Raw genomic sequence first — 120,525 nt, forward strand, 5'->3', positions numbered from 1 at the left:
TTCTAAGCTTTTAGCCCTGTAAATTTAATGCAAGGCCCTGTTTGTGCACTAAGCAGTGTGCTGCTTTTATTGTGTTCTCATAATACCAGACAACTCACTATGTCCAAAGCCCCAGCTGTAGTGTCACTGGAGTGATATGGGCATAGATTTGGACATACAAGAGTAGAGAGATTAATAATTCTGTCGGTGCTGTGTGGAAGATAATTACAATCTGGTTCAGTTTCCCATATCTAAAAGCTAGGCAAGTATTTTAACACATCTCATAATAATAATAATACCTGCTCATAAGATTACCTAAATGTTTCCCCCTATAAATCCAGACTCCCCACCACTCATCACTGTCAAACCGCAGGCTGAAGGAAACTGGTAATATTTGTTCTTTACTTGAAATGGATTTTTGGTTTATCTTAGTATAATAAAAGTAGATTGATTTGGATGTTGAGCAGGTGGCTGGACCAGATGATGTCCTGATGTCCCTTTCAACCTAAAGTATTTTGATTCTGTGAAAATGAGGTCAATTATTAAAAGCTGCCTTAGGCTATTACAGAAATTAAGTGGACTGTGGCCAGCTTCAGTGTTTTGAAGCCATAATTTGGATTCAACTGTCAACTGCAGTTTCAGAGTCACAGATCTCCACTCTGTCATTCTGGGAGAAGCTACCAGATCTGTTAAAAATAAAACATAAGCATAAAAATAAACATAAAAATAAAACATAATATCATTGTAATGATATTGCCATCTATGAGGTCATTAATGAATATCACCTTATGGAGAGGGTTGTATTGGTTCCCACACATGCCTTGCTGTTCGACTCTTGGGTTCCCAATCTCCTTTTGTTTTTCCCTTCTTATCTATCCAATAAGTCATCCAATCTCAATTTAGTGTCTTTCAGCTGCAAGGGACAAAGAAGACACTGAGAATTCTGACTGACTGAAAGCCCAGACAACTAATGTCAGCTGTAGAAATTTTCTCTGCACAAAGCAAAGGACACAGAACTGACTAAAAAAATTCCACAAAATAACAAAACCTTTTGCATGATCCCTAATTTTTGTGTAAACTCCACCACACTGCTAGCTCAACACAGATTGTCTTCTCCAAGGCCTCACTCAGAAGATGTTAAGAAGATGACACTTTTCAAACCTTTTCAGTATCCTGCAAGGCTTTAGCTTCCTTGTTACCCATGCCAGACATCATTCCCAGGCTTAAGGAATGGGTATCAATTCAAGCCCACATCATTTAGCACAGCAGTTATCTCAACCTTTGCACTACCACATCATAGACCAATTTATCCCATAAAACCTATGCACCCTTAGGGCTTATTGTTAATACACCAGTCCTGTGTAAGTGACAGCAGCCTATGGCACCAAGGCAGGAAATCCAGAACGGATGCTATCTGCTGGGATTATACTGATCCAGAAATGTAGAAGGTGGAGAATGACATTCAAAGCCCTTTGCTGCAGCCAAGTGCCAACCTAACACCTTCCAAACACCCTCCTGGCTCATGGAGACTCGCTTTTGTGGTGCAGAAGGAATTTGAAGTGCTACCACCAAGGTCTACAATTATGGCCTTTGCACACACCATGTATCTGCCCCTGTTCTGTATCAGATACACTGCCTGAATCCACGGCAAGCATTATCTCTGTTACTCATAGGCCTTCCTCAAGAAATAGGACAATCTTCCCAGGGAAAGCCCTGCCTTCGCCACTGCCTTGAGGTCAGTGCTGCCTCTTTCCTGCTATAGAAGGTCACAAAGCCTCTTCCTGAAAAACAAGGCTCATGTAGGCATTTCAGCTGAGTCCTGTATTCCTGCAGGAAGGAGGCTGTGCGCACTTCCAATTGTCTGGCTAAAACGTTGAGATTCAGCATGTCCTGCACTGTGTAAATCAAAACAGCACAATCTGTGCAAGAACTCAGGAATGCCACTTGAAGTGGAGAGGAAGCTTCAGACCCTGAGAGGCATAGCTCACCACCACCCACATGCTTGGCTCCTGGAATGGGAGATGAGCATGCAGTGCCATAGGCACGTCAGTAGTTCAAGTTTAGTACAGAAGTGGCTCTAAAACTGTCAGCCTGGCTAAAACCTGTAGTTTATGTTCCAAGTACCTTCAAATACTAGTCCTATGTTACCTGTTGCAAACACAGTGCCCATATTCTGAGCAACCACACTGCTCCTCTTCCTCCCACCTATAAATGGAAACATTGGTGGTATTTCCTGCTTGCTTAGTGGAATCACTTGCCCCAATCCCCTGCAAGTCTGATCCTGCTGCCTGCCTTGTATCTATATGAGGATCACAGAGCAAACAGTTTTATCTCCTAAGTCCAGGGGTTGGGCAGCCTTAATGTAAGTCCTTTCTTAGGTTTAAACTCTTCCAAGCCTCAACCACCTTCGTCTATGTCCCCTTCATATTTCTTCTCTTCAGTCAAGGTTCGCTGTTTGTACCATACAAAAGTGGACTCTCAACTTCTCCTTGCCTGGAAGGGCTGAGTGGACTGGCAAACACATGGAGCATCAGGAATGCAGAGGCAAGGATTCAACAAATCTCGACAAGAGGCAACGATACTTCATTAAAAAAAAAAAAAACAACAAACAAACAAACAAAAACCCCCCAAAACCCCAAAACAACCAAATCCATATTATTTACAGCTTTAAAAGAAATTAAAAAAAAAAAAAAAAAAAAAAAAAAAAAAAAAAAAAAAATCCAGTGTCCAGAGGACACACTGGCACACACACAAGGGAAAAGAAAAAAAAAAAGAAAAGGGTGTTTCTTATTTGTTGGAAGTATTCCCTCTTGCCTAGTGGATTAAATACAGCAAGGTATTTTGCTTGCTTTCAGGACACCTATTGATACTGGTTCAAAAACTGCCATCTCCCTGCCTAGCTGATGTCTTAGGGGTGATTCTGCACCAGCAATTTTTCAGGGCACTCCTCACACATTCATTCATTTTCAGAACTTTCGGTAATCCCCTGCCATCCATTTCATTTCTGCAGAATTCTGATTCTGGACTCACAAGCAGCATATGGTGAACACTGACCAGCCCATCAGCTTTTGCTAGGCAGTTTCCAAAGAGACAAAATACACAACTGAATATTACCATATTCAGTTGGTATTCAGCATGAATATTACCATATTCAGTCCCACAATGCAAAATTATTAAATTATTATTATTATTATTCAAATTTGGCTGTATACATCTGCACAGGCACACGGGGAAGAGCTCTGGGTAGACCTGTGCACTGGCCAGTGATTAACATAGCTGCACTTGTAGGGGATTGCAGGGCTGTGCCATCCTACAGCAGTTTGTAGTTTGATAGCAAGAGCAGGAGAAGAGGAGGAATCTGTTTTATGAGGGACTGACTTTCTGCTGTGCCTTTGTCACCTCTCTGAATGGCCACAGTCACCTGAGCAGAAGAGCAAGGACCTTGCCTTTTACCTGTTGATAAGAGAGGTTACAAGTCTGTTAAAATTGTTTGGTGAAGGGATTATTGCACTAACTCTTAGATGTGTAGATTTATGGATTGGTACAGTGGAAAGTGCAAAGTGTATAAGGTCTGTTGCTACATCAGAAAGAGCGAGCCTACTTGAAAGGAGAACAAGAAAGTGAGAAGGAAATAAACAGAGAATTTCGACTAAGTAACATAAAGGCTGATGTTTGTAATCAAGCATCCTAACACCAAAACCTAATGATAAAAAGCAAGACTCAGTTCCAAGCTGCTGAAAGATGGATGCACATCTGTCATGAAAAGTCCTGCTCTTCCTTCGTATTTCCCTGTGGTGACTTTAGTAGTGGACTATAAGAACTTTAGAGAAGCACTAGGCCACGCAGCACAGCTCTGGACTTTCAGAGTGGGCTTTGACTTGCAACAACACAAACTTTAGGAAGGCAGGGCCGCTCACATCAGTGCTGTAACTCGGCCCGGCCCGGCCCGGCCCGGCCCAGCAGTCGGGCAATCCCTCCCCGCCTCCCAGACGTGAGGCTGGGCGGAAGTGCGGCCGAGCCCGGCTCGGGCAGCGCCGTGGCGCATGCGCGCCGCCCGCCGGCCGGGGCGGGGCCAGGCTGCACCGGGTGCAAGATGTCGGCGCAGGGGGACTGCGAGTTCCTGGTGAAGCGGGCCCGGGAGCTGGTGCCGGGCGACCTGTGGGCGGCCAAGGCCTGGCTCATCACGGCGCGGAGCCTCTACCCCGCCGACTTCAACATACAGGTGAGCGCCGCCGCTGTCCCACACGCCGGGTACCGCCCCTCCCCCGCGCGGCCTGGCTGCGGCCGTGCCTGATTGACAGGCGGCTCGACCAATGGGAGTGGGGAGGGGCGGGGCCACTGGGGCCTGCGCGGAATTCGCGATTAAAAAACAAAAGAAAACTCTTTACTACTACTACTGTTAGTTAAAGTTCCTCTCCTGATTACGGCTTGTGTGGCAGCTTAGGTTCTTGCATTGCATTGGACTGGGTGCTAACCCTGGTCAGAGAACTCTTTGAATTCCAAGTTTTCAGTTTGTGTTAAAGTTAAACCAGCATGTTCACAGACCCATGGAATGTTAAGGCTTGGAAGGGACTTTAAAGATCATCTAGTCCAACTCCACTTCCGTGGGCAGGGCCACCTCCTACTAGAGTAGGTTGCTCCAAGCTCTGTCCAACCTGGGCTTGAGCACTTCAGAGCTGTTCCTGTGTCACTGCTCTCACACCAGAGAATTTCTTTGTGATATGTAAACTTAAGTTCTTCTCTTCAGTTTGTACTCATTAGTAGTTGCCCTAGCACTTCCTGATGAAGAGTCCTTCTCTGACTCCTCTGTTGGCCTCCTTTAGATACTAGAAGGTTGTTAGTGTTAATAATATTAAATGTATTGTCATGTAGAATTCTATGCATAAATTAATGTGTGATTAAGTGGTAAAAATGCACCTTCTAATTTCTCCAGCAAATATTGCAGTCCTTTAATTTTCTGTTATGCAGACTGCTGTGGCAAATCGAGGGCAGTTTTTTAGAGTGGAAGGACTAATGTGATTAGTAAGTGTATTTGAGAAAGGTGATGTTCTGTTCTTGCATCCTGCAGTATGAGATGTACACTATTGAGAGAAATGCTGAAAGGACAGCGTCTGCAGGCAGGCTGCTCTATGACATGTAAGTAAACAGAGCTGGAACTCTACCTTTATCCCAGGTGCTCCATGCATGGAATTAGCTTGGTAAAGACCTCTGAGATGATTGAGCCCAGACTACGACTAAACACCACCTTGTCAACCAGACTGTGGCACCATGGATGGTGCTACATCCAGTCTTTCTTTAAACACCTCAGGGAGGGTAACTCCACCTCCTCTCTGGGCAGCCCACTCCAATTCTTATTACCCCTTCTGTAAAGAAATTCCTCCTAATGTCCAACCTAAACCTCCCTCAGTGCATCTTAAGACCGTGTCCTCTTGTCCTGTCACTGGTTACCTGGGAGAGGAGACTGACCCTCTCACTGGGCTACACTCTCCTTTCAGGGACTTGTAGAGAGTGGTAAGGTTTTGAGTGGTAAGGTCTTGAGACTCTTTTTCTCCAGGCTAAACAATCCCAGCTCCCTCAGCCACTCCTCATAGGACTTGTGCTCCAGACCCTTCACCAGCTGCATTGCCCTTCTCTGGACAAATAAATGTAGGGATTTCCAAAAATATAAACTTAGTGTTTTTGAAAATCCATGTGTATAAAATAACCACAAAAGGTCTAATTAATTAGGAATAAACTGTGAAAAGGAAGGTTTTATTTTCTATGTTGACCAAACACATATTTTTATGGCAAGGTTCTGTCTTTGAGACAGATTTTGACATCACTGTCCATTCCTTGCCCTTTATTACAGGTTTGTGAGTTTTCCAGACCAGCCTGCTGTGTGGAGGGAGATCAGCGTTATAACGTCAGCATTAAGGAATGACTCCCAGGACAAGCAGACACAGTTTTTAAGAGGTAAGAATTCTATCCTGGAGTAATCTAAAATAGGCCCTCTGATTTATCTAGTTTGGAAAGTAAATTGTCAGTTTTTCCAACTTTGCCTGTAGACTGCAGGATTTATTTTTTTTTTTCTTCAATTCAGCCTTAGAGACTTCATTTGGTGTTAGGCTTAGGAAAACAAGGGGACATGACAAGCTGATTCCCATTGCTTTGTCTCTGATATGGGTAGGCTTACTCTGCCAGAAGAAGAAGTGCATAGAAAAGCAATTGAATAGGAAATAAGTGGAATGGGACTTAACAATCATTGTCCTACAGATTGCAGAGAACAGTATATGATTGTAAAAATGAGGTGAATTCTTATTTATGTAGTGAGTGAATGGTATCCAGAAGGGCTTGGCATTCACTGCTGGCAACCACAGGCAGTTTTGAAAGCAGGATTTACACCTGACAAACTATAATGTGCTGTTTGAATACCTGCTTCAGAAGCTCTAAGAATACTCCAGTTAAGAAAACATTAGATTTTTCATGGTCTGTGTTTATTTTTCAGAGTGAGTACATAAAACATACAGGGAAAACATGTGAGTTTCTTCTTAGTATCTCACTAGATGTTTAAATTGAAAAAACCCTACATTTTAGTAATGAAAGTATTAATCGTAGAAGTAGAATGTAAGTAAAAAAATAAATGAACAGTTTATGAAAGCATCTTGAAATGTCAAATACTGAAGTATTTTGATTTTAAGTACTCCACTTACTAGCAGTCTTACTTATCAATTCAAGTTCCTTGCACTCAAATAAACACTATTACAGATAAATATTTATTTGGTCTTCTCTGAAAGAAACAGACTTTTTTTCAGGTATGTGTATTAAAAGCAGAAAAAGCATACGGAAGTCCCTTTTTGTTCAGCACAGCAAGGTGGTCTTGATGGTCTTTTATGTTTTGTCAGTCATCTTCACAATTCAGACACGACAAGTTAAATGCTTTCTTTTTTTTAAGGATTATTTGAGACCCTTCCTGGTCGGGTCCAGTGTGAAATGCTCCTGAAGGCAACAGAGCAGTGTTTTAACACATTAGAAAGGGCAGAAATGCTCCTTCTACTTCTGCGGCGTTTCCCAGAGACTGTGGTGCAACATGGGGTAAGAGAAGAGAAACTAATAGTAATTATTCAGGATATTGGCACTCAGTTCTTTGAGATTTTCCTGAAATGTGTTTTCTTTTGCCTTAATGAGTGGGTGGGTCTTGTTATTCATGTTTAATTGTGGATAATAGTTCAGACTGCTGCATCTTGAGCATACCACCAGGAAGGGATTGGGCAGAATACAAATGGAAGCAAGTAAAACAATCCTTTGTTTAGTGAATGAAAGAATTTCAGTCATATATCACTTTCACCTGTCTGTGCTTGTCTTTACTGACAAAGTTTAATGCACAGTTTTTTCTCTTGGTCCTGTTTTGCTATCTTCTGACATTGCTTTCCACCTGCTATGAACTGTGGATAGTGTAACTATATATTTGGAGACTTGCACATGCTGTTGCTGTAGAATTGTTACTGAATTATTCAACCCCACTGACTTGCAGTTCAAAAAGTTTCTAAAACCACTGGTCTAGTGTTTGATTTTCACCTCTGCTCACACAGGTAGGCCTTGGAGAAACATTATTAGATGCTGAAAGTATCGAAGATCAAGAATCTCCAGTGAATTGTTTTAGAAAATTATTTGGTAAGAAAATAGTTATGTTTTTGTTTTACTCTGGAACTTTTTAGTATGGCAATGTTCTAAGGTCAGTAAACTTCTTTCATGATACTATGATTAGAAAACTGCTTTAGTCAGAAGAGGCTCAGGCCACGTTAATCCAGGCTGACCATATGGTACAAATTGGTCTTAGAGCCATTCATGTGAGTTTCTTTCTGGTGTATGGTCAGCCAGAGATGAAGGCTCCCATTGCTGATTGAGAAGCCCTACCTAGGAGAAAAAAACCCCACAAACCTAAAGGATTTTTAAATTTCTTTTCTATTTTAGTTTGTGATGTCCTTCCTCTGATAATTAACAACCCTGATGTACGACTTCCTGCCAGCTTGTTATATAAATATCTGAATAAAGCAGCAGAATTTTATATTAATTATGTAACTAGATCTACACAGACAGAAAGTCAATATCAAGGTAAGAATACTTTTACAAAATCAAGCTTTCTTAGAGTGTGTCTTAGTATCACTGATGTCCATAAATAAAAAATGTGTTGTTTTTATGTCATGTATCCCACACAAGGATTAATAGTAGTATTTAGTGTTTCTTTGATTCCAAAATACCAAAATGGTGCTTCAGCTACTTAGTCATGATACTCATGATGCTTCAGCACATGAGAGGTAGGACAAAATGTCCAAGATGTCCTTATCCAGCCTATCAGCTCTCTTGAAAAAAGAGGCAGAAATGGCCTGCTGCTCCCTGTTGGCCTCCTGTGTAAAGAATGGTTACCCTGAAAGCTCCGACATAATTTTTATGTGTCTTCTTGAAAGTGAATCAGTTGTTTTGTTATGAAGAGAAAAATGTGCTGGTTTTCCTAGGTTCACAAGATTCCTCTGATATTATGTCTCCAAGCAAGCGCAGCTCTCAGAAATATGTAATAGATGGTCTCACAGAGAAATCATCCCAGATTACAGATCCTTGGGAGAGGCTGTTTAAAATATTGTCTGTGGTGGGAATGAGGTGTGAGTGGCAAATGGATAAGGGAAGAAGGTAAGAAAGCTCTGCTTTGCTGGGTATTCCCCTCATGGAGAATTTGGCTTTTTAATTCTTAATAAGAACAATTCTCATTGAAGAACAATTTTAACACAAGAACATTTTGTGTGAGTTCACAGCAGCTTTTCTGTCAAGACTGTACAATGTAAAGAAAAAATGTGACTCTGGAGAGCACTTTCAAATTAGTCTGTAAAATCAACTTTTGATGATGAAATTCCTGCATAAGCACTGTAGTGCTGTGGGGTTACCTTCCCTATGTGCCTCAGTAAAGAGAAACATGGTAAATGTTTTGTAAAATTTCACTAGCATGTATTCTCAGCCTCCACTGACTTGATCCTTGGGTATATCCTCAGCAGAAACACTGATTTCTTTTCATATTCACTGTGCATTCTTTTCTTGAGTTGCAGAGTCTGTGTAGCATCCTGAACTCTTGTTATCTCTCTTCCCCTCAGAAGTTACGGTGACATTTTGCATCGAATGAAAGATCTCTGCAGATACATCAGTAACTTTGATAGTGAAGCCCACATTAAATATAAGAATCAAGTAGTGTATTCCACAATGCTGGTCTTCTTTAAAAATGCTTTTCAGTATGTCAGCAACATCCAGCCATCACTCTTTCAAGGTTAGTTTCTAATGTTTCAACTTCTGTAATGAGCCTTTTGTGATTTCATTGCTAATATCTTAAAGATCTTTGCTCATTAGTCTGTTGAAACTGTCATCTCACAAAGCATCATTTACGTGGTGTTATAATTCTCTCAAGCCATTAATCTTACCAACATTAGTTCATAACAAATGTATAGTAGATCAGACCAAAGATTAATCTGTCTTAGGATTGTGGTTTCTGCCTTGGCCAGCAGCAGTTGATTATCTAGCAAGGAGAAAAGTAACAGAGCAGACATTATGGGAAACATCCCTAGGGTTGATTCCTACTTTTCTATAAGCATCATGTTTGTTTCATTTTCTCCTCCAATTTTGTTTCTTTGAAGCTGACATTTTCCTGCTCTCCTTCAGTCAAAATAAGTGAAGATATTTTTGCACTGGGAACACACAACAAATTTGTAATTAAGCAAATAAAAGCTGAATAGGAAAAGATTTCCTGACATTCACAAGCTTCCAGCTTGTCTTTCTTTATATAGTTTAAGCATAATCTTTGAGGTGTGTTTTGCACATTACTCCTAATTTGTAATTAATTTGTAATTAATGTTTAACATATGTGTGTTACCTGTGCATTTTCCTACCCAGTCACATCTGCATTTGGGACATACCAGATACTTCGAACTCCTTGGATTGCTTCTTTTGGGATTGATTGGACTTTTCAGGGGTGACCCAGAATCTGAGGAAAGTTTTTTTTTAAGCTCCATTAGTAGAGAGCTAGTGAAAATATTCCTTTCTAAGTTGCACAAGTCAGTATTTCAAAGCTCACATTTTCTGACTAAACCATGTATACTGAGGTCACAGAGCGCGGTTCCTTTGGTGTAACTTTTCTGGTAGCCTCTGTCATTTTCTGACCTCAGGAAAGTATTTCTGAGACATCTTTTACTCATTTCTGCTTTAGCATTGAAGTGCAGTGGTATTCAATGCCTTTCATATAATTTCTATCGTTAGAATTTTTCCTCCTTCTCTCTGGAGGGCTTACTGTAGAAATGTAGAATCCTATGTATTTTGGAAGCATGATCATAGAGAAAAAAGCTGTCTCCTCATTGTGAGGATTAGATCTGTGACTCTCTTGTCATGTACGTGGATTTGCAAAAAGCCTCTCCAGGGAAAACTTTTCAATGCATTTCTCTTAAATAATTTGTATCTGCTTTGCTGGAGACTTGAGAAATGAATGAGGCAATTCACACCTCTCATAACTTTGAGGCTGCCTTCAGGCTTGGCAGGAGTTGTTATTTGGGCTGATGCTTTTGGGGGCTTATTTATAACACTCTCTGCTAGAAAACAATTAAAAACTCTGTAAGCTTCAATTCTAGACCTCAGACAGAAAAACACAACGCTGCTCTTTGTATGCTTGTGTAACTCCCAGTAGTGTAAGAGAAGGTCTGCATTCCCAGTCAAGGGTGACAATGGATTTTCTTTTGTTTCAGGACTGGAGGCTTTGGGATAAAGACTACAGTGCACTTCTGGTGCTGGGAAGAGAACACTTGTTTGGAAAGCAAAGCATTTAGCTGGCATTATTTTAAGTCAATATGAGTAAAAGAAAACCCCTTTTTTTTTTTTCAGGTGTTAGAATTAGGCAGCTCTTGAGGTTCTAGTAGTGAAACTCTTCCAGCATCCCATCTGTGGTTCTTTGCATCCATGAGAAACAGATATGAATCTGTTATGTCTTGGCTCTATTTTCAGTTCACACAGGTTAGATTCTGACACAGTGGAATACATGGTGGTACAGGAGAGGTGATTGCAATGTGCTGTAGGAGCAATTTCAGTGGTGGTATTTACTGACCTGGTTATTGTGGTTGTATTTATTGACCTGTATTTGTTAGTTAGAGCAGGTTGGCTATTTCTTCTAACAGGAGCTTCTATTAGTAGTGAAGTAGTAAGTAGTGAACTCCTTACACACATCACTTTTGAGTAGATGGGAAAAGCTTAATACAAGGGGCTTTTATGTCAAGAGATGGAATAAATTGTTCTGTTAAACTCTCAAATTAGTTCTTTGCAGTTATGAATGAGGCCTTAGTCTCATATCTTTCTGCAAATAAAAAAAATTGCACAAACTGAAAATAGTTGGTTGCACTACTGTCTTACCTGGCAGAGGTTTCAGAAAGAGAAAAGAGAGTAAAGGATTCCTCTTTCCTTCGTATTTCTCTTTGACTGAATTCTGCACATCTATATGCAGCTTGATTGTGCAGAAGGAGAAAATGTTTTTGGAAGGAAAGCTGTCTCGGTAGTGATCACATATCAGTGTTGTTTGAGATTAAGAAGTATTGTCCCTATTTTGTGTCAAATGAAACTTAAACACTGTGGTGTGAAATAAAAAGTACCAGATCCCACTGGATGTTCTGTGACACCAGTGAAAATAGAAATTGTTTTCTGTGTTTCAGAATGAGACTTTTCTATCTTTTGGGAATGAAGATGAGCTCTGGCAGTCAGCTAAAGGTTTCATGCTGTTTACTAAAATCAGTGGGGCCAAAGCAGACACTGAGTGATCCTACTAGGGAAATCTTGTCATAAAATACACAGACTTCTGTGTGGTGTCAGTGCCTGTTAGCATATTGCTTTGGTTTCTCATGAGAAATGTTTTGAGAATATTGTTATGCTTTTTGCCATGTTTGTGGCTGTTAACTTCAGAGCCATTTGTGCCGTTCATCTGTTGAATGAATAATTGTACTTCCATAAAAGCAAATACTGCTTGATCAGAGATCACCTGCTGTCTGCGTTTATCTTGTGACTTCTCCAGAAGAAAGGGATTCAAAAATATTCTGAAGCTCTCAATCAGACTCTGGTGATGTCTGGTAAATGCACTCTGACCTTCACTGTATGGCTGCATTGAGGAAACCATAGCTTTACCAGCATGGTTTAAGCAATTTAGATGACTTAATTTAAGATTGTTTTCTGTAGCATTATATTCATTACTTGTGAAGGAAAAAAAGCCCAGCTTGCTGTAGGCATAAGACCTTTCAGATCAATTTAGGGCAATTGTGAATTAATTTATCTTTAAATCCAGGTCCAAATGCTCCAAACCAAACTCCACTGGTTCTTCTTGAGGATGTACCCAACATCTATGGTGATGCAGATATTGATCGTAACAAACACATACACAAAAAAAGAAAACTTGCTGAAGGAAGAGAAAAAACAATGGTAACTTTTGGCATTGCTACTGGAATTTAGACAACAGTGGTTTTGACATAGATGTAAAAGACCTATTTTTTAGAGCTACTCTGAATTAGCTATTTATGACCATTATTTTCAAACTTATTTTTTTCTAAAGCCAGCAAGAATAAAACCATTTTTGCAGCAATTGCTGTAGACACATGTACCACTGTGAGTGCTTTAATTTGAAGGAGTTCAGCAGAGGTACTTAAAAAGGTAGCTTTAGCAGTCAAATGTTCTGCTGGTAAACTTCCAAAGTAATTGACTTTTCATGATTGGAATTATCAATATATCTATTGCTTTAATGGCAGAAATTCACTATTTTATAGAATATCTCTGCTATAGAGGGAATACAAGGACTTCCTTTTCATTGTGCCACTGTTGGCTTACACTGAGTCATAAAGCATAAAGTGTGTATGTACTGCAACCGATAATCTGGCTGAAGCTCAGTGGTGGGATACCTTGTTTAACAGAATAAATTTGTTTGGGATACTGCTCATCACACTGTGCCACTGAGTTCTTGGTAGCAAACCAGATTGGTCTAACCTTAAAGCAAGCTAAGTGAAAAATCACTTAAAGCCACTTAAACTAGTACCATGGCACCTCTATACGTAATTGTTTTCTTGTGTTAAGTGGAACTTCTGTGACTTTAGAGTCCTCTGAAGTAAGTATAGATTAAGAAGTTAATCTTTGTGTTTTATACTGACTTCCAAGCAGAGCTCAGATGATGAGGATCCTTCTGGGAAGGCAAGAAGTCGCCATATTACAGTAAACAAGGCTGATCTTGCAAACTCCATTGAAGTATTAGAGAGTTTCAAACTGGCAAGAGAAAGCTGGGAGCTGCTTTATTCTCTAGAATCACTTGACAAAGGTAACTGCATTTAGAATTGCATTTAGACTTCATTGCTCTGTGTAGAAATCCCTTTTTTATTGTTAAAATGGAATTCCTGCCATTATGAATCCTTACAATTGAAATTGCTTTGGGTTCTGAGTACTTCCAATAGAAGTTCCAGTAAGAAGCTTTATCAGTTGTTGCGTTTCTGAATATTTCGTTCCTTTATCGTATTTCATTCTTGATGCATCTTTGCTTATTCACCCCCACTTCTCTTGGAGCAGTTGGTCAGTAGGAGGGCTGATAGTGCTCAGTGAGGGTGTGCTGCTAATGGCTGCTTTAGTTCCTGATTAGCAGCATGTGTTTTTACTGTGTCTCCCTTTCTGATAATAACTGGTGTGATAATCTTGAAAAAAAATTCTCTTCTAAAAAGTAGGCGAACACTACCACCTAGCTGCTTTTAGGTTTGTTGGACACTGTGAAGAGAAATGAAATCAAAAAATGAGTGTGTAGGAAGAGAGTATCCTATATGTGAAGGATTTCATCCTCTTACTGTTTTGGTGCCATTTTTTCCCATTTTTAAATCCAACTCTTCATATATATTACTTATGTTTAACTCAAAGCTGTGAAATGTTTCATATTCTCTTTTACTTTTTCTTCTCTAACCACTTAACACAGAGTTCACCAGAATTTGTTTGTCATGGAAGACAGAAACCTGGCTTTGGTTAAGAATCTTTCTTACAGACATGATCATCTACCAGGTAAAAAAAATACAGAATAAACTAGGAAAAACACCACCTTTGTGTTGCTCTTCCTTTTATAGTAAATAGCAATTTACCGCCTTCTTGTAAATAGCAATTCTTATTAGCCCGTTTGACTGCTTATAGTGTCTACTGATTTATGCCTTAAAGTATGACTGCTGGGGATAGAGCTACACTGTTTGCACCACAAGCTTGGTATCCTGCTTTGGATATTCCTGTCCCTATAGCTGTTGTTTGAGTCCAGCTAATTTTGGCATGCGAAAAAGAAATCTATGTTGGCATTTTGACCAGTGGATACATACACGGTGTTGTGGAAGATAAGTGCATTTATTAGTCTGTCTGTGCACTATATTGGAACACAATCAGAGAGAAGAATTTTCAAGCAGTAAAAGGTTTTAACATATCTCAGTTAACATGTATACTTCTCCACAAAAATTACGCTGGCTGTGCTCATTCCAATACTACCTACAGAAGAAAATTTGTTCTTTATTTTTCCCTTGGGAGTCTTTTATTTCTGCCTCTACTTGTGCCTAAGCAAGAGCTATTTCAAACTTTATTAGTTTGAAATAAAGTTAAAGTTAAATAAAGTAACAATTAACTCAAGAAAATAATTACTTGATTCAGTTACAAATACAATTTTGTAAACTGGCTTTTTAAAGCAGAATTTTGTTCGTCTTCTGACTGCCTTGTAAATGATTGACCCACAGACTTGTACACAACTCATCACTGGAGATTATTAGTTTAGGTTAAAATTTTGAAGACTTCTTACTTGGACACACTCCATTTTGAAAGCTTTCTGTAAGAGAATTTTTTCTCTATCTCTCTACCTGTTGTATAGAAAAGACCTTAACAGTTTTTTTTTTAATACTCTTTTTCAAAGGGGCAGTACAAAAAAGCAATTAGCAGCCTACATCACTTGGCAGCTCTTCAGGGCTCTCATTCTTCCCAGCAAATTACAGGACAAGGATCTTTAGAAAATCAGAGAGCACTAATCCAGTTAGCATCGTGCCACTTTGCCCTTGGAGAATACCGGGTATGTACAGCATTCCACACACTGGGCCTTCATAAGCTGGCCCTGTGGTTCCTATTTCTCTTCTTCCTTAGAATTTTCATGTTACCTGCTTTCAGCAGGGTATTGAACATCAGACAGGGTCTACTGAAAAATCCGTGTTTTACTGGGAGAATTATGCTTCCTGCCACATTAACTGACTGTCCATTAGCAACTCTTTATATATATATATATATATATGTATAGTCTGTTTGATACTGAAGATTTGAGAGGTTAGTTATGATTTTTCATGGCTACATGTGTTTGAGTTGTCTGTAAGTGTAACCTTAATTTGAATTCCTTAACTTTACTGAATTAATTCCTTAAATTGAGGGAGAATTCTTTTAGGTACACGCTTATTGTGCAGGGGAAAGAAAAAGTAAAGGAACTTCTGTGATCATATTAAAAGAGAGTTAGTTATTAACTGACGTTACAAGAGACACCAGAACAATATTGTCTGGCCTGACCTCTGAACTTGCTCTACTTTTGCAATACTTTTGCAGTTTTGTGGTTTTAATATTGCGGGAATAGATGGTGGTCTGAGGTCAGTCAGTGTCAGCACTGACAATAAAGGCTCTGTCTCTTAGGATCTAACGTCATCTGAGTTCTGCTGGACAAGTGCTTTTGTCCCTTCCCCTTTAATACTTTTTCACTGGAAATGTGATCATGTATTCCCACAGACCTCTTGCTAGGAAGGAGCATTAAAAATTCATTAAATTTCCATCATGCTGTCAGATTGCCATTTTCTTTTCTATTTTTACCATGAACAGAATAAATTTTACTAAAATAGTCTAAGAATTCATTTGAAAACTTAATCCTTCAAAACAAAATTTTTGATTGCAGCTATATTGATCTTACCCTCTTGAAATGAAGAATGCCAATACCATTTTTTCACAATTAAAATTATGTATGTAGGCTCTCCAGGGTTGTTTAGTGGCAGCTAAGTCTTTTTGCTTAGCCAGACTGTACTAAGTCAACTCAAGTTCTAGCAAAGAATTTTGTGATTTTTTTTTCCTTTTGTGCTGTCTGAAATTTTTAATCGCTATTAACATATCTGAATTTTTAAGAACTTTAATTTAAATTTAGCATTATCATGTCTCATCTTTTACAGCAAACATGTGAAAAAGTGCTTGACCTCATGTGCTGTATTTTACTTCCAATACAAGAAGGAGGTAAAGTACAAGAGGAGCAACCTAAAGTCAAGTCAAAATTCAGGAAAGGTATGGAGTTACTATTACCCTAAATTCAGTGTCAGCTGAATTTTAGTTCATGTGTTCTGGTTGGGTATATAATTATTCTCATTTTGTATTATGAAAAGGGAGGAAGTTTTTTAAGTCTTGGTTTTGTATTGAGGTTTTCTTGCTTGTACCTTTTAAAGTATATTGGTGGCAAAGTCTTACCACAGGAAAAGAGAAGTGAAGAAGAAAAATTTAAATGTTTAACTTCACATTTTGAAGCAGTTATAATTTACATTCAAAGCTTTCTTCCCTACCTGAGATACGGTAATTTTGGATTTAATTTAATTTGCTTTGCTCCAGTTCAATTTATTTTAACCTATCTGTTGTGAACCCCCTAAAGAACTGTTCTGTTGCAGGGTCTGATTTGAAGCTTTGGCCATGTACCAGTAGAGCTATCATGCCTTACTGCCTTCATCTGTTGTTAGCTTGTTTCAAGGTAAGATGGGGTCAATTACAGCTTTCTTGTCCTTAAGACCTAGATTACATATCCTGAAACTGCATGGCCGTGTCCCAGTCTTGTGACTGAAAGGCTGTGCCTCAGTCCTTTTAACCTAAAATGGATTGGGGGAGGGTCTTCTTTCAGAGAGGGGAGTGGAGTGTTGATGGAGGAGGGTTTGTTTTCTCTTTTTTTCTGTATTTGTTTTAGTTTTGAGCAGAGAAAATAGAACAGATCTCAAAATTTTTGTTTCTGTTCAGGCTTCCCTTGTAGATCAGTTGAGAGGATTTGGTATTTTAGCTGGAAATTTCCAACCTACTTTAGAAGTGTATTCCATTCTGCCTTAATATATACTTTCAAAGAATTTTTGTATTTGCACAGATCTAGGTGAGATAAATGCTAGATGTTTTAGAAAGCAACATGTATTTCCTGATTGTCTAAATGTAACTTTTCTCCCTGAAGCTCAGAGCTTTCACAGACAGCAGAGATGATATGGCACTGGGCCACGTAGTTGTTCTGCTTCAGCATGAATGGCCGAGGGGTGAGAACTTGTTCCTGAAAGCCATCAACAAAATCTGCCAGCAAGGAAACTTCCAGTATGAGAATTTTTTCAACTATGTCACAAGTATCCTTTCTCTAACAAAGAATGTCTTCCACATCCTGTGCTGTAGTGTTGAAAAAGCTGTTAGTTTCAACAGCAGCTCTTTCCCTGAATCATATTTATTTCTATTTTCATACCATGAAAACCTCTTGTGTTGGGCTCAGTACATAATGGACTGTAAATATGCCTCTTGTCACCTGCCCTGGCTCTTGAGAGTAGCCCTAAGTACACTGCCATTAGAATTTCCATTCAGAAAAACAGCAGCAGCTCAGGCTGCTCATGCAAGTGACAGCAGTCTCTTCTTTACGAAATACAGGGCGTTATGTACAAGGCTGTTAATGCAAAAGACAAAGCAGTATCTGTGCTGCAGAACTGAATGGTTTGGGCTCTTGTTTGTGAGATGTGTTCTGTGGGTAACATGTTTGGGTTGAGTAAGATAACGAGCTATGTCAAAGTTTATGCTGAGCACATCTGATTTATCTGTTCAGACATAAATTTTGATCATCATATGCACAAATGAACAGTTTAATGTTTAACCTAAGTAGACATCCAGCTATGGGCCTCAGGAAGCAGGGAGTTCTAACTCCTATCTGAGACAACTAAATAAGCTGTGGTAGACAACTAAATAAGCTTTCCTTTAAAGGAAAGAAAACAAACAAACAAACAAAAAAAAAAAACCCAAACCAACAAACAAACCCAACAAAAAAACCCACCAAAGAAAACCCCACAAAACAAGCAGCTAAATAAAGGATCAAAATAGGAAGCTAAAAAGGGTGATAGTGTGGCACCGTGGTGGCATTGCTTCAGGTGCAGCCTCAGTCTGCACTAATCTCCTTACCTCCAGTGCAGAAAAAGGAAGTGAAACCCAGGGAATTTTGAGGTTAGTCTTCTTTACCTCTGTCTACCTATGAAGAAACAAAGAAAGAAAAAAAACTTAACGGATGTGTGCTTCACTTTGAAAAGCCATTTCTCATCAGTTTGTGGAGGATTAGGAATACGTGCTGTGATCGTCACTTGTAATAATGAGGTACTTCAATAGCTTTACAGTTTGACTCTCCTTTCAGCAGTGTGGCTTCAGATGTGAGGCATAAGAAAGAATGTTCTCAATCATTGTTTCCCTACTCAAATCTTTAACGTTTTCCTCAGATATTGATATGTTGGAGGAATTTGCTTATTTAAGAACACAGGAAGGAGGGAAAATTCATCTGGAACTGTTGCCAAATCAAGCAATGTTGATCAAGTAAGGATAAAAAAGCATTTACTGTTTTCTTTGGCAAAAAAAAAAGGGAGTATGTTCTGGTTGTCTTTGCTTTCATGTTATCTTCTGGATAGTTTGTCATGTCTTTGAGGTTAAATTTAAGGAGTTCAAACAAGGCCATGAGTTTCTTTTTCTGACTCTCCTGCCATATTCTGTTGGGGGGTTCTTCAGCTTTAATTCCTGCTTTTACAGGACTTAATTTCTGAGTGTAGCATTTGCTTTAGAGTGATTGATATTGAAGTGATTACAGTTATGCTCTTTCAAGTAGACACTTGCACTTTGCAGGAATTCTTCAAATAATTAGGCACGAGTGCAAGATGTTCTTCCTAATTTTGCTGAAGAGTAATGCTGAGCAGAAAGCACTATTCTGCTTATTTTTGTGAACAAAATTTATGAAAGACCACTGAATGATGAAAAACTTTGGTGCAAAATATAAATTAAATTACATGCCAGCTACACTCCAGTGACCCTTCTGTTAGAATTAGCAGGTCATCGTATTCTGCTCAGTATATTACAAGATGCTGAAGTGAATTATAATTTGGATTTACTTTCTAGGTGTTCTTACTTGTTCAGTCTTGACTCAAAACTATCTGCTGCAGGGTTTTAGTGGCAGAATGTTTTGGAATATCCTGGTTGTTTATGAGAATTTGTAGTATTGTGCTTCCTAAAAGGGGAACTGCTTAAAGTTGGTTGAAATTCCACTTAGGGTCAGTGTATTTTCACTGCTATTCACTAACCAGAAATGGGCTGAAGTTTTCAAAATGGGAGCCTAACATCAGAAAACAGGATCCAAATTTTAACTAGTAAATAGATTTTCCAGAGATCTAACCAACAGAAAGATGAGATACTAGGTGTAGTTAAAGGAAAAGTAGAAATTCAAATGCTTAATTACGTGATGGAGAATTTTCTCTTTTAAGCTCTAGATTTTCAAACTCTTACTCTTGCCATATCTCACTGCTTGTAACCAGCTGTATGAAAACAAGCTTCAGGGCATGCTGTGCCACATATGGTGTTAAGTAATAAGCTTTACCAGCAAGAGGGCTTAGCACTGAAGACTCCATCTGGTAACTTCTTACCTGCTGTCTCCATTTCATTGCAGTAGTTCAGCGCTGTTTCTCTTGGCTCCGTTTGATTGGCGTGGACGCAGTTACTTTCTGTTCTCCTCTCCCAGTCAGGAAGGAGGTAGCAAGAAGTGTTTCTAGCAGGACAGAATGTCTCTTTGACCTCCTTTTGATCAGTGATGTTTCCTCAATGACGGAAAGGCTTGTAGAAGAGAAGTCTGTTTCTTTGTGCTTACTGAGCCAAAACAGTCAGATATCCTGTCCAGCTGGAAAAGCTGTGTACAGCGTCTTTTATGTGGCTGTGTAGGGCTGGAAGCACTTCATCAGAGAGCCGATGGAAGGGATGGTTCAGGGCTTAGGCCACTGGTCAGAGATGATGTCTACTCCCCTGGTACCAGAGATATTTTTTTAGCTGGACTGGCTGTGAGGCCCAGGGATGGTGTCAGCCACCAGTGTTGACCTGATTAGCTCACAGCCTCCCCCAGCTGGGGTTTTTGATAAAGTGTGCCAATGTAGCCCTGTTTCCTGGCATGATGGTTGGTAGGCTCAGTACCTGTAGACTGCTTACGTCTTTCAAAACTATCACCAGTTCCGGCTGGATGAGCTGCTGCAGTATCCTCCCATGAATTAGCAGACAGCTCAGATGCTGTTCATTCATGCTCAGAAAGACTCTGAGTTTGACACAACAGGGCAAAGATAAAGCAGTTGCTCCTTTGTCTTATCTTTTCTCAGCATAAATGTAGCAATCCTGCATCTTATGGATGGGAAATGTATTGCAGATATATGTCTTTTATAAGGACTGCTTTTTGTTCAATGACTTACAGGGCATTTTCTCCTCCGGTGAATTCCTCGTTCTTCTTCCAGTACTTTTTTCTAAGTACTTTATACTTCATAAGAAATGATACTCATTTTTCTGAACTCAGTAAAGCAAACTGCAGTGTGCTTTTACAAAAGATGAAGTAAGATCTGCAGACTTAAAATTGGGTCCTGCAAAATACATACATTTACAGTTTGTAACATTTTTCTTTGCTTGCATCCACTGTAGGAATGAGGAGGTCCATGGTTTTGGTTTTAACTGGTGATAAAGCAAACTCATTCTGTTTGTGGTGTTAATAAGATTTGTTCTATGAGCTTTGAATCCAGCACCATTAAATGCTTTTAAACTCCCTTCTAGAAAAGCCAAGTTTCACAGTTTATCTGATATTCATGTCAGTGTGGGCAGTGTTAGCTGCTGAGGCTACAGAGGAAAAGAGCAACATACAGAACATTGATGCTTAATATATTGCTCCTCTTTTTGATAAATCTTACTCTAATTAATCTAATCGTAGCCTACCTCATTGCATAAACTTGATCTGAAAGCCATGTCCTCCCCTTTACTCATTCCCATCATATCTCTCCTTGGGGACATCAGAGGTTGCTTTGAAGTGAAACAAAGTATCTTGAAAGTGTAATTTTTACTCTGTGCACATGGGTATGCTTAGTTCTGACTGCAGATCTTGCAAACAGTAGTGAAGACAAAATTGCACAGAATCCCTTTTGCAAACATCTGCCACTCTGGGACCAATAACATCTTGCTGGTCCTTTGCATTTTCTGTTTCCCTTGTCCGCTTTTGCAAGTACTGGATTTACTCATGCCAAGAACTCTTGAAAAATTATCTCGTTTGATTGAATAATGTTTGTGGCTATTTTATATCAGATTATTGTAGTTGCATTAGAGTGTTAAATGTCCCATCTTTATTTGGCATTTATAAGCTCCATATCTATTAATAAACTGTAGATGCTAACCCAAATGCCCACCTGTGAGATCTGAAGGTAGGCACCTAACTGAGAATTACAGGAATCTAAGTGCAAGTTTTGCTTCTCTGCTCCCTTTGTAGCATCTCTGGGCATGAATGGTGCACTCAATACTTGGGTAGTAAGATTTAGGTGACATTATAAGAGACTTAGATTAAGAAGCTAAACCTCTCTCCTATATGCCAAATTTCTCCTTTCTCTTCTCCTTAAGTAGTGGAGTATTGCTCTAGGCTGAACTTGCTAGGTTATCTTGTTCTAGATAGCACAAAGAGATAAAATTTAACTTCCTGGAAAAGACAAACTGTCTTTCAGCTGAGACAGCTTTTGGTGGTTAGTTCCTGTGGCCCTGGTCATAAATAGGAGGTTGTTCTGAGCGGGCTTTTGTGCTCTGGCATTGTGCCATGCTCTAACAGCTGTTTTTATATGCAGTTAGAATTTGTAAAGGTGGAAAAGTCCATCTGTGGGCTAATGAAAAGATACTTGGGCAACCTTTAACAAATGCTGCCATGTACTCAAGCTGGCCGATACCCGCTGTGCATGCACTCGGCTTGGGCTCAGCAGCCAACCCCTTAACTCCAAGCTATGGGCTCTCCCAGTTTGCTGACATGCTCTTGCCAGTACTGGAGGGAAGCTGTGGTATCTGCAATGCTCCTCTGATTAAGTCTTTTCTGACTGACATGCTTCCCTGGAAGAGCTGTGACAGTTCATCGTAGTACAACTGTGTAATGGTTTTGCATCTGCTGCTGTCTTTTCTCCTGGTGTAACTGTCAGAAAAAAAAGTGTATATATTTAGATGACAACTGTAGAACAGCCTTGCACTGAAATCTGGGGATATTTGCATGTTTGATGCTGTTAGAGTCCTGCACCCCTTTGGCTGCTCAGTGGTCATACTGCTGTGTGAGCTCACCCTGGTTTTCTGTTACTCCTTTTTTCGAGAGTTGTTTTGCACCAGAGGGGGAGTTGGTGTGTGGGTGTTTGAATGCTGCTATTTGCTGTTTTTTAAAGGACCTCTAGCCCTCCCATGGGGTTACTGCAGCAGGAATTCATACCTGTGCTACAGCCCAGCATACAGACTGCTGACAGGTACCAAGTGGAAAAACCCTGCTCATAGTGTGCTGTGTTTTGTCAACATGTTTTACTGCCCATGGTTTTCAGCAATTTGTTACTCAATATTTATCTTTTTTTTTATTATTTCTTCATTTGTGCCTACATTGCCTGGCAAACCATGTTGTTCTATTATAACATTTATTTTTCTTTTTCCCATAAGTTGCCAGTATCCGTGTCCTTTCAATTTATAATCATTATTGAGTTTAAACAATAATGTAGAAATCCTCAAAAGTTCTACTGATGTTCAGTCATATATTTGCAAGAGCATAACCCTTTATTTTCAAGATACTGGTTCCTGGATCCATTTGTAGCAATTTTTCTTCATTTAGGTTGTTCTGAATTCTGTTTTATGTTTTACAGCTGTAATATAAAACACATCTTCCAAAGTGCTGCTGGCTTGCTCAGTAGCTGTAGATTACATATTCTCCTTTAGGCTGTAAGTGACCATAGCACTCAGCTGTCAGCAATGTTTAAGACAAGACTGAAAACAGGACTTATCCCATGGCCTCTGAATATACTGGAGTGTTTTCAGTGCAGGTTTGCTTCACTTAGCATAGCTCACCAAAGAATTGCCCAGTAGGCTTTGTCTTTTCCATGTGTTGCAAAGATCGCTATTATTTTGGCAGAGAAGTCTCTTCTCAAATGCCAGACTTCTTTATTTACATGAAAGTTGGGTGGTATTGTTGGTGAGGGTAATTCTGAGATGTTTCCCTTCCTTGTTCCCAGCATCTCTGGATGGGCACAGATGCCCTCACCCTTTATTTTTTATTTTCTTTCTGTCTTTCAATGGGCTTGCTGGGTTTGGATCAGCTCTTCCCCTTCTTACCCATGACTCAGGACTCATCTCAGCATTAGCATTATGCTTTTCTCTCTAAATTATTTTATGCTGGTTCCTTCAGTATTGTTAAGGTTGTCATTTCAGGGCATGCCTTTTTTCTCACCTTCCCCAGTAGGGCTTGCAGGTAGATGTTACAAAGTCTTCATCTAACTTACCCAGTTCTGGGGCAGTGCAAGTAAAGTGCTTTGGGGCTGCAGAATATTGTTTTAAGGACAAGATTTAGGTGTTGAGGCCAGCATGAGGACAAAGAACTGTTCAGAAAAATGGTCTTTAACAGGGCAATATCCCATGAGTGTCCCCAGCCAGCACTGCTTTAGCTTGCTCAGTAGGTGGACCTTTGTTCTGTTTGAAAATAAGTCCTGAACTTTTGCTCAGAATAAATGTACCCCATTGCTAGTATCTTCATAAGAGCTGGCTTGATGACTTATAGCCTGGCTTGATTTGGGTTTTGTGAAGTACTCACTGTGCCTTTCACTAGTCACAGCATTATTAGTGCCCACAGGATTATAAAGCTCCTTCCTGCACTTTGATACTGGTAGAAGATGCCCTCTGCTCTTTATGGTAGCACCTGTGCTCCAGAGAAAGCAAGTTCATCCTTTCAGTCTTCTTTCAACCCCAGCCATTTATAGATGTGATTCCAGGGAAGAAGTGGCCTGAGCAGCAGAGGTAGAGAGGGAAAAAAGATTCCTTTCCTCAAGCAAAGAGAACTTCCTACTTGCTGGGTTAAGAGAATAGATTTTCCTGTTATCCAGAAGAATGACATTATTTCCCCCTTCAGCAGTCATAGTCAAAGCAGTGAGAACATAGACCTTTTTATAGCTTGTAACTGTTGAAAGATTTGTAAGCTACTAAACACGATTTTTAAAAAACAGCATAGCACAGGCTCTTTGATTCTCATTAAATAAACTCAGATATGGACCATAAATACATAGCAAGTGACATGCAGTACCTTTGAAATGACTGTAGTTCACCAGATAACCATGATTTGATTTTGTCTGTCTCTCTTTCCTTCATGGCTTAAGGCACCACACAGTTACCCGGGGTATAACGAAAGGAGTGAAGGAAGATTTCCGCCTGGCCATGGAGCGCCAGGTCTCGCGCTGTGGGGAAAATCTCATGGTGGTCTTGCATAGGTTCTGCATCAATGAGAAAATACTGCTGCTGCAGACTCTTGCTTGAATGGACTGGATCCTGATGCAGTGTCTTTTATGGAGAGAGGGGAAGGCTCTTCTTTGTATGAACAAGCAGCATAGCAGTGGAAAATCTCTTGTTCAGAGGGTCAAGAAGTTCCCTGTAAGTTACAGGTTCTGCAATACACAAACACTACTCAGTGTTTGCTCACTGCTTGGTTTTCTTATGTGAGTAGATCAAACTTTATAAATAAAACTTTGTTTAAGAAGTCTTTGTAATATCCTATTTGTTTTGGGTTTTTTTTTTTTTTCCATAGCATTATACTAAGGTGGGTGTCATAGTTCTTTCCATCTTTACACATACACAGAGAACATAGCAAGGTATTTCAGGTTTTTTATTAGCACTAGTTTGGAAATCACAGCATGAGTGAATTTCCTGAATTTCTAAAAACTGCTATCTTACATTGAATTGGTCTGTTAGGTCTTCCTTCTCAGCAGAATTCTACCTGTATTGCTGGTTTTCAGATTCAGGGTCCTTAAGTAAATTCATGTAGAAAGAGGATTGTTTTGCTTAAAATTTGGTAATAGCCAAGTGATTATACAAAGTCAGTAGGAAATGGCCTTCCTGCACTCCTGGAGTGTAGCACATGATACTCAGACCTTGTCCATGCAAGAGGTGTGTTACACAAAGGCCCAGGACATGCACAGATGGGCTGTTAGACCTGTAGGAGCAGCCTGCTGATCAGTAAGCCAACAGGAGAAATTTCAGGCTTCAGCAGGATTCTAAACCTAAGGGTTTGGTCAAAGAGATGAGAATTCAGTGAAGCATGATCAGCTGAGAGGAGCACCAGGCTGTGACACAGAGATGCCCCAGAGCTTTCTCAGATAGTCACTGGCCAAGTTACATGTGTGCCAGTAGCCAGAGGGGACAGGCATGCAAGAGGTGCCAAGGATATATACAAACCCCAGAGCACCTGAGTTAGGGGGTTCTGTGTTACAGGCAGGGACTGTTAGCACAGGCCCTTTCTCATAACCCCTTGCAGTCACCACCCCTATCCCTTGCAGTTCCCTTCATGAACAGCATCAGGGTGTCTTAGACTGCCCAACTGTTAGGCTGTGTTCAGCTTCTCCCTATGAAGGAGGGAAATCAGTAAAATATTTACAAAAGACAGAAAACAGAGCAACTGTGATAGACCAGTAAGTTTTTGTTAAATAGGAAAATACTGTCCCTTAAGTCACATAAAAGTCTTGATGATGACTTCATGGCACTGTAAACTTGAACTAGTATCCCTTTTTAGTAAAACAGCCTGAGTGGCAAAATTTCAGGCTAATCCACTTGCCTCAACAGAATCTAGGCCTGCTAGACATCGACCACCTCTATCAGATTTTCCAGAATATCCTTCTCCTGTAAAGTATATATGATATTATGACCCAAAGGGTTGTTGCAGTGAGGTTTTGAGTCAGATGCTCTGCATGGGATTGACTGTCTTGCATCTTCCACTTAAACGGGAAGTAGTTTGCAAACACTTGGTGTCCAATGTAGACCAGGATTGAGTTCATTCCTGAAAGGAAGCACAGGTTATGCCATCTGAATGAGCAGGTATGGGCTTGTTTCAGAGCAAGCAGGCAGAGGTGTGCCAGGCTTATAAAAGAGACTGGCACCAAGACAACAACAGCTACTTTAATTTACCCCAAAGATGTTACACACCATTTTCAAATACTGAGGGGTATTGAAGTCTTGAGGGGTTCTCTCCCCCAAAACATTTATTAAAAGAAATACAAATAACCTCTGTGCTAAATTGAAAACACAACCAAATCAGTATGCTGCAATTATATTAATAAAGAGAATAATAACAGTTACTGTTTTCAGGGTGGATGAGTGCCAACCAATCTGGTCAGATCTGCTGCCTTTATAAACAAATGCAATGACTGCCCTTCCAAGCTGTGAGGTTTCTGGTAGGAGGTATGATACTCTGCTGTCACCCTGCCTATTTTCCTATCCAGACACCAGGGACCAAAGCTGCTGAAAGGTCCCCTCTGCTGTGGCTTTACATTCTCTACTCATGTTCGTTGTGTGCTCACTGTGGTTAAAACCGCAGTGGGATACTTTGCGAAACATGCTTATCTAAAATCACAGAGACACAACCTACACAGCTGCCCAGGGGATTTTGTCTTCCACATCTTCAGAAGTGGTCTTACTCTGTTGACAGGCCTTTGAGTTTCCCATTAGGTTACACAAGTCTCAGCAGTCCCTTCCAAAACCAACTTTGAACAGCTGTGGTATTTTGCTTGGTACTAGGCAGCTGTTCACTGGGACCTTGACTTGATACCAAACTAAGAAGAGTCATTAGGCAATAGCAGCTTTCAGCTCTCATTTAAAGATTTGATTGTCCCTCCCTCCTAAATATCTGGTCTCAAGTGTCCCAGTTCTAGGCAAAGGTTCTACTCAATTTATTAATTCTGGAATCCTTCAGGTTACCTCATTCTAAATTGCTATTCTCTTACAGACCAGAGAAGCACAGAAAACAAAAGGATAGTATCAGTGCAGAAAGAATAATAAGGAATATGTCTCTTGATGTGGTTTTACTGACCTGGGTATAAAAATGGAGCACCTGACCACCATTTCTTGACATCCACAAGGTAATATATCAGCAATAAGAGGATGAAGGCAAAGCAGCTCATGGTTGTCACATATGATATTGACCTACAAACATTTTCAGTAGAAAGAGTAATATTTAGGGAACTATGTGATACAGATATCAGTGTACAAAAGGTAAAATATTCTCTGAGCTAAAACAGTACTTCAACAAAATCATATGAAATGTTCTTTACTTACCATAAGTTCTTGTTTATGGGAATAAACCCTTCTTCTTTAGAACATTTTGTCAAGATAGCAGAAATAATTCCCTGAAATAGAAAGCCGGTAAAGTTTATATAACCCCTGCAACATGTTTCAGAAATGTTTGCATTGCATTAAAATACATGTCTTCTAAAGAGCTACATAACTATCAGACTTACCATTACTGTGCCCCATATGATGAACCGACTCATAATTTGTTTGGGCTGGTCTTTGTAGAACAAAGTAATTTTTCCTGCCTTATAAAAAATATAAAAAAAAATATGAATGCCCATTAATGTAACTACATTTCAAGAGCCAGATGTATTTTCCACCAGCTACCTGTGCTAAGACACAAGACCACAAATGGGATTTCCAAGTGGCTGAAAGGCTCAAAATGAGGACTCTTTGTAAAGAATGGACACACAAGGGCAAAATATGTAAATGCAACCAAATCAGCAGTAGAGGTGCACATTTTCTCCCTTTCTCACTGTGTTAACTGAGGAAGGGGACAAGCATCTTTACTGGGTATTTACATTTACACAATGTAAGTTGAGCTCCCTCTCCCTCAGTAAGGATTGCATGAAGGAAACAACACCAGAGCCAGCCCCAAGAGCTCCACAGCATCCCTGACCTGCCCAGAGCATGTGGTTCTTTTCATACAGCACTAAGCAATGTGTCCTGATAATTCACTCCTCAGGTCACACTTCTGTTCCAAGCTCTGCCTCACAGATATTCCAAATCAATTTTCGCCCAGTGCTATGTGTGGTAACATTCCTTTCCCAGCACAAGAGTTCCAGTTTGGTTCACAGCTGCTGCACCATCAGAAAAGCCAGCAGTACATCAAAACTGCATCAAAAAGTGCCATATTTTAAACAGTTGTGAGCTGTGAGCTTTTGGTGTTGGTAACAGCAGTGTGAACCCCTGCATCTCTCCTGTCAGGGAAGGTGAGCACACAGCACCTGTGCAGGATGGCTATCACTGCATGACAAGCAGAAAATCAGCAAGGGGGAACAAGTACACCTGCAACTTTTGAAACCCTTACAATGAAGCTGTGAAGTTTGTGTCTCAGCCTTATGTTCCAATATACAGAGCCAGCCTACTCCCAGCATAAGCCCAACCTTAAAATATCAGGTGGCTATTTTGCAAGGTTCTTGTGTCCATCCCTTACAAAAACTGAGAAGTCTTAGTGTATCTAATGCAAGCCACTGCCAAGTTAGCTTCCACTTCTCTGGCACTCACTTCAACCTAAGTCATCATGAAAGCATTGCTCTGAAAAAGATTTTGTTAGAAACCAGTCTCAGCCTTAAGTAAAGAAACCCAGTTGCCTCCCTACTTCCAAGTTTCCTTCAAATCTTCCCATTATAGCATGCAGCCAGAAAGAAAAAGAGGTACCTGCAGTCCCAAAAACGCCATAACAATGCTATTTATGGTCCCCAGGATCCCTTCAGGATCATATGGCATCGTTGATTGGTAAATCACCTTAGAGAGAAAACAGCTGTTATGGGGCACCCCAGCAACTGAACTCCTTTCTTTTAAATCCCCCTGCACGTATCATTCCCAAGTCACTCCTGACATAGTGCAAACCAAAAACTACTTACACCTGAAGAGGGATGCTGATACATATGCTTTTCTCCAAGAAGCAAACGGTCAATGTAACCTGCTGCTCCTCCAGTGCAGTTGGGATACTTTCCGAAGTCCCCAATGCCCCCAGGACCAAGATAGCCCCTAGGATGGAGGCAGAGAGGTTGTAGCACTAAGTGTTGTTACAGTCCAGCTGCAGAGCAGCTGGCCCACTGACCCAGCACACTAAATGCTCCATGTTTTCCCAGGCTAGAGGCACATATTGATGGCATTGCAGTGATCATATATTGCTGTACACAGACCTCAGGGAGATCTTAATCCTCTTATTTAAATAGAAAGGAAGAAGTGACATAGAAGTGACATCACTTGTATAACAGCTGGTACTTTAGTACCAAAGTAAAGAAAGTTTTTTCACATGATGGATGCTTCTTTTAACCCTGCTGGCCTGAAAACTCTTCCCTTCATTCTTTCCCTATGGCTAATAAAAAGTACCTTCTACTCAGTAGAAGAGAACCAACATGATACCCCACATTAAGTTGTCCAAGTGCACCGTCTTACCTAGGACAGTCTGGCACAGGTAACAAGAAGGTCAGGCAGAGCCAAATTGTTTCTAACACCAGAATAAAAATCCACTGTGGCCAGTAGGGGAGAATATCCTGCAGAGCAGGGAATCGTCCTTCCTGCATGCGATGGAGGAAGCGGGTGTTAGCTGGCAAATAAAAACCCCTGCCCTTTGGGACAACCTGTACTTCCTGGCAGGCAGTCTTGTACCCCAGATACAAGAGGGAGATGTCATTACAAAACTGGGTTCTACCAATAGACCTTTCATTTTCACAAGCAATTTCCAGACACTTAGTAACATGGGGCAGGAGGGAGAAAGAAAGCAAAACAAAAGCCCTTACTATTTTTTAACTTGGAAAATGTCAAAAGAAACTTTGATTCATGACTAGAACAAAAAGCCTTTTGGGAATGCAGACTCTAGAGAGGCCAAAACCCAGTATTACTTTCCCCTGCTGTGAAAAAACCTTGCCAAAATTAACTGGACAAAATGCAGACTACAGGATTCAGCATAGAGATGCCTGTCCCTGGGCTTCCTTGGCAGTGGAAAAGTCATCAGAAGTGTCTTGGAATGCCTGTTTTAAAGCACCATCTGAATGGATTGGTGAAATCCTCAAATACAGTAAAGCTAGATGTGACAAAATGCAGACTGGGACACTGAAGGGTGCACATACCCAACTGACCCCTGCCAGGTCACACTGCACTGCACATCAAGGAAGGTCTCACATGTTTTCTTATCATTTCTCATGTGTTCTTTTTGCCCAAATAAGAGCAAAGGCTTCCAAACCCTGCTCCAGTATCACTTTAGTTGTCATTTCCCCACAACTCACCCAAGTCCCACCATCAGCTCTTGTAAACACGAGTTCAAGAGTAGCAACCACTAGGTATGTGAATCCCAGCCTCTGGAGCACTCCTGGAATACGCAGATTATCCCAGGACACTGGAAGACATGCGAGCAATGTGAAAGAGGAACAGACACAGGCTCTTTTGTAAATACAAAAGTGACCCTTCTTCAGGGACAGCTGAGATCCATTGCACCTGCAGGTATGAGGGACACCTTCACATGCCATTCCTATTTTCTGTATATCATAATCCTGGGAAAGTCACTAAGACAATCAACAGTGGCTGGCACAAGAATCCAACAGAGAGAATTGCATCAGTGCAGAACTGAACAGCACTCCACAAAATACCATCAAACTGTTGGAAGTTTTTGCAACAGCTCAGCCAAGGAGGCAGGAACAAGTTACAGAAATGCAAGGAAAGAGAGCAAGTTCCACTCACAAGGTCCAAGGCAGTAATTGGGGTTCACAACTATGATTCCCAGCAGGATTAGCACGAAACTCCTCCAGAGGATTTTTCTAAGCACTTTCCACTTGGAACTTCCCCACCTCAGCATGGATCCTAGTGCCAGTGCTATTGATGTCCCCATGATGAACACAAACCTGGAGAACAAAGCAGATGGGAAATGGAGCTGACAGATGTCTTGTAACATGTATGAGTAACAGCAAACACTGAAGCTGACAGAGCAGCCTGCATTGGCTCAACAGAGATGCATGCACTGAGTGAAACTGGGCGATTTTATTTCCTCTGATTGCTAGGAATTTCCAGGCTACTAAGCTTGTACCATGGGACACTTCTACCTTTCTCCATGGTCAGTTGAGGTAGGGTTGTAATGGCAGTCTGTTCTTTTTCCAGCAATTCATATACTACCAAAAAATTCTGTTACCCAAAATTAAATTAGCAACTTCAGAGCAGTCAAATACCAGCTTCAGATCTATGATTCAAATTCAGAACTGACCCACCCTGCCCCTCTAGATTAGGTTCACAGTCCAAGTCTAGCTCCCTACTCCAACAGAAACCACAGCTGGTGTAGAGAAGCATGTTAGGGGCAGATGGGATAATTGCTTCCCATAAGACCATTCTCTGGTTATAAAAATATTAGCTTTATACAAAATTTACTTGGCTCTTTTATCTATAGATACACACCAGTCCAGCTTTGAATTTTGCCAGACTGGCAGCTTTTAACACAGGGCATGGTATTGAGCTTCTCAGGGATACTGCACTTCCTCTGGCAGGGTAGCCCTGGGCCTTGTGTGTGGGAAGAAGGAGGATGTGGGGCACCAAAACCACTTAACTCTTCTACTGATTCATAAGGGTTATGTTATTTGTAGGAGTAGATTCTTATGAACTGTTTAACACAAATTCATCCTCCAAATACATTTCCACATGGAGGCAAGGTGGACACAAAGTTCTACCTGCAATGTTTAATATAAACAATTACTTGATACAAAAACAATTCTTCAGGAAAACTTACCATGGAAACACCAGATCTGCTACTGTTAATCCTACAGAGAAATACAAAGGAGCATGTTATTTACCTTGAACCCTCCTCAAATTTAACAATACTACTGTTGATTTTCTAGAGGAATTGCAGGCTGCTAGCAATTATTCACGTCCCAAAATCTAAAACAGGCAATAAACAAAACCTACAAAGAGCTAATCATATTGCTTCACTGCATTTTCCACTCTTCAAGAATAGAGTTAGAACTGATTGCTGTGCCTTGGGATTTCAGGGATGAGATCCTTGCTATTCTCCACTAGGGTGTTACAATGCTTGACTTCATCACCATCAGCTTACCAATCAAGGCATTATGTTTTTACAGCACTGAGCGACATAAGCTTGACTGTGGTCATTCAGCAACACAGGAAAGTTAAAAGATATGACCCTGTGTCACAAATGAAAAGGTTACACACAGACTGATGTGAAACCATCCTGTCACTGCATGACAAGGAGGACCATACCTACGCTGCTTTGCCCATTAACCAACAGGCAGATTCTCTGCTGAGGCAAACCAGCACAGCATCCCAGCCTTTGGTAAGCAACACCAAAATTTCTAGACACTGCTGCAGTTAAATCCCAGAGTAACTGTCTCAAGTGTACTTTACCATTCCAACTCTCATGTTTGAAGAACCAGTATTTTCCTCCTCCATAGTTAACAAATACCATAATTACAAGAGAGAGCCTAAAAAGACAACAAAACCACAAAGTATCACATGTGGATGAAATGCATATTTGTGAACACAAAGTTAATGATTACTACTCCCACTAATGCATTTCTAACTCTGAGATTTGATTTATTTTATTTTTAAAGCAAGATTTCCAAGGTTTCCAGCTTTACCAACCAGTAAACTGTGTTGCAAAAATCATGGGTGATGGTGAACCAAAGCAAGCATTTTCACACTGTTCTTTTGCACCGTCTGCCACAACTTTAACGTTTCCTCAAATTAGATCAATTACATTTGGAAAATCTGAAAATTAAAATCTTTATTAACTTCCAAGTGAAGCAGACCGCCTTGAACTGTCCATTTGCTATATATTGCCATGCATTGTCAAACTGCCACTGGAAAAATCTCATTCTCCTTGGAAGAGCTGCTTTTGAGCAAGCTCTTACACTCACCCTCGGAAGGTGTCGAGGGAACGCAGGCGCTGCCGAGAGCCCGTGCTCCATGACTGGGGGACAGGATCACAGTTAATGGAGTCTGCTGTGTTTGGGGATCCCAGCTCCTTCGGGAACAAGCCAGACACACCAAGAGCAAGTCAGGAGCTGCACCAGCTGACCAGGGAACAAAGGATAGTTTCTGCAAACTTTCACACACACTCTGTCTTTATTCATTCTCCCAGTCTTCCTTTTGTCTACTTCTAACCTCTTCCTGGCTTCATGAATTGCAATAATGTCTGCTGATGCTCCAGACTCTACCTTTGACCAGGTAGAAACAACAATGCAGTGAAATGAGCCTGTGCTTGAGATTCATCAGGAATGAGTCCCCTCCAGATCAGCCAGAGACTTGCCAACACTACAGGTACTGCTTTACAACAGAGCTGAGCAGATCCAACTATCAACTCTCAAACAGGACCCACCCCAACCCATCAGCACTTGTCTGACACCACATAGAGACTGTTTCAAGAGCAAACCAGTGGAAAATTAATCCTTTTAAACACAGGAGTGGCTTCTTTGCAGCAGAGTTCCCTAAACTGCTCTGATCAGACCCAGTGACAGCATAAAGAAGGAGACATCTATATCCCAGTGACAGAGATGAACTACAGGAATTGCTGTAGAGCTCTGCTTCCAAGTCTTTTGCTTCTAGACATGTTTGGACCTTTTGGATATGAAGCCCAGACTGTGATGAACCATACACATTCTGGTACAAAATGAAGATCACACAGAAATGCCAGTTCTAAGGGTGCCAGAGAAATTCTAAGTTCATTTTTTTGCTAAAATTCCCGCTGTGCTGGAAGCAGTCGTGAAGGCTGTGATTTCTCTTACACTGACTATATCAGAAGAGGACAGTATTTTCACCAATACATTTGTTTCAAGGGAACTAAAGAGGGCACAAAACTGTATGTTTAAAATTTGCAAGAGCTTTACAGCGAATCCACTACACTTGTATGGAAACCCAGTCTAGCACTCTCCATTGACATAAAACTGCCTGACATCAATACAAGATTTGCTAAGGGGAACACAGAAAAGGGGAAGATGATTAGTAATAAACAAGTCCCCAGATGTCCAGACAGTGTGTGTTTCTCAGAGATTAAAACACTATAGAATGCAAACTAAAGATACTGTGGACACTCACAGAGTTAATCATACGATCAGTTGCTCTGGGATTCAGTTTCTTGTAAACCCAGTTTCTGACTGGATCAATTCTGAAAATGAGTAACAGTTTAAAACACAAAGCAAAGCCAAAATACTTTATAGTTTCACCTTGATAGAAGCTATTTAGCAGCATAAAACAGAAGTCTGAACAGTTCTTATTTCTTTTTTTTACAGCTCACATAGGTAATACTGAGATTCACCCAGCACCTAGGATCTCAGTTAAGTCCAGCTGTGGATAAGCACTGACACAAACTCATGTTTTGGGGTTTTATCCTCGGGTTGCTTACAGGCAAGGATGACTTACACCATTCAGTAAAGGGTAGAAGGTTGCATTCATTACACGCACTTTGGTCCCACTGCCTTGGATTACTGATCCAGAGCTGGACAAGGAGCAAGGGACACGAGGGTGCAGCAGGGCGTGTGTGAGCTTACAGTGAACATCAGCTGTTCTGCGCACAAACTACCAAGGCTGCAAGATATCCCTCGAGTGAAATCGCATCACTCTGCATTTTTTGCCACATGTGCCACAACATGCACATGGATCTGATCTGCAAGCAAGGCTACAAGTGGGACTCAAAGCATTATCACACTGAGATGTGTGGTCTTAAACTGGCATGTGTAAAAAGGAAGTTCACTTACTTCATTAGAAGGCGCCCAGCAATCAGGATAGCAAGGATCCCCATGTAAACCAGGAAAGCAAAGAGAATAGCTACATGAAAAGAGGAGAACACAACTCTATAAATGATCTAACAAAACCATTCAGCGACCTGGGCTTGGCCAAGCAAGACACAAACATGAGACAAAGCCCAGCTCACCGATCATCATACCACCTTCTCCATGCAATACACATCTCAGAAGAAAATAAAAACCCACAGCAAAACCCCCAAACTACCCAGCACAAAAGCAGGCAGTGACTGCAGCTCAAAGTGCAGCTCAGTGACTCCACATCTTGGCATAAAAAGAGCAAAATAAAACCGCATTGCATCACAAGACATTAGTGAGAGAAGAGTTGATGTGCAGCAATATGTTCTGAAGTAGAGATTTAAAAACAGCCTCAAAATGAAGAACATAGGGGAAAGGGCAATACACCTAGTTAGCAAGCATGGACAATTTTTCTTTACAGTTAGGAAAATGGAAGAACTAAAGAATAATGTAAAGGAAAAAAATGGAACAGACATAGACAATTGTTTGAAACAGTCCTGGATAAGAGATGAACAAAAAAGAAAAAGGTCAGGTTTTAAATTATAAGTGCAACAACAAACAAAAATCCAAACACTGTGTGAATCGTTTCCCATTTTGTGAGAGAAGATAGAGGGAAGAAGAAGAAGGATTCTGTGTATATATATAAACATGCAGGGAAACAGGAACTAATATCTTCCTCCAGACACACACCCAGTGATTTTTCTGTACTAATGCCTGCTGCAAAAATGTTGTGGGCAGACAGTATATCACGTGAAGAGGCCTGATCCTGGTCAGGGCCTCAAGATGGGTGTATAAAACATAAGGAGGCAAGGATGCTGAAGAGGAGCAAGCCCATGACAACTCTTCAGCACAGCATGACTGGCTGCACAGGCTTCTTAGGAAGCTGGTTCTGCTTGGAGACATGCAAGTTGTAGATAAAGGGAAAAACAGAGCTCTACATACGGAGGTAGCTGTTGATAGGGCCTTCATTGATGATTAGGTCACAAGAAACAGTTTGGGTGCTTGTACTTAGGGTCTTTACCACAAGGGAATAATTGCCAAACTCTCCAAAATGATACTGAATCCTGCAAATGATAAAGGAAACAAAACTTGGTGAGCTGCCCCCAGTACATGCAGGTACCACTGCAGCACCTAGAGGGGCTATAAGCCTGAATGCTTTAGGAAAGACAAGCCAAAAACTTGGACCAACTCTGTGATCTAGCGCCAAACTTGCCTCTTCCAAGCATTACCCTCCCCTAGCCCAACACCAGCTCTTTACCACACATGCATTGCCATCATTTGTCTTCTTGAACTAGAGACTCCCTGCAAGAGAAACCAGGTGCTTGCCCAGGCTGCCTCAGTGAACACCGTTTTGGCTCCTGCTTGAACCTAGATCCGTTCAGCACAATTCCAAAGTTACAGCACTGGGGTGAAGACTAATCTCTAGGTCTAAACAGCTGGGAAAAAGGAGGTGATGAGCAGACAATGAAAAGGCACATGGCTCCAAGATGAAGAAAAAAACCAAACAACAACAAACCAAACCAACACAAATACAAGATAGAGCTATCCATGTATTCCCTGGGGCTGGGCCACCTACTTGCAGAGATCTCTGTCACCCACAGAGCTGTTGAGCAGCAGCGTGAGTGGATGCTGGGTATCAACCATTACCGACGCCGTGCCTGGCTTTCTCAGGCTCTCGTTGCTTGGTGGGACAAACGCCAGGAACTGATACAAGCACTGTGGAAGAAGAGGGTGAAGGGAGCTCATTAGTGCCAAAGGAGAGTGAAAGGGAGCTCTGCCTCGCACGGTGGCAAAGACAAGGAAAGATGCCACGGGGCTGGAGCATCTCCTGCGGCGGGAATTCCCTGCGTGCTGCCTAAAGGTAAAACGCGAGCGAAGCGACCTGACCAAGGCACGGGGAGAGGCCGGAGGAGCCGAGCGGCCCCGGGCGGGCCGAGCTGTCAGCAGCGGAGGCCGGGGAGTGACCCCCGCCCGGCACAGCCCCTCACCTGGTGACAGGAGCCGGAGCGGGCGGCCAGGTTCAGGCCCGGGGCGGGCAGCTCGTTGCTGACGAGCAGCAGCGCCTGGTCCATCCGCCCCGAGCGCCGCCGCTCCGCCGCCCCGCCGCGGGCCCCGGGCGCGCCCCGCCCGTCGGGCTGCGAGAGGCCGGGCGCCATCAGCAGCGCTCCCAGCGCCGCCGCCACCGCGGCCGCCAGCGCCACCGCGGCCGCCAGCCCCGCCGCCATCGCGCCGCGCTCCGCTCCGCTCCGCCCCGGGGAGGGGCCGCCTCCGCCCGGCGCCGCCGCGCTGCCCGGGGCTTTCCGGGGCCGCCCGTCCCCGCAGCCCGGGCCCGCCCGCGCCGAAACACCGGAGGATGCGCCCGAGTGTCGAGCGTCGAGCGGGCAGCCGCCTCTAACACGGCTCGCCGCCACGCCGGGCCTCGCCTCCTGGGCTGCGGGCTCCCGACCGCCGTGCCCGCGGGACGGCTGAAAATATCGTACAGGCGCTCGTCCCCGGGCTGGGGAGACGGTCCTGCTCAGCCTCCGTCCTTCACGGAGGATGCGGAAGGCACGGCCATGGAAAAGAAACCGCATTTCGTTAGGAGGGAGTTTCTTCCCAGAGATGTGCCATCCATCTCGCTGGCGTTACTGCTTGCGGCCGTCCTGCTCCTTAATGCCCTTCTCTACCTGTACCTCAACAAGTTTTACACTTCTCTGGGACGTGTCGAAACGGAGCGTGGCCTCTGCCCTTTTGGGCATTTCAGATTCGGAGCGGTGAAGAATTGTTCCCCGTGGCTTTCTTGCGAGGCCATAAATAGGGAAGTCAGGAAGCTCAAGTGTGTTGGTGAAGGTGCTGTGAAAAAGGTGAGTTTGGTTTTCCTTTCTTCTCTCCCCTGGATAAAGAGCTGTCACAGTTTGCTGGCTAATTAGTGCCAGCATAATCATAACTGCTTATGATTATGGTTATCCTCTCAGCAACTAATTACTGTAGGCATCCGGGACCAAATGGCAGCTGATAAGGGGAACACAACAGGTGCGAGAGCGTGACCTGGGCCACCTCTCTGACACCAAATGACATCCAGCTACACAAGCAAAATCACTGGTTGGTACAATCATGGCAGAGCAAGACTGGCTATTTGGATGATTAAAAAAACCTTAATTCATATGCATTGTCCCTTCCAAAAAAACCTTATGAAATAGTGATGTAGCTGTGGCATCAGAAGGGGCTTGCTGTGACAGGTACATGGCTCTACCTAAAGCTGACTGTGCCTGGTGACTGTAATTTGCAGTTGTGACTAACCAGTCACAGGAAGAGGTCAACTGCAGCTGGTAGCAGTTCACAGAAGAAGGCTCTCTACATGTCTTATGTGTTTCTTGTGTGTTCTCAGGTCTTCCTTTCTGAGTGGAAGGAAAAGAAAGTGGTCCTTTCACAGCTCACCAACTCAGAGCTGAAGGAGGACTTTCTCCATGGACTGAAGATGCTGAAGGCCCTTCAGAGCAAGCATGTTGTCCGGCTCCTTGGCTACTGTGAACAGCAGTTCACAATCCTCACCGAGTACCATCCTCTTGGTTCACTGAGAGGCCTGAATGAAACTCTCCACATTCCCAAATACAAGGGCATGAACACCTGGCATCGCAGGCTGATGCTCGCTATAGACTACGTGAGCGTTATTCGGTACCTGCACAGCAGCCCCCTGGGCACCTTGGTGATGTGTGACTCTAATGACCTAGACAAGGTTCTCTCCCAGTATCTCCTAACAAGCGACTTTCACGTTCTGGTGAATGATTTGGACGCTTTGCCTCTTGTGAACAGGAGTGCTGGCAGGCTGGTGAAGTGTGGTCACAGGGAGCTCCGGGGTGAGTTTGTAGCTCCTGAGCAGCGTTGGCCCTATGGAGAAGATGTGCCATTCCAAGATGACCTCATGCCTCCCTATGATGAGAAAACAGACATCTGGAAAATCCCAGATGTCTCCAATTTTTTCTTGGGCCATGTTGAAGGAAGTGACATTGTACGACTGCATCTGTTTGACATTCATGCAGCGTGTAAGAAGAAGGACCCGGCAGAACGGCCCTCTGCCCAAGAGGTCTTAGACACCTACAGGAAAGTTTTAACTCTGCTCATTCGGGAGGCAGCCATGCCTGGTACTAGAGAAATGTTATAGTGAATCACTATAGGAAAACAACATACTGATGTTTTAAGTTGATGCCCTTCCTATTTATGTAGCTTGCCTTGTGGGCAAAATCTCTGTCCCCAAAACTGAGAAGAACTGAACTTGTACCTCTTGATTTAAAAAAAATAAAATAAAAAATCCCCCCTAATCCAAAAGCTGTGCAATCTTTCCATTGGCATGTTTATTCTACCATTGGAAGAGGAGGAGGGAGAGAAATGAAGTTGTGTGGCTGCAGGGGAAATTTGTTCCTTAAGAAATTATGAATTTTCTTTTGCAACATTTACACAAAAAATATCTTTAAAATTACAGAAAAACAGCCAAAAATTACTGGTCTGCCTTAACTTGTAGGCAGAGGACTGGAGAGCAGGGACCATGGCATGCCCTCCACAAGCTTTGTGCTGATTGCTGTGGCTTTGGCCTATATTGTATCCACAAAGCCCTCATCTACTTTCCCATGTCGTAAAAGCAGTGGTCACTCAGAAGGGAGTACCCCATTTCACTTCAGGTATTGGTGAGCCCCTGTGCCAGGGCTGCAGTGGCAGTCTCTCCCTGCTGGTTGGGGCATAGGTTGCTTTTGGAGCCATATGAAAGAGAATGTGACTTCCACAGCAATGAGCATTAAACACAAGCTTTGGAAAAGAAAATTCCTGTATTCTGAGCATACAACTTCATTGAGAGTGAATTCAAAGTCCACTAAGCATAAAGGAAAGTTGCTAAAAGGTAGCCTTGTTGGGTGTGTTAGCAAAAAGCTTGAGGTAACCTACATGGATGTAACAGCCTGGTACCAACAGCTGGAGAGGAAGAACAATGATGCCTTAATCCAGCAGTAGGCTCTGTTTGGTGGAACTGGGATCTGGGATGTAGTTCTCTTGGTGAAAAAACAGGAGTAATATGAAAGAAACATGGACTCCACCATTGTCCACCTGAGGACCTTCTGTGCTGTGGACTAAATCTTTCAAAGGCCTAAGAGACAACTTCCATGTTTTCACCTGAGAGATGATTTGTAAGCAGAGAAGTACACTGTCCTTTTTGCTCTTTTTGAAGAGTTTGGTTCTGTTCTTTTCTTTGCTGATATTCATCTTCACATAAATCAGCCATGTTCTGACTGCACTGAGATCATGCAGTCATTTCATATGTATAATGTTCAAATCCTGATATCAGAACTTTATTATAAATGGGAAAAATTGCCTGCAAATTAGTAAATTAATTTCTGATATCATACAATGCACCAGGAGCCCTTTAAAAGCTGCTTATTATGCCTTTCCTTTCCCTCTGGGCATTCTGTTTTCTTAAATTAGACTTTTGCCATTTTTCACTTATCCATTCCTTCCCTGCAGCTTTCCTGCTCAGGCTGTCAGGAGACAAAGCTCAGAAATCAAGGTCTCCAAAAGAGAGCAATGATTGTGGATGCTTTGGGTTTGTTTTGGAATTTGACTCAAAATGCCTAAAAGAAGCATGGGGAAATGAAATTCTCTGTTGTAAATGCATCAGCCACCCCATGAACTCTTGACTTATTATTAGGGTTAGAGTTGTACAATTCCAGCATGAATACCCGATGTGTGAGAGTTGGAGAAGTCTCCTGTTACAGCTCCTTGAAGCCAGGGATAAGGGTTTAAAGGGCCAAGAGTCAAATCTTTTGCATGTTTCCCTTACAATAACTTGTTACCTTTTGTTAGCCATCATGTATACACTTGAACGGGAAGTCATCATCTGAGAGCTGTAAATAACCACCCCATGAGGGGATTTTATGAATGTAGCAAGGACAGATAAGAACCTGACAAACATCTTGTGCTGGTCTCTCTTGGTTAAGACAAGTTTCTGCTGGGATTCTTGCCCTCTTGCGTACTGTTGCACCTTGCAAACAGCCATTTTAATTTCACAGAAGGAAAAAAGTGAGAAAAAATTCTGGTTCAGAATAATTATCTTGCCATGGAGATGATTCTCTCTTCCTGGATGAAATAGTTACAAATTTTTTAAGAAAAGGTGTCTCCCTAAACATTCACCCTGAGCAGTGGCTTATCCATGTCTCTTTCCTATTCTCTCTCCTTCAGTTTTTGTGTTGTCCAGCGTTGTATCTCAGCAGGAATAAATCAGGTTTGTTCTCAATACAGCATTATGGAGCTGCAGTTTCTTTTTTGATGCTGTTTCTGTCTTTGAGGAAACACTAGATGGCAGCATGAAGGTCAGTTTAGCGTTAGTTACTAGCCCAGGCACAGCCAGAATCTGACCTTGCAGCCAGTATATTCCGAGCAAACTTCCATAAACCCCTTAAAGATCTCATTGTGTTTGCTTTAGTGAGTCTGAAGGAACAAGACAGACAGATATTGAGACTGACCTATTAACCACAAATGCCACACATGCCACTTCCCCTTTAACTTGCTCATGGTCTTTATGTATTTTACTGTCCGTTTCTGTGTCAACCTGGTGAGGCCAAAACCAAGTTTGCATGTCACCTTCTTCCAGCCTTTCAGTAAGATCAGTACCTTATGCATGTTCCTGTTCTTCCCTGTTAGCTCCTTCTGCAATCTCAAGATTGCGTGAATCCAGTCCTTCCCATATTTCTAGCTTTTTTTCCCTTAAAGGGAAGAGGCAAGACACTACAGAGAGGGAGAAAAAAAAGGCAGGACAGTCCTACATGCAGTAGTCTTCCCTCTTTCCAGTTCTCTTTTCTGGGCATTTCAATCTTTACCACCAATCACAGCCTTTGATAAACATTCAGAAACTTTGCTGCCTCCATAGAAGCAGCTCTTGTCTGTCTAGTGGAAAACATCAAAAGATGAAGGGCAGGATGTTCAGAGCTGAGAGCCTGCAAGTCCCTCTCTGCTCACCCACTCCCCAGCCAGCTCTAGACTAGTGGACATGATCTCCCCTGCTAAGACCACTGCCACAGTTCTGCCTAACCTCAGTAGCAGCTGCTGGTTCTTATCTCAAGCTCAGATCAAATGTCCCACATTCCCTGTCCCTTCCCTCAAAAGATGCTTCTCTGGGGATGGTCGTTTCCATGTTTCTCATTGTATTACTCTTCTTCCATCCCAAAAGTCCAGTCCAAAAAACTGCACAAAGATACAGGTCACACAAGGAGAAGGACAACTACTGATGCTTATCTCCTTCAGATAGCTTCAGAGGCGGTTCCCCAAACCACCCTAGGTAGTCAGTGCCAAGGCAGATATGATCCCAGTCATTCCAGGGCTTTTGTTTGCTGTCATCATCAAGATCAAGGCCTTGGATCTGGCCCTTTTCCAAAGGACAGGGCAACCCTTTTGCTGAGGTTAGTGTAACCACCTTACCCTTCCCTTTTGGGCAATGCCTCCTCTGCCATCCCTGCAGCAGTCCCACAGCATATTTCACCCACCCCACTAGACAAAGAATCAAGGCAGAAGCTGTCTCCCAGACTCAAGAAATAGCACCTAGTTCCTAGACTGAACTCTGCTGGGACACAGCTGAGCGAGCAGTGCAGGAGACCAGGACACTTAGGGCATGAGCCTGCTGACTGTCTGGCTGTGGGTGTCAGCTGTGTCAGGGCCCACTGCTGGTATGGTGCATCTACCCTTGGCCCAATGCTGTTGCCAGAACAAATTCCCAGTGGATTTCCCACTAAAGTTTAGCCCTTACCAGGTAGGCTTGCACCAGAGGTTACAGGATGGAAACTGCCTATCTCAGAGCAGAGTCCCAGATTCAGTTTAAATGCACTGCTCCTTTCATTTTCTCCTCGGAGCCATCCAAAGAATAGCACTCAAGGTTATGCTGTTTTCCTTTCCAAACCTGCACCAGCTGTTGTGTAGGTTTGGGTCAATGTTAAATAAAATGGACACAATGTATTTAATTGAACATTTGTTTGAATTTTTTTTTTTTTTTTCTTTTTGAAGGCTCCCTTGAAAATCTGTGTTACCCTGTATTTAATGGAGTGGTAACTTTTAAATGTATCAGAAGTTTAGCATACCACACAAAGTTTTTGAAATTCTGTCACAAGCTCTAAAATAATATTTTCCTTGCTGCCACATAAACAAAACATCAGATCATTATCTTTGTGAAACAGAGGCAGTGTTGTTCGCCAAATATAATTTGTGAGCTATTTGGCAGAATATGCAACTGTAAACCAATTCTATCATTATGACTGTAACGTCTTACCAACAATCAAGAGACCCTGGGAACAAGAAAAAAGTGGTTCTCAAGTTCTTCTAGCGTGATATAATGTGTATATTTGTAGAGTCCAACAAAATAAATTATATGCTAGATGGTACTTTTAAAAAAGGAAAAGGATTTTGCGGTTTTATTTTAATTGAGGCACTGTATACTTGAGATGACCACATGATTTCAAATAATTGCCAGTCTCTGTTCAGAAATCTACAATCCAGTATTTATCAGGATTAAATGGCAAATATATTTACATTACAGAGATATTTATGTCTCAGCAATTTTTGATTCTGTTTAGCTCTGAGTAACTAAAAATGCATTAAAAATTATATATTTATATATAGACACACACACACAGAGATCCTTTGGCCATAATTTTTAAAAGACCAAGCTTATTGTTCCAATTTTGGATATGCACTAACTGATAACATTCAGTAGCTCTCAGTCAAATTTCTAGTAGGTGCTGGATGCTAAGGACTTATGGAAAGTGAATTCTTTCCCTTTTGAGCTGGAAGACCCTTTTCAGCAATTCTCTTGTTAAACTGTGAGACTGAAGTGAGTACTTTTATCAAGTACACTCTGGATTTCTTTGTGAAATGAACGAAGTCTCTGTAAAAGTTGGGATTTTTGAGTGATTTTCTCCCTAAGAGCTTGTTCCTGGGATGGAGAGAGAGTGAGGTGTTGTGTCTCACTGAACCCCCCCAGGCTTATTGCCTGTAATGTTGAAATTGGGTCATGTTGTCTTAGGTCTCCATTAACCATTTAGCTTATGCCAGTGCCATGAATTATTATTACATATAATTAATTTGATGCCTACAGGCTTTGGTCATAGGCCAGGATCCTGTAGATCACATGTTATAAAGGCACAGCACAAAATGACAGTCCTTTCCCTACATGCAGCTTTTATATAAGAAAATATAAAACAACTTCTGTCTTCATGCATGAACAGCATACACAAGTATTGGTTATCCCATCCCACCTCATCCAAGCCACAGATAAATATGCTACATAACCTACATGGACAGGTAACACAATTTCTGACACGAAATTGCAACTGCAAGGCCTGACTAAGCTCTGACCAAATTCAAGAGCAGCTTGCATTCCCAATAATGAATGCGCTCTAGGAGCCTAAGACTGAAACAAAAGCCCAAGTTCTAAAAGGAAATAACAGTGTACCAGACAAGCTAACCTGTAGGTCTAAGAGTTAATCAACTTTGTTGTTTGAACCAGATTCCTCAGGGAAGTCATGCAGAAGGCCTGCATCCCCAGAATTTCTATTTCTACAGTCAAGTAAGGGGAAGATCACCCCTTTTACTCAGGTTTGCAAGGCTGTCACACTCAGGGCAGCACCAGCTGTTGTGTTCCTCAATCTAACCCCATCTTATCCACTGATTCACATTTACTGAATTCAGAGGGGTATCTGGAAGAGAAAATCTGTCTTTGCCTGTCTTGTAGGTCGAGGGCAGGTGGAGAATCAAAGTCTTAAATTAAGCACTTCATTAAATCAAATGATATGGGCAATGCTATTTAGGCAGTCTGTTTCTGTGTGCTGGAGGCTGCAGAGAAGATCCCAGGACCTGAGGTCATGCTTTGGGGATGCAGACCTTGGTTTCCTCTGCATGGGAGGCTGTGTGCAGAATCCCTCCCCAGCTTGTCCAGTGCAAGCTGCGGGGTTAATACAAAAATGCCTTTAGTTACAGCTGAAATACAGCTTCTCTCCTCCTCATACAAGGGAGCCTGATCTCAGCTGAGGTCTAGAGACAGTAATGCGATATAAAGAGCACTGAAGTTACTTACATCTGTTCTTCCCACTTTTCTTCAAAGATATGTAATGCTCTCTTGTCAGGCTTGTTAACAGAAAAGATCAACATACTAAAAAAGCAAACAAAAAGCCTCAACTTCACAAGAAACTGCTTAAAATCCCTCTGAAACCATGCTTAATTAACTGTCTTTTGTCGTGTTGCATAAGTGACTTTTTTTTTTTAAATCTCTCTTAGTGGTTTCCACAGTTCTGTGCATGGCTGCCATCCCAATTTAATGACCTAGAATTATGTCTAATTGCTGTTCTATCCTCCTTTCCCACACCATGTGGGGCAAGGAACTTTTCTCATGACACCAGTGCCTTAAGTTTTTATGTTTTATATTGTCATTTTCACTCATATTCTTTTATGTCCTGATCTAAGGCCTCTTAAAATGAATCCGTTCCATACCATGGAAAGAGAAAGACTTGGAACATCTTGCAGTGAGAATACAGCTCCCCAAAGGACAGAGTTTCCCCAGGCTGTTAAGACATCTGCAAAGCAAGTGCCATCCAAATGAGGTGTCTAGACTCCTTGCACTCAGCAAGGGATAAGAGCATTTCCCAAGCATAGGGGGTGTGATTCTGAATGTTTGACATATGTTAGATAAATCATGCCCCCAAAATATTTTGGTTTTTTTTTCCTTTGATTGTCTTATAAAGGGTGAAGATGGATAACCATAACAGATGGATAACCATAACACAAGCACATACCCCAAATACAGGCTAAGCAGAGGGACATGGACCATATAGCAGATGTCTAAATTGTAACAGTTCTAGGATCTGAAGGAAGCTATGGTAAAAGGAAGCATCAGGGACAGAGATGGATAGAAAGAAGCAGAAGACCCTAGTGAAAAACACACCTAACCTCTCAAGTAGCTCAAACACTCCACATTAGGCATTAGGGAAAAAGTTTGTGTGTATGTGAGTGTTAGAGCAGCCTGGTTTACCTGCCTCTCATTAAGCAGTTTAGAAAACTTTTCAGGGTTCTGAGCTGAAACACTTGCTCTGCCAAAGCATAACCCTAGAATTGTGTCTTTTGGCATCAGAAGCATATGGACCATCAATTAAGCTACATTATTCCAGCACCTGAATATCCAGCAACTCCCAATTTTGTGCGTGTGCACATGCACACACACACACACACAGAGAAAAGCGCTAATTTTTCAGAAAGTGCTCTTTTTATTTTGACAAATTTAAACTGTCACATTTAGTTCCTATCTGAAAAGCAAGAGCTCGTGACAACCTGAACCTCTCTTTTTTTGACACCTCACACAGTAGAACTATATTCCACATATTTCCACTGCCGATGCAAAAGCACCAGCCCAGCCAGATGATTCCACGCCTGCCAGGCTCCAGAGCTGCTGAATTCACACTTCTCCTGGCCCCACATCATCAGTGCCTTTCCCTTGGACGCTGGCACTGCAAACCCAAAAGCCTTGGGAGAGAAGTGGTCCCCTCTGCAAATCCTCTCCTCCAGGGTCTGGTAGCTGGAGGGGAAATTAAAGTGTGGGAAGGCACCCCAGGGCCTCGCGGACAGTCCAGAAAAAATTGGATTTGTTACCCAGCGTGCAACAAGCCAGTAACTATTACACACCTGAAAGAGATGCTGGTTATTCTCTCCACAGCTCCGAAGAGGCTTGGCCTCCTCCCCACGGTAACAAGTGACAGGACAAAAGGACTGGCCTTAGGTTGCGCCAGCACAGGTTTAGGTTGGACATGAGGAGGAATTTCTCCACAGGAAGGATGATGTGACACTGGAATGGGCTGCTCAGGGAGGCAGTGGAGTCACCCGCCCCGAGGTGTGTAAGGAAAGGCTGGATGTGGGATTTGCTGCCACGGTTTGGTTTGACAAGGCCGTGTTCGCTCATCGATTGGTCTCGGAGCTCCTTTCCAACCCCACTGGCTCTTTGATTCTATGGTTTATTTCAGCGTTGCGCAAGCTCAGGTGCCGCCGGGTGGTGTAGCACAAATCCGGCGCGCCGACTATCACAGTTTTTACTGTCTATACAATTTACTGCGCACACAGTTTATCCCCAGCAGCGATCAGAACTCCCGGCTCCCCCAGGCCCCCCCCCGCCATGGCGCCCGGCCGACGTCACTTCCGGGGCGGCCCTGCCGGCCGCGCTCCCCATGGCGGCGGCGGGGGCTGCCGGGGCGGGCGGCGGCGCCTCGGCCGCGCTGGGCGACGGCGGCGCCATCGACTACTCGGTGCACGAGGCGTGGAACGAGGCCACCAACGTGTACCTGCTGGTGGTGCTGGCCAGCCTCGCCCTCCTCGTCTACGCGCGGCGGTGAGAGGAGGCCCGGGCGGGGCGGGGCGGGGCCCTCCCGTGAGGGGACACCTCTCACCGCCGCGCCCGCTCCTCCCGGCAGGAACAAGAGGAGGATCATGCGCATCTTCACCCTGCCCCCGGCCGCAGAGACGCCGCCCGAGCCCAACTTCTACGACAGCATGAAGAAGATCCGCCTGCGGCAGCAGCTGGAGATGTACTCCATCGGTAAGTCAGGGGGAAGAGGGGACTCCTGATGCCCGGCCCTGGGCACCGTGAGCCGGGGCTCTGCAGCAGCCAGGCCCCCGGGACAGCTGCCTGAGGAGCGAGGGAGCGGCTGTGCCATTATCCTAAAACAAATGTCAAAAGGAATCTCAGTCCCATGTTACACTTTGAAAGAGCTAGGAAGTTCCTGGATGTTTTCGAAACGTGGAGGGATTTGTAAAAGTTAAGAGGAAACATGAGTAAGACAACCACATCAACTGAAAATAAATGAAAGTTTTATTGCACCAACAAGTGTTGCTGCTCCCGTCTTACTGCTGAGGGTCAGGATGGAGGCAGGAAAGAGCCTCTGATATTCCAGTGGTCCAATTCAGAAAAACACATGACCTTGCTTCACATCTGCCCTACATGCATGCCTAGAGAAAATACGGCAAAACCCCCTTGGTGATCTGAAACTACCTTTTAAACGCAAAGACTTGACATAAAGATTCTTACACCAGGCCATTGCATTCTCTAGGAGCAAAATTGGATGTTCTTCCTATGGTGGAATGCCTGCTGGCATTCACTGATGGTGTTTGTAGCACTGCACACAACTCTTTGATCTCCCCTTGCCTTGCTAACCAGATTAATTTTGAAGTCAATGTAATTGTTGGCTTGTGGCTTGTGTATTGTGGAGGAGATGAGAGATGTGGACGTCAGCTTTGTGACTATTGAGTTGTTCAGGTCATCTGTAATAGAACATCTGAAGCCATAGCCTTTAATTTTATTTTTATTTTAATCAAAGGACCTGAATGGCATCATAGTTCTCTGCCATTGATTTGCTGACATTTGGCTGTGACTCTTGTCCAGCGTTTACAAGGCCACACTCCAAAGGTGAAGTTCCACATGATGACTGAAACTTCCCGCTTGTGTGGCTGAAATGACATTCTCTGACATGACATCTGTTTCTTAATTGCTGTCATAGTTATACAAACACATATATAAACATATATGTATACATATACACACATGTATGTATACATATATATACATGTATGCAATAATATAATAATAATAATAGTAATAATAATATAGAATAAATTGTATAATCAGTGTTGATTGGTGTTTCTTTTTTTCAGCAAGGAAGTATGAACAGCAGCAGCAGCAGCCACCAAAACAGACTGAAAGCGTACAGCTCTCAGTGGAATGAAGCCCACAGTTCTGTAGGAACTCAGGACATTATATCCAGTGCTGATTTTAAGAGTCAATGTGGAGCTATTTTCAATGCTTTTTAATTGACACATAGCTGAAGGCAAGGGGGAAAGGAAGGGGACTGTCCCTAAAACTTTGTCCTTAGCAGCTTTTCTCTGAGCCCTCGTGTGGTAAAGCGAGTGCCCACTGGAACACTGAGCATGAAAGTACCCAGCTTTCACAGGGCAGAGCTGCTCAGAGGAACCTGAGGGTACAGAAGTGCAGTCTTAGCAGGGTCTGAAATTATTTCTCTCTCTGCTGGCACCTTGGAAATCAGCTCCTGCGTTCTCATGCAACAGCACCCCAGAGAAAGCAAGGCAGTACCTATTTCTGCCTGGAAACCCTTGTGTTCCTTGATCATGAATTGTTGAATTTGCTGAATAGTCAGTGAGTGTGAATGAAGGCACTGTGGCTGTACTGCCAGGTGAAGGTGAACTGCTTTGAGAGCCCAGAGTGTCACTGGTGGTAGTGCAGAAACGTTCTGCTCTCTGTTTATTTGGGAGTTGTGTATGCAATACTGTGAACCTTTTCCAGAGAAAAGGACACACTTTGAGAAGGACACAGTGAACTACACGTCTGGAAGACACTTAAAGTCACTACTCTGATGTTAATAGTAAAGGTGGTTAGCTTAATTTAGTCAAATTGCTGTAAAGAATGGGTCTGTCTGTAAAAATCTGTATAAGCAGGTCACGGCTTATCCAGAAGAGACTCCACACTGCAGTTACTTTTTCTTTCTAGGTAAATCTCAAAATCAGTTAATTGAAAGGATTCTGCAGAAATTATTTTTTAATAAAAGCATCTAATAATGAAAACTACTTGAAGACATATCATGCTGTAATTCCTAAGGTTACACAACTTCAGTTGGCCAAGTGATGAATAAAAGCACAGGGCTGGGAGTTTATGTCCAGAGGTTTTCACCTGTTCTGTGCTGAAATAGATTAAGTCCGGAGCAGCGGGGAACACTACTGCTGTTAGATTTGGTTATTAAGAAACTTGGCTTTTAGCACCAAATTTTACTCTATTGACATGATCTGTACTTCAGCGTCTGTAGGAACTGTTAAAACGTGACCTGGGCCGAACTGAGGGCGGCAGAAGGCTTGGTGGGTTTGCCCCCATGAAAGGGCTCCTTTGGGTGAAGAGTGGCCCCCTGTGACAGCTTCCTCGCGTGTCACCGCGGGAAACAGCGGGGTCCCGAGGGCTGGCGGCCACGGGGAGCGGGGAGGGCTCACCGGGGGCTGCCGGTGCCTTCCCATGTTACTGTGCCCGTGTGCTGACCCCGCTCTGCAGCGCGTCCGCATCGCTCCGCGCGGTTTACAGAGATCCACGCCCGGCAGAGCTTCCCGGGCACGGGAAAAAACCTCTGGGTGGCATCCCCCTCCACCCCCCGGAAACGGCGCTGTTTCCCTGTGGAGCGACCTCACTTCCTCCCGCGCTTCCGTCTCCGGGACGCGCCGGCTCCCGCTGCTCCTGCTGCCGCCGCTGCCGCTGCCGCTGCTCGGAGGCCGGAGGCGCCCGCCGGGCGGTGAGTGGGGCCGAGCCCCGCCGCCCCGTCCGCGCCGAGGGCAGGGGAGGGGACGCCTCGCCAGGAGGGGGGCCGTGGCCAGGCGGGAAGGGGCCGCCCGAGGAGAAAGCACGCTCGGGGGCGGGGAAGGGGTGCTGGGGTCCGGCTGCATTCCCGGGGGAGGGCTGCGTCCCGCCGCGGGGCCGGGTGGGCTCTCCGTTCCGCCCTCCGTGGGAGCGCTCCCCGCGTGTGCCGTGCCCGGGCTCGCCGCAGCCATGTCCCGGCGCGGGGGCTGGTGGCTGTCCGGACAGCTGAGCCCACCCGCCTTCCTTCCCCCCGGCCCTGCCCACCCGGGCGGGGGATGGAGCCTTTCCAATGGCGCGTCTCCGGCGGCGCCGCCGCGCCCGGTGCGGCTCCGCTCGCTTCAGTGGAGCAGCGCGGCAGGGTGACCCCGCGCCTCGCCGCCTGCCCTGCACAGCCCTGTTTCGGGCCGCAGATTGTCATTTTCGGTTTGCCTCTCAGCTCAGCTGAAACTACCTTGGAAAGCTTAGAAATCTGGAGCAGCGTGCGGCTTCGTTTGTATTCACGGACATGGGGCAGTAGCACGAGCATCTCAGACTTACTTATCCAGAACAAAAAACTTGTAAGGAGAAGTACCAAAAGCAAAAAGTTTTCCAGGTTTTCCGTGCCTTTTGCATGTGTAAGGGTGTTCGAAGTATGCTGTTTGAGCCGTGAGAGAAAGGCAGGTCCCGGTTTGTTTTCCTGGCAAGTGCAGCCAGGGAAGTTCTGTCCCAGGGAAACTATACCCTGTTCTGCAGGAGGGTTTATCTTTTCAGCCCTACAGCACAAGAATGTGCTGGACAGAAGGTGTAGTCAGCGTTTGAAATTTTACCTCAAATGTCTGCACTGATTTTTACCCGTTAATTAGTGATTCTAAAAGCAAAGGCAGAGAGGGTAAAGAGACAATAGATTTTTTTTTTTTTTTTGGCATCCATTTTTAGTAGTCAAGCTTATAGGCATGCATGGGAGCAGATTCTCTGTTCATGCAGAATTTTGGATGTCTCAGATGGGGAAAGTTTATGACCTAACAAAAATTGGGCCAAAGTTATCTTCAGTTACATTTATTTTTGAGAATGCTGTACAGGGGGAACTGTTTCTAGCTTACCCAATACTGTTTGAAAAGCTATTATGATGTGTAGATTTAGTGGTGTCTGATCACATGAAGCATGTGAGGGAAGGCTTTCTAAGGAGTTAAAACTTTACATCTGTAGGGTACTGGAGAAAATCATTGACAAGTTGCTCTCAATTGTAACTCCAAAGTTTTTGAGACACTGAGCACTCTGTTTTCTCCATGTGAGCTGCTGAATGTCCGATCTTAGTAAATGCAGTCTTTGGATGGCATTACAACCATGACTCTATAATCTTATGTGAAAACTATAATCTTCTGCTAAGTGATGGAAAAGTCATCTCTCTCCTCGTAACCCCAAATGTGGCTGGCCAGGTTTTTTACGCAGTGCTGCGCAGAAGATCAAAGGCTTTTGGATAGAGCTGTATAAATTCTGTGACAAGGCTCAAGAGGGTCTTAAATATTTAAGCCATGAATATGTCTGTGTTTAAAGAAGACATTGTAAACTCTGAGGGCCTTGTAGTGAAAGTATCCTCCCGTGTGCCACGAGCATTTTGAGTTTCAGTCTGGTGTTACATGCCTGGATAGTATGAACTGGTATGTGCAGCCCAAGCCCAGATGAGAACGTGTCCTGCAGCAGCTGCCATGGTGCCTTATAGCCAGCCACAGGATTTAGGAATTTCATCAGAGTGATGCTCGAGTGGTCCTAAACTAGTTTTCAAACTTCCCTTCCAAAGTTGCCTGATGCATTGAGAAGACCAGCAGAGGAAGCCTTTGCTCTACCACTAGGTACTGCTGATGGCAGTAGAAGCTCTGAAAATTGGGGGAACATCCCAGTGCTTTTGTCTGAGGACTGTTTGCAGGGAATTGCTTCTTCAGTGCAAGGCAAAACTATTAATTGAGAATATTCTAACCAGTGATGAATCTTTCTGTAATTTATGTTTTGCACATATGATTAAGCAGCTTTGGCCAAAAGCCTGGTGACAGCACAGGGCTCTGGAATGTTTCCCTGTTGCCTGGGCAGTTTATTCATGTTAACTTACTTCCGTGAGCTTAATCGCTCCTTTTAAAGTCCTCCTGAACTCAGGAGTGCCTCTGCTATTGAGCAAGCTGAAATTATACACGCTGCAGAGAGAAAGGTGGGGATGTTGCAACTTGACATCTCTTTCGGAGGAATTGAGAAGATTTTGCCCCAGCCCTAATTTCTGCATTAAAGAGATTGAAAATTGTCACTGCGTGCCTTCTGTTGAACACGGAAGCAGCACATAGTTTGAAAACGTGTCATTAAATCCATGATGTCTTTGGCCTGTTATGCCTAAAGAGCAGCAGCAGTTGGAGGAGGCTTGCTGACAAAGTGGAGTCTTGGGTCATGGTTGCTTATGCTCCAGATCAGAACTAGTGATCAAAAGCCATTCCCTTTCCCCTCCAAGCACTTAAACTGTGTTTTAGTCATGGTGAGGAACCTGGCGTAGTCAGGTTTATTAGCGTAGTCACTCGAACAAAAGGCAGCCCTCGATCTTGTCCTTGAGACAGAGCTGCCTCTGAAGAGCAGAAGGTTTCAGTGCCTCAGGCCCTCGAGAATGGAGGTAAGCTCCTTCACTTTGCAGCCCCATATCTGCTGTGGCATAAGAGTTAAGGGCTGTGATCCAGTTATTTGTAGTCTAACAAGCTCCACCAGAAATTGGCATTGCCTGGGTCGAGGGGACTCCCTGCTGGCTGAGGGAGAGATATGAAGATGAGCAGAGGTACTGACTGCTGGCAGAACAGCCCAGAGCCAGCACAAATGTCTCATGAGAAATCTGACATCAGGGAGTGGAAATTGATGCTACTTCTTCTGTAACAGAGGGCAAGAAGACAGGAAAACAAAGTCATATGTACTGTTAGAAGCAAAAGCCTCATGATTTTTTTAGGCAGAAAAATCTTGCCTTAGTTACTTTCCCCCCAAGTCTCTGATAAAAAATGGCTGATAAAACTTTGCAGTGTTGAGCTGTCTCTGTGAAATCTGTGTTTGCATTGAAAAGACTAAGAACCTTTTTAAGAATGAAGGTGCTTTGCCTTATTTTTGCAAGGAATGTCTAAGCTTTGGGTGTTACTTTAATAAAAATAATTCCTGATCTTTTTATGGAATATCTAAACTCTGGGCGTTACTTTAATAAAAATAACTTCAAACTCCAAGATTAACAGAATTGCTAAAAGGAATTAGTTCTTAATATGAAAAACAATAAACTAACTTTGAAATTTCTGAACCAAGCCCTCAAAGGCAATTTGTGGCAAAACTCCAGGAAAAAAATCCCATTTTTATAAAATAGCTGTATATCTTCTTTCTCAATTATATCTAGGCAGTGCTTTGAAAAGTGATTCTCTCCTTGCAGATGCCTAGGAATGAGGTGTTTTAAGATAATTTGGTTTAATTTTAATCTAGCAGTAAAATGAATTAATCTTGAAAAAGGGATGTTCAAATTTGGGATTTACTGAAACTGTAGTCTGAGAAAATACTTTACATTTGCATATCTGAAGAAGAACCTAGATCCTGAGTCTGCAAAGGAGTAGTCCCCTTCAGTTTCTGCTAGGCTGTCAAACTTGCTGGAGCTGGTTTTGGACATCCATGATGTATAAAATGCACACATGGATCCACAGGTTGCTCCTGAGAAAGACCATGGTTTTGATAAGATAATAGCAACATTTGTCATTTTCGTAATGGAGTAGAGCAGGTATTTTGAAAAGACCCAGCCAACAGGAGGGCGGTATTACTTTCCAAAATATCCTTTGGATCATCTTGGAAACATGGTTTGTAATATGCTCTTGACTGACAACATGGGGTGCGAGGCGTAAATTCCTGAGCAGGAAAGATGTATGTGGGTTGTGCAATGGGAGACTCCATGTGATGTCGTTATTTATGGTGCTTCTCTCAGATGTCTTTCTGGGACTCAGACAGCTGCTGTGAACTTTACCCAGCACTGAGCACTAAGTATGTTTGAATGACTATTTTGCTGTTGCTTGGATCATGGTGATAAGCAGTACAGAGCCAGGTTCTGTGACACTGGTTGAAAGAGCAGAACTTTTACTGGTTGATGAAAACCTTGCAGGGGGAAAATAGTAAGATTATCATCTTCCATAGCTTTGGTTGGTGGACATGAGGGAGTGATAGTTGAAAGCAACCCATTTCCTTCTGCTGTAATATGGAAGGAAGGGTGGACTGACATAAGAGGAAGAGTTGCTTTTCCTTTTCAGGGAATGGTCGGAAGGATAGAGGCAGAGGTGCAGGTTTTTCATTCTTACCTCTTTTCTTCGTGACTGTGTTGTTAAACGGTGGCAACCATTGTTTGCAGGAACTTTTCCATGCTTTAGTAAAGAGCTGTGAGTTGTCATGCCTTTTGATATGTGGCAGTGCTGTTGTTAAACAGATCCAAATCTACAGTCAGATAAGGCTTGGAATAATTGATGTTTTTAGCTCAGCTAAATAACTGAGTTCACATGATCTGTTAGTGGCCAGCGGGTTTTTTCTTAGGCAAAGTATGTACTGCTTGTATTGTACATTTATTTAAAGCTAATTTTATCACAACAGATTAAGAATTCTAGCAACCAAAAATACCTTAGTTGAGTCTGTTATAGAAGTCTCCTTACCCAAAGTCTATTTCTGTGTGTGACAAACAGAAAATATCACTTTTTGAGTTCTTAGTCAGTAATGACCCCAAAATGGTGAAAGCATTGCACTCTGTGCCTCTGAGATTACTTTTGCCACTGCTGATGGGAGAATTGTTCTGTATCATTATTGTCTTCCCTTTCAACCTCAGCAGATTCTGGAATGCCAAATGCAAACCACTTGCTGGCTGATCAGAGGTCCTGGCGGTGCTGGTATGGCAGTGCTCTGAACCTTGTGGCTTGGACCACTCTTTGAGTATTGCCTAAGAGCACTGTACAAGTACCCAGCTCAGTATATTGTCTTTACACACGTGAGGCAGAAGAAAATGTTTATGGCCTCTTGGAAAGAAAGTGTCAAGATCCATGCTCTGAAACAGAGTTTCTAAGATCACTATTAGTAATTAAACATCATGGAGAGGTCCTTGAGAAATATGTGAAAGGATAATTTTACTGCCATTATGAGACCTATCACTTTATTGACTAATCAGTCTCTGATACTCAAAAAGAGAAAAAGGTTGCATGTGTTTGGATTATTTAATGAGGTAGCTGTTGACAAAGTGGTGCCTGTTACTAGTTGTGTTAATGCTGTTTTGATCATTAAAGAACTCCATTTGTTTCTGGACCATAAAGCTGGAACAGGCTTTTTCTCTCACCCTCTTGCTTGCCTGAAGGTTGTTCCAAAGAGACATGAAATGGTGTAATTTTCATTTTGGTTGAGGCAAAGAAGTATTCTCTTACCATAACTCACCAGTTCCAAGCCCGTAATCACAACATTTGTGGTAAAACAGTGATGACTGTGTGGTATTTCTCACAGATGCTCTAAAAACTCTGTCATCTCCTTGGGAGGCCGTCTTCCCATGAGATACCAGCCTTTCTCTCTTCCTTTCCTGAAGACTTTTGGACTGAGGACCTGTGGAGTCCAAAGTTTTAGCTTTAGTTTTAGGCTTGGAGACTGAAAGCAAGTAATGACTGAAAGCAGGACTGTGTTTCAGAGACACAAGAGGATCCAGAATGTCAAGTGTGCTTTAAAAGTCTCTCTTTCTTGTCTGCTGCTTGCAAATATATTTCTTTTTCCCCACCAAGCTTTTGTTGAATGAAGGTGTGGCTTTATACCTTGATGCATGTTGCATACACTGTATGAGCAGAAACAGCAGAGAGCACTGGAGCTTTAATAAGTACTTGTCATAATAATCATGATGAATGTGCCATGAGCTCATCCATAAGGAACAAAAGTAGCAACATAGGCTAAAGTTATTGCGCAGGGGAACCTGCAGCCCACAAGAACATCAGCCAAGAGCAAAATGGGATTGGTGTTGCATGGTTGGGCCCTGTTGTTTTTCATTCAGGCATGGAAACGAGAGGGCATTTCTTTGGTCAGAGAAGTTCCTGTACAGCCCCTAAAAAGCTAAGCATAGTATGCCTGTTGTCTGTTCTAAGTAAATTTATCAGAATCTTGAAGGTGAGGTTCAAAGTGCACAACATAGAGCAAAACATCTTGCTTGTAAGGGTGGCAGCCCTGGAGTGGAAAACGTCATAAAATAGAGCTTGCAAGATCTAGAAGAGGGTAGGGCCTTCTGAAATCTTAATGGAGCTGCCAATTTTCCTGCAGATCCCAGAAATGCAGCTTAAAGAAACGTTGCTAGATATCTGATAGAAGTTGCTAAATATTGCCTTAAAGCTCCTTGGACTGTGCTCCTGTCTTGTCACAGGGCATAGTGTGGCATGAAAATTTATGGTGTAAGGCAGGCAGGAGCTCTTGGAAGGGGAACAGAGGTAGTTAATGGCAATGCTAGTTCCCATAGTGCAAGAACAAAGGGATATTTAAATGACGTTAGGCATAAATACACCGCACAATATTACCAAGGGCAAAAGTTTAGTCGGATTCCAAGCAGGCTTGGGCACTTATATATATAATGACAATGTCCAGAGTTGCTGTAAATAGGATTAAAAATAAATTAAGCACATAAACCTTCATGCTAATTGATGAGGTCAGGAAGGAATTTCCCTTTTGGGGGAATTACATCATAATTCACTACCTGAGCTGTTCCACCTTCTGAAGCATCTGGTCCTGATCATAGGAGGCAGGATTCTCAAACAAATAGACCAGCAGTCTGACTTGTCGTGCCAGTGCTTAGCTTACCCTGCCTGGTTAGGATTTTGTTGAAAGGGTTTGAGACGCATATATATATATTTTTTAGGGTTTTCTGAGGCCACCTGTGCTGCAGTGTATGTCTGCTTTTCCAGATTCCCATTGGTGAAAGAGGACAGCTGTTGTCCAAGTGCTTTTAATGAATCCTGAGAATTGCCTGCTGACATGTGACATGTCAGCATCAGCCCACATAGAGATGGAAGTGATGGGCTCATAAGGCATTGCTGTGTTGCTCCATAGATTCAAAGGTAGCTCCATGAGCAGCTGAACTAGTAAAGATAAGACTTTCCTGCAGCTTTCTTGGTTTTGGTGGCACTGCAGTACCTTACACATCTTTCCTTCTTTCTCTCTTTTCATTACACAGTAGTGCTGTTAGCATCCCAACAGCACAGTGCCCGAGCAGCTTCTCATTGCCTTGTAGTTAGTTCTTGGGTATATTTAATCAAAACACGCTGTTTCCCCGTGTTTCTCAGGAGGCTGCTTTGGTTGCTTACTTTGCAAGTCTGCTGTAGGAATTGAGCAGCTCTGAAATCTCTACGCTTTGCATGAGATTAGGTTGAAATTTGCTTTATATTTCTGTGCATGGGACAATCAGTGTGGTTGTATAACCATTGTTTCTTTGGGAAACAAGGAACACTCAGTCTTGCAAGCAAGTTACTGTAGAATATTTTTTCTCTCGAAGCAATTAGGTGCATGAAGAGTTACACCAAATAATTGAGGCATGTGTACTTTTAAAACATGAACTGTTTAATCTTTTAAGATTTTCCCCAAGGTATAAGGGGAAGGCTTCCTTGCCAAAATACTGTAATTGAGTTAACATTCTGGGAGGTTTCTGTGTTTTGTTACTGAGCTACAAAGCTTCAGAACTTCTGTTACTGAGCTTCTGCTAGTGTTGGAAGGAAGGAAGGAAGATCAAAGTTAGAAGTACCAGCCTGCCAGTAAATTGTCTGTTCAAAAGAAAACTGAAAATTCCTTGATTGTTTCAGGTGGCAGCCAGCATCTGATCTTTTTGACAATTATCAACCTTTTCCTGCAGTTGTCTTTCTACATGCATCAGTGAGCAGCCTGGATGTCTTGTAGTCTGTATGGTGTGTATGCTGACTGTAGACATCTGATTAACAAGTTAGGATGTCAATAATACATTGAATTACTTGTCCTTAGTTAGTTTCTGCTGCTCAGAGGGAATGTAGAGTTATGATGAGTATGGAACAGTAAAATGATGGTTTCTGTTTTTTGTATACAGTGATTATCATGATAAAAGATTAAGAATCACCATGGTGTAAAATAATTGGATGGTATATATATTATAAGGTATATATATTATAAAATAATTCTATTTTATAGTCCTGACAGATGGACATTTGTGGCTTCCTCAGCTTTAGTGCTTTTGAAAGCTTTTAAGCTCTTGAAATCTGTGATAGTTACCTTTCCTGAGAAGGCAGTAGCATGTCTCTGTAGCAGGCGTGATCACTGAGGCCCAAACTTTCAGGACTGTTTGCCTTCTAAGCACTTTTGAGGGTAAGGACTTAATCAAGAGTTCAGAACTGGGGGAATATGTATTTTTCTTTGACCTGTAATCCCAGCACAGCAAATACATTTCTGTCCAGTTACTTAAAAGCTGTTTTTTCTGCAATACCCAAAGCACTCTCAGAGGGCTTCTTGCTTTGACTGTCTAAGGCTCAGTTATCATCTCGACTGTGTTGTGCAAGAAGCAAAGCCAAAGCTTTATGCTCTGGTGGGACCCTGTCCGTACAGCTGTCCCTCATTTCTGCCGTAAGAAAGCCAAAATGAGCCCTGTTTCACTGGGAGGAGCTGGGGAAGGACTATGCTGCCTTTCTGATTCATGCATATGATGCATACTGCTGTCAAGTGTTTTTGCAGAATAAAAAAGGATTTTAGATGGGATGTGGAATTCTAAGAAGTTAAGGTGATAGCTGATAAGATATAGGGTCTGCTCTGCTTCTGGTACAAAGAGGCTTTGATGCTAATGTTTATTTAAAGGTGGCCTTAACCCTAAAAGGGAGAGATAAAATTGCTTTCGTGCTTCTGTTTCACTGAGAGCTGGCTGGCAGAATGATTTTGGTGCCTGCTTATCTGCCCTGAAGGCTTCATGGCTGGGGAGACTGCAGAAATAATTCTCCTGTACCCCCTCATTCAGCATTCAGGCAAAACTGTAAGGCAGGCAGATGGTTTAAGCTGCATCTTTGGACACAAGACGGCTGTGTCTCCATTTTGCAGATGAGTCACCCCTTTGCTGTTTTGTTGTTAGACTCCAAACAGTGCTGCTCTTGGCTTTGGGCCTGCTTGATCCCAAGTTTTGGATGGCAGAAACGAATAGACGAGTTCCCTCCACCCCAACACCGAATTTTAGGCCTTTGTCACATTGTAGCTAAGCTGCTGTAATGCAGAGAAAGCTTTGTCTTCTCTTGTATCTGATAAGTGTATAAAAACAAACTGTGAGCTGTGGAAGTTGTGTAGGTTAGGGAGCAAGTGGGAAAAGTAGAGGAAAGGCTTACTTACATCTTTGTTTTTCATCTAGCTTGTGGGCTAGAGCTTTACTTGGACAAATGAGTCCTGGGTAAAGATAACTGGCATTGTTTTCAGTAGCGGGTAAGTCAGCAGATGGGTCAGCAGTTTCTTTTAGTTGAGCTGGCTGCCGCAGACTAGTTCTGCAAGCTTGGCACCCGATAATATTTTCCACAGTATGTAAGGCTAGCTGGTACAGGATTTCTCTTGCTCATCATGTCAGGATCAGAGGTGCAGATCGGGAGATTGCATTGGTTACCGCATCTGTGGCACGCGATGTTTTGCCAAACTAGGTTTGTGAGCTTTGCACTTGTGAAAGGAACTGTGATTTCCTAAAAGGAACTTGAATGAAAGTTGGGATTTTATTAAAGACACAGAGGCATATTATTATTCATCTTTCATTGCTTCATCCCTGTGATGTTTCCTGTTTTGCTTCTTGAGATACAGGTGTCATGATGAGGAGCTTCTCAGAAACAGAAGTGGATGATGAGTGGAGATGAAGAAATCATACATTTAAGAAGTTGGCTCAAGTTTCCGTTACAGGCATGGAAAGTTTCTGAGACCAAGCCATGTGAGAAGAACATGAGTAAAGAAGAGGGACATGTAGACCCAGACTTTCTAGAAGGGATTGCAGGATTTGAGAGGACGCTGCACAAACGTCACGTAGTTTTCTTGCTTATTCATTTACCTGCACCCCTGAACTGTAATACTTTGCTTGCATGTCTGTTTGGAAGTTGAAAAATCCCCTCACATCTGTGTCTTTAATATAATCATGGCTTCAAGCTTGTTTTAGGAAGAGCAGAACATCGCTGTAGTTTTTATTTGTGGATGAGATAGCTGCTGCTTTGTACTTGAAATCAATTTGAGATTTTTTTTTGTTGAAACATACATTGAATATGGAAAAGTTCAGACCATTACAAAATAGGAAGTATGGGATTTTGCTTACATTTAATAAACAGCCTTTGCATAGAAAGTTTGATGACAGGTGCATAGGTAAAAGAAAAAAAATATATAATGCCAGCCCTCTAATTTGAGTAACCTTTTAATGTATTGTTCTTATGGTGTCCTTAGACGTCAGAATCAAATATTAATCAATTTTATCTTTTCTATCTGACTGTTAGTTGGAAAAATATTCTAGGTAAGATTTCTTGCCAGGATTGTGAGGTTATAAGTGCAGATTACTTAGTATTGAGTTAGAAGAGAGCTTTTTGGAGAGAGAGTTTTTTAAACATCTTGGCTGTTCTACGAAATATCTCAAAGGAAATACTAGCCATGCAGTCCAACAATTTAATGATGCTGTGAACAGACTTGATTGTAGTAAGTCTCTGATATAAAGTTATTAAGACTTTGACGTGTATGTATTTAAAATTTAAAAAGTAAATGTATTTTCCTGTATTGGTATTGCTGGTAGAGGCAGGCAAAGAACATCTTTATTTTTCTTACAAACTCCTATCTGGTGCATTATTCTTAATAAAAGGCTATAGTTATTTTTGTATACTGACTGAATATTTGGCCTTTAAGAGTATATAATTAGATGGAAGAGTAAAAGCAGTTGTTAAAGGACTGGGTTTTTCTAATGAAAATAGTTTGAAATCATATAATTTTAGTTTCTTCCGAATAGATGTGATTAGTGTGTTGGAAATAGTTTTACGGCGGATATAAGAGGAACAGTTGAGAGACAGTGGCTGAGAATGTGTCCAGCTATTTTTGTAGCTAACAGTTATATTTTTTCAATCTCTTTACTTAGATATTTCCATATAATCGAACTGCTGCATCACAATGGGATACAAAAACTATTTGCACTTTATAATATTTACATTTTAAAATAGGTTTTGTTGTACTAATTGATTAGTAAATTGCAATGATTGTGAGAAAATCCTAGCCTATTTTATTACTTTGCTAGAAATTTGAATATGGGATAGTATTGTCTGTATCATAAGAATGTTTTCATGGATTTTTAGCTACTGAAATCAATAAACTTTAGCTACTGTTGTTGACTGGAACAAGTAAATCTGCACATTTGTTTTCTTCGTGTTACCTGTACCTCTGTGTTCACCTAGTGTTTCTCCCAGCATTACTCCTTTCATGGTGTTTGCCCATGAGGCACATTCAGTGTGGGTTCCTGCGTGTTCTTATGGAAGACTTTCTTGAGGAACTGTGCATTCGAGTTTGTGCAGTTACTCTGTTTTCTGAATAAACCTTAGAGAATCTTAATCAAAATAGAATCCCAGGGTTAGAGTAGCCGGTGGATCGGTTTGTAATTACTTTCAAATTTTAAATAGATTTTTCAGTAATTAATGATAGTGTTTTAAAGTAGATGGAGAGTAGTCTTATGCAAATTTCACATTTGATCAGTGCACCAGCATATCCCAGATGGAAAGTACATTAGTGAACAATGTAGTCCAGGTTCTGGGTTACTTTAGAGAATGAAAAATTCTCTTTGCTTAATTGAGAAATTTTTAAAATTGAAAAGGATTATTTCTCTTGTAAAACCATACAAGAGAACAACCATGTACTTTGAATCTGAAAGAAACAAACTTGTAATATAGCCCAAATTTATTGTAATCTATTTAGTTGTTAGTATTAAATTAAGTGATTAAGGTATCTTCATGTCTGCTGAAGTTTTAAAGAAAAAATCAACTTGTGAAAGATATCTGGTTAAAGGCTTGGGGACAGTGTTGATCGAAATATTAAGCCCATTTTGGGAGTAACATATTCCACAGTTTCTGAGCAACTCTTTTCCTCACATAATTTTATTAATTTGATTTAATTAAATAACTGCTTAATTCAAAGTGGAGAAACTGATTGATAGTTGAAGAAATGGCATAATTAATTTTCCCCCTTTTAATTTATGTGTAGAAGAGATGGAAGAGGAAATGATTTATATGACTTCTGAAGATCATGGTGACAAGAAATCATTTTATTTTTATAGATTCCTTGATTACTCCCTTAAAGGAAAAAATACTTTATATTCTTTTTTCCTGTGTATTCAGTGTTCTTTATTTTTATGGTTATCTACTTGCTCATTTGTTTTATGGATAACAGTAGGTAAATTTTCCTTATCAGTATGACAGAGGTCCCTTGGTCCCTTCCAGGTCTTGCAAGAAATGTGCTCTGCAAATGTTCTTCCATGTTTCAGAGGACTCTTGACACAATGTGATTGTCATGCGTGGCTGCCATAGACTTAATTTTAGTTATTTTGGGGAGTTGTTTTCTCCTTTTCTGCTTGATTTTTTCAGCTAATTCTAGAATTTGCACTCTTCCTTGGAATGGTGTGGCTCTTCTCACAGTCCTTGTGTGGAGTAGAGAGGTCTGTGTCAGTGCTGTGCCACTCCCATTGTTGGGTTGGTCACTTTCTGCCAGGGGGGTACATAGTCTAGAGAAGTCCCATGGTGCACATGGTGGGCATGGTGTGCCATGGTGGGCACAGCAGGATCCTGCCATGGCTGGCTCTGATTCTCACACCAGAATGCAGGGAAGAGGGGGGGTTCCTCATGGAATCCTCTTTGCTATTCCTGACCTCTTGGCAGCATCCATTCTGTCTTTTCTCCTCTGGGCAGCCATCAGGCTGCTGAAATGTGTCACTGTCATCATTAAGGCTTAGCTGAGAACACCTTTTCCTGAGGATGAGGCACAGGAGCCACTGGCCCTGTTGGCTGGTGCCAAGTACTCAAACACTGTCTGCTGCCTAGTAACTGCCTCTTCCCTACAGCCTGTGTGTCAGGCAGAGAAACTTTAGATGTTCAAGCTCTCTTGGAAGATGAATACGCTCATCAGTCTATGTGTCCTGTTATCTTGCCCAAACCTTTAGGAACACTCTTTGTGCTCCACCTGGACATTGGCACTGGACCACTGGGTTTGCTCCCCAGCCTTGCATGAGACATAAAGCCTAACTTTACTTGACCTGCTTCATATGACCACACCCCCTTAGTAAGTCCTCTTGGAGGTGTTTGTAAGCCAAGAACCCAGCTGTGGGACACTCTTTGGCCCGTTGCATTGACAGTGATTTAATCTGTTGGCCACTTCTTTGCTTCAGCACTGTTGTCAACCTATGGTGAAGCTACCAGGACATTAATGCTGCCTGGTAGGTGGAACTCAAGGTATTTGCTTCACCATCATGCTCCTCATGCCTCTAGCAGCAAAGGCTGCAGGAGACAGATGTGGGCTATTACAGGGACTCAAGAACAGAGATCAGCAGCTATTGGACTTTGAGGGGGAAACAGGCCTATTAGCTGGCAAATGTCATGCTTTGCATGATCACCAGCCTCCTGGTGTAATATTTGGCTTTCACTCTTGTGAAATGAAGCCGAGGGTCACAGCTTTCATTGCGGTTTCCCCCTTTATACCTCTATTACTGCAATGCTCATAGGAAAAAACCCCAACATTATCATTGCCAGAGTGTACTGGCCTCATCTGCTTCCTTTTACCTCCATAAGATAAAACATAAGAGGTCAACACCTCTGTGAGTGTCGTCCCTCCTCTGGTTATACCCCTGATCCTTTCCTCCTTTGGACATTCAGCCAGCTCCTTTCAGCAGTGCTTGGTCTTCTGTCCTGTGGGCTACACCGATTTTGGAGGTTGGCAGTGAGAGCCAGCCGGTGTGGTTTGGCATGTTGATAGCTACTCACTCACTCCAGCTCTCTTTGAAGAGAGGGGGTTGCTGGACTCAAGGGAGCTCCGGCCATCTCTTCTGGCTCAAACAGAAGGCTCCACAGTGGTTGTTCTCTGAAACCCAAACTGAAATGGAAATGGCAGGCAATCTGGGGCTGGACGTGTCAGGTTTCTTTTATCTGAAAAATTTGCATTGTTGACTTGGCAACCACACTCTGGCTTTTCACCAAGGGCATCTTTGCATAAGCCTCTGAATTTTCAAAACGCATATTTTTGGATTGCCACAGCAGGGTTTCATGGGCAGTTTTTATGTTCTGTGTAAAGTCAGTACAGGTCCATTAGTACTTCAGGATAATGCTCCTCGAGTTGTCAGCAAGGAGTACTGTAGTACTGTGCCCATGCTAATTGGTTTTTTTTTGGCTGTGGGTCTGGGAAGGGGAAGATTAGGCACAGAGTGGCTCAGAACAGCAGCTCACCCTTCTCCTTGGTCTGAGTATGGCTATGAGTACGCTCTAGTCTCCAGTCAATCGGCTGGAGTCACAGGCAATCCAAGTCCAGTTCCCAGCATTAACTGGGGCAGTGCTTGAATCAGCGCTGGCCAAAGCCTTGCTCCTTCAGGATTGCTTAGCTGCCTTTGAACTCCTCCTGTGAGTTGACACGAGCTTGTGCTGTGGTAGGGGTTGGAGTCAGCATGGCTCTCCCAGGCCACACAGCACCCGGAGCCTGTGTCATCCTCTGTGCCAGCCTTGGCCTCCAGCAATTCCACTTGTGGGTTCCTCCCTTTCATTTCCCAGGGCTGGCTCACTCAGTAGACAAGTGTGATCTCAAGCAGAGTCACATGCTGTAACATGGCAGCTCTCCATGCATGCACAGCTAATTCACCTCGACCACTGGGAGTGGAAGTCCCCTAACTGGGGTGGGATGTCCTCTTTGAGAGCCCGCAAGCTCGCTGGGAAAAAAAACCCATTTGGATGACAGGGCGACAGAGTTCAGAGCCATCAAGAAAGCCCATCCAAGGGGCTCTATTCCTTAGAGCAGAGGAGTTGCTCCATCCATGAATGCTAAATGACTTCTTAATTTTTATGTCTACTGCATTAAACTTTCCAGAGAGTCCCTGAGATGATTTTTCTTGCAGTGAAACATGGATGCATCTCTTTTGGAGATTATCCTGACAGATAACAGAATGTTTTGGAGCCTGCTATCCAATATGCAAAAGCAGTTGTGCCTTTATTGGCTCTTTTCAACTTAAACCATGTTTGCAGCTCTCTGCAGAGCAAACTCTCAGAGGTTTGTTGGTATTCATTGAGCCTAACTGAACTTCCAGAGCACCAAGAAGAGGTGCTCTGTTTGGTAGAGCGGTGTTAAATCTCTGTTAGTCTCAAGGACCTCAGGGCTGATTTCCAGGTAATGATTGGCATGTGGTGTCCTGCTTCAAGGCCCCCATGGTGGAGATGGTCATGGGGGCCTTCAATAGCAGAAAGCAGAAGGTATTACAAGAGCTGGGATTTCTTCGAGGTACAATGGGCTGCCACCCGCCACCCATTTTCATTCCTCCTCATTAGTTTTATTTTCTTTATTGATAGATTGAGAGGGAATAAGGGTTCCCAGGCACGGTCAGGGTCCCCAGTTCCAGGTGCTTATGGCTCCCAGTTTTAGAGTACCAGCAGGTATGTGAGAGCCCAGAAGCTCTCCTGGCTGCTCAGTAACCTTATTTAAGCTGGCACGATGTAACGGGAACAACATCTTGCAGCTTTTGGATATTTTTATTGTATTTCTGTTCCTGACTAAATGCATTTTACAGGCATTCAGGTTCCAATTCTTATGGGTTTTTATGTTTGAAAATTGTTCTCATCCCCCATTATTTTCTACTCAAAATGTATGTGCTTTAAAATATGAATAATCATTTACATATGTAGCCTTCCAACCTGAATGGCAAAAAAGGCCAGTTACATTTGATATAAAAGTTACACTAAGTTGCAAAATTAACTTTGTTTTAGTGGTCACTGGGAAATGGGAACCTGGGCATCAGAAAATAGCTGATGCAGAAATGCAAAACAAAAGGGATTTAAATTAAATATTTAAATTGGCTTGTCCTATTACATTATTTAAGCCTGAATATAGATCTGCCTAGCATGAGTTTGTTGAATCAAACAAGGATCTATCAATTGTGGATTTACCAAAATAAATTACAATTAAAACCAAATTAGGATATCTGATCAAGATTGTAATTTATCATTTCTACAAATATTTGATTTGATGGGAACCAAACTGGCGCTGCCATTTCCAAAAACCAATCCTCATAATTTATTCTGTGGTCTTATAAATTTTCCTTTGCTTGCTTCTTTAGTGGTGACCCAAATTACAACTGTTTTCAATGGTCAACCTATCTTGGCTTGAATTTTCCCATGCCTGAAGTCCACAATGCTGATTTAGCAGAACAAAAACTTTGAAGATATTTCCTTTTCTCTGTGCTGTTTATTATATCCTTTGCTTTGCGTGTAGACCGAGCTTTGAAGCTTAGGTCAACAAGAAACCACCGTTGTGGCCAGGCTGGCTCGTGGGAAGCAGCACTCAAATGGTTTCAGTTTGTAGCTCTCCTGGGTCTGAGATGCTTCCCACAGGTCAGGCTGGCAGTCTGTGGGGTTTGAAATTGAAATAGATACCTCTCAAATAACATATCCCCTCGGCAATGTTTTTACCTGGACCTGGTAGTGGTTACTCTAAGCTGGGGGAATTTTGATTCCTCCATTTAAAAATACTCTGGGCTGGTCCTTTAAGGAGAATTAGGATACATTTAACACTTACCAGGACCCTTCGGGTTGGAGGGAGACATCAGCTATAAAGAGAACATGAAATGATATTTTGCAATTTTTTTGGTTGGTTTTATTTTATAAAGTTAAACAAGTGTTACAAGAAGTTTCTGTGCTTGTTTATTCACTTTCTTAAAACTTTGGAATCCAGATCTATAAATACAGGCTGACTTAATGTTTACAATTGTGGTCTCTCTCACTTGAATTGATTGATGCTACTTGTTAAAAAATGAAAAAAAGATATTAAGATGTATAGTCTGCAGGAAAAGATTATTGTACTTGTTAAAATATGTTGCTTTTGTCCATAAGGGAAAGCCACTGTGGAAGTCTTAGCCTCTCAGTTTTCTAAAAACTGAGAGCCTGTTTGCCAGCTATTACAGAAGCAAAAGGAAAGACATCAGAACCAGTCTTAAGAGATGTAGCTTTTTGTAAAGGTAGCAGCTATATCACAGAGTTAATTGTAGTTGGTTATCAACCTTAAATGAAGAATCAGCATTTCTTAAAAAAAATCATGGCCGAATATATATAATTCTGGTTTTTTTGTGAGGGGATTTTAATGTCATTTCTTCATTGCAGATTTGTAGTTGGAGTTTTGCCCTCATTCTTTTTGGAAGGTGCTGTAGGCTTGCTAATCCATGTGAGTTTTCTTAAGAAATGTAAAACACCTTTCAGTTTTACCAAATAACCCCTGCAGATGTGCAGCTGAATTTAACCAATTCAGAAAACTTTTGACTTCTTCTTAGGAAATATCCATTATTTAAACTTGAAAAAATAAATGAGAGGATTATGTTTCCATGTGTGTGTTTACAAATCTGAATTGGTTTGGTTTGTCTCAAATGTTCAGGATGCAGAAAATTTACAGATTTAATTTTATTAAGTTGGAATATCATTACACGCATTTTAGTGACTCAGAATGGAATAAAACCTAGCAGATAAATTTATAAACCATAAATGTGTCCAAATAAATTTTTGTCTATCAGATTCTTAACTGTGACAATGTAGTTTTGATTGTAATTCCTTTTTGCTGAATATGACAGCTTAATTCTATTATATAGTCTTAAAGCAAGTATTTTATATAAAGCTAAGCTGGGCTTTTAGGCAAACATTAGTTTTGCCTTGATTTATGTGCAAAAATGTTTCCCACTTAAAGGAAAGCAGTTGAAGGAATCTGGATTGGGAAATTTAGGCTGAACTGTGTTGAAAGTGAAGTTGTTTGCTTAGGCATCGATCCAGTCAAAACTTGTGCACATCTTTAACTTTCTGCAGTCTGTGTAGCCTGTGGGACCTCTACTGACATGGATAAAGTAGCAAGCATGCAACATCATTCCCAGACTGGATATACATACCCTACCGTCGCATGCACTTGAATTAAAAGTGCATTTCAGTGTGCTTGCAAAAAGAAGATCTGGAACTCCTCAGAGATTACCTGATCTCACCAAAATGCCCAGCTGGCAGTCAAAAATGAGATTTCCTTTCTTGTCTATGCCTATGCCTGGGGGTGGTGGGGGGGAAGGGAAGATTTTGTTGCTTTTAATACGAGCCTCATTGGATTGGTTTGTCTCTCTGGTGCAGTCATGACGCAGTGTTGTGTTTTATCAGTGCCCACCCCCAGCAGAATTCTTTGCTTAAGAGGAGGCAGATTTTCACCTACTGAATAAGAATCTGGACTCGCATTGATGCTTCTCAGTGTTGTCTTGTGTGCTCTCCTGTGCCGGAGTGAATTTTATCCCCGGACTGCCTGGTGTAAGTTATAGCCCTCTTTCTAACCTCTGAAAGTTTGCATGTTCAGATGTGACTGTGCTGAATGATAGGATGTCTATTTTAGACTTCAGCCTGTATTTCCAATCAGGAGGGAAGGTTGCTAGAAGAACTTAGCTCCTTTTTAACTTGAAACAACTTTTAAATACTGGGTGAGTTTTAAAGACTTCTCTGCATGGTTTTCTTTTATAAAACATGTTTTCTGTAACCATGAACACTTGTTTTCTCTGAATGGATTTTGAAAATCTAGTAGTGAGTCATAAAAACTACTTGCTTGTTAGAAAGACTTTGTTCAGTCACTGAAGGAGAAAATTGTCCTTTAGTTAGAGAAAAATATGTTATCAGCAAATACATGAGAACTTGTTGATACTTCATCTTTTTTACTAGTTTGTAGAATTGTTTAAAGTGACTGCTGTCTGCATTTTTAGTGAATGTTTTCAGCAACAAAATCTCATGCTAGATATTTTATATCCATTTTTGACCTTTCAGTGGTGGGAACAAAAGGTTGATAGGGACTAAGAAAAGGAAGCATCCTCTGGAAGTTTTGGGAGCTGACAGTGACAGTCCCTCTCTGCAATGTTAAACTGGATGGGAATCCTTGGAAAGCTATCAACTTCAGTCTTGTTTCCATATCAAGTAGTAGCATGAAGTATGCTTAAACACGTTGTGAATGTGTTAAAATAAGAACTGATTGATACAAAACCTGCTTCTGCTGATATGGTAATTGATTTTTTTTATAGTAAGTTGTCAGTGCTTTTTGTGTACTGGAGCATTAAACTTGCATAATATTTGGCCTTGTGACAAGTCCTGTGCATGTAATTTAGAGCCATATAGGGATGTTCTCAGTCTTGAACCACTTGATCCAATACCACCTTTCATATAATGAATGTAGCATTAGTAATTTAAAGTAAATAATTTGTGAGCCTTATGGCCTGAGCATGAACTGGAAATGATAAGGACTATTGATATGAACGATGTTAGTAGCTCCGGTTATAAGTCAGGCTTGGTTTCTGTGCAGTGCTGTGTTTTGTACCCATAGACTGGAATGTCAGAACTGGCCTGAGTTTATACACATAGGTGGGAACCTGACAGATCGGTTTTATATAAAAAGCAACATTCAGAAATAGAGAGGATATGGACTAACCTCCCAGAAGCTGCTGTCTGGTAAGCATTTCAGACAGACTTTTCCGCCGCTGGTAACTAGAAGTGAACCTGCCTGTCACTACAAATTCAGTGCTGCTGTCAATCATGAAACGTCTACTGTTTTCAACACGGCAGAGGAAGAGAAATCGTCCTCCCTTGTCTGCCTTGCCATAATGCAAAGTGGGGTAGCCATAAAAATTATTTTGGTAAATGCTATACTAGCTTCTGTCTTTTGATTTTTGTTTGTTCTTGGGCAACAACAAATCAGTTAAAGCTGGGACGTCGCAGAATCTCTGTCCCGTCCAGAGTAGAAGAAAATTTTCAGCTGCAGCATGGGGCAACTTCTGAGAGCAAGAGAGCTGCATACAGCATGATTTATATATGGTGTGAGCTGCATACCTTTCAGTGTTTCACAAGTGCTCTAAGTTCTTCCCTAATTTTTGGTAAAGAGAAGATTAAAGGACATTCATGGCATCTCTTTTTTTTCCTTTATGTCACACAGTTGGGTTGCTGGAGCATAATGCACTCTGATTGCTTCCCTAGAATTTGAGCTTAGTCCTGAGCTTTTATTTATCCATTCATTCTTGCTGTTAGATACTTCTCTGTTCTCTTTAGCAGCAATTTTTTTAGCAAAAGCAAAAAACCCAAACCTTGACTGACATCTCTGGTTTTCACATTTAGTATTTTTTTTTGCACTAAAACTTGTCTAGGCTTAGTAGTGTACTGTGAATAGCTTCCAGGAGACCTGTCTTAGTAAATGTCCATATATAAACATGTCCTAAAATGATCTCATGATAACCACGAGATTCTAACTTTTTCCTGAGGATTCACTTGTCATTGTGCATAAATCGAGGTGCTTTTTTACCTAGGTTTTGTTCTCATCTCTCCCTTAGGAAAGAAATAGCACTCTGTGTTGACAGAGTTATAACAAGCTGTTTAGTTAACAACAAATACAGTCTGAGGGGGGTGTCTGGATCATCTGCCTGTGAGGCAGAGGGATGTGCTTAGCATTTCCAAAAATTAAATTTTTCTCAATATGGTGCAAGTTTCTAACTCCGCTTAAAAGGCTTCTTCAACTTGAACCTCATAAGTATAATACACTGACCGTGGACCATAAGAAAACTCTGTTAGCTAAAAAACTTGCCTTAATGCAGAATTAGCTTCTTACAGCTTGAAATGTCATCTCTATGCATTTCTCTCCACTCTCACAGCCATCCGAGATGCACTCTCCACTTCAGGTCCTGCGGCTCCCTGGGCCCAACACAATTCCTCTGCCCTGATAATGCCCAGGTGTGAGTTTGCAGCATGGCAGAACAGTTTGGGTGGTTCGGGAAGAGTTATCCAAAGCCTAAAGAGGAAAATGTACTTTTCCATCCAGAGCCTGCTGTGGTAGCATAGCACACCTGATTGCAGAGGTGGCATCAGTCCCAGAGGTAAAGGGGAGGATCTCCCAGCATCCAGCAGGTCAGGTTGAATTGCATTTGGGTTGCATAGAGGCACATTGATGAAATATAAGTGTGAGCAGGAGAGACACAGGCTGGTGACTTCCACGTATCGCACACAGAGCAGATCACCTGCCATTCCCTACTGCATGGTGTTTTTTCCAGTTTTTTTTTCATCCCAGTAAAAACATGAAATAGCACAGGCTCTTGGGTTACATTAGGTGATGAGGGGAACAGCTCAGCGTGTCTGAGCATGCCAAATGTATTTTGGGCTCTAGAAAGAAGCATGTTACAAGATTTAGTCTGTATTTAGTCACTGGCCTGCTTTGCAGGATATTTTGCATTTCTGAAAACTTTCTCAGCAGAGATAAGCCTTTTTTTTTCTTTTTTAATAACCATTTAAAACCTCTTACCCTTTTTTAAGGTTGAAAGTAGTAACACCTAGGCATTCAAAGGCAGCCTACATGTTAATTTTAAAACATGTGTTTATTCCTTTTTTTCTTTTGATTTCCATCTTGTTAAAGACACATCTTGGCTGCTGCTGTGCTGTTGCTTGTGCCAACACAGTGGACATCAAGCTGAGCCTCTCAAGTTTTGGAGGAAGCTCTATTTTGAACCATCACCTTGTATAAAATGACAGGAGGGGTGACTTCTTACTTAAGACATCCTTTTCTCCTGAGACCTTATATCCTATTTCACAAGGAGGGAGTTTATGTAGCTGCCTCTCTGAGCCCTTTGCCAAAAGTCCTGCTTGGCAGTCTCTTGGAGACTCTTTGGCCTTCATGAGGTGATTTAGGAACACACATACACACACTTGAAGTCTTAATTTCTTTGGGACCATCTGGAGGAGGTCACCCCAACCCTCTCCCAGGGAAGCTAATAGAGGCAACCTTGTGACTTAGTGGTTTATTTTGGAAACTGCAGGAACTTGCTGTGGCTGGAGGAACCGGGTTTGGCGAATATTGTCCCATAAATTCTCTTGTGGTGGGGGAATGCCACAAATGCCCTGCTCTTTCTCTCAGTCCCAGGAATTGGGTCACCACAATAAATTGGTAGGTTGGTTGATAAGTGGAGAAAAGATAGATCTCTATTGGGAATAAGGGTGTGCTTTTATCTAGCTGGTCCAAAGAAGTGGATCTTGTATAATCACAGTCTGTGGATGCATGCATAGACCTCAGTCAGCTTTGCCCATTTTCAGGAGAAGAAAGTGGGGCACTGAGGCTAACTTGGCAAAAGTACTGTGGAAATGCATGCAGGATGAAGAATTTAATCCTTAATCTCCAGGATCAAGGAAGGACCCTAGTCCAGTACTTCATCTACCAGCAAAAAACTGACATGCATAATAGAAATTTTATAACAAATGCTTTTAGTGGGGTTTTATCTTCATTCACAGGCAAACTAGTGCTAACTATAATTGTTTCTTCCAAATATTAGCCTTTTCTGTTTCTATTGAGTCCTTTTCCACTCAATGGGCTGAGTGCTCATGAATTATAAAAAAGCAACAAATCTTCAAACAGAAAACATGCTTTGGTGCTTTGTTTTCTCATGTTATCTCATAGTATAAAAATCCTTATACAAATGTTTTTAGCCATTAAGACCTTCTGAAATGTTATTGTAGAGTGTAGAAGGCATTCAAGGATTGATGTCTGCTCCATGTCTGGAAAAGACTGGAGCAACAGTTGTTCAGCCAGTTTGGAGCCTGCAGAAAAAAAGAGGGACATCTTTTTTGCTGAATATGTGTATGTAGAGAAAGCATCAATCCTTGACATCAATTTGAGAGTTTTCTAGGAAACACAGATAGATGTTTTATTTTCCTCTTGGTTGTTTTCAAGGATCCAGCACCTCAGGACTATGCAAAATCTCTTTTAATGTTTTAATTTTGCTGTTATTTCAGGGGTTTCAGAGATCCTTCCTCCTTGCTACTGCAGGACCCAAATTGCATTTGGGTCATTGAAAAAATTAAGCATGATCTTGAAACTGTACATGTGGGATTTTTGTATGAAATTGAAGTGACTGTGGGGAAATAGAGAGTGAGCAGGAGGTGGGCTCAGGGCTTCAATCTGATGTCCCCTGCTCTCTAGAAGTGGTTCTTAAAAGAGGTGGTGTTGGCTGATGCATATTTGCTGCTAAATGATCATTTAACCCCTTGCCACAGGACAAGAAGTGATTGTGGTGGCCACTAACAGAAGAGAATTAGCCCTTGGAGGAGGCAGATGGTTTGAGAAAATTTCCTTCTAGGTTTTGACCAACTTCATATCACTGTGGGCTTTATTGCTCTAACAGTCTTTTGGATGATGAAGGTTTTATTTTTTAAACTCCCTTTTTCTCTGTGTCTGTTTTTTGCTTTGAAAGAGCTCACTCTTTTATCTGACTAAGAAAGATGTAATTCAAAAGGCAGTCATAAAACTGAAACTGACAAAATAAAGACTCAAAGATATCTGTGACAATAGTTTGAATGTAATAACTGTTAATAATTGGTAACTATCTATAGGGAAAAACAGAGAGTTCAATGTTTTTGTTGCACCTTTTTCATGGACTTCTCTAAGCCAGTAGGGATACATGGAAATATTGAAATTATTGTGCTGTTTTGTGACTGAAAAGCTGTAAGGAAATGGTATTCTTACTGCATGGCATGTGATAACAACAACAGATGAATATTAATGTTCTTCAGAGTATTTTCCATGGTATTTCCTAGACAGACATGCATATAAAATAATTTTTCAAAGGAGCATATCCATGGCTGCAGCTGATAAAATGTTGAGAGCTCTGCTGAGATCAGTGGACCTAGGTGCTATATATCAGCTGGGAGTCAGCCTGTATGGTATGGATGGTATACATACTCTGTATGGCTTATATTATATTCACTGGGTGCAAAAAGCCAGGAGGAATCCTCCTGCTAGAAAGAGGATTTGCTTCCTCTGCTTGGTAAATTTAACACAAACAAAATTCTCAAACTTTCTAGATCCCTTTAAATTGCTCAAAAGATTTTCTTGGTCAGTGATATTGCAAGAAACATACTGCTTTGGAGGTGACCTAATTTGAATCTTTTCTGAATTGCTTTATGATTAGAGCAGTCACATGCTGAGGTAGGACCCCATTAGTGGGTTTAAATCATCTGTTTACTTGTGAAAACTAGCATTGTTATGAGCTCTGCTGAGTATTCCCCCCCTCCCCTTTTTTTTTCTAATTTTCTTTTTTTCTTTTTTTCTGTTTTCCTTTTTTTTTTTTTTTTTTTCTTTTTTTTTTTTTTTTTTCTCCCTTTGTTGCAGGACAGAACATCTCAATCCTACCGGTTTGGAAGCAAAATATGGAATGTGTTTCACTGCTGACCGAAGGCAGCCAAATGAACAGTATTTATAGTAGTTCGAAAATCAGCAGTTAGCAGTTTCTTCACATTCTAACACTACCCAGCACTTTCCAGAGAGAACTCATTGTTTACAAGAAATCTGCTTTCCAAATCCGTTGCGGTGCCCTCCAGCCTTGACTATTAACTATTTGCAAAGGGGAAGCTGATCTACAGTTTGGGGAAAGATGGCAATGGATGACTACCTGTGGATGGTCATTGTGGGTTTTATCATTGCTTTTATTTTAGCTTTTTCTGTTGGTGCAAATGATGTTGCAAATTCTTTTGGAACGGCTGTGGGCTCTGGTGTTGTTACTTTACGCCAGGCTTGCATTTTGGCTTCGGTTTTTGAAACCACTGGCTCAGTACTACTGGGAGCAAAAGTAGGAGAAACGATTCGGAAAGGTATCATTGATGTTAACCTGTACAACAACACTGTCCCGCTGCTGATGGCAGGAGAAGTGAGTGCAATGGTTGGTAAGTAATACTTTCCTATTTCAAGTAATGTTTGTTCTGTATTTGTCACCCTGTTCATTGTGAGCATTGTTAATTAAGTCCTCCCATCTTCTGGACCTGCACATCTGGGGTTTTTTTTTGTGAATGCAGGGGCCTGTATTCCTTTTTAAGTCTCCTATGATTCTTTTAAATGCTTCTAATAATTTACATTTTTCAATGGTTCAGCTATTTAACTAATAGATGAAAAGAAATGTTTAACACAATGGACCATATATATGTATAAGATACTGGAAAAATTATTTTGGAGATTTTTGTGATGGTAAATGGAAAAGCCTAGCATTTATGTCTGTACAGAAGAGCCTACAGAATCAGCAATTTGCAATGAGTGTGTATGAGAAGGAATCCTTTAAAAAAAATTACAGAAAATCCAAACACATTTTGTGTAAACTGATTCCCTGGCTGAATGATTGCAGTTAGTTCTACACTTCACCCTTGCCCACGGCAAAACTAAAGAAGCAGTAAAGATAATCACACATTTAAGGTCTTTTTAGTTTTTCTGACCCAAACGACAGCAGGTTAGTGTACCTTAGAGTCTGCCCCCTTGCTTGTGTTTGTAGTTAACTAAATCTCTGTTCAGAACAAGCAGCATATTCTGAGGTAAGTAACATTAAGCCACGGTATTTACTCTTTGTTTATGTGCAAGAGGCTTTGTGAGCTTTTAGAGAGCTCCCTCAAGGAGCAAACCTGCTTTTAAAGGGCAGGAGGCAGCAGGGAGGAAACCCTTGATGTGTGGCAAGGGGCCAGCCCTCCTACCTCAGTCTGGCAGGTTGGTGATATCCCATGACAGGCTGGTGTGATTTACACAAGCATTGCAGCATCCTCTGCTTGACAGGGATGTTCCACTTAAAGCTTTTCTTCCTTAAACCTACTTAAACCTGACCTAAATATTATTTCCACCTATCCCTTTCTAACCTTCTCACACTTTTTATGCAAGACCTGTGCAGGAGATAGGTGAGTCCGTGCAGAGATTTACTACATATGGTTATTTTCCTGTTTCCTTTGGGAAAAGGGAAAATTGAGTACCTTTTTTTTTTTTTAAAATTTCTTTTATTTTTATGGATCAAAATGGACATTGAGTGACAGTTTCTGGAGTTGTCAGAGGTGGCTTTGTGTTCCTGAGAGTGTGGAGGTGGTTCCCTTTGTTCTTTGGCTGCTCCTGAGCCTCCTGAAGACTGGCCATCTTTCCTTGCCCAAGAGGAAGAGGGGTTGGTTATCAAGAAATCATTGGGACAGCAGCCACTTCCACAGATGGTCCCACCTTAAACCCCCTCAAATGTTCTTGCCCCTCCCTATCCCATCAGTTCCTCTTTACTGCTACCTTGCAAGGTCAGCTGTAGGGGTCTGGTCTTTCCCTCAAAGTGTAAGGTGTCTTTTTAGCACAATTCCATTTGCATCTTTTATCCTTGTGCTTGCTGAGATGGCTCTGCCTTTTCCCATGGGTGTGAGCCAGGAGTGCTGCACACCATCTGAAATGTAAGTGACCTGTGTCCTCTTGATTCCCATTGAAGGAAGGGTCCGTTTTCTTTTCTGTATCTATTTCTGGTATCCTGATCCTGGCAGGACAAAGTTTTAAGTCTCAAATACCCCCTGCAGAGGCAACTGGCCAGAAGCTCAAAGAAAACAACTTATTTGCATGCGTATTTACATAAGCCTGTGTGAACTTCATGACCAGTTGCATTCCCTTCCTCCAGGAGGGGCATTAAGAAGAAATTCCGCATTATAAATCTTGGAATTAATCACAAGTTACAAAATGCAAATTTCGATATTCTTTTTTCTTAAATCCATCTCCAGCTTTTCACTGGATGTATGGTATTTTTTCTGTGTTTTCTCTGAGCGTTCTTGGATGTTTTCTTTTCCTCTTTCTGTTTTTGTTCTGCATTTTCCCCCACCCTCTTCTCTCATGGCTCATGATCATGTTTTTGCAAATGGATTTAGCTTCTGAATTTCAATGAGGCTTAAATGAGTCAACAGTCTGGGAGAGACCAAAAGTCACTGTATCCTCTTTCCAGATGTTTGTGGAAGATCCTTTGATGCTTGCAGCAAACAGCAGATGTAATTTTCAGGTCAACCTTCTCTCCTAAGAGAAAAGGAAGCAGGAAGTAATGGGATTAAAATTTTTAAATGTAGCATTTTGTAGTAATTTGTATCATATTAAAATGTTGTTTATTAGGCAGATGAGAAGTTCAAGACTGTTGCTTTTGGGGGTAAATTGCAGTGCTTGCCCAGCATTAACCAATTGTCAGGTTATTGTCAGGACTTGCTGTGTGTTGTTCTAGAGGTTGGTGTGAGCTGAAGTCACCAGCTGATGTGACTCAGGAGATGCCACCAACACAGAGGACATCCCAGCCAGGATTAGCAGAGCCAAGTACTAATCTAGTCCTCCAGGTGATGTGGTGTTTGATGGGGGCTCACAGCTGGCATGGAGCACTGGAGCCTCAGGAGAAGGGATGAGGTGCCCTCAGGAGCAGGGGAGATTAAACACACCCTGGCCAAACACTGGTGCCGGCAACTTCTGGCCAGGGCAGTCTGCAGCCAGCCCTCCTGCTTCCTAGGTTAGTTTTGCAAAGGTAAAAATTGAGAACAATACATTTTATGTTAAAGAGGAGTTAAAGCTTTGATGTAGGTAATTAAAGCACTGCAAGTCCCAGAGTAAAGTTCTGCTTTGGCTTCCTTTTTATTTTCTTGTGTTCCTTAATGTGCTTCCTTAAACTTTCTTAAACTTTAGATTATGCGTTGTCCTTTTCAGACCTTCTATTGGTCCTCAACCACCTTTTCCTTTCTCTCCTGTTTGGTTTCAGTTGAGCAATCTGGTCTAGTGGAAGGTGTCCCTGCCCAGTGCACAGGTTTTGGAATTAGATGATGTTTTAAGGTCCCTTCCAACACAAACCATTCTGTGATTCTGTGAAGTTAAATAAACAAGAAATAGTTCCATACTCCCTCTATTTCCCCCCACAATAAACCCTCAGTCTTCACTAGACATTTGCAGTGCAGCTGTGGCTTGGTTGCAGTTCCCCTTTTTTTTATACTGAGTATTTTGTAATTACATATCTTTGGGTAGGTTATCCTTTTATTTGGCTTTTTTCAGATGTAACCATCGATTTCTCCTTCTCCTCACTTCCATTTGCTGGTCTCTAAGTTCATGTCAAAGGTTTCAAAGGGGTTTTATTTTTATTTTTATTTTTATTTTTATTTTTATTTTTATTTTTATTTTTATTTTTATTTTTATTTTTATTTTAGTCCAGGAGAAAAGAAGCCAAAAAATTAAAGAGCAGGTGTTTCTGGATTGATCTGGAATTTCTACTAGCAAAAGAAGTAACAGTTGTTTTGGGATAGTTTGCCAGGAGGGATCAGTTTTACAAACTGGTTGACTTCCAAATGTAGCCACACGTGATACCAGCAAATCACCATTTGCAGATGGCTCTGTTTCAAAACCTTCAAACCATCTTCTCATGTTGGAATTGAGGATGGAGGTTGAAACTTTGGGTAATCTGCCAGCGTATGTTCAGTGACCTTGCTTTATCGCCCGTATCTGCTTCAGATCTCTCAGGAGAGGTGGCATGAGCCAGAAAATTCAGGATCGCTTATGGAAGTCTGATTGCTGCTGTTGGTGACTTCAATACATGAAAGTTTAGCCATGAAGTATTGCAATGAAGAAGAGATCTTTGTAAGAATTCTCTAATATTAGGGGAGGTCCACAGAAAGCTTGTGTCACTCTCAAAAGTATTTTGGTGTCCTGAGGTTAGTGCCACTGCAAGAGGAGCAGGGATCATGTGTCTTTACAAAGTGGAAAGGAGTTGGAGCATGGAGCTGTGTGCTCGAGAGCTTGGTGGCCAACTGTGTCTCATCTAACTCCTGAAAGAGGTGCTTGGGGTACTTTTTTTTCCCCTGCACTCTTGGCCAGCATCCTTCCTGGATATCTTGTTGAAAACACTGAGTGTTGCATTTACTTTATAAACCATTTAGCACTGTCCCTTAGTTAGTTAGGGAAACTTATCTCTTTATGCCAGGGGGATCTTTGGCTTCTCCATGACTATCATAAGCCTTTTCAGCAGTCTTGAATTTTTCTAGTGCAACAATGAGCTGCAGATGAAGGCAGTGAGAGATTATTATTCTTTCATAAGGGAGAGATCCTTATTCTTTTCTCAGTCCATTTTTCCTATAGAGGACTAGATGGCTGTGTATCACTGAGATGAAGCATAAAATCTCTCTGTCCCACGATTTGAGCCTTTCTCTGGTAGTATCCAAGTTTAGGAGCTTGGGTACTTCACTACTCTTCACGTGGATCACCTGGAGACTTCCAGGGTCAGCCTCTCAGGAATGAGGCTTTCTGAGCTTGGGGGGAGTTGTGTACTTAATCAGACAGGCTGTAAATACTGAAAGCAGAACTGTCGTGAGTTGTAGGGAGCTGTTAGTCATAAACAGTCATAAGTAAGACGTAGCATTCAAAGCTGCTATTAAACTGTCTTAGTATCTGCTTCTAGAGACAGAACGGGAACAAAACTCTCTTTAGAAGATCTCTCTTATGCATGAGGAGTGTAGGCAGCACTTGTAAAAGAATGTGGGCACATGGCAAAGAATTTTCTGTGTTACATTATTGTTGTTGTTGTTGTTGTTTGTACCATATGGTTCATTTGTTCCTAGGTTCTGCTGTTTGGCAGCTAATTGCATCGTTCTTGAAACTCCCAATATCAGGGACCCACTGCATTGTAGGTGCTACGATTGGATTTTCTCTGGTGGCAATTGGCACGCAGGGTGTCCAGTGGATGCAGCTTGTCAAGATTGGTAAGTGCTGTCTCCTTTTATGTGTGAGGGTAGGTGAAACAGTATGTGCTGCTTGTGGAAAACATTCCCAGAAATCTGCTTTGTGCTGATAGCACTCCCTCATTAATTTATTTTCCACCCCAGTCATGTCATTCAGAAAATGCACTGGTGTCATGTTCATTGGGGGCTGCAGTGTGTCTCCAGTGGAGAAAGGGGTAAGACAAAAGTTGTATTTCCTCAGTGGTAAGCTGGGGACACATTGTCTCCCTCAAGAAACATGCTTCAAGGTGACATTCCTCCTCTTCTAATTCTTTTTGTGGCAGATCATACTACCCTGTTCTTGCTCTCAACAATGTGAATGCTATCATGTGAATGCCCACAGTCATGTTTCTCCACCCACCACCTTCAGGGCATACAGCACGTTTAACTCACTGCTTCCCATTGCCAAGATCCATAGCACATCCAAGCAGGGATGTGATGGAGTGTTTTGTTATTGTTTTGGATGCCTTTGGAACTCGAGGTGCAGCCTAAAGTCTCTGTTAAAAGGCTTTTATGCTGAAGGCATGGTAATATATTAAAACTTTAGCAGTGCATGTATTTTTTTAAATTCTGTCAATAGTTAAAGAGTTTTCAGTGACAGTAGAATCAATGTTAACCATGCTGCAAACAATAAATCACTGTGGATGAGATTTCCAGAGTGCTGCCCTAATCCAGTTTTATTGAAATCAGTGGGAGCTTTGCCACCTACTTCATTTAAATCAGTCCTGGACACTTGCAGTGCTGGCCTGCAGAAAATGTACATGGATCATACATTACAGTTGATGCTTCTGTGGCATTTTGGAACTCAAGACTTACCCTGGGAGCAGCATGGCATCCTGCTAGATGCAGTTGCTTTCCACTTGCTTGCAACATCCGTGGTCACGGTGATTAGGAAATCACAGCGCTTTCTTGGTCTACTCTGATTCAAACTACAAAAAACTTTCCTGATGAGTTTGATTGCTAAATTTGCAAAATTAGCAGGAAATGCTTTGGCTGTTGTTTCTAATGGTGCCTAGCATTACTTTGACTTTCATGAGTGTCGGTGGACATTGAGTTGCTCCAGTTGTAAGCAAACATACAGAACATTCGTTCCATTTGTACAGGAACTGTTTTAAATTTATTGCTCATTAATGATGTACTTAACTATGCAATAATACTGTTTATTTCAAGTTTCATTCTTTCTTCAACACAGTTGCCTCATGGTTTATTTCCCCACTGTTGTCTGGCTTGATGTCTGGAATCCTCTTTGTGCTGATCAGATTCTTCATTTTAAACAAGGTAAAGTAATCTCACTATTACGCATTATAATGAGTGCTCAGTATGAAGGTTGTGGTTTAGACTCCCATTTGAGTGCTGGCATTTCCAGAGTTGAAAGTTTGTGACTTCTTTTTAGACAGGAGACCAGTCATTTTTTTTTGATAGCCATTTGAGTTATACTTGCTCTTAGCAGTTCTGAAAGCTCACAGTAAGTAATTTGTCAAGTATTTGAGGCTTAGAAGGTGCTATGTGATAATTAATATTGTATGTTCTGTTTGGTCAGAGGATGGTACATTGAGGCTGCTTCTATATTAGTATAAACTTGCTGGCATTGACCTAGCCTCACAATAGCTGTTCTGACTGTAATTTAAACAGAACAGTCCTCCCTTGGAAATACTCTAATTGGCATTTTAAAGTGGTGAAATTTTAAGCCTTGGTTTTCCAGCACATTAGACACTAGAAGGTGGGCATCTGCCTATTTTGTAGATTCTCAAGAAACCTGAATCAATGGGTTTTAGTGACCCAAGGTAACATCAGTCCATGTATCTCCAGTGCAAAAGATGACTTGCCTGCCACCCAGCATGAACTGGAAACCTGAACACTTTTGTCTGCCTTTCCCATTTCTCTCACACCATTTGACTTGCTAAAATGGGGAAGTGCAGTGCATGACAGTGACCTAAAATAAGGGACACTATATTAGCAGTTATACAGGGAACTTAAATAGATGAGGGATTAATTCTTTTGCTAAAAATAGCGCCACCTGTAACCTCAGCTTCATCGTTCTTTATTTCTGCTCTAAATAAATGTCAGTGATAAAAACAGATGATAGATTTCATCAGATCCAGCTTTGAATAAAAAATAACTCAAGTTGCATAAAAGATAAGGAGAGGTTGCAGTATTGTATTTAAAGTCTAGCAACCTAAGAAATTAGCCATCAAAATCATATGAACTCTAGTATTAAAGCCACATATTTAAGCATTCAAGAGGCAGAAAAAGTTCAAATTAAGGAAATTGCCTCCCAACTTTTGTCTGTGCCATTCACAAAGCAGTAAGATCTGTAGGGTTTCTGACATAAGCAGGTAGTGATTTGAGTGCATGCATTAAAAAAGAGCAGCTTTCTAGCTTATGGGTCTGTGGCCTGTTATAGGGCTCCATGCCCTGGCTGGGCGTGTCTGTGAATAGAGCTGGCCCTGCAGGTACAACCCATCTGCATCATGCCTGGGGACAGGGGCACAGCACAGGGCGGCCACAGCCTTTTCTCAGCTCCCTTTTATAGCTCATGGCAGCAAGAAATAAGACCACATTAACCAGCCCTCAGCTTTGCCAAGCTCTCTGCAAACACGTGGAGGCCCTCAAAAGGCCAAAGCAGTCCCTCACAAAGGCTTTGTCCGTGGCTCACACGGTGAGTTTCCGCTGCGCCGTCAGCTGAGGCTTTCCTTGTGAGTGCCGAGAGCACGAGAGCGCAGTGGGCAGCAGACACAGTGCCGTGCCAAACATTGCCTGCTCACTTGGTGTGTGTTACCTCTTTGATACAGCCAGACCTGTGGGATTTCAGAGATTTCTGTTAGCTGGCAAGAAGTGGGAGTTTAGGGATATATGGTTTTGAGATGGATGCATTGCACTGGTGCTTGTAGCACTGTTCTGAAACATTAAAGCCCTCTCCTACTTGGCACCCTTCAGTCATCTAAGTGAAAGGGACTCCTTATTTTGGACACTAAATAAATAAGAACACACTTGAAGAAAGAAACCTGCCCCAGGACACTCAGCAGCTGACTGGAAAGTATAACATAAGTCCCTGGTTCCCACTGACAGTGTCAAGCTCCCCCAGAGTGCTGGTACTTGCCAGGACCAGCATTGTCGATTTGGGTATAACCAAGAAGGTTGCCATCCTTTCCTCAACATCAAAAAGCTCCACCTGCCTGGTACTGACTTGAGAGCAAATGTTTTCCACATGGAGGTTCATGCTGACGTGAATCTGGTGTGAAATCCTAACATTTCCCTTTTTTCATGGTTTCTATGCAGGAAGACCCTGTGCCCAATGGTCTCCGCGCACTCCCGTTGTTTTATGCTGCTACCATAGCTATTAATGTGTTTTCCATCATGTACACTGGGGCACCAGGTGAGTGAGCTGGGGAGGCATGGGAGGGAGGCTTCCCACAGTGTGTAAGGATGCTCTGCCGGCATCACCCAGACACCACAGGGTTATCTCCTGCATTAGGACTTAATGCAGGCAAGACTAAATCATTCACCTCCCCACATCCCCATCCCCACTTGTGTGTGTGTTTTTGTGACACCCTCCTGATCATTCTTGTTAGTGGGGAGTGCACAGCTGTAAAAAAAATCCCTCTTTAGAGGTAGGGAAATTACTGAGATGCAGCTTTGGCTTTGTAAATCTGATCCCATGTTGTGCTCTCAAAGGTATTCTAGGTTTGTGCATCAAGGAGTGGAGGTTCAGAGCAGTGTGGGAGAACAAGTGCTGTCTGCACTCAGTGTAAGGCTGTCACTCCATTGACAGCAGAGCCACTGCTCTGGCACATCTGACTCCAAGACTGTTATTTAATTTTACTTCTTTATTTCCCTTTAATCATAAGAGTCCCCGAGCCTGTTTTTTCATTGAATGCATCTTCTGTCTTTGGTGTTATGTTTTGATTGCAACTCAGGAGAAGGAAATGGAGTTGAAGGACTTTATTTATATTTTTGTGCATTTGTATATTTTATGTGCACTTACATGTTTCTGTTTATTCATATGTATATTTATATCCAAATTTTTATTTTTATATAAGGTTAATTTTTATATTCTTGTGTATTTATGTTTGTATATTTATATTCTCGTCTTTTATGTTTATGTATTTGCATTTATACTTTTATAGTTTACTGAAGTGGTGTACATTTAAACACACACTTCTAGCAAAAGGGTTCAGAACAAAGATGTTCAATAATCTCAACTGCTTTGTTGAGGACTCTGGTCATTAAATGTTCTCTTTGGGTTAGATTATTGTCCAAGAGCTCTGAATGAGGAGGCAGTTGAAGATAGACTCCTGAACATGGCCCTGAATTAAGAAAGCAGGCTTAGAAAGTGACCTTTTTTTGAATGGAAATCTTTCTCTAAAATCCAAAACACTTGATGTACTAGATGAATGCAGTTGGTAGACCCTACTCCATAGCATAGCATAACTGGAATGAATAAAAAACTTGAAACATTCCCTATTTGAAGGTAACATTACTATTCCTCTTAAGTCTAATTGGCTATGTATCCAAGATGTTTAACAGTAAATCAGCTGTATAACTCACATTTCCTCATTAGTTGTACTGCAGAAGTAGGTCAGGCACTCTGCAGTGACTCATTAAGCAAAATAAATGAAATAAGAATCTTAATGTTCCCTCTGTTTCAACTTAGCAGTCTCTAAAGTGTGTGAATAAAAATGTGGGAAATACATATTTACTCTCCAAGGCCTCTGTTCTGGCAACATTTACTCACAAGGATGAATTAATCACGTAGGTCTCAAGATAGGCAATGTATAAATAGGTTTGAAAGATTGGAGTCCAAGCTGTTTCTTCACTGAGAGTCAGATTGTTTTGTTGAACAAATGCAAGGATCTCTGCTGAGAGAATAATTACAGAAACACAAGTTCTTGATGTCTCTGTGCATTGCAGGGCAAAGCTTGAGCTTTGGAGTGCTGCATTAAGCTCATATCGTAAGCAAGTAAGGGCTTAGAGCAAGCTAAGCATCAGGCTTTATGGACCAGAGCAAAGGTCAGGTAAACACTTAACCCTAATGGGCAGTGTGGTTTAATGTGCATTCATGTATAAAAACACTGCAAACTTGGCTCAGCAGCCCTGATGTGGGGGTTTTACCCTTGGCTCTTTTGGAATTAACGTCTCAGTGGAGCAACAGGAAACTGGAAGACAAAACCTGCAAATGTTTCCATGTCAACTATACCTTTAAATACTGCAGTAACTGGTAATGTTAAAAGTCATCAGCTCCTTCATCTTGGTTTTGAATACATTGTGACCACTGACTTTTCTGCAATGGACTGTTCTTCCACTGCCTGGGATAATTAAGTAATGTTAATTTATGGCTTGCTTTGGTTTTATTTTTTTGTCTTTACAGTACTGGGACTGATACTGCCAATGTGGGCCATTGCTCTAATATCAATTGGTGTGTCCTTAGTATTTGCTGTCTTAGTCTGGATTTTTGTGTGTCCCTGGATGAAGAGAAAAATAGAAAGTAAGTAGTTATTTGATAAAATGTGAGTGATATAAAATCATGGAATATTACATTTCAGAGGAGGAAGTGCCCTTGAGGGGTCACCTAGGCCAGTTCCCACCCACAAGCAGGATGTGCCTAAACTATTCCTGATGTATTTATGTCATTTCCTCTGAAAAAGCTGCAGTGGTAGAAATTCAAAACCTTGTTAGGCAAGGAATTGCAGTGCTCAGTTCTGGAGTCTAGCAGAAACAGGAAAATAAGACCTGGAATATAATCTGGTTTCTATTTTATTTAGAAAAAGTTAAAGAGAAAAAGCCTGTCAGAATGTTCATCTTTAAGTGACTGTTTTAGCTTTACAGTAAGTTGAGCCAATCACAGCTTTTAGTTGCTTTGCTACTCTCAACAAATGGAAAGAAAAGTTTCAGGTTTCATTAATAGATGAACAGCTCTGTGTTTTACTTCAGTTACCTACTTTGGTGAATTTTATCAGAAGAAACAAAGATGTTGTAGAATTTTCACTCATGAACTTAGTCAATTGTTAGAAATAAATAGTGTGTGTATGAAATGAAGCTTGGCTATTGTAGGGAAGTTAAACCATGCTGTTGATTCAAACAGTGGAAACTTAAGTAACAAGAAGTATAGGTTGGGTTTAAAATTACAGTACCATTTTTTTCCTTAGGCCGGTTAAAGAAAGATGCTGCACTGTCAAGGATATCAGATGAAAGTCTTGATAAAATTCAGGATGAAGAAACACCAGTCTTTAAAGAACTTCCTGGTGCCAAAGCATCTGATGAGAGCACGATTCCCCTTACTGGCTCAGTAACAGAAGCTGCTGGGGCATCAGATAATATTGCAAATGGAAACCATCCACGTGTACCATATGGTAAGGAACTAAGACAACTTAGAGGGTTTGTTCTCTTCTTCTTGTTCTCTGTTTCAATGAGGTTTCTTAACTGTAAGTAGGTCTCAGCTGTAAATAGTAAATTAGTGTTTGGAATTTCCATCTCTAATCTCTTTTCAGTTCTCATTTGGAAAGATGCTCATTTACAAGTGACATTTTCTAGAGAGAACGTAAAATCAATTACATTTTGTTTGGCTGTATTTCAGTTTTAGGAACAGCTGAAAAAAAAAGACTTGCCTTTTTGTGTTGCTTTACTTTGTATTCTTAATGTTGTTTCCATGCTATCAAGCAGTGGAAAAATACAGAGCACACAGATTGCTGATGTATGAAGGTTAAATTCAGCATAAAGACGATTAGCATACTACAACAGGAGATGAAAAGATTTGGACTTCAGTTGACAAATGTATGACCCTTTGGAGCGTGCCCACTAGAAAAATCTCAGACATTGTTTTCTGAACATACATTTGTAAGAGGTAGACTTGTGTGCATAAAGCTCTTTCTGTTCTGCCACGTGGTGGGAACATCCCCCTCCACTTAGCGGTCTGCTGACTTTGATATCACTTTGCTAACATCTACAAAGCCCTGTAATTTGGTTAATAAATGGCTAATATATTCAACTGATTCTTACAAAATCAAATAAGTCATGACATGGAGCCCTTAGAGTGTGTGCTTCCAGTTTAAAAATAGCTAAACCCAGTTCTGAATATTGCACAGTGAAAATCCAGGAAGTCAGGAAATTAAAAAGATGGTTTCTTCAGAAATATTACCTGTGATACATTTTGATGTGTGTCCTACAGTGTATGCTAACATTAAATGTATACAGTGGGAATAATCATCATCATGTTCATAGAACTAGTATATAGAAAATGTTGCAGTAACTAACGAAATACTTCTGCAGAACATTTTTTTTTCTTTGTTTTTTTTTTTAATTATTTTTAAAAGCCATGTAAATGTCTCCTAAACAAATAAGTATGAATGAAACGTCTCTTAAACAGATACGTAGCAGTATGAAATGGCAGTAAACCACAATTCAGAAATCCAAATATTCCTATTCAATGTAGACAAAACCTCAGAAAAAGTAGACCTTGCTTTACAAGAAATGAATTTTATGGAAATTTATATTTTCAAAGAACCTGAGGATTTAACCATCAAGTATCACATTTGAATAGCTGATCCCAAGTGACTTGCTGCAGGTCATACAGCATGTCTGGGGAGACTCAGCACTGGAACAAAGCTCTTTTTGCATGGAAGATGAGATTCACTTTATTTTGCAGTGAATTGAATCTTGGCTTATTCCTTCACGTAGTGCAAATTGATTTTCTTTTTCCTGTATTCTCAGATGCTGGCCACATTATTGTCCTGTGTTGGAGGAAGGGGGCTTTTGTATTGCATTTTGTGTAAACAAAACCTCTAAATCTTTGCCTTTTTAGGAAGGGCATTTTCAGTGACGCACACCTCGGTGAAATCACCTGTTTCCAATGGCACCTTCAGCTTCGATGGCCACGTGAGGAGCGATGGCCACGTTTATCACACTGTGCACAAGGACTCAGGTTTATACAAAGACTTGCTCCATAAAATACACCTGGACAGGGCCAATGATGAGAGGCCCACTGCAGAAAACAACTACAAACTCTTAAGGCGCAACAACAGCTACACTTGTTACACTGCTGCTATTTGTGGCATGCCCGTGCATTCCTCCTTTAAGGCAGCAGATACCTCTACTCCAGAAGACAGTGAGAAGCTGGTGGGAGACACTGTGTCCTACTCCAAGAAGCGAGTCCGCTACGACAGCTACTCCAGCTATTGCAATGCAGTGGCTGAGGCAGAGATTGAGGCGGAGGAAGGTGGGGTGGAAATGAAGTTGGCCTCTGAACTCGCAGAGCCTAACCGGCCCCCTGTTGATCCTGTGGAAGAGGATAAGGAGGAGAAAGACACATCTCAGGTCCATCTGCTTTTCCACTTCCTCCAGATCTTAACAGCCTGCTTTGGATCCTTTGCCCATGGAGGCAATGATGTCAGGTAAGAGGATGAGATCTCACAAACCAGCAATTTTACAGTTTAAGTATATGGAGCAAGGTTTGCCACCTTGGCTGGTTGGAAAACACATTCATTTTTGCAGGTAGATGATCATCAGGACTGTGTACCATCAATGTCCTCAGTGCTTTCCAGGAATTGCACTGCTTAGTCTATGGTTTCTTTTCTTCTCAAGGATAAAATCTTTTTTTATTCCCTGCTAAATAACTGTGAGGTAATTAGTTTAATTTACCTTTAATTTTGGCAATCTTGGAGGCATGGAGACTCCACCCAACATGCCAGCCACTGTAAAAGCAAACAGGACAGTCCCAGCCCTGCAGAATTTGCAGCCTATTTTGACTGCAAAATCAGAGACTTTCAACAGACGAGATGTTTTAGACTATTTTTGCCGTTAGATGAATTTCATCTCTTGTCACACAGCACCTCTCCATCTCAGTGGCATGTGGCTGAAGAGCAGTTTGGATGGGTTTGCTGTGCCGCTGGGAACACTGTGTGTTTTTCCTTTAGGATTTGGCTGGGCTGCCTCTTCCCTAGACCTGGAGCAATCCATTTGGTATTTAATAGATGCTTTTTCCTGTATCTTGATAAAGTCCCCAGAGAAATTCTTTCAAGTGGCTTGTTGAAGGAGCTGTCCTTATTTGGGTTGTGGCTGGAGCTGTACTGAGTCCCCTTCCTACTCCACCCTTGCCATGGTAGCTGTGCCCTGATGGTGTTGGTTTCAGTGTTTTCAGCAGGACTTGACAATGTTCATAATTTTCATTGTCTTCCTTAGCCTTCTGGGAAAACCCTGTCCCACTCCACAAGGAGAACACTTATTGCTCCTTGCTCTTGTCAGCCTCCTAATTTAACTTGTAACTCATCATGAGATCACTTACAAACATGTTTCTTTGCTCCCTATCCATCCAGCATCCTGGGAATTCAGAACAGGGCTTTCTGAAGAGTGTTTTGTACTTCCTTGGTATCCGCAGGGATCTGGCTCTGGGAAAGAGTCCAGAGTCTGCTCATCCTCTGGATCAGAGGGAGTGGAGTAGCTTTCTTTCCTCTCAGATGGTCTCTGTTGTTAAAGACCTTTGCTCTGAGCATACTGGCCAAGAGCAAAGACCCATGGGGGTCAATATCCAAGCTCTGCAGGTGGCCAGCAGTGAGTGCTGAAGGGAACACAGGGTTAAGGACAAAGACTGCTGATATTTCTTGTAATGTGCCCTGGGAAATAAAACTGCAGAAAGTTCACAGCCTACCTCAACAGGTGCTGCAGCTTCTTTTTTCCCTGCAGAGGATGCTTATAGATACTCCTCAAGGACTCACTTACATGTTTATGCGAGCATCACCTGCATGATATGTAGGAGGAAAGGGCAGTCAGTTTTGTTAGAAGTGATCTGTAAGGATGCAGTTAGTTCAGAAATCAGATTTGGTCTTGACATGAGTTGGTCAGGATGAAATACAAAGTTCAGACTCTCTGCTGTATGTGTTGCTGCATCTTACAGCCTAATTCCCTTAGAATTTTGCATTTGGATTAGCATGTTACCTTGGCCATATGCTTTCCTGAAAATTCATGTTTTTAGTGTTTTTCAGATCCCTACTTCTGTTGGTGTTCCTATCAATTGGCCACTAAATACCTTTTTATTAAATGCTGTTTATTCCAAAACCTTTTCTTAAGCTGAATTCATATAATTGCAAAACTAAAGAACAAGTCAGCTTCATTCTGTCAAAGCTGGTAGAAAAGCAGGGAGATGGTCATGTGTCTAGGACTGGATAGGAACCCATCCTTGCAACTGTACTGAGTTCCAGCTAAACAATAAAATTAAAGACCCCTTCATATGCCTAAAAGATTTAGTAGATAAAATTCTGTGGGAATGCAGATATCCATCCTGTGGATCATATAGCAGAGATGTTTTACCAGATCTAGCGGAGCAAAAGATGTCTTGGCTCCACCACATGTTGTATGAACATCTTTTGATCTGCTCAAAAGGCAGTGCATTGCTTAAAAAATGATGCAGTAGAACCTAGTGAGTAACACAGCTTTCTGTTCACATTTATGTAAGAAAGTAAGCCCTGGCAGTCCATCTTCCACTGACGACTGCTATCTTTTCATCTCCCTCCTTTGTACACTTTCCTTTTACTCATTTTAGGTGCTGCTGTCAAGCTGTTTCTCTAATGTTTTTCCTCAGCCTTAAATCCTGTTGTTAAAATCCTGCTTTCTCCTGCATTTGGTTTTAAGCTCCTCACTCAGGTATATTGTCCACATCTTTTTCTGTGGACTTGATCGCAACATTTTCTTTCCATATCCTGGGACTTATTCTTGTGCCATGTTTCTATTTATTTTCCTTCAGGCTGTTTGTTGGTATTCTTTGAAGGGACAGGAGCAGATAAGAGGAGTAAAGAGAGAAAAATAAAAAGCTAATATGGAACTTAAAAAGTGCAGGTGATTGCAAGGTGAATAATTGACATGTTTTAGAGCATATTTAAGCATGAGATACACAGTACAGACTGAACCATGATGCAGCTCAGAAAAACTTCTTGGATCAGAAGTGCCCCATATAGCACTTTGGTGGACAGAAGATCATATGGAGATCTCTCTTGTTTCTTTGTCCAGGATTTACCCATGGACCTGGAAGAGTTAAATCAGTATGTTGCCCTGACTGCAGAACTAATTCTTAACTAACACGTGGGGTGGTTAGACCCCAGTTTCTTCTGAGATGGTGCTTTTTAGCTTCAAAACAAAATTGGCCATCTGTGTTGTAGGAGCTGATGTTTGTAGTCACCAGGGCTCATGTTCAGGCTGACATCAGTAGGGATGCTGGCTGGTGCAGCAGTGTGTTAAAGGAAGCAGGGAGTGATGGTAGCTCCTTATTTGGGTGACTGTTTTGTTCGGACCATCCTCTCCCACCCCTGCCGCCAAGCTTATGTGCACTGTGTCAAGGGTGCTGGAGCCCTTCCCGGGTTGGGACCAGCTGAGCCAGGCCAAGAGCCTTGTGACACCACCATGCACATGGACTGAATGAAATCTAAAGAATTTAAAATCCCAACTAAATGTGTTGGGACAGAACTGCTGAAAAAAAAAAGTTGTTGTTGAACTTAATTAGCGGCGCCAAGTGAGCAGATCCCACTGGCTCAGCACCCGAGCACAAAGGGAGTGCGTCAGGTCATTGCAAGGGCAATGGGAGAATAAAAAGGGCAGGATGGAAAAAAGACCTGGGCCAGGAGCATGACACAAGGAGAACTGCCAGCTTCTAAATGCTTGTTCAGAGCCAGCTTTCCAGAGAGGCTGAGAGGCTGGGCTTTGTTGGCCTGCAGGGATTATATGCACCTATGGCTTAGTTGGACTGAGCTTATTTTTCTATAGATACAGGCTGATTCAGCAGGAATTGGGGTCTGGAGCTTCAGTGCTGCAGTCGCAGCAGCCTACCTGTGTAACAACAAATAGCAGAACAGTTGCTGAAACTGTAGAGTTTATGCCATGTTTTAAAGTCTGGAAGCATGTCTGAATACCTAGTTCTCAAAAACAAAGGCAGTTGAACAGGCTGTTTTGGACATGGCTAGAAAGGACTGCTGACATCAGAAAGCTAATATGAAACTTAAAAAGTGCAAGTGATTGCAAGATAAATAATTGACATGTTTTAGAGCATATTTAAGCATGAGATACACAGTGCAGACTGAATCTTGATGCAGCTCAGAAAAATTTCATGGATCAGAGGTGTCCCGTATAGTTTGGACAGCACTTTGGTGGACAGAAGATCATATGGAGATCTCTCTTGTTTCTTTGTCCAGGATTTACCCATGGACCTGGAAGAGTTAAATCAGTATGTTGCCCTGACTGCAGAACTAGTTCTTAACTAACTCATGGGGTGGTTAGACCCCAGTTTCTTCTGAGATGGTGCTTTTTAGCTTCAAAACAAAATTGGCCATCTGTGCTGTAGGAGCTGATGTTTGTAGCCATCAGGGCTCATGTTCAGGCTGACATCAGTAGGGATGCTGGCTGGTGAAGTTGTGTGCTAAAAGGAAGATGTTTTCTCTGGTGCCCAGCACAACAGTGGCTGTGGCTGCTCTGCTGCTGGGCTGGGAATGAGAAAGCTATGAGCAAACAGTGTTTGCCCCACCATCCTATCCTAGCAAATGGGAAGATGCTTTTGTTGACTCAAGCAATCTCTGGGGCTTGTTATTCCTTGAATTTTTGCAATCAAAGCAGGATGACCCACAGAGAGATACTGTAGGTTAGTAAAGGTTTTGCTGATTAAAATATGCTGTTTATGCTGTGAGGAAAGCCTGAGCTTTGTACTCCTGCACACCTGTCCGTGCATGTGTTTAGTCATTTCTCATCCAGATTCCTTCTCCTGTAAAAGGGCAGCCTCTTCTGTCCCTTCCTACCCTCCTTCTCTTCCTCAGGCCATCACTCCTGCTCTCACAGGAGAAACGCTAGGGAGTGTCAGAATGAGCTGTGTGCCTTGGCTTGTGTAAGCAGGCAGCTATCATGGATTTGGGTCATGGAGGAAGGCTGATTTAGTGCTGTGAGGGTGGCAGGAGGTGTGATGCTCCAGCTGAGCAGGGTGACCACAAATCATGCCACCATCCGTGTGTGTCTGTGCATGCCAAGGGACAGGTAGTGGTGAGGTTTGGCTGGTACATGCTGTAGGGAGGAGAAACCTGCCTGCTGTCATTTCACAGGGTCTCAGTTCTCCTGAGTTCCTGCTGCATATATAGTTTGAATGTGTCTGCTATAATTAAGTTCCCTGTGGAGGACTTCAGGACTTCCCTTGCATATTCATGTGTAGAGATTAGGAAAAAGGACTCATTGAAGTTAGAGTCTGCAGGTAATGCCATATGGATTTATGGCACAAGTTTGAGAAAGATTGCCTGTCATTATCCAAACAATATAGGCTACATTACTGACAACAAGATTTAAAACTATTTCAGAACTATAGTAAAAAATAATTGATTTTTTTTTGTATATTTCTACACATTCTTTCAGTGGTTTTAGGGAAGCTGACTGCTATTAGATAGTGAATTCATTTTTAAAGCAAAATAGTTTGAGAAACTAGGAAACGTGTGCTTGCCCAATATACATGGAGAAGAGCTTTCTCCTCTCACCTTCATACAGATTTCACTGGAGTTTTAGGTCTGAGCGCACAAACAGCAGTAGGATTCACCTTTTCCCCCTCTTCCTAAAATAAATGCAACGGGATTAAAGGAGGGAAGGGCCAGAACATTGCCAGTATCTCACTGCACACGGAGAGCTTAGTGGGATTCAGCCTCTTGGCTAAATAAGGAGTCTAAAGGAGCTATAGTAAGGCTGGATTACAGAACAGGTATTTCTTATTTCCTCCCTGAGACCTGCAGTCAAGATCACTTAGAATATTTAGGAAGCTAATCTGTCTGTTATATTTAGTGAGGGAAGCCTGATTTCTGTTTTCTTCCCTTTTTAATAATAGTCCATCCTGTAAGTCCAGCCTGTGCCCCAAGTAGATGTGAATCTTCATTCCTGCCCTTAATTGTGCAAGTACATGTCTGACACTTTTGTTGTGCCATGCAGGCAAGTCAGAGAAGAGCAGCAAGAAATGGGGTCTCCCGTGGGCATAAGAATCCCTCTCCCATCCCTCTGTGAGCAGGACCCATGGTGGGGCTTGCCAGGGGGAAAGGTGATGCTGGTGGGGATGTGGGAGGCTGGACCCAATGCTCCAGGATCCAGGGAGGTGGGGATTCAGGGCCAATATTTGCAGGATACAGAGATGAGCTGCAGGAATAAAAGCACGTCCACCCTGACTCATTAACACACCCAAAGCTCGCATTTCACAGGCCACAGCTCTGACACACTTTTCTTGGGCTGTGGTAGATGCACTATTTCAAAGCTGTCCAGTTATTTGAACTAGGATAAAACTTTCCTGATAATCTGATATCCCTGGAGATAAGGGCATGTTTTTTTCCTGTTGCTACATACAGGCGTATCTTTCTGTCATTCTTGCTCAGCTGGGTGATGTCTCAAGACATAACTGCAGCCTATTCAGAAACATCATCCCACTGATTTTCCCAGTGGAATGTTTGTGAAATCCTGGTTTGGGAAATAGTCAAATGGCTGGACATTTTGTAATTATACTTGTAATACTGGACACCTAATACAGATTTCTCAGACGGCTGTTTGCTTGTCATTCAGCTTTAATTGATGATAATGTAAGTTTCAAGGTTCTTTCAGTCAACTAGATAAAGTGGCTAAAAAGCAATCTGCTTTTTCAGGCAGCAGAGAATCTTAAGTGTGGTTATCAAGGAGTCTATACATTATTCACAAGGCATATTCAGAGTGTAGTTTTTCAAAGACAGTTGGATTTTCTTTTGAGCAACTCACTACTCCCCTCAAACAATGGCAAGGAAATAGCAGTGTTGCTGCTTCGTAACGTGTTACAACAAGTTTGATGAGGTTTGGCCATAGAGCATTCAGCTGGTGGCTGAATTACTGGGAAAAAGCCCCTTATTTTTTACTAAAAAAAAAAAAAAAGTGTTAGTTGTTATTCCTCCAGAGAAGGTCTTGGACTTGTGACCCAAAGGTACCTAAAAATTTCTGCTTGTGTGTGTGTGTACATGGGAAACTGTCATTTCTAAGCCTGTCTCATGATAGCTGAATGTGGGATGGTTATTTTTGTTGGTAATACTATCTGTCTCACAGGGGAGAGGAGAAGCCAGCTCTATTTATAGTTCAGATTCACTGTCAAATGCTATCTTTCACAGCAGTTTTATAAATGCTGTGTGACAGATTCTAAACTGGCACAGACAGGCAGAAAAAGAGAAGTTGTGCCAATTCACATTAGTCAAGAGTGCCAGCAAAATCATCAGAGGTGTCAGGCAGTACTTTAGAAACATGGAGCAGCCCTTCAGTGAGCCAACATGGAACATGTGTGCCAGTTCAAATACTGCAGTGGGGGGCATTAAATCCTGCACTGCAGCTCCAGGGAAGGCAAACAGCCCCTGTGCGGCTCCCCAGCTGCAAAACTCTGTGCCCTGCAAGTAATCGGGCTGGCAGAGCCTGGCAGAGGTGGAGGAAAGTACTGGATGTTGGAGAATACACTTTGCAGCAAGCAGATTCAGGAGATGGGCTTCTTATGCCATAACATTTTATAAACTCGTCCTAAAATTAACTCGCATTGGCACCCCCATTTGTGCTCAGTGGGAAGGTGTGTATTAGGTGTGCAAAATTAAAGTAATACCAGGGGCAGCTTATTTTCTGTTTTAACCCCAATAGCTACATAATATAGCAAATCCTCTAAAGCACTTCAGTTTCATAGGAACCTGAAGGCAGTTTTACATATAGATAGATGTGGATGGGGGTTCAGAGCCCCTGTGTGACCAACTCAGGCTTTTTTCTTCTCTAAACTACCATGGATAAGATGTGGAGCTCCAGCACAAAGGAGAGTTAGTTAAGGTAAGTAGAAACCTGTGTGGGAGAGTAAGAGAAAATAACTTCTTGAAAACAGACTTGTGAAATGAGTCTTAGCCAAATGCATGGAAGATTTGAGGTCTGCTTTCCTGCTAGTCATGTCTTGAATCAAATGAGCTAGAACCAGTGGGAAATACTGTGAAAGCCACATCTCAGCCTAGCCAGCATCCTTGTGGTTCATCTGGTTAGTCACTGAGCTGCAGGAGACATCTGTTAAGCAAACTCTCTTATCTAACAATGCCTTTTTTTTTTTTTTTTTTAATGTGTTGCTTCTCTCTTACTGTGCTGTTGGGAGTGGTTGTCTCCTACCTCTGTGCAGAGCCAAGATTGTAGTCTTTGTAGTGCCTGAGTCAGACCCATTTGCTGCGAGCCTTTGGCAATTTCATGGTGGGACAGGCCTAGCAGCTTCTTCTAGAGCTGTTTTCCGTTGGCATAGGGAGCATTGATACCACAAGCCCCTTGGACTGCACCTCCTGAACAAATCTAGAAGCTGAAGGAGCCCCTTTAGAGAGCTGTGGTGGTGCTAGATTCAAGTTGCTGTTCGTAGCCACTTGCAGATACTCAGGCTGGGAGATGCCACTATTCCTAAGAGCTAAGAACATTGAAGTGACATTGGACATGATTTACTGGGAGAGGAGAAATGTCCCTCTGGTGTAGATAACCAGTGAGGTAGATACTCACAAAGGAAAATGAACTTAGTTACATTTTTGTCTTTCCAAGCCTGTATGGATCCAATGCTCTTTGGCTTACAGGGAAGGTACCATAAATGCTGCCTCTGTGGGCATTGTGTTATCTCTTCTGATCTCTTGGACAGAATCAGCCAATCAGATTCTTGAGGCTGAGCATAAGTCAGGAGAATTTTGCCTTGTCTTCTCTTGCCACAAATAAGAACCTTTTCCTCAAAGATTAAGCTTAGTTGATTCACAGAGGTGTGGCATTTGCAAATAATTAAAACTGGATTTTGATATGGAAGAGCATAGTTTGCTGCTGCAGTTCTTGAAGCCTTTTCTGCCTTTTCATTTATGTTGGGACTGACAAATACATACAGCATAATCTCTTTAGAACAGTCAGGAATCAGTTCCTGAACTCACTCCAAATGCGCCTGTTATTTTCAACAGGGAAGTTTTTTCTAGGTCATACAGCACTGTATGATCAGTTTTGCCTTTATTCATCTGATCAATGTATTTGCCTTTATCCATCCTTCAGCATCCATTAGTTTATTTGTGTACCTTCGTGCATTGAATTGCCTTTCTTTTTCTGTGCCCAAGAAGGCATTTAAATGTGCAAGTAATTTAATCCACATTGGAAAAAACACTGGAAAAGCAGTTTCAGGTTGATTTAAGAATATTAGAAGTGCTTCAATCAAGAATCTCTTCTTCCACGGAAGTGAAATAAGTCTTGCATTTAGGCCCTAAAGACTTGTCACATACTGTCCTTCCAAAACTCAACAAATTGAATGCTTACTTAGGCACAGTATCAGACCAGAATTTTAAAGTGTTTTAGCTAGTGGAAATCACTTTATTTAAAGAGTCTTTAGTTCTTCATTGTATTCCCTCATGTCTTTAAACCCACTGGATTTTATTATTTATGTTAGCTCACTAATTTATTTTCAGGATCTTTCTCAAAATCCGTAAGAATTATTAATTCTTTTTTATATCAAAGAGCATTTAAAACTATTTTCATTTCCCTTGTGGCTTGAATATTGCTGTGTATTTACGAGGGAAAAGTTTTTCCTTATTACTTTGCTTCAGGATCACTTCTCAGGGTTCAGAGCTCAGTTTCTCAAGGGCCAGATGAAAGCAGGAGGGTCTTGTGTTGCTGAGATGTGCCGAGGTTTGCACTGCTGGCGACCCTCATCTCTTGGCAATCTCCACTCAGCCCCTGGCACCTCCTATCTGGTAAAGATGGGATTTAAGGAAATTATTAACTGGCATATACAATGGCCTGGTTTGCACAACATTTGACATTAAAACTGGCCCTTACTCCATCTGTGTGCTTTGGAGTGGAACCAGGAACTAAATTTAGCAGGTCCTGGCTCCAGGGCGAGCATGGCTGCCCGTCCTGCCTGCAGTGCTTGCTGTGACCTGCTTTCCTATTGGTTTACAAAGAGGGGGGCTTCCCTGATGGTTTTCAGATTTTTGGAATGACATTTATCAGATTTGTTCTGCTCCTCTCATGATTATTTGGACATAAAAATAGCACTGCTTCACTAATTATGCTTTTTGGGTGGTGAATAAATGCTGCTCAGCAAGGCAAGCAGCTACTTGGTTTAGTAAAAGAGCTGAAAACAAAAGGGATGTTGAAATTCTTATCGGCTTTTTTAGTATTTAAGCCTCCAAAGTAACTGGATATTGGCTTTCAAGTTTTTCTTCTAGCTAGAAGTTTCTGTCTAGAAACTTGATGCTTTTTTAGAATTAACAGAGTCAGAAGTCTGACTCCAGACATCAATATCAGATGACCTGCATTAAGAGTGGGGACCTCAGTGTTGCTGACTTCCAGTGTTTTTCCAGATAGCAGCAGCAGGGTAGTAAAAAAGGCTTACACCAGCACTGTGTCACTGAAGAGTCCTCTCTGATCCAGACCAAATCACTCTACAGCACCTTTGAAGTCACCTTCCCAGCTCCACTCAGATCATATCCTGAACATTACAGGCTGTCAAACTAGATTATATTTCTATACTCTTGTCTGCAATGGTAATTTTGTTCATTATTTTCCCCTCTTAGACAAAAAGAGCTAATTTGATACTTGAATTTTAAAGATGCATAGGTCTCGAATTGGTAAATTTTGAGATTGTTTCAGTGTGGTACTGAAAATACTGATTTTTGTCACAGAACAGACATAATGAGGTACTACCGACTCTGACATTTCAGGAAATGATTTGTAAAAGAGAAATTTGTTTCAGGATTTGCTCTAGTTATCAGTGAAGAAGTGACAACTGAAAAAGCAACATGGTAAGAGTTGTCTGCTGCGCTCTTTCCAAGTGAGAAAGGGTGTTATCTGTAGGGTCAAGTCAGAGTAGTGCTGCACCCATGATGAAGAAAAATTATGCAGAAAATGAGAGACTTCTTTCAAAGCATTTTTATAACTCGAGTGACAACATTTCTGTTTCTCCAGCAATGCCATCGGTCCCCTCGTTGCGCTCTGGCTTATCTACGAGCAAGGTGCCGTAATGCAGGAAGCGTCAACTCCCATCTGGCTGCTGTTCTACGGAGGTGTTGGGATCTGTGTGGGTCTCTGGGTCTGGGGAAGAAGAGTTATCCAGACTATGGGTAAAGACCTCACTCCAATCACACCATCAAGGTAGGTCCACAGGTATCATTGTGGTTGTGTGAACTTTGTGTGTGAGCCAGTCTGAGAAATTGCTGTTCCGATATTTTGTTTGTAATGCAGTTTGCTGGATGTGCTGTGCTTTGATTTTAAGGATAACCTGGCTTTGACTTCTCTGTCTTTCTAAAAAAACATGAAAGAAATAAGTGACAAAGGAGAAAAAGAAAGAATGGGAAAAAGAAAGAAAAAGAAAGAGAGAAAGGAAAAAAAGATAACCCTGTAATACTGAATGTGTTTAAGGCATAGAGGTCTGCATGAAGAGACAGCAGAGTCTTCTGCTGATGACCTAATTAGTGTGGTAGAAGGCGCATTTGGAAATGGCAAGATTACAGTGGCTTTCTCAGTGTGCTTCAGACTATTAAACCCATATGTATTTATTACAGTAATTTTCATCTTTAATGCATACTCGACCTCTGCTGGTGCTTAACCGAATTACTAATTAGGCACAATTCACTGCAGCATAGAGTAGTGACAGTCTCTGACGCAATGAGCTGTGCAGACGGGGTACTGCAGATGACTAGCCTGTGCCATTCCCATTATTCAGCCCTTTCTTGTTCTCTTAACTTACTCACATGACAAAAATCAATTGGAGATAAAACAGTCGAAAGAAGAAACGGGTAAGACTTTGGCACGCTGCATGGTATCAGTCCGAGCTGATGCAAAGAGTGATTGTGAAGTGTTTTCTTATGCTTCCCGCAGTGGATTCACTATTGAGTTGGCTTCGGCGTTCACAGTTGTGGTAGCTTCCAATGTTGGACTTCCTGTCAGTACTACACACTGCAAGGTATGCCTTTGCCCAGCGACTGCAGTCAAGGCAGTCTGGACTATTCATCTTAAAATTGTGCTGCTCGAGCCAGGGCTAATGGCATGGTGAGGGGAAAACAGCTGCTGACAGAGGATGGTTGGGTAGGGGTGCATCAGCACAACTTGGTCATGCCAGCAATGTGGGGAAGTAATCAGGCTTCCAAAAAATGCATTGGAGTTGTCACGGTTAAGTCACTGGAATTGGCCACAGCTAAAACTCCATAGCTGCTGGTGAAGAAAAATAGCGCTTACAAAAGCATGACCTCAGTTTTAAAGCAAATGATTGAAAGGAAGAGTCTGGTTTCCTCTGACAGTGCCATTTGAACCTGGCGGGGTAACATTTCTTTCTTGTTCAGAGGCTGCGCACCATTCATCATTTATATTTGACTTTCTTGATAAGTGCATGGCATGGGATTTCCTCCATATAACTCTTTTACTACAGGTTTTCCATCTCTTTTTTTTTTTTTTTTTTTTATTTCTTCACAGTGGATTTTGCATTGAAGTAATGTGTGCGCTAACGGTACTTGTAGCCTCAAATGTGGGTATTCCAATAAGCTCCACCCATTGCAAGGTATTGGAGTTTGCAGTGATACTATCAGTAAATCACATCACTAGGACAAACCATAACAAAATCTGGGAGATACCAACTGTTGCAGATTGCCTTCAGTGTGTCATGCCCTGAAGACTGTGACCGCAAAATAACAGGGCTCACTTTTAAAGGCAGTACAGCCAAGCAAAGTCAGCATTGTAACTAATTGCACAAAAGTCTGGACTGTCTTTCACCCCTACATGGTTGTATTGAACTAACATAGACATATAAAAATAATGTAGATTCGTAGTCTGTGTGAACCCAGTTATGTGTATTTTAAAACCACCTGTATGAAAAACACTGCTACATCATTAAGCTAATATTTTAATGTCTCTCTTCTTTTAAACCAACTTGTCCTCACTTTTGTGCATTGTAATACAGAATCTGGCCCTTGTAATTAGTCCTTTGAACAAGGTACTTTGCTTTCTTGTTTTTATTTTCTTTTTTTTAAAGACCACTTTGTAGTATAGATACAGGCTGGGTAATGAGCACAATTTAATTGTGTCATGAAGACATTTATATAGTAGACATGAGGAAGCATGTGGACATTTCCACTACTGGAAGAACATAATAGGAATTTGGAATTTTGTTCCCTGGGAAATTCTCAGGTCAAATATCCCATCTTTTTTCCTCTGTTTCTCCATGGACTCTCAAGCTCCTGGGATGTGCAGAGCTGTTTGTTTCTTTCTAGAAACTTGATCCTCTGTTAGGATGTGGGGAAACTCCTCCAAAATCAGAGAGACCCCAGAATGACAGTCCTTCTGTGTCATTGCATGCCACCAAGACCAAGCCCTAAAAAAAGACAGTCCTTGTAGGATTCTGTACTGCACCCTGCAGAGCGAGGAGCCCCTGCTGGGGCAGGCACGTTTCTGGGGATAACTGCTCCATGGCATGGCAGGCAGGCTGGCAAGAAGCCTGGCAGCCTTGCCTGTGACATTGACCTGCTTTCCAGTAAAAGAGTCAATGAAATCCACACCTCCTGCAAAATGCCCCAAGTTGGTTCAATTGGCCTTTTTCTAGTGAAAACCATTTCTTCAGAAAGCCTTCCTCTATTGCAAGATCATTTATTTCTTCTACCCTGGTGCTCTTTGAGAAGCAGCCAAGACTGAGCTGCTCTGAAAGGCTGTTCAGATTTCCTGGCATTGACAGAACTCTGGTTCCTCTAAATCAAGCAGGGAGGGGAAAAATAATAACAATGTTATCCACTTCTAAAAATGCTAGCCTGAAACCACCTCCCTTTAAGCTGACTGGTATATCAAATGCATGATGAAGATTTTGCCAGGGAGAATAATACAGCTTTGATTATCCCAGTTGCGTGCCTGAAACACTTCTAGCCAACTGCTGTAAAAAAGAAAACATACTTTGGTCCAAACAAATAGACTGAATTTAAAAAGAAAATGTCTTGGAAGCCATAAGCTAATGAGAGAGGTATTCATTCACTCAATGCAGCTAAAAGCTTGGTCTTTTCTAACTGCAGAGCAAAATAGTTCTTTTTAAAAAAGACTTCTATAAAAGCAGCTAATGTGGTTAGTCTGTATCTGCTCCCTGTAGCTTGCTGTATCTCATTAAATGGATCATTCTTAATGAGAAGATCCACTTTGCAATAGGATTATTAGACTGTTCCAGGGATGTCATGTTATTATAACTGACTCTGTGTTTGAGCAAAATGAGATCCTGAGTTGAAAGATCCTAAGTGAGCAACACAAGATAAAGCAAATACTTGTAAAGGATGTATTCTTGTATTCCTTGTTTTCTTCGAGGGCCCAGGGAAGGAATAAAAGAATTGTTAAATATCATTTGCTCCATGTGAAAGTGCCTTGCTGAAAGTGCCGTTAGCCACTGAGTCAAATATGCTGTCTAAAAAATCAGCAGAAAAATTATTTTGCCTTAGAAATCCAAAAGAAAACAGGTTTGAGGTGAGCCTAATCTTGAGCCTCCAGCATCAGGGATTGAGAATTATTCTTTTCCTCAATATTTGCTTCACTGCGATGTAGCATTTGCTTGAGTGGGAGTCCTGCTGAAAGGGTATCAGTCAACTGAATGTGCAGCAGCTGGATAAACTGATGGCAAGTAAGGAGCAGTATGGAACAGCTGAGGTGGAGGGAAACCTCTTAGAGATGAAACAGTAGACTGCAATGAAAAATGGAGAACAACTATGAAGGAAAGCTCTGAACAGCAGTTTTCAGATCTTGTAGCAGGTGGGAAACTGGAGGCTGGTAGCAGGAATAAAAGCACTTAGCTTCTGGGGAAGGTTCATCAAGCCCTCTCAAGGATCTGCCTTTGGTCCTAAATCAGAGCCTTTGGCCTACATGAGGTAGTCACTGCCTGATGTGCCTGTCCCACATCTATGGCCAAGCAACTTTTTCACTCTCAGTGCCTGCTGAGAGCCTGAACTACGCCTTTGTCTTTGCCACAGGTACAAGGGCAGAGGAAACACCCTTGAAAGCCTCCAAGTCAAGAGGGCTTGGAGGAAAGACCTAATCTTTTGAGCCTCCAAAGGAATTTGTGGGTCAGAATGCAGTAGCCACATTACTCTGGCAGCACCAGTTCAATTTCCCCTGGGATTTAGCACTGAAAAGCCAGTGTGGTGTGAATGCATACCTTCCCTTTCTGCTGCCCAGGTGGGCAAATGATCATATTGAGTCTGAGAGTGCCTGTTATTTGTTCTCAGATTAGAGATTTAGAAATAAGCATTTCTTAGCTGTAACAGAGTGTGTTCATGTACAGATAAAATGAGAGTGCAGCAGTTAAATGCTTTTCCTCTGCCAAAGTGACTTTGCTGAGGTCATTCTGTCAGCTCCATTTTGCCATTATGATTTTGCGGTTTTGAAAAATATTCTCGGTTGCTATGATTGAATTACCATGTTCTGTGTGTTCTGATTATACACCATTGCACAGGAACAAGAGAACCAAAAGCATTTCTGTAATGCTGTAAGCAGAGCATACTGAAGGCAAACTGCACTGGTTTCAAACCAATCTCAAAGTAGATATCATCTGAAATTCTACAGAAGGTGTAGTGTGCCTACACCCAAGAATTAGCTACTCTCCTAACCTCTAGTCCATCAAAAATCACTATTAATAAACTAAACTTTAATAATGTTTAAAACAGATTGCCAATGCCGTCATTGCTGATACCATTTACATTTCAGGAAAGACTCGGAGATTAGCATATGTAGACTGCAGGCTTGCTCAATAAGTAACACTTCTTGTTGCAAGCATGACAGCCAGATGCTAAGGACATAAAATGAGCCTAACAGCTGAGCTACTGAAAACTCAAATGCTGTTTCCTCGGGTTAATGCTCTGATGTAGTCACAAGTGTGGTGTTCCTCTTCACCTAGATACGCCTCCACCTCCTAAATACACTTATGCCTCCTAATTACAGAACAGCATATTGTGCACTCCAGCAATATTCAGATGAAATACTATCTAACAGATTTCCTTATTGGGTCAAACTTTTGACAGAGGCCTTATTGGTCATAGAATATCAAGTTTAGTTTTCCCTTGTTCTGTCAGAGGCACCTTAGAGTTACAGGGTCTTCCACAAATAACTCTTCTCCAAAAACAAACATTAAGCAGTAGTTAGAAGCTAAAGAGGTGTTAGCAAAAAATGCAGATTTGATATCCTCATGCTATCTTTCCCTGATTCCCTGTACTCCTGGCATGTATCATTTTCCTGGCTCTGTACAAGGGGAGCAGCCCATTTTTTAATCTATAGGCAGGAACTGATACTCCCATTAAGAAAACAAGCAGGGAGGCAGGGATGGCACTTCAGGGAGCACATGCCCAGCTGTGTCTTGGAGTTTCCTTACCTTCAAAACAGGATATTTCTTCCACATTTCTTGCTGCTTTACCGTGCACTTCGAATAGACTTACACTGTTTTTGCTAACAGCATGGAAAGCACTTCCAGGGCAGAAAGAAAATGTAGTCTTTCTGAAGTTTTTGTATCATTTTTCATTGAAAGTGTTTTTCTCAGTCATGTTTTTTTTCTTAAAAACTGATATGCTGGTTTTATACCTGAGCTTATGAACTGAAAATACCTTTGAAGAAAGAAAAGGTTGCAGCTTTGCCCATAGCACAGTGTGTTTTGTATAAAAAAACCACTGACCTACACAGCTGCCTTGGTAGCAGTGTCTTTGAAGGATATCTTGGTGTTTTATCCATTCCCCACCATCCTCTTGGTGTCTGAACAGTTTGTGTGCCCCATAGTATTAGTCTGGTGTCCTTGTCTGCAAGACAAGATTTTAGCTCTGGATGCTTAGCTAGCTGGTCCAGAAGGGCTGGTTTCCCTCACAGGGCTCAGGTTGATGGGTTTGATGTGCTGGCTCTAGGCCTGCACTGTCTGTCTGCCCCCTGCCAAGCCACCATCACTGCCACAGGGTGGGCTCAGCTGCTTTTACCTTGCCACTGCCATCCTGTTTGTAGCATACAGTATTGGAATATGGCTGTGGTGTTTTGAGTCAGCGCTGTATGCGGGGCTGTGAGCTGCACAGAGAGGCTCTGTAGCTGCTGAGGGGAACAGGCAGGGCATCCCAAACCAGCAAGAAGACAGGCAGGTGGGACAGGAGTCATACTAGCTATCCTGGCTTGCCTGATGCAATGCTCTCCAGCAGAGCCTTAAAAACAATTTTCCTGGTGTTTTCCTGATTTAAATTGCAATCAGGGCAGAGTCAGTGGACACTTGCTCTCTCTCCTGTGGGCTGAGTCAGGTGGAGGGCTGCTTCAAGGAGTTAACAGGGCAGACAAAAACTCACCAACATATTTTATTGCCTTTGGCTGACCCCAAGACCCATGAAAAACAGGAGAACATTGAAAAACAAAGGTTTAAGTACCCTGGAAGTGTCACCCTCCTGCCACCACACCAGAACAGCATCATTGTCATCCTCAGGGGCTTCTTTATCTCAGAGCATTGCTTGGTATCAGCTGGCTGGCATTGGTGTGGCCGTGGGCATGTTACAGGTGCTCAGACCTACCCCTCATACCTTGTCTCCCTCCCTTTTCCCCACGCTCCCAAGGTTGGCTCCGTGGTGGCTGTCGGCTGGATCCGCTCCAAGAAAGCCGTTGACTGGCGTCTCTTCCGCAACATCTTCCTGGCCTGGTTTGTGACTGTGCCAGTGGCCGGCTTGTTCAGCGCCGGGGTGATGGCCCTGCTGATGTACGGGATCCTGCCTTACATCGTCTGAGGAGCTTCCTCTGCCGGGAAATGGGGAAATGGCCAAGCTACTACCGATGGGAGAAGCGTTCCCGTGAAAGAAGCAGTCAGAGAGGAGCCATCTTCCATACCTAACTTCTTATCTACTGTACATAACAATGTGTCATATTGGTGACATGGTGATGTGGTGCCATTTCTTATATATTAAAGAAATATATATGCATATAGTAGGTAACAATACCTAAGTTATATCATCAGTGGGGTGAAAATAATTGCCTAGAACTTAATATTTAGTAAAATTTGTACATAGTGTATCATTTTGGTGGCTATTTTTTAATCTTTTGAAGAAGAGTATGGATTAGGAAATGTTTCTTGTCCATTTGATATAAGAAGAAGCGAGGTACAGGACTGCATAATACATGAATTTTTTAAAGCTATTACGATACTGGAACAAAATAAAATGTGCAGAAGTGCTTTTCATAAAATAACTTTGTTCATATCATGTTGATTTTCGTGTATCATAGCATGATGGTTATGGCTATGTAAATACTTATGAACAGTAACTTTTAAATGGTGCATTTCCCTTATATATTTTGGATAAGAAAGTTTAGGAAGTACCAAAGAAGCAGGGGAATAGCTTGCCGATATTATGTTGTTGTCTCCACGTGTGTTGTGTTTCCCCACCTCTGATTCAATGTTTTCACCAAGCTCCAGCCAGTGAGGCTGGGATAGTACTGTTCATGTCTTAATGTAACTTTAAAAAAAAAAAGCGCACACAAAAAATTAGTTCTCGTGACTTAGTAGGCAGCCCACGGCTCTCCACATTAGCTGATAGTAAACTGACTTCATTTTGTGGGTTGATACTTGAGTATCTCACTGCTCACCTTCTACCTTTCCCCTTCAAGTCTCAGCTCCTGGTTGCCCTGCTCTCAATTCCTGTGGGAGGACAACCTGCCAGCCTCCCCTCCTCTCCATCCCGACACAGGCGCACACTCTCAGGTACAGCAGCGGGGCAGGAAAGGGCTGCACACCCCAGTGTGCAGAAGCAAAGGGCAGCAGCGGGCAGGAAAGGGCTCAGCCCTGGATTTGTGCTTGGAGGTAACAGGTGCCCATGGGGGTGCTGATCCATGCAGGGGAGGACGTGAGCAGGTGCTGCCTCCCCCCGGCAAGTCCCATCCCAGCCACAGCCAGCCAGCCTCCTGCTGTGCTGCCTACAGCAAGGAGGGGACGGGAGCCTGGCCCTATGTGGATGGAGGTTGAATGGTAACTAGCATTTGGGATGAGATTTTTTTTTCATGGCAGCTCAGGGGAAAATGGCCAGCTACATCCCCTGCATGCCTTTGGAAAGCACATTTGAGTGAAGGTTACTGATTTGTGGGTGGGAGGCAAAGGGCAAGGGGTGCCCAGAGGAGGTTGGGAATCTGTTACTGTTTAAATGCTGCTACAATTTTGATAAAATGTTCTTGGTACTCCATTGTGATTTTTCCATTGGTCATTCATACCAAATTTATAATAAAAAGATAAACAGCCCCTCTAACTGCCTCTTGCGTTTTTGGAGTGTTACTCAGCTGTAACGGGAAAGCTCCCTGGGCAGTTAAAGCCTACTCCTTGGCAACTGCCGCCTTTTGTCCTTTGTCTGCCGTGGTCAGTGGGATCAAACCATGCTCTGTGTGGTGCTGACAAAACCTCCCTTTTCTTCCTACTGTCCTGGCAGCCCCAGTGCCCAGCCCTCGCTCTGCCCAGGCTTGGCTCACAGGCGTCTCTCCGTCGAGATTTGGGAGCTCGTGGGCAGCTTCATTTGGCTGCCTCCAAATGCCTCTCTCACTCTGGCTCTCCTTTCTGGGGCTCTGGAAGCATCCCTGTTGCCGTGGCACCCTGGTGCTCAGTTTTCAACCCCTTTGAAACCTTAGAGCTGTAGTATAAATAGTGCTGGCAAATGGGTGGGACTGGTGGGCAGCAGCTGAGTGACCAGAGCAGCCAGTAAATGCACAGAGACAATTTGGGACCTGTGGAAAAGAGTGGAAGAACTCACCTTATCTTAGCACTTGCACAAACAAATGCCTGCCCAGTGGCCCAACAGCTTTCCACCTTGTTTTATCCACAGAGACAAACCAGACCTCTCTCACTCCAGCGGCAGGGATGCAGCTGCAGCCCTGCCAGACACAGGCAGCCTGCAGAAGGCTTTGCAGCTCTGGGGGTATGTGATAATCCCCCAGCACACACAGCTGGGTGTCTGTCAACACACACATATATAAATAAAACTGCTGTGAGGGAAATGGCTGGCAAGGAAGCATCTCCAAAATATTCCTGCCCCAGCTATGATAACCTTCAATGGGGAGGGAGATGGAAAATCCAAAGTGACTTTCTTCACACCACAGAGGTGTCCTTTGCTACCCCAGAGAAGCTGAACCTGCTGGAGAAACACAGCTGGTGAAACATGGTGCAAATATGGGCACAGTTAAAACTCCCTTTGCTCAGGCAGCAATCAAAATAGGTCTTTTTTCAGCTCCAGAGTTGGTGGGAGGTCTGAATTTTTCCAGCAGCATCCGAGTTCAGTGGGGCCAGAGAGCTAAGCTTGTTTAGCCAAGGCCTAATTTAACAAGAAGATGCTGATAGATCTCGACAGAGACAGTGGATCTGTGTGCCCTGCAGGGCTGCCCTGTCCCCTGGCAGAGCTGTTCCCACCACGGTTCACAGCCATCAGGGCTGCAGCCCTCCCAGGCCGGACACAGGACAGCATGGTTGTCACCAGACAGATCTTGCTGTGTGCTAGGGAGAAGTGTGCACAGTCTGCTGGGGCTGCAGGAAAAGTGAACACGAGGAACAGGTCAGAGAGACAGAAGCCTGATGGAAATATTTGTCACAAGTAGAAACTGTTTTAGCTGAGGAAATCCAACCTGAGTTTCAGAAACCAAAGTGTCTACTGTGCTTCATAGACTAGTGGTAAATTTTTGACTCAAACCAGCATGAAGAGAATCAGCTGGCAGTGTGAAGGTGCTAATAGACTAATTACCCTCATCAGCATCCCCTCCTACCTCCAGCTTTCACCCCACTACCAGAATCTCATGGTTTGCCCTGGGAGTTACTTTGCCTTTGCATGTCTGATGTTTGCTGGGATGATGCTGGTAAATGTTCATGCCACTAGCTCTGCTTGTGCTGCTTGGCAGAGTGCCCTGTGGTAGTGAAGTTGCTGTGGCATGATGACCTGTGCGTTCTGGTCTGTCCTACCCAGCAGAGCAACCCTGTTCTGCCAGCTCCCTGCTGCTGGTCTCCCACCTCCAAGGTGAGTGTTCTGTGTGCTAATGACTGCTCCCACTGGCTGAATACCCCCTGGGGCAGGAGCTCTGCCTGTGCGACAGGCACTGAAATTTGTTCTGGAGGTGGTCACTAAATGCTCCTTGTGGAGACGTGTGGTGAGAGAGGCTAGGAAATGCACTGGGGAAATGCATGGGGTAGCACAATGCAAAGGCACAGGGCCCTTAGTTCTTTTGTGATAGAGAGACCTGGATTGCTTTGTGAGAGATCCTATTCCAGATTTGGGGACCTGGATGCCCCTGGACTGCAAGATGATGCTGCTGATTGACAGATACATATTTTTGGAGGGCAGAAGACTGTTTGAATTAGTGTCTTGCGCTGTTACTTCTCTAAAGAGTGTAGATGATGGGAAAAGTGGTTGGTTTTGATTTTGTTGGGTTTTTTTAAGGACCTTTGGCTTTGTGTTCTTCATTTCGTGGAGCTTGCTTAAGTGATATTAATGATATGGTTTGATGGAGCATTGACTCCACCTACCGGTTGCCAAAAAGAAGTCTGAAGTGCAGTAAGATTTTTATTGCCAATGTGAAGCTTTGTGAGCCTTCTTTTTCTAAGCATTAGAGCAGAACAGAAAGGAATTATATGTAGCAAAAATGAAACTGTACTCTTTCCAGGTGAAATTGTACAAATAACTAAATATTGTATACTCAGCTTCATTTCCAGGATCTCAGATTCTAGGAGATAAAGGTATTACTGTTGGACTGAATAAAATTACATTTTCATACTGATTGACACAAGAAGACTTTTCTTCTACTTCTCTTGCAAAAGTAACCAGTATGTCACTTGAGTTTTTAGGCAGTAATGCTATTTTAGCACTGTTGATGAGCAAACACTTTTTCCAGGGGTAGCATTGGTCTGAAAGATTTTATAAGCATATTACACCACTTGTTCAAGTAATTGCAGTTTTCAAAAGAGAATTATTTTTCCTAAGTGAAATAGTATTTTTAACTTGTACAAATACGTTGTGCTGCTACCAGCTTTTAGGTGCAGAGGGTTTTTGCGTGAGAAGGTGAATGTGAATAACAAAAGCTTGTTTCCTTCCTTAACTGCAACCAGCTTCAAAACAAAGTTGGTGCCTGGAAACCACCACAAACAATTTGTGGGTTTTGGGGCTCCTTGCATCTGTCCCAGCTGACACTAAACATCCAACTTCAGGAAGATGACTTCTCATCTGACAAACCCTAAACTCAAGGATGTGACATGCGCTATTGCTGGGCAGTGCTGCTGCAGGGCAAGTATTTACTGTCGATCATTATTGATTGCTGTGCTTCAGGAAGAGAAAAAGGAGTGGCAGGTGTCCAGCTGGTGGCCAGTGCTCTTCATTGCCCAGCTGCAGTCACCCTCTGGATGGATCTTCCCACACGATGGCACAGTGCATGCCAGTTCCTTTGCTCTGAGCAGCTCATGCAGCTGACAGAATTCAAGTTGCTGCTAAAGAATTTGTTTCTGGTCTCTCATTGTAAGGACAGCTGGGGTTCTGTGCTTCTGAAAACTGACTTTATTCACTAACTAGGGATACTCCACCAGTCCATATTGCTCCCCAGACAAAAAGGGAAAAAGTGCTTGTACCTGCAGATCAAGTTGCCAGTGTCAGGGAAAGGCAAGGAGGGTGTAGTACACTGCTCTTATGTGAAACAGGAAGATGGTTCTAAGTGGAAAAGCATTAAAGCATTTTTGGATGATAGTAGAACTGCTTTCCTATTGTGAGAAGATTTATAATCTTTTTTGCTGGAGAGGAAAAAAATATAGGGAGGTTAATCTGAAAATGTTACCTTGCTATTTTGATGTACTTTGTAATGGATGATCTTCTCTTGATCTTGTAAGGCAATGTTGAGAATCCTTTTAATTCCTATGGAAAACAGGCACACCTGGAACTGCCCAAGGCTTCTGGTCTGAATAATCTTCTGTATGCCTGATTTTTCCTCTTATTCTTGCTTCTCATGGAATCCCAGTGATCTCTATAATGGAAATTGCATGTGACATGTCTTTCACACTCATGGGCTTATCAAGGTAAAGCTGACAATTTCTCTCTTCTCAGACTCTGACTTTGCATGATGACCTGCAGTAAGTCTTGGCTGCTTTCTGACAGATGACTGCTTCAGTTTCCCATGAGAACAGAGATGCTTTGTTACACTGATAAAGTGCCTGTCAGTGCTGGGGTCAAGTGCTGCTCAAAATACACCAAAACCAGTGTGGAACTGGCACAAGAAATTATGAAAGGGAGAAAGGGAACTTGAGGCTAGACCCAAGGACCATGAAGAGCTTGGTCACTTTATGGGGAGAATGTCACAGATTCAATTCTGTGGACAAGCTTTGGATGGTAGACAAAGGTGAATGCACCTGGATTTTTTAGGTCACAGATATGTGCTGCTTTTGCTGCTTTCCAAAGCTTTAGATTTTTTTTTTCTAAGCACTTAGAACAATTTGTATACATAAATCTGTGCCCCAAATCTTTGAGACAACAGTTCAAGAGCTACATTATGTAAAGGTCGGCTAAAAACCTTTTTATATATTTGAGTTAAGGTTTCTAAGCACTGCAGAAAGAGGTTAAAAGGCTTTATCAATTTGCAGGCTGTTCTCTTCCATAAAACATTGTCCTTCCTATTCTTATCCCAAATAATGTTCATCAAGGCAGTTTCCCTTCCTTTATGAAGGCTGGAGTAAATGCTTTTAGATATCATTTGAGGAAAATCTCCTGGATTCACATTATTGTATTGTATTGTATTGTATTGTCATATGTATTATGGCAAAGACTTCTTACTTGTTTGTTTCATCCTTTCATTTTGGGTAGTTTACATCAAATGAGTGTAAAGATATTTCCTTTCTTACTGAAAATGAGTCCAGATCCCCTTTGCACAGGAATGTACTGAGACTGAGTTCTAATTTGGAAAACCAGTGACAAATATGGTAAGTTCTCAGATGGTGTTGATAAAAAGCACAAGTACCAGGATAAGCAGAAAGGATAGAAATAAATGAGGTGGGAAGGGCATAGTAGCAGTACCAAAATAGCCTTCAGAGATCAAGAGGTTGTGGCTGAAACAAACAAATAATGGCAGAAACACAAGCTGCTGATACAAAACCAGAAGAGAAGCATTGCTACAGAGATGTTAATAGCCTTCCTCAAAATTCACCAGCTTAAAGGGGCCTCTGTTAGAGTAGATTCAACTGGCAATCTGTTGGTGTTATTCTCATGCCAACGTTAGCTCTAGGGCAGAGGTGGCCATGGACTTTTCAAATGGGGGCACAGAGATGGTGGTCACAGAGCAAAGCGAGCAGTCTTTCTCCTGCCCTCATTATCCTCCAAGCCACCAGGTGCCTGCTCTTATTCTGCTCAGCCAGTTTCAGAAGCAGTACTCAAGGACTAAATTTCCACTTAATTTAATTGAGAAAATGGCTGTAGGGCTTTTCTGCTATCATTGTTTAGCAGCTATTTTTCCTGAAGCTGCAATTACCACAGCCAGTACCATTCAGTGGGTAATGGAGGAAGTCAGGACAGGAAACGCTTCAAAAACTCTCTGGTGCTACCCACAACATTTATTTGAGAGGCTCTCGCTCAGAGATGTTGATGATCAGATACAGCTTTTCTACATCTTCCATTAAGATTCTGCATATAAAGAGCTAATAAATATTTTAATACATTTTTCACAAAGTCATAAAATCCAACAGACCAGCAAGTTGTTCTACCTGTGGTCTGTAACCATCTGCAGCATTTGTTGATGTATTGATAACCACCCAGGTCCAAGTACGTGGCATATGTGTGACAACTTAGATGACCTTTAAGGGCTCTTCCAACCCAAAATATTCTATGATAACACTTCACACTCTTATAAAGCACACTGGAGTTTGTTTCTTTGATAGGTAGTTGGGTCATTATTCTACTACTTGGAGGACAGAAATTAATTTCTATTTACAGTTTATTAGCAAATGTGACTGACAACTCTGCTACATATCATCTGATAGAGAAAATAGAGGGCAAGGAAAATTTGTTATCCTTGGGAAGCAAGTCTCAGTAAGGCAATAGCAAGCTTCTTACCAAAATAACAACACCCCCCGCCCCCCCAAAAAAACAACAAAACAAAAAAGAAAAAACAACAACAACAACAACAACAAAAAAACCACCCAAAAACCCCAAAAACCAACAAACAAAACCTGCCAAAAAAAACCCCACAAAACCAACCAACCAAAAAAAAAAATAAAAATCCAAGTACTATATGGGATAAAAACTGAAAAATACAGGACTTTTTTTTGTATAATTATTTTGTATGCCCTGTTTATTTTTTACTTAATACTCCAGGGTTGGATCGTTAATCAATTAAACAGGTATGTTCATGATGCAGAAGAAATTAAGTGGAACAGCTTTGGGCAGGATGTGCTGGTTGGTTTGTGCTGCCTTCAGCTTGCGGTGTGCTAATGCAAGTGTGCCACCAGGTGGTACAGACAGAAAGAACTTGACAAAGAACTGATCCTCAAGTTCAAGCCTATCAAATAGAGGAGACCAAGTGTCTCCTAAAATGCCACCTTTTTATCCATCAAAAATGAGTGACAGCTATTGATGTGCCACCGTAACACTAAGTGAGAAAGAGCTCTATGGCTGGGTTTGCTGGGCCTGTAGCTACAGGGACAAATGTATATGAATTCAGCAGACTTTGAGGCTCTTAGACCTATAAATATATTTATATATATATATATAATAAATATATAACTTTTATATTATAAAATATAAAAGTTTAGCCTTTTTAGAGTTTGCCAGAGACTCTAATTACCACAGAGAGAGGGGTGTGTGTGTACCTAACAGAACCAAGCAGCCCCCTAATGAGCCTTCTGAGGAGCAGCAGGACCTGTTCCTGCAGATGATACTGATTTCAGTGCAGCTCAATTCAACCCAGAAGAGAAACTGCAGCTGCCACTGAGACCTGCTGGTAGTGCACGTTTGGTGGAAACCTGTACATACCTATGGGGACACCAGGAGATCCTCCATCCTCCCCCTTGCATTGCTTCCAGCCATGCCAGAGCAGGTGAATTTGGCTCAGATAATGTCAGATTGGGGTCAGGGATATAAAAGGATACAGCCAGGCCATGCAAATTGATCTGGAGTTTGCTGCTGATGGAGTTGTGTCAGATAAGGCCCATCAAAACTGAAGGTTGTGTTGGAAGCAGAAATCCCAGTGGCAGAGCAGCAGCAGGATGGACACTGCCTGGCCCTGTTCACTGCCTTAAAAATGATGAATTTGGCTTATATGAAGTTTTAACTGAATTTACCTTTTCCTTTCATCTGCCCTTCAGGCAACTGGTAAGGCTTTTCCAAACTCGCAAGGTTTGGGGCTCAGAAACAGTGAGTTGTCCTTTTTGGGGGGGGCTTGAAAACTAAAAGAAGTCCTGTGTTTTGGAAATTTGAAACCAAGGCTCATCTGGGGCAGTTTAAGGTTTTGAAAACTGAGATCAAGTACTATGTTTACTTCTTGAAAAACTATCCTGAAGTCTTGCATTGTTGAGGCTTGGAAACTGACTCATTTGGGCAGTTTTAGGGTTAGCAAATTGGAGACCAAGTTCTGCACTGTTGAGCTTGGAAACAGATACCGAGTCATGTGTTTTTTGGGGAAGTGGAACTAGACTCATTTGGCCAACTTAGAGGCCAAAAAACCGAGGCTAAATCCTGTGGTTTGAGGAAGTAGAAATAGGGATTAACTGGTGCAGCTTTGGGGCTTGAAAGGAGGTTCATTTGGTCAAATCTGTGGCTTGGAACACAGGAGACCAAGTCCTGTGTTGCTGTGCTCAGAAACATAGACAGAGCCCAGGTGCTGGGATATGGCTGGTTAGAGCCTGGAGCTGGTAATGCCAAGTGTGTGGGTTTGATCCCTGTATGGGCCACTCACTTAAGAGTTGGAATCTATGATCTTTGCAGGTCCCCTCCTACTCAGAATATTCTGTGATTCTGCTTTGGGGTCTGGAACTGGGACTGTGCTGCTGTTCCTGGGCTGGCAGCAGTTCTAACCCTGAGGGTTTGGGCCAGGCCCCAAAGCTCCCCAGCTGATCCTGGGGAGGGTTTGGGGGCAAAAGGCAGTTCCCAAGTCTCCAACAGCCCAGTGCCAGCGCTGTTCCGATGGCCAGAGGAGTGGGGGGCTCAGGGCAGGCCTGGGCTGATCTGAATCCTGGCAGCTCTGTCTTCCCCAAGTCTTTTGTCATCATCATCATCCTCCACCCTGGACCACTGTGTTGGGGAGAAGAAACCATGTGGGAGAAGGGAGCCTGGTGATAGAAGGGGTAACCGCCCAAAAATACCCTGATGGCCCCAAAATATCCCAGAAGGTTATTAAACTGTTAACAAGAGCAGTTGGGTGAGGAGATCAGCTGGATAATTTCCTGGAATGTGGTGCTTCAGGGACTCCCATATACTGCTCTGATTCCCTGGTGGTATTCATGTGAAGGTTGGGGTTTGTAGTGGTGAGTTTTTGTGTGTGTCATCCTTCCCTGCAGCACCAGGGTACCACACAGACAGGTCACCGGGCAATAGACCCTGCCAGAAAGTGTATTTCATTAAAAAACCACTGTCCTTAGGGAATTTGGGCTGAGACAAATATCTTGTTCTTTATGCCTAGGACTTTTATGAGCAATTTTAAGTGAGGCAAAGATTTTTCAATAGAACAGGAATTACTCGTGTTTACACCTTTTCCAGTTAGTAAATAGCAAACACTGAGAAATAATATTCTCTTAGAAACGGCTCGGCAACATGTCTCGTTTCAAAAGAGCCATAGAAATGCAAACTTGAGCATGTGTTTGATTTTTTTTTTTTTTTTTTTTGTCCTGCCTGATTCACTTTGAATACAAGAAGAAATCCTGCCAGCCATACTCAGTTGTCTTTTGTAGCATTCGCTGGGGGGCAGCAGTGATGGCAGATGTGATTAACGAATATGGTGTCAATTAGTTTCACCTTTATATATAAACAAATGGTCCACTTAGGTTAAGCCCTCAAGCTCCTGGAAAGCTCTCTGTGCTATTTCCATCGCAGCATCTTGGCCTCCCCTGAGATGGTAACACCGCAGAGCCCACAGTGCTGCAGTCACAGTTGTGATGACTTTTTAACAACGCACTAAGGCATGACAGATGAACCCCTGCTGCATTTCAACAGGTAGTAAAAATCACTTGTTTCTTCAGTCGGTCGTGGCAGACTTTGTTTTACTTCATGTTATACCTACCACAATTTCTTCATTTCTCTCAGTCACATCCCACAGGCTGCTATTCAAGGGTGTGTAGCTTTACCTAACAATGCATCTTGGAATTAAACTTGGTTTTCTTGAGCAAGAACTGTCTTTGAATGCAGCTCCCACGTGAAAGATAATGATTTGTCCATTAGTGCACTAAAACACTTATATATAATTTCTAGATGTTCCCACTGGACAACCTGAAACTGCCAACATCATGAGATGTAAGTGCTGCTGGATGCTTGGGAGCACTTTCCTGCTGAGCTCCAGCCACTCAGCTGCCCAGGCAGGCAGAGTTCAGGCTATGCATGCCCAGTAGGTTCAGCAGCTGAGTGGGAATTTTCTAGTGGGGTTGTTGGGGAAAATACACACCTGTTGAAAAATGTTTTTCTTACTAGAACTGAGATCAATAATTTGTAAATGAGCAGAGTTCAGACTGGTCACTGATGTTTTCCCACCTTCTGAAATGACTGCCTCAAGTGTGAGCCTCCGGCAAAAGTGGGACTGGGAAACCAACTTGGAAAGTGTGAGACTGGATTTCTGCAGGGCCATGCTTGGTTCTGAGCTCTCCTGCAGACTCCCCTGATCTCAGACAAGTCTCCCAAATACAACCACTCCATACCTTCCCAAGAAAACTACTGTTTTAAACCCTCTGCCTTTCTTCATTTCTTACAACAGGATTTTGCAGCATCACTTGCATAGAAACTGGCAGGTACTAATGGAAAACAATACCATATGCTGCCTTTGTGGTAGTAAACTCTGCCCCATGGGAGATCTGATCCTATGCTGGCATCTGATAACGTATCAGGTAAGTTACTGGGATATAAATTTCTTAAAAGACATATTTTCATTGTGTTTTCCTCAGGTACAAGGAAAGTATGTACATGCTTTTAAAGAGAACATATGTGTTTTAACCACATCTACCAACAGGCTTGGAGTACAGGTCTGCACTACTGTGGTATGTTTTCCAGAGAACTCTGCAGTTTGAAGAGCATATAGCACTAATGGAAAACTGTTATATGCAGGTTGAAGCAGCAAAAACTTTCTGGTCTTGCAATGTCATCCCATTTAGCTTTGATATTACCTTAAATGACCTGTTTTATTTAAGCCCTTCTTCCTTTCACCTTTACAAAATGGGAGATAGTCACCTTCAACAAGGCAAAGGAGAAATCAATCCAAGTTATATGAAAAATTTAACCAGGGTTGTAATCTTTGGTCTACCTCTTTTTAAAGCTGAACTCAGCTCCATGCTTCCATAAACCTGTATTTTTTGGCTCGCTGGATGAAGAAGTACATTGAGGAATGCCACCTGTGGCAGGTGCTTTGCGGGCTACGGCTTTACTGGCTGCCTTTGAGTCATCTTGTCCAGCTGCAGAAGCCCTGCAGTAATCCCTGAGGAGATAGCAGCTGTTCTTTTCCTGCTGGCTTGGTTAGCTTTGAGTTGTGAGTCAGAGCCGGAAAGGCTTCCCTGGTGCCATGGCTCCTGCTCCTGCCCAGGCACCCGTGTGCAGCTGAACCGCATGTGGAAGGGCAGGAAGGCGCTGTCACTGTCCAGCAACTTCTGTTAAACTGGAAAGGGAAGTGTTGCTCACATCACTGGCCACGAGATTATCAGTTTTTGTGGTCACAAGTAATTAAACTACCAACCCAGGGTGCTGGGGGCACATTGCTACAACGTATGGTTTATTGAGCAAACCAAATGCAAGCGAGTAGGATTTAGCAATAACTGAAGAACCAAATCAGTTAACTCCTTTTTTGTTAAGAGACTCCATTTTCTTCAGGTGGGAAAAGCCAATTCTTTATTCACATCTTTTGTTTTATACACTTTTCACAGACCTTGTGTGCAACACCTAGTGGCTGGTAGTTTTCTTACTACTTCATTTATTGGTCAGAAGGTGATTTGTGTGTACATGCTAAGATTCAGGCTGTTTACATGTTTCCTTTATGGGTTCTCATGGAACAGATCCTATTGTTTACACAGATGCACTTATTTTTCAACCCAAGAACAGGTTGTTGTGTTAACAAACTTTTCATACCAAGATTTTTTTCACATGGGAATTTGCAAATTGCTTAATTACACTTAGAAGAGCCAACAGGCTAGCTATTAATGTAATAGAGCAGGCCTGATTTTATGAGGCCTTTCTTTTATAATTCTTCTACCTGTCACGACAAACTCCTTTCTTTCTTCCACTGCAATGGTCTAACACAGACCCTATCACCTGGGTTGTTCAACAGGAAATAATATCATTTCTGCCTCCAACCTGGAGAAATCAGATGGAAACAGAACAGTATGAAGCAAATATAAACTGTGTTATCTCAGACATGAATCTTTCAGTTAAACCAGGCACAGCTGAAGCAAAGACAAGGTTAGATCATCTCTGTGAGTCCTACACAGCACTGCAACATGCTCACAATCAAAACAGGAAACGAGCAAAAACGTAATCTCTGCAGAGAACTTAAAAGTGGTCCCTTGCACTGGTGTTTCTGGAAGTGGGTGAGTGGAATAGTTCAGCTTTTATATGTAGCTGCATCAGAAAACTGGAAGAAATTAACTTCAGAGCCAGAGTCTGGTCTTCTACTCTTGCAGACAACCACCCCACAGCATCTCTTTTGGAAACAACCAAAGTTTATCCTAAAAGCTCTTTCCAGTTCTTGTTGTTTTGATGTAAATATTTCTGAGTCTTACTCAAATGAGGGTTTTGCCTAATATTGGGACTAAAATTACTAACAGTTTTTACCTAACTACCCTGCAGCCAGCATTACCCTTTCACTTATGCTTTGCCCCACGACTTCATTTTACATTTACAAACAAGCCACCTTCCATTAAGATTTTCATGAAAATGTTTGAAAATTTCTGTATTACATTATATTAAGAAAAGATTAAAAGAAATCAGTGCAATGCTATGACTCATTACATGTCTAGTAAAAATATGTCCAAAGCATCCTAGGATTATTTTTTTCTTACAGCCACATCTTATTCTTGGCTCCTGTTCATCCAGTGTGCAACTGAAGCTCCAGCTATCCTCTGTCACTTTCAAGAGATGAGCTCTTAGTGTGCCTCTTCATGAATTCAGAGCCATATGATGCATATCATACTATGAACTTTACTTCTCCTGTTTTTTATAAATCCAGGCCTTAATGTTGAGGCATTTTGCATAATCCTTCCTATTGCTTTTGTAAGTTTATTACATGTCTAATTCTTGTGCTGCCATCACTACTACAAATACAAAAAAGGTCAGTGTACAAGACCTCGCTGTGTAGAGTTCTCCTGAAAAACTTCTTCCTGACAGCTTTTCTTAATTTCCCTTGTCTCAGTCAAAGTTTGATTACACTTTTCTTCCTGTTTTGTATAAATACCTTACTGATTTAGGTATTGGCTACATTTGCTGCATCAGTCTTGGCTCTGAAATCAGTTATAAAAAGCACATGGCTTTAAGAAATAAATTCACCTTTTTTAATGTAGTTTTGTGCAGAAGAATAAGTTTTCTGCTATGGAAATAGGTAGCCTCAAGTAAGCAATTTTAGAAAAGTGCAGCAGTTTCCTGCGAACTCTAAGGAGTCTGGGCTTCAGGTGCTCCATTCAACAATTTCACTGCTCAAAATGCAAAATAGGAAACCCAAGCAAAAGCTACAAATGTGCTAAACTTCCTGGAAAAGCCAAATACAGGAAAAGACTTAAAACTATTTTTATTTAATTTTTTAAAGGAGAAGGCTCACCTATAAAAGTCTCAAAGGCTTAAAAAAAGCTGAGTTTGCTGAAGATCAGCTCAAAAGTAAGCCATGAGGCACATAAATAATTTATATTCTCTTTTCCCTCTCTGCACAAGTTAATGCTACTGCAGAGCTCGGTTCCTGCTTTTCTGTTCCCCACAAAGAAGCAGGAAGCCCCACTGAAGAACAAAAATAACATGCTAAAGCAGAAATATGCTTTAGCATGTTAAGAGTCCAACAGTATTCAAAAAAAGCTTTGCAGTAGTTAATTTTTGGACAATAGTGATTGAACTGATGCAGAGAGGGCATTACAAAGGACTACTACAAAGGAGTCTCTCAGCTCCAGGATACATTTGCAGGTTGGCTCACACATGCCCAAGCTCTACATTGCTGGGAAGAGCTGGAGATCTCTTGAGTGACCAAACACAAATCAAGTAAAAGCTCAATTTAATTAAACAGCCAATAGCTCTTCAGGCTGTCTGAAACTCAGGAGTCAGTCCAGTCCTAAGCAGTTGTCTACAGCTGATTTTGTCATAAGCTGGCA

The 120,525-nt window shown here is 42.1% G+C and overlaps 5 protein-coding genes across 14 annotated transcripts; 4 read left to right on the plus strand and 1 right to left on the minus strand.

The window, feature by feature from the left end:
- Positions 1-4,050: 4,050 nt before the first annotated feature.
- INTS10 (integrator complex subunit 10) lies at positions 4,051-24,606 on the plus strand (the record flags this gene model as incomplete). Of its 4 annotated transcripts, none has more annotated exons than XM_083862292.1 (18): positions 4,051-4,201; positions 5,048-5,115; positions 5,828-5,931; positions 6,911-7,050; positions 7,548-7,629; positions 7,930-8,070; positions 8,472-8,643; positions 9,099-9,268; positions 12,308-12,441; positions 13,168-13,324; positions 13,964-14,046; positions 14,927-15,079; positions 16,206-16,314; positions 16,689-16,768; positions 17,231-17,393; positions 18,516-18,609; positions 22,488-22,565; positions 24,450-24,606. In XM_083862292.1, the coding sequence occupies exons 1-18, from the start codon at positions 4,073-4,075 to the stop codon at positions 24,604-24,606; spliced, it is 2,214 nt and encodes a 737-aa protein (XP_083718418.1). In that variant the 5' UTR covers positions 4,051-4,072. The 4 variants fall into 4 exon arrangements, with proteins under 4 accessions (XP_083718418.1, XP_083718419.1, XP_083718416.1 ...); XM_083862293.1 differs by having other exon boundaries at positions 13,171-13,324; XM_083862290.1 differs by lacking the exon at positions 22,488-22,565.
- Positions 24,607-24,624: 18 nt separating this feature from the next.
- Positions 24,625-36,968, minus strand: HGSNAT (heparan-alpha-glucosaminide N-acetyltransferase). 2 transcript variants are annotated; one of them, XM_083862295.1, is made up of 18 exons: positions 36,881-36,968; positions 36,469-36,608; positions 35,835-35,956; positions 34,830-34,899; positions 34,171-34,240; positions 32,994-33,100; positions 32,482-32,558; positions 31,850-31,880; positions 30,817-30,977; positions 30,366-30,475; positions 29,536-29,657; positions 28,995-29,121; positions 28,789-28,875; positions 27,576-27,653; positions 27,394-27,464; positions 27,149-27,261; positions 25,898-26,119; positions 24,625-24,734 (listed from the first exon to the last, which is right to left on the minus strand). In XM_083862295.1, the coding sequence occupies exons 1-17, from the start codon at positions 36,962-36,964 to the stop codon at positions 25,938-25,940; spliced, it is 1,752 nt and encodes a 583-aa protein (XP_083718421.1). In that variant the 5' UTR covers positions 36,965-36,968; the 3' UTR covers positions 24,625-24,734; positions 25,898-25,937. The 2 variants fall into 2 exon arrangements, with proteins under 2 accessions (XP_083718421.1, XP_083718420.1); XM_083862294.1 differs by lacking the exon at positions 24,625-24,734 and having other exon boundaries at positions 24,938-26,119.
- A 339-nt stretch (positions 36,969-37,307) lies between these two features.
- On the plus strand, positions 37,308-39,409 carry POMK (protein O-mannose kinase). The gene is made up of 2 exons (XM_083862542.1): positions 37,308-37,735; positions 38,260-39,409. The coding sequence occupies exons 1-2, from the start codon at positions 37,448-37,450 to the stop codon at positions 39,031-39,033; spliced, it is 1,062 nt and encodes a 353-aa protein (XP_083718668.1). The 5' UTR covers positions 37,308-37,447; the 3' UTR covers positions 39,034-39,409.
- A 7,693-nt stretch (positions 39,410-47,102) lies between these two features.
- On the plus strand, positions 47,103-61,136 carry SMIM19 (small integral membrane protein 19). 3 transcript variants are annotated; one of them, XM_083861358.1, is made up of 3 exons: positions 47,103-47,268; positions 47,351-47,475; positions 60,091-61,136. In XM_083861358.1, the coding sequence occupies exons 1-3, from the start codon at positions 47,108-47,110 to the stop codon at positions 60,141-60,143; spliced, it is 339 nt and encodes a 112-aa protein (XP_083717484.1). In that variant the 5' UTR covers positions 47,103-47,107; the 3' UTR covers positions 60,144-61,136. The 3 variants fall into 3 exon arrangements, with proteins under 3 accessions (XP_083717484.1, XP_083717483.1, XP_083717482.1); XM_083861357.1 differs by lacking the exon at positions 60,091-61,136 and adding an exon at positions 48,588-49,524; XM_083861356.1 differs by lacking the exon at positions 60,091-61,136 and adding an exon at positions 47,987-48,560.
- Positions 50,157-107,296, plus strand: SLC20A2 (solute carrier family 20 member 2). Of its 4 annotated transcripts, none has more exons than XM_083861353.1 (11): positions 50,157-50,221; positions 74,677-75,227; positions 79,908-80,048; positions 81,259-81,344; positions 83,346-83,442; positions 85,435-85,551; positions 86,213-86,416; positions 87,865-88,453; positions 99,003-99,188; positions 99,915-99,999; positions 105,623-107,296. In XM_083861353.1, the coding sequence occupies exons 2-11, from the start codon at positions 74,939-74,941 to the stop codon at positions 105,788-105,790; spliced, it is 1,962 nt and encodes a 653-aa protein (XP_083717479.1). In that variant the 5' UTR covers positions 50,157-50,221; positions 74,677-74,938; the 3' UTR covers positions 105,791-107,296. The 4 variants fall into 4 exon arrangements, with proteins under 4 accessions (XP_083717479.1, XP_083717478.1, XP_083717481.1 ...); XM_083861352.1 differs by lacking the exon at positions 50,157-50,221 and adding an exon at positions 68,636-68,807; XM_083861355.1 differs by lacking the exon at positions 50,157-50,221 and adding an exon at positions 68,921-68,974.
- The last annotated feature ends 13,229 nt before the right edge of the window (positions 107,297-120,525 follow it).

This window comes from Zosterops lateralis (genome assembly GCF_965231275.1).
Source record: "Zosterops lateralis genome assembly, chromosome: 5".
Taxonomy (NCBI): domain Eukaryota; kingdom Metazoa; phylum Chordata; class Aves; order Passeriformes; family Zosteropidae; genus Zosterops; species Zosterops lateralis.

Coding starts and splice junctions, on each gene's coding strand:
- HGSNAT (XM_083862295.1), bottom strand. CDS start 36,964: ATGGACCAGGCGCTGCTGCTCGTCAGCAACGAGCTGCCCGCCCCGGGC. Junction 29,658..30,365: donor GAGCTGATGGTGGGACTTGG/GTGAGTTGTGGG, acceptor CATCGCATGCAG/GAAGGACGATTCCCTGCTCT. Junction 28,876..28,994: donor ATCAGCATCCCTCTTCAGGT/GTAAGTAGTTTT, acceptor TTTCTCTCTAAG/GTGATTTACCAATCAACGAT.
- POMK (XM_083862542.1), top strand. CDS start 37,448: ATGGAAAAGAAACCGCATTTCGTTAGGAGGGAGTTTCTTCCCAGAGAT. Junction 37,736..38,259: donor GTGAAGGTGCTGTGAAAAAG/GTGAGTTTGGTT, acceptor GTGTGTTCTCAG/GTCTTCCTTTCTGAGTGGAA.
- SMIM19 (XM_083861356.1), top strand. CDS start 47,108: ATGGCGGCGGCGGGGGCTGCCGGGGCGGGCGGCGGCGCCTCGGCCGCG. Junction 47,269..47,350: donor CTCCTCGTCTACGCGCGGCG/GTGAGAGGAGGC, acceptor TCCTCCCGGCAG/GAACAAGAGGAGGATCATGC. Junction 47,476..47,986: donor GCTGGAGATGTACTCCATCG/GTAAGTCAGGGG, acceptor TGCATTCTCTAG/GAGCAAAATTGGATGTTCTT.
- SLC20A2 (XM_083861353.1), top strand. CDS start 74,939: ATGGCAATGGATGACTACCTGTGGATGGTCATTGTGGGTTTTATCATT. Junction 81,345..83,345: donor GATTCTTCATTTTAAACAAG/GTAAAGTAATCT, acceptor GTTTCTATGCAG/GAAGACCCTGTGCCCAATGG. Junction 83,443..85,434: donor CATGTACACTGGGGCACCAG/GTGAGTGAGCTG, acceptor TTGTCTTTACAG/TACTGGGACTGATACTGCCA.